Here is a 142,755-nt window from a genome sequence, read left to right as displayed (position 1 = left end):
ATCAGACAGCCCCTGTCATGTTCATGTCGCAGCAGCTGGGTATAGGAGGTGTTCTTGTCTCTGAGTGATGCGATGGCATGAACAGCATGGTTTAAGAGCTAAAAGAAGGTCATCGATGTCTCGCTTCACTATCTCTCCCTCCTTTTCCCTCCTCTCTCTGTTGCCCCTGTCATCCCTACTGGATGATCCCTCGCTCTCTCTTCTAACCCAGGCTGTCTTTCTGTCCTTCGTCACGGGTTGCTGTGTTCCATTTCTTTCTCTTTTTTTTTTTTATTCCTGCATCCTGCTCCGTGTTGAACTCCACTCCACTGGACTGATTTTATTTTTGCTACACTCACGGTCTACGGAAAGCAGCATTTGTAAACTGTGAAAGTGAGAACTGTGAGATATTTCAAGTGCAGAAGGAAGACAAAGGTCCAAGACCAGGCCAGGTTTGTCACTCAGTCCCGGGGAATAAGACATGCTTTGTGCCAGCGGACAGAGATGCCAGATCCATCTCCTGTCATCATTTAGAAAAGCTGTGACCTCTGAGCAGCTAGAGGTTCAACAATGCTAAATAATTCACAGCTTTTATAGGAATGACAGGTTGTGGGTGTGTATGTGAATAATTTGGTGGGTTTAAATGAACTGTTTACTGTTTTCAGCCACTATCTTTGTTGACAGGAGGCTGCATTTTCTGACAGGCTCGTGCTGATGGACATCAGATTAAATCCCACCATATCGCATCAGGACATCTGAGTACAGATATCTACATCCACGTATAGTAGCTGGGCATATACAGACAAGGCTGTGTGTGCAGTTGGCTTATCTGAAATGACATGGAAGGTCAGTGTCCTCTACTCTAATGTGACCCCTCTGAATGTGTGTCCGTAAACAAGACGGATACTATGTGGCTGTACGCAGGTACATTAGTGCTTAGAACTTAATACTTCTAGCATGAAAACCAACAGTTCTGGACATGTTTAAGTCTGGACCAAAGTGGTGGAGCAGTCAACAGAACAACACTGTGATCTGTATTTGCGGTAAAAGTCCTTGTTTAAAATAAGCAAGACCCACTCAAGTTTTATTCAAGCATTGTCAAGTTTGCACATCACAGTCCTCCTTTTATATTTTACAGGAATGTTTTCACATAAGAAAACAGTAGACTTTTGAAAATCAATTTATTCTTCTTTATTCTATATTTTATTTTATTTGGTGGCTACTAACTGCGATAAACGGTGATTGTGGGAGGACACATCCCAATTTAACCAGACGTTCACGGTTGGCTCTGGTTGTAACTCTTGATTTTCCTCGCTGACGGTCGCTTTCCTTTTTAGGCTGTTTGCCTTCATCTGAGCGTCGAATTTGTTCCTTTTCTTTGGATTTTAACTTATTGTTGAAGTTGTATCTGTAGTCATCGATCTTTTCTTTGTTTGTTCAGCCATAGTAGATTACTGTTTACTCGCAACACTTGCAGAGACCGGAAAAGCAGCTGCTTAGCTCCGCCTACCCTCTCTGACAGACCAACCACTGCTGGCTGATGGAAAACGCGTCACTAACTGGGCGCCGCTTGTGATTTCTTCCATGTTAGTCGCCACAGACACCCAGTCTGTAGTACTGCAAATCCAAAGGCTTTCATCAGTGGGCCATCACCATTGTGTTCCCTCATTAGGCAATAGATAGTGACTTAACGGACATTTATTTAAATGAAAATCTTCGAGATTGTTACTTTAATTCTACATATTTTATCTTTAGCTCAGGGAGATGCTTCACTGTTTCGTCATTTTGCACAATGACAATAAAGACTTAAATCTTGAATCTTGAAACCCTTGGATTACACTTCAATGTGTCAAGTAGTTAATACATACTCTGCACTCAACAAACCCTATTTGTCACTGACTTTTACAATTACTCTGACTTTTACAAATGGTGTTTCATTATGGTTAATTCTGTCATAACTTCTGCTACAATAAAGCCTAGGGTTGGGACAAAATATTGATATGGTAATATATCGTTGTCCAGACTTGTGCAATACAATTATTGTTAGGCTGGCACCAAATATTGTGTTTTAATTGACAAAATATGGCGCTCTAAACAGATTTCCCTGCGATTTTGACTCACCGCATAATCTTTGCAGTTGCGCTAAAGACTTGAATGAGGGTAACGTGAACGCAAATTAATTGGCTGAAGAAGAAGTTGACAGCAGGATAAAAGAAGAAGACGACAGCGGGATAATGTCGGACAGCGATGAAAAGAAGTTAAGAGCGGCCACTTTCACATCCAAAGTCCTAACTTTTATCTAATGTCATGTAGTGACTCGTACATTGTCTCAGTTTGTGTCCAAGTTTGTGAAACGGACACCAAATTGAAGTGAATGACTACATTAATCTTGCACTTTACCTTTTTAGGGGCCTATTGTCTACTTCAGTTAATCTGATATCCTGATGTATCATTATATGATTGTCTTGCAATATATCAATTATCGCAGAATCGCTGTATCGTGATACAGTGATTCTATCACTACGGCAACCTGTTGGAATGTTTCCCAAGAGCTGTAGCCGTCCCTTAGCCGTTGCTGCTTAAAGTCCCTATTATCGTTATCGTGTGCTACGTATCGCGTATCATGAGTTACCCTGCGATTCCCACCCCTAATAAGGCCTAAATATAATAATTATTTTAGGAATATTTCCATCAGGCATCATTTAACCCTGTTTTATTTTGTACTTATTCAGGCAGCATTTCAAAGACAGAAAAGGGCAAAAGGTGTCAAACCCAAAAGGTCAAATGCATTAATACATTAAAATTACTTTTCAAAAGTTGAAGAGATTTGAAATCACCTGGTCTTCTTCAGGATTCAAACTGGCATGCATACATGTAACACACTTGGGGAAACTCAAAACTCCCTAAGAACCAGAGTACTTATTTTAGTGATAGCACAAAAGTGACTTACAGCATGACTTTAAGTGCATGACGTTAACAATATTGCTTCACATATGTTTCAGACGTGTGTGCGCATGTGGTTGGTGTGGCGCGGTCTCGCTCTGAGTCTCCCACGTTGCAGAGAATCAGAACACAGACGGCCTGGCGGGAGCAGCAGGTTGTTGGAAAAGACAAGAGCTTTAATTAATGTTCAGTGTGGGGTGGAGGATTTCTGACACAGTTGCTCAGTTGGGATTCAGTTGCTACTTTTGATCCACGAGTAATGAACCCTACATGGTACTGCTTCTTTTTTTTTGACAATACAGGATTTCAGTCAACTTTCTAACATGTCACTGCTGCAAGTTTAGTATTCACAAACTGTCCTCGTCATGCCAGACTTTGGACAGCTTATACAGTCGCAAGCAAAACTGAGGTGTCTGAAGAGGATGAATTCAAGGGAAGCAAAGAGGTGACTTTTAAATAAGATGTTCAGTATTTTTTAATTTGTCAAACAGCCATGTCTATGGCAAAGTATCTAATTACAGAGTACCAATAAGGATATGAATTGGAGTGATAAATCATTATTTACCGATGTGAGAGGGCTTACTTAACCTTGGAGTGCTGGCAGAATTAAAATGTGTATTTCAGGGGGAAAACCCACTCAGTATGCTGACCGTGCCATGGAAGGAGAGCAAGACACGAGTGCAAGAGGGGAAGAAAAGGAGTGCAAGAGCTGGAGATGGAGATGCAAGTGAAACCGTCAGGAAAGGGAACAGGTGCAGAGCACAGAACAACACACAGAAAGACAGCAAATTGAAAGACGGGTTGTTGTGAGGAGAATCTTTGGAGAAGTTAGTCAGGAGGAGATAAAGGGATGAGATGGAATCAGCGGTTGGGAGGTAAGGGACAGGTAGAGGAGGGATAGTGTGGTTTGGAGGGGATAAGGAGGGAGAAGAGGGGAAGGGGAGGGTGGGTGTGGAGAGCACAAGACAGATGACAAATTGTGATTAATAGATGGGGTCCGGGGCAGCAGTGTGGAGCGCAACTCATTAATAGAGAGAATTAGAGAGGCTGTGCAACTCAATCTGCACACTGTCACTCGCAATCAAGGACCATAATCAGATCTGCACACAGACAGAGGTAGATGTACGAGTGGAGGGGGGTTCACACGCATACACACTCTTTTTTTCCCCCCTACACTTACGAGGAATGTCCACAGCAGCATTAAATCCCCCGGGCCTAAACTATCCTGAACACTTAACCCTGACCGAAACCCAATCATATTTCTGCTCTTAGCCTTAAACTGAACTCTTAGCACTAAAGTACCACGTTAAAGGAGGAAGTGAGGATTCCCAAAAAGACATTCAGACAAAAAAAAATCCTAACACGAGGTCCATTTAAAAGCTTTTCAGGAGCCGTCCTTTGGACCTGTTGGTGAGATTGTTTTGTCAACTACCATCTCTGTTAGGTCAAAGTTTGCTTTCAGCTAACATGGATGAGACGTGCCGGCTATTTTCTTCCAGGAGCTTTAAAGAGATAGTTTTGTTTGAAGTGGGGTTGTATGAGATACTTATCAATAGTAAGTGTACTATATACAGTGGATGCCGGTCAACGCGGCCCTGGTATTGAGAAACTGGCACCGAAGCTAGGCTATATAGTGAGCAGATGGGGTCAATTTCACAAGTAATTTATCAACTTACAAGGACGTCCCATCTAAAAATCAATAGTGGAAGAAGATTATAATACTGAAGAAGATTATTCAAAACCGACGCCAAATAATCCAGCTGGACTCTTGCTAAAGAGCAATACTGTACCTAACCATCTGGAAAGCTAGCGCCAAATAAATTAATGAAACAACTCACCAAAGAAAACTCAATACTCCTGTTTTTTTTTGTCCTTGTTAAAAATCTGTTTACCATCATAATATTTCACTCCAGAGCGCCTTGATAGTAGTAGGGAGGCGAAAAAAACAACAAACGTCATTGTCAAGTATGATTTCACCTAGAGAGAACATGTACAGGTTGAATTAAAGTGGCCCAAGAATGGAACCCTGGGGGACTCCACACATTTATAATCACCCCTCTTTTTAAAATGTGATCCTATGAGGGCTGCCAGGTAATCTTACTCCCTTTATTCGTTTGTCGGGAAGTGTTCTGGTTCACTTTATCAAATGCTACATTGATGGGACACAGACAGAGTTCCACGAGTCTCAAAGTCACAGCTCAAAGAGCCTCTCAGACCTCACCGAAAATGACAATCTGATGATATTGTCTGTTTTATGCTGTACAGACTGTAAGTCCAATGGACGCACAGTTTAGAATCCCCTGTGTCTGTGTATGCTGCCCATGTGATGCTATGAGCTGTACATTTCCATTACCGTTCCTGCCTCTCCGCTCTCCGTCCTTTCAGGCTCCCGCTCTCTCCGTCTCACTCACTCTCTGACCTGCGAGATTGCAGGTCAGGTTAAGCCCTTTCCACAGCCACTTACTCGGCTTGTATTTGTGACTGGCTGGCGTGATAGCACCTACACTTGGAATGAGCTGGTTACTACCATGGTAACATCTCTGATCACATGCTGACTGTCTGCTCATGCCCTGATTGGTTTTACTGATTCTGCTAAACAGAGAGAGCGACTGTCCCAGTGGTGAATCACCTCCATCCAGCCTTATCTATCTCATTGCACCGCTGTATGTAGGAATGACTCATTCCAGCGTGAAGGAGCTGTTTTTAATGACCGTGAATGCTGTTCGCCTGTTACCCTGCAGAGACCTGAGTTCAAACTGTCGTGTTGGGAAAATTCAACAAGACACACAAATCCCAGCAGCTCCAGGAGTGCTGTTATGTAACTGAAGACAGCTTCAGCAAAGAGCATGTAAAGGATATCACACATTTTATATGCACTTAATGATACGTTGTGATTTTACGAGTTAACATTAAGATGATTTTTACACTTTTACCTAAAGGATTATGCTTGTTTACAATGACAATAATGCACATTCATACTTCCACCTGTTATAACGCCACCAAAAGTTTAATTTGTGGGTCCAAACTAGGACATTCCAGGAAAATGTTTTTAAGTGGACCTTCAGATTTTTGCAAAAAATAATTATATAACATAACCCCCCCTCCCAAAAAAGAAACAAAACAAAACAAGGACAACAACAAAAAATACTGCGATTATAAAATGATAACAAATTACATGAGACAATATGAGAATTTCTTAGTGTCTTTTGAGTTCAATCAGTCAACCAATCAGTTTTTATTTATATAGCGCCAAATTAAAGCCAAAGTTATTAATAAAACTGTACAATTAGAGCAAGTCTGTACTCTAATTAAAAGTATTTAATTCTAATTTATATCAATGTTTACTAAATAAATATCCATTTATAAATGTATACACACAGGTCCATATTCCAAGTACATAAAGGAGCCTATATAAATATACATATACCCTTAAAATAATCTATTTTCCTTTTATGTCATGTATATGTATAAAAACTTTAACTTTTGTGTTTGTCCCTTATTAAACATCTTCAAATTCAAAGTTTTTTTAAACCTGTCTTGAAATGTTTCCCTTTTGACTCTGAATGCTTGTGTAATGTCACTTGTGTGTACAGCAGCCAGTATGTGCTCTTTGTTCTGGCCAGCTCTTTGTCGTTCAGAGAAGGTTGTGTGGTCCAAGTCCTAAACAGAACCTGGGAGCTGCTTAATTATCTTTCTGTATAATATATAATCTATATTTTTTGTATTGGTTTGCACTGTTCCCTGCTTTATAAATAGAATTGACCTGACTTCATGGCCACTCTTATGATTTTAATGACAACACATTATACAGACATAAGTTTTACTCACATGGATAAAAAGACTCATGCTGCAACGTTTGACTCCAGTTTTCCTCTTGCTGGGGCTCATTGACAGGGTTGGGTCAGCAGACCTTTGTGTTAACAACAACAGCCATGTCTCCCACCTGAGACTTAACCCTGTAACCCTCTAGTCCTCAGATCTTCCAGACTGTTGTTGCTGCAAAGCCTTTATATCAGTCATTTCTCCACAGCTTAGATACCTGAAGGTCAGAAAGAGAAGGACGGACATCAGCGTCAAAGACAAAGAACAGGATGTGACACATAACTGGGTTAATAATAACCGATTATCAAATAATATTTAGCCGGATAAAATTCAGTGTTCAAATTAAAAGATCAGCCTGTTTCTTCCTGTAAACATGAGCTTTAATTAAACACAGGCGAGGATGATATAGTACAGACAAGAACATAATATCATATATCACGAGCAAACTGAGTCACAGACAGATATTATGGCTTCACAGCTTATATATTCATTGGCTTAGTTAATATTTCATAGGGCCCTAAAAACCTCATTCTCTCTAAATTGTCCTCCCTCCTTGGCAATAATAATTTAAATGCAGGAAGCCACCGGTGTGTCGGAGCCCACATGTAAATTATATGTGTATGTGTGCACATATGTATGCATGTAGGCACCCGCACTCCTGCCATAAAGGCACATAAAGAAGCACTGCATGCACACATGGAAATGGATATAAGCCGATAGTATACTGTAAAAGCACGGGCAGAAAATACTTCATCCTCTTTGCTATTTTTTTTTTTATTCGCCAATTTTGTAAAATGTAGAGACCACACAGTTTCCCACTTCCTGACAAGCTGTAGTTATTTTCTATCTCCAAATGCAAATGTGACTAGAGGCTTGGCATCTGCCTGAGGGCTCAGTCGGCTGACAGTATGCATTCTGGGGAGTGATCTATTGATCCATATTCAATATCTGCTACACTCTCCTGCCCAGTAAAGTTGGGAGATGAATAAATAAGGAGCAGAACTGACAGAACATGCAAGTACACTTGTGCCTTAGAGGACTGGGAGCTTCCTAAACGGTATACTTGCCTGTTTTTTATGTGGACGCCCCGCAGACTACATGTTTGGGATACAAAAAGCAAATTTAACACTTAAGAGGCACGCTGCATTTAAGGATAGATATGTGTCTAATGTCAGGGGTGTGTTCCTGATACAACTGAGCGTTGTGTAACGGAAGGAAACAATCAAATAAGCATTAGCACCACAAAAATAATGCCATTAAAACAATATCCAATTTGAGAATAAATGAATTTATGAGTGCTATAAATGTAAAGTCAGTAAGGGAGAGAGAAAGAAAAAGAAAGCGACCAGGAGGAGATGAGAGAGGAGGAGGAGGGGGGTTGTCAGCAGCGATACATCTTTCATCTCTAACGAGGTCTGAAAGCTACAGAAAAAAAAAACACAGACATTGACAACAACCCTGAGAAACACGGCTCTCTGCCTTTCACCTTATCCCTTTCACTTCCAACGTCCTCCTCCTGCGTGATATGTGTCAGTCTCACGCTTTGTAGCCACTCACACTTCAGTGTCTTTACACGTGATGCTCTCAAACACAGCTCAACAGGTAGCTACAACCTAATCCATGCCTGGAAATCTTTATTAAGGCGATATCAAAGGAAAATCAACTCGAAGTGATCCGTTAATTGCAATAATTTACGTATGTAATGTTAGATAAGGACGCTGTAAATCACAAACAACATCACTGTGAAACTACAAATATTATCACATGGTGTTTCTTTGCTTGTGTGTAATTGGTGCTAATAAATCTTCAATATTTGAATGTAAATGGACAAGCTTTGATGAAACTATTAAATGGATGTAGTCATTGGATTTGTGAAAAGGTCACAGGCAGGATGGGACGGTGAATCTGTGTGTGTGTCTGTGTGTGTGTGTGCGTGTGTGTTTGACTTACGGAGGGAGGGGGAGCAGTAGTAGGCAGATGCTGAGGAGAGAGAAGCAGGACGGAAAATACAACAAGTGAGTGAACTGTTGCTCTGCAAATAAAGTCGCCGTGCAGCGGGATTTCTGCAGGGCGGAAGTCAGTCAAAGTCACTCGTCAGCATGTGTGATTTATTTAGAAGGAGCGTCGCGCGACTTTGAATCGTATGTTACTATCCATTTTTAAAAAATCTTCTCGGCGTGTGCTCGGACTGCCCGTGAGCGCTGCCCGGAGCGTTTTGGACGGTGCAATCCGGTGGAGTCCTGGATCATGAGGGGCTGCAAGTTTGAATATTAGTGTCACTTCTGCGTAACTTTACCTGATGCAACCAAAGCGCTCAGTCACTTTGTTGTGGGAGGATTTCTTTCCGCTCCTGGACCAGTTTCCTGCGGCGTTTCCAACTGAACCCGCGGCTTAAAAACATGAGAGCCGGGTAGGAGAGAAATAAAGGAGGGAAACAACCAGGTAAGCTAACCTTTTTTTCTCTCTTTTTTGTGCAAAGTTTCTCTGGAGTTTTCTGGTAAAATTATTATTTCTCTTGTTAAGTGGCCTAATAGGCTATTTACAATTTAAGTTTCAATTTAAATTCAAGGGAAGTAGTAGGCTGTTGAATTGTGTTTGCCGATAAAAGAAGTGAAGTGAAACAAGTGAATGTAGGCCACTTATAATGTCAACATGTAGTTTTGGACTCAGTGTTTGATTGTTATAGTTTCCTCTGTCTTTTATCAATGATGGCAAATAAATATTAGTTTAAATAGACTTATATTAAGACATGAAAAATCTCCTTTTAGTTACACATCACGTTTTTTTAATACATTTTAATAGCCAGTCATTCAATGACAAAATGAAGTGCTTTATATGTTACATTTATTTTACATCTTCATGTCAAATGTGTTTGTTTTTTTGTCAATGATTGCTCATTTAATTGTGTGTGTGTGTTTGTGTGTGTGTGTGTGTCTTCTTTTCCTTCTAGATTCCAACAGATTCCAACATTTAACGTGACGCTGTGACAAAATGTTTTTTGCTGCCTTCAAAACAAAAGTTTCCACGTTTAATGCATCAGGCCTGCCCTTTCTAGAGAATTAGCCTTTTTATGACTTGTAACAAATCTGTGCTTATATTTAATGTAATCCAGACGACTTCACCAACATAAATATATATGTACATAGGGAGAAAGGTGTGAGCCCTTCAACGGAAACACAAGCAGGAAGGGAGGAAGAAAGGCGCTGAGATTAAGCAGTTTCCTCTGCTTCTCTTCTCATTCCTGGACAGACAAGTAAAGCGCCCTTCCCCATATGTGGTGGGTGAGATGAACTCCAGTGGGAATACTGTAGACCCCACCTGACAGCTCTCTGCCTGAGCAACTGGAGGCTTTTCACTGGAGCCTCCACAACTACAGAGCTGGGTTAAAAAATAATTAAAATCCAACATCCCCAGTGGTGTATCTGTTATGTTTGGCTTCCAAAATGATGTATGATCTCTAGATTGGTTTAAAACCTTTTCATCCAGAATCATCTGAAAATTAAAGGATACAAAACAAATACTGACCTCCAAAAAATGGAAAAATCTTTTAGCCATTCAACCCCTGACCTCTGATTTTCTCCCGTCTAAGACTTATCTGCCCTGCTCCTAGAATAGCCCCATATTTTTTTTCTGTGCCCCGCACAATCGCACATTTTCCTCCGCCACCTTCTCGATCCAGTAGTAACTCTTTGCCCAGAGTTCAGTCTGGCAGGCACAACCATTCCAGCTAAGGGGGAGGAGGATTTCCTCACGCTGGCCGCCTCCCGGCTCAGCCGTAAGAAACGTGTCATCGGGGCTGGAGTCGGCGTGGCCATGGTCCTGGTCCTGCTGGTGGCCATTCCCCTATTGGTCCACACCACGAAGGGGGGAGGGTCCGGAGGAGGGGGCACGCATTACGAGATGCTCGGGAGCTGCAAAATGGTGTGTGACACTTTCACCCCCCCACAGGGAGAGCTCACAGCCGTCTCCCCTCAGCCCCCAGACTTCCCAAACCGCAGGGGCAAACAGGGGTTCAGAGGGAGCCCCGGACTTCCTGGTCCACCAGGTCCTAAGGGGCCCCCTGGGGAGCCTGGCAAGCCCGGCCCACCTGGTCCACCAGGGCCTGGACCCGGTGGCTACGGCCAATCCCTCTACAGTCCCAAAATCGCCTTCTACGCCGGCCTCCGGAAACAACACGAAGGCAATGAGATACTGAAGTTTGACGACGTGGTGACCAACGTCGGGAACTACTATGAGCCGAGTACCGGCAAGTTCACCTGCCCGCTGCCCGGCATCTACTACTTCACCTACCACGTCCTGATGAGAGGAGGGGACGGGACGAGCATGTGGGCCGACCTGAAGAAGAACGGGCAGGTGAGTGTGTCTGGTCTTAGATGGGTGGGTTTGTGTGTTTGAAGTGTTGCTCTGATGGATATAAAAGTTTTGTCTTTATAAACAAACTCTCAGCCTGCAGATATTAACCAATCAATTTGTCGAAATCTTGTGTACACTCATACTCATGTGCAGAGTTTGAAACACTAATACATGTCATCCAGGCTAATAAAACATTGCAAAAACCAAACACCAAATTTAATTAACATTAGTTCAGGTTTAAGCCCCTGAGCAGCTTCTTTACCACAGGGGAAAGATTTGTATTTGGCGGACCAGTACACTAACTATTCTTTACTGTACAAAGGTAACAGGAAGCACAACAGCAGCATCCCAAGTCCATGTATCCTTGTCCATGTAACTTTCCCCTTTACTACTGACAGATAAGATATGTCCAAAAATGCTTGAGGGCTTGCCTCTTTAACAAAAACATATATTGTTGCTGAAATTGCCAAATATGCTTTGTTTTTTATGCCTTTAAAATGATCTCCGTCTCTGATACAGGGTCAACAAAAACCGAAAAAACCTGAAAACAATACACTTAGTTGTGGTTATCACAGAGCTGTTGAATTGGACTGAATGCTTTGCACAGGTGTTACTATTAAAAAGTTTCCAATCAATAGATCATTGAGAGCACTTTAATGAAGTCTTACACAAGGAAAATGCAAGTAAACTACATAAAATGAACCTAAAAGAACAAAAATATGTTTTCTTAGGGCAGAATTAAAGCTGAATGACACCTGCTGTATCTCAACTCTTTATTCGTTTTGATTACAATAGTGCAATTTACTTTGGATGAAAAGGAAGAAGAAACTGAGCCAGGGTGAGTTGGAACTAAAAACTGCTCTACATGGAGAATAAAAAACACTAATTAAACGTACAAGTTGCCAACAAAAGGCGAGGGAGAGAGAGAGAGTGACAGCCGAGCGATCAGGAGGATAACAATCCTCCACGTCTCAGTGGAACAAAGCCAAAATGCAACAGCTGGCTACTGTCCTCTGAGGAACTCTGACTTTAACTCTAATAAATAAACAAGCTCGAATGCCTGGGAAAAGCCTTGAACGCTTCCATCTGGAGATCGGTGACAAGCTTGAAGTACTAAGCCCTCACTGTGGTGAGGAGCCCCGATTCTGACATGTGTGCTGCCGAACAGAAGAGTGACATTCTGGGGATTACAGACGAAGAAGAAGAAGAAAAATCGTGCTTTCCATTGTAACAAGCCCAGTCAGACTAGGCTGAGTGTGTGATGTTACAACTGTAGTTTCTCTGCACATAATTTGACAGCAATATGCTGCTGAGCAGAACATCACCCCGCTGTTTGCTCATGCTGAATTCACATCTTAAAAGACTTTAAATACAGTAAGCGAGCAAGTAAGAATTGAAAAGCAGTTTGCCCTTAAACCTTCCTCACCTAATCACTGTGTGAGTATGATGTGGTAGTTGGTGGTGTAGTGAAAGACAGGAAACATATGACATGCATAAAAGTCCCCAGCCTGAATTAGCAGCTAATATTTGAGGTAAAAGTCTTAAACATTAGAGAACCAGAGCATCCCACTCAGCATTTAGTGTTCCTCTACTACTTTTACTACTACTTCTGGTGTATGCGAAGCTGCTGCTAGGGACAAGATGTCGTCTGTAGGTTGTTACAACATGCAGTGATTAACTTCACATGGAGGTTCACACTAAACACGCTAAGTGGTAGTCACACATGCAGCAACAATGACGCACAGCTCGCCTTCATGGCTTTCCCCCCCTTTTATTTCAATTCAGCATCACTTCCTGTGACGCCTCCAAAAACAACATTGTGGGGCCTGATACTGGGGTCAGATGTGGGTGTGTCACCACCCTCCCTGGTACCATCAGTTTGTCAGTTGGCAGTACAATTTGGTCAAAATAAGGACATATGTCTAATGTAGTATTCTTTTTACATTACTTAAAGTTATAATTTGGCGGCAGCTTATGGCGATAAAAGGCAGTTATGGGCGCATACGTCCAAGATAACCAGACGTTGACGGTCGGCTCCCTTTGTCACAGCTGTAACTCTTAATTTTCCTCACTGTTGGTCGCTCTCTTTTTCAGACTGTTTGCCTTCATCTGAGCGTCAAATTTGTTTCTTTTTCTTTGGATTTTCACTTATTTTTGAAGTTGTATCTGTAGTCATCAATCTTTTCTTTGTTTGTTCAGCCATAGTAGATTACCGTTTACTCGCAACACATGCAGATACCGGAAAAGCAGCCGCTTAGCTCCGCCTACCCTCTCTGGCAGACCAACCACAGCTGGGATTGGAAAACGCGCCACTAACTGGGCGGCGCTTGTCATTTTTTTCCGCGAATGTCGCCACAGACACCCAGTCTGTAATAATACTATATACTGCAAATGCAAAGTGGGCCATAGGCTGAATCACCATTGTGTTACCTCATTCGGCGATAGATAAAGAGATCACAATCTTTTAGAGACCATGTTAACATCTTCTCCTGTAATTGTAAACCCAAAGATATTAAAGTCACTATGATACAATACAGGGAGAAACAGAAAATGCTTCTATATGAGAAGCTGGAAATAGAGAAAGTTTTCATGTTGACCTGAAAAATGACTAAAACAATTAGTTGATAATCAAAAGAAAGATTAGACTGATAAATCATACCTCTACCAAGGCTGCACAGTCTATAAATTAGAGATAAAGAAATTAATCTGGACCCACCATCCCTACCCTCTGCCTCACATACAAACAAATAACTTGCTCCATGTTGTCCTTCGTAATAAATGTCCCTGTAGTATCTCAAATTGTTTTGAAATACTACAGGGACATCCTGTGAACCATCACATTAGCTAAAAATGTTCTGCTTTATTCAATCTAATGTCAGGGCAAGATAGATTTTGTTCCTATTGCTTTTCTTTTATTGACTGTCCAAACACACACATCATAATGCTGTAGATCTTTATTGTGACTGATCAAGTCCATAAAAACAGTACCTTCCTGTTTTATTGATTTGCCGGGATGTGCATAAAGTGCCGAGTAAAGAAGACTGACAGTTAAATGCCAGGTATAATTGGGGACCTGGTTTGTTGCGTGCCTTCACAGACATTGTCATTCCTGTCTCCTCCTGCTGTTAAATCTTTCATAGCCTTTAGATGAGATCCTCTCGCCTCCACCTGTGCCCCTCCTTTACACACACACACTCACACACGCACACTTTTATCATCCACACTGGCTATTGACTCCTTCCCCATTAATTATCTTTTCCATCAACTAAATTATTTAACCCAATTCTGTGCTGATCTTGCCCTCAAAGTTTCTTTGCTCCCTCTTTTTTTTCCTGTGAATAGACAAGTGCTCGTGTACCAGTCAGGTCAGAGAAAGAAACCTTGAGGATAACCCCTAAAAAAGTTTGTCCACTCAGAGACTCTTGAAGGCCTTCGCTTGCACATTGCTTTATTATTAAAAGCAGCAGTAAGAATCTTTCTGAATGGATATTTTGCTCATGTACATTTTATTTAGTCCATTAAGAAACAGTGAGTCAGTGCATACATTGAAGAAAATGTTTTTGGAAATACAATTATTATCCTTCTTGCAAAGAATTAGATGAGAACAATGAAACCACTCTCATATCTTTCTGTTTAATATGAAGCCACAGCTAGCAGCTGTTAGCTTAGCTTAGCATAAAGACTGGAAACAGAGGGAAACAGTTAGCCTGGATCTGTCGTGGCTTACAAAATCCACCTACCGGACATCTACAGCTCACTTATAACAATGTTGGGCAATATGTTTTTTGAAGTTATTACATGAATTACTTTTGGGGTTTGGATACGTAGTTAAGTAGTTACATTACTCATTGTGTGGCTTTCACTACTTATCACAGCTCCTGAGGTCACATATTCTTTATTTAACACTCGTAGACACAGAAAATGCTAAATATTCTGGTAGCAGCAATGTTAAGGCTCCGTGTCCACTTGCAGTGTTTTTTGTGCTAGCAGTGCCCCTAGTTTCAATTTCAGATGGCTTTTCAACGGCGCTTACTGTTGCTAGGATACGAAAGTTGTCTCGCGGCACTTAAGCTTCCCTTAGTGACCATAAAGTCTGTTTTAAATTGCTCTGCATGCTTAATATTTTTACAAAGAAAATATCAAAAACAGTGGAAAGAAATTGTGTCCTGGCATCAGCAGCAGCTCTAAACCTGGAAAATGTAACCTCTAAATAACGACTGTGGGTGCATGAGACAAACCATTGGGTGGGTTAGGGTTTGCTGTTGAGAAAGTTGATATCGGCAGTCCCTCCCCTTCTTGATTTTGATTGGTCAGTGAGGGAGAAGTGACATTGACAGGCTTGGCAGTGTTCCAAATCATATTCAACTGAGAGTGCTGTTAGCCTAGCGACAAAAAACAGCTGACGCCAAGGGTGTTTTTGCGCTTAGGCCGATAAGCACGGAAATGCTGAACTGCATTGGTTTCGTATTGAAAAATAGGCACAAAAACGTGTCTAACTGTTGATTGACCACCAACAGCTAGCCTTCTATTAGCGTTGTTGACTGCACTGCTAGCTTTGTAGCGTCAGACATTTTAAAGCTAGGTCCACTTCAGTAGTCAACTTCCCTGGCTATATATACCACCTGGTCACCGTTGTGGTTCGTTTATGTTATTAGATGGCAAACTCTTTACTGCTGATGTGCCACCAATGTTCCTTGGTCATAGTATTAAAGGTGAGCTGCTCGGCCCACTGTCAGGCTGTGAGCCGCAGCTGGTTTATGACTAGGGTGCTAGCATTACTGGTAGAGTTGTGTGATAGAATCATATAATACTCCTGGTCTTACTATTTATTCGTGTTAGCAAACCAGCAGAGTAGACATAACATGTGAACAACTTTGGTTACACCTAGCTAAAGAAGTTTCTTTACTCAGAAACGACAACTCCCGTTCAGACAGCAAACAAACACAGCCCCCAAAAAGTCAAAGTAACAGAATAAATGACAAAAAGTTACATCATTACTGTAACCAACACTGCTAATTAACAACTTATATCTTGTCTAATTAGCACTAAAATTGATGTGTAAAGATGACAGTAGCCCTTTTAGCATAGACGTTTTTAATGCAACATATTTCAAAACATAGTGAACTATTTCCTTTTAGTCTACAGTGTGTTTTGCAGCGCGTGTGTGTGTGTGTGTGTGTGTGTGTGTGTGTGTGTGTGTGTGTGTGTGTGTGTGTGTGTGTGTGTGTGTGAGTGTGTGTGTGTGTGTGTGTGTGTGTTAACAACAGCTGTCAGACTGATATGCATTGTGTTGATCAATGTCTTGTCAAAGGGAGGGAGGAGTAAGACACATCCTGAGGAGAGAGGAGAGACAGGCAGGACACAAGAGGGCAGAGAGAGCGAGAGAGAGAGAGATGTATAGATGTTCATGGAGGAGGACGAGAGAAAAGGCAACATGAGAGCGCTTTCCTGGGAGGACCTGATGACAAGAAATTAAGCTGTGCGTCCAGACAAATATGAAACAAATCAGTCTCATGACGCTCGTAACTGTTGGGCTAATGAAATGTGTGTCTGTGATGTCTCGCTGATGTGAAAGTCAACAGCAACTTGGCGAAGCAGAATCAATCAATGCGAGGATTCCTCCCCACTCTTCGTGTCCCATAACTCATCAAAAGATTGGTGTTGAGGTGGCTGACCTTTTCAATGGATATATAATTCACCACCAATATGTACTTTGCCCTTTACAGTGATGAGCACGGAGTGGGAGTATGAATATTTATAGCTGGTCCAGGTTGGTTGGTCAGTAGTGCCCTGACACACACACACACACACACACACACACACACACACACACACACACACACAGGCGCACACACTCTAGTTTTGATGACATCACTCTGGTGGACATACGTTGACCTGGCAGTGGCATTAGGGTGAGACTTCTGGACAAATCTGTGCCTTTTTAATGCTCAACAATCTGTTCTGACATTTGGCTCCAGCGTATCACTTTAAAGTGTAAAGGTTGTAAGTGAAGATGAATGAATTTAACCTGCAGAATCTGTTGGTTTTATTACAGTGGATTGATTTATGTCTTATTTAAGGTGTACTTATTCCTGGGCGGAAGTTGTAGCAAACTGATCATCTTCATTGTGGTAACCATGGAGTTAGTAACCGCACAAGTTTGTTTTCTCTGTACCTATAATTGATTCCCAAGGCTTCTGCTTGTACGTGAAAACCAACCAACAAGTAATGATCTTATTAGATGATTAGATATACAAATTAAAAGCTGAGGTGATGACAAGCTTGGACTCAATTAGAATAAGAAACTCGTCTCCAGCAGTTAGGTGTGATGTGGCTACTGTGAGAGGTGGAAGCCGCTAATTACAGACTGCCAGTGAAGGTGTCAATATGGGCCGCATGTGGCTCTTCATTACACTGTTTTATTTGATTTTGGCACTTTGGGAGCTCTGCTTCCCTCGTGCACACATAGGCTTTAGTTGGGTGTGCTGGTCGTATAATGTAGTGTAATTTTCTGTGCACTGCTTTAGTGTCAGACACAATGTCCTTACATTATAATGGGGAACATTTTGTGATAAAAAAATAAAAGCCCCCATTGTCAGACGGCATGTCGGGGAAACAGAAAGAATCCTCTCATACATCTGCTCTTGTTTATCATCGCCTCGTCTTCTTCTCTAACAACACACATATCCATGTGCATGCACGCAGCCATTGTTGGACTGTATGTTTCTGTTATAATGGCAGAGGCCATTATATTCTGTCGACTAAAACGACTCGTCTGGTTGTTACCGTGCTTTGTCATGCCTTTGTTGTGCTTTCCTTTTGCCCCCCCTATTATATCGTTATTTCTCCTCATCAAGGAAGCAGGATTCAGTGTGTTACATAAGCAGCAGGGTTTGTTAGTGGCACATACAGCAACATGGAGAGTGGTAAATTGTACATTGGATTATTAAAATGTATAAGAGTCAGAATATCATAGTTAAAGGGACAGTTACTCCTGACTTTATTTGGTTTTGTACGAGGCGCAGGTACAGGTGTATGTGCACTTGTCTTTGAAAAACACACGCAAATTATATTGTAGACAGTATAAACAATATCTCAAAGAGGAATATTATGATTTAACTTCAGAGCTGAGGCTTTGCTCTACATGATGCTCTGCAGGTACCAAAGACCATCCATAGAACCCATTTATACCCAATTAGAGCGCCTCCTCCACCCTCAAAGGTTTCAGTCTAGAGCCAATTAGAGACTTTCTAATCAACGTCTTGACATCTTGGGTCTTGAGTGTCATGGAAAAATATTAACATTTTAGTATGCCAATTAGTGTGAGAGTGTGCACTGCAGGAGAAGGGTTACACATAGACCTGCATTATAGAAACAGGAAACATCAGGCTGGTACACATGGATGAAGGCACACAGAGGGAACACAGCAGCTTTTACAAAGACGGCCATTTCAATCGCCCTCCTCCCCGGTTCCCCCTCAGAGGTCCCTCAGGTAAGTTTAAGAGACCCGGTCTCAATCGCCTCGCTCCGCTCTGAGAGGTCTGTACATCACAGTGAATGAATCCTGTCAGTTTTATTACCAGAGGATCAAGGCACCGCTGCGAAACAAAACAAAAGTGAAAAAATAACACACTGCGTGCGTGGACGGCCCACCTCCCCAGCCTCATTTCTATGCCCTCCTCTGAAGCAGGCATGCTTGATCAGTTTGTTATCCAACAGGCTCCCTCCCCATCACTCAAAGCCCCGCTCAACTTTGGCTCCCTTTCCCCGCATCCTGTGCTTAGACTGTTAAAAGTGCATGCAGCTGCTCAGCCGCCTGTGAGTCCTTATCCAAATTTCTCTCCCTCATTTTCACGAGCTTGCTTTTCTCCCCAATGCACCTCTCCTGTTATTTTCACTTAGAAAAAACCTCAGACTTCCACATTATGAACTCAGACTTTGATACTGGCTTCATATAGAGAATAATAATGATGATGTGTTGCTAAATAAATGTGAAATACAGTATGTCAGCGCTTAAATATGTCACACAAATCAGCGGCACGCAGCTGAAAATGTAGATTTTATTGAGCGTTTAACACTGTCAGAGACTGATTTCTCTGCTGTAAATTTCCCCCCTCTCTCTCTCACCTCTTCCTTCCTCTCTCTCCCCATTTAATGTTGCCCCCTAATGAAAAGTGTAGGCAGTGTAATCTTCTCCATTGTCCCGCGGGTCTCCCCCTCTCCCCGCCAGCAGCAGATCAAGTCAGAGCAGCGTTGGGCCAACAGACAGAAATTCACTCCCTTGTCGCTATCAATCTCCGCGGCTGTTGACAATAATCCCGATTTGCCTTTCCCTCTTGTTTTCACTCCCAAAGCCCCCCGCGCCTCCTGCCCGCTTTAAGAACACAAGGTTTCACTGTGATTGTTGCTGACAGCAGACCTGCAGATTCATCTGCGCTGGTTTCAGTGCCACAGAGCTGTGCGATGCCACCAGCTCGAGCTCGGACAGAGAAATAGCAGTGTAGTTTGCAACGTTAAAGGAAGGATTCACATCTTGAATATGAGGAGAATAAAACCTGTAAAATGATCTAATACGTACAATTTTAAAAAGAATCATTTTCACCAAGAAAAAAATAGTTAACAATATAATGTAAGCAAACTTAAAAAGACATTTGCACTTGAGATTTACCCACCAGTTTTTTTTAGGATGCAATTGTGTGATATTAAAAGGAATATTTCTGAAAGTATTACAGCTCTGGTTAAAGTCAAATGCCCATGAATAATATATGTATGTGTGTGTGTGTGTGTATATACATACAAATATATATGATTCGATTGTCAATATATATGTATGTATATATATATAGTTGTGAATATATTATATATATACACACACACACATACATATATATATACATATAGATAGTTATACTTTTTTACTGTTGCAGCTTGTCGAGGTGAAGCTATTTGAACTTATTTCATTTGTTGGTAGTTTAATCTATATGTAAATGCACTTTATTTTATAAATACAAAATGTATTGTTTATATAAATTCTTAATCTGAAAATGTACTTGTACCTACTGCTAATGTAGTGGAGTAAAAAATACAATATTTAACCTTAAACTGTATCTGAAAATTTAGCTTAAGCCGCTTCAACTATTATAATTCTTGACACATGTCTCACATGTATCAAATTTATCTCCTAATTTTTGTGCAGAGAAAGACTCAAATGACCGTTAACTCTTGATTTACCCCTATTCTAATATGGCTGCGATAATACTTTAAATGTCACACTGTTAAAGATATGTGCATAAAATGTATAAGATAGCTAACTGGTGCCCTGGGTTACTGTAAATACAGGAGGGGGCTGCGACCATGAATTAATCATAAACATAACACATTAAATGTCAGCATCTCCGCTGTCTGAGTCCAGGCTAAGTAAACCTTCGTGTCTCAGAAGGAAGTGAGCCGTAAAAAGCCATAAATAACATTGTGTCCTTTTGGCTGGCAAATATAATTAGCTGGTGTTCGTGTTTAAAAGGCCATTTCAATGAGATGATGTGAGTATCAGCGCTGCGGCGTCTTTATGATCCTTAAACGTGGGTGATGGGTATTAAGGAGGAATGTTTCTAACACGTGTAGAGAAGTAAACCAGCTTTAATTGTGATCTGTTTTTGTAGAAAGTTCCAGCAGCCTTTCAGCCTGTTACTCCGCTACTATCAGGGGAATCCTGCCGTTCAACCATGTAGACAGATGTTGGATGTACAAGATGTCAGATTCTCTTTGCTGTTATATTTTTCCCAAAACCTATTAGGCCTCCTCAGGGGAGCCGTTCAGTCCCTTCAGAGCAGAGCAGTCTAACAGTATCAAGTAACACAATGTCTTATATGCCAAGTGGTTTTTCTCAGGTGTTCACTTGAGATTCATAAAAAACAAAGAGGAATGAGAGAGAGAGTGGAGTGTGTGTGTGTGTGTGGGATCTTACCCTGACCTCCTGCTAGTATTTCATGGGCCTATTTGACCACTGTAGCCTATCCTGTGCCCCCATTTATTGTGATTGTATGGAGTTATTGAGGAGTTGGACCTATTAGGCCGGGAGCTGCCATGGCTGTCCAACTACCAATTACCGTAGCCTGCAGCCGTGTATGGCCTGCCCCGGCGCATCTGGAGGCAGAGAGGGTGGAGGCAGAGGGGGTCGTGTGCGTAGGGGGATGGAGTGGAGGGGAGGGACGGTGGGGGGGGGTCCTCAGGAGACCTGCCACAGCAGCGCGCCGTTAATCAATCTGATTTAGACCGGACAGGGACACACTTAGTCGCTGCTCCCGCCAACACCGCCATGCCGGGGGAGAGAGGAGAAAATGTGTGCGTGACCTGCATCTCATTGTGGCGTAAGGACACAAAAAGATGGATAGATGGGTGCAGGATGAAGAGATAGCGATGGGGCAGCGATGGGGGCGGGATGATGGAAGGGGTCTTGAGGTGTGGAGGGAGAGACAACAATTAATGGAGTGATGTGAGTGGAATTAAAACAAAGGAAATGTATCGATTCATTTGTGTCTGAAGGAAGGGAAATAAATATGTTCACCTTCTCAAATGCTGGTATGGAGAATTGAATTGATGACATGGGTTGGGGGGGAAAAAGTCATTATTGGATGGAGGTCGTGGAGAAATGGGGAGTTTAGTCTTTGATTTGTCTTGGTGATCACGAGAGAGGCCTGATGAGTGGTGGAGATGATGGACCATATCCTCAGTCAGACCCGGACAAGGATGGAGTGAGCGGATCATATTTGCATTCATTAATATGTATGCGCTTGTGTACTTTATTTTCCTCTATTAAATGGATCGCCTGCTTGAATAGTTGGTTACTTACCCCATGATAGTGCTATTTATTATAAGCAGATCTGCTTACTGGCTGCAAAAACAACTCATGAGCTCAGAGTAGGAGCGGACACAATAATAGAAACACCTGTACAATGAATAAAAATGCCCCTTTGACATCAAATCAGCTGGAATATTATTGTTGAATCCTGACCTGCTCTTTATTTCTTCCCTGAGGAAGAAACAAACATGACATTATAATCAGCAACTGTGTGGGTTCATCAAATGAAACCAGCATATATGTGAGCGTTATGATCCCAGGCTACAGGAGCATCATTAGATCTGTGCTCAGTGGTCTCACATTGAGGTTAACTGCTCTGTAAACATGTACAGTAGTCGTTAGATGTAATCACTTCCTCTTAAAGGGCCGGTCATACTGTCACAGCCCCAGCATCGTGTTTAATCAGAGTGTATGATTCTCCTAACATAAACCCGTCCACATGAGGATTAAAGAGTGAAAAATGACTTTATCACGTGTCAGGGTACAGGTCGTGTGGTCCTCACACCAGTTAGTGTGATTATTAGTGTGGTGTTTTTGAACATGACACACATTAATGCCAGTTTTATGAAGCTCATAATGTAAAGCTCTTGTTGTAACTGTGTCACAGAAGGTTGATTACATTGTTTGGTCATTTTTAGGTGATGACGTTAAGCTCTCTATGACCTTGCCTGTGCATGTTGTCCCCATGTAGCATTTAATTTACAGTTTTTACTATATGTCACTTTATTTGTTTGATTGGTCCAACAGATCAATTCGTTTCCACGTGTCTTTGAAAAGCTGTGGTGTTTGTAAGACCTGTTTTAAGGTGCTATGTTGAATTCAGCTGATCAAGTGACTTCCTTAAATTCTACATAATTAGCATAAAGCTGCTATAATCAACTTGTTTCCATTAATAACTGACCAAAGCACTGTATGTTAAAGTGGTCTATAGTCATGACAAACCTACTGAGAACTGGCTCCCCTCCTTTCTGTGAAGTGCTTTTGTGTCTTTCAGCTCATTGTTTTGGTTTTACTGTATAACCAAGTCATCATCAGCATCATGTTTGACCACTGTTTATGCCAACTGTTGTATATAGAAAAGCTAAACCAATATCTGCCCATCAGACTTGTACACTAAGCAACTAGCTGGTGAACATATTGAGCATTTTGCAGCAATAAAGTTGTAAAAGATAAGAGTAACCGAACAACTTTCACAGACAGAAGTAGCAAGTAGCAGCTGTTTAAAGTCACACTCAGTGCAAAGAGTCAACTAATGCAATAGTCCCCTCATTATGGTGAAAATTAAGACTAAAACAAAATGACTTTTAAAGTAAATAAGACAACATCCTCTGAGTACACACATTTCCAACAAAAACATGAAACTACTGAACAAAATGAAACTTTCAGTCCAGCACAAGGCATGATGGGAAACGAGGCATGATGGCTGTCACTACAGTATTTTTGTCACGAGTTGGTGGAGAACAAAACAGAGCTAAAAGGAGAGAGTGTTGAATTATATGAGTCAAGTGGGCAAAAACATAAATTATGATAATGCAGAACGCAAAACATCACAGAGCTGTCGTCAAGTTTACTGTGAAAGATTTACTTCTCTACAGTGGAGTCCAGTTGGTTTAGGTACGCTAGTAACTGATAGCTGTATTGCTTAGGATTCTTACTGCCCTTGCTACAGCCCTTAACCCCGCTTATACAGCTACATTATCAGACACCCTAATAAAGACATGTCTTAATGTTTTTTGCACCACATTATGAAGAGCAGTATCGATAAAAGTATTGGTAACAATACCCATCCCAAAACATACAACATACACGTATGCAGCTTAACAGAAGAAACGATTAGTCGCTATCAGTATTGATGAACAACTCTTGTAGTTCAGTTGCCACAAAATAATGTACAGTAAGTCCCGATGGCAAGTGGGACGAAAAGCAATCTTCCATTTTTTTAAGTCTGATCTTGTTTTTTTCCCTCCTGTTTTTAGACACATAAAACTTCTGGTATAAAATGGATTACTAGATTTCTGTTTCTCACTTGCCTCTCAGGGCTTTAGAGGTACAAATGACCATAAATCAGCAGTAAGTTAATGCATGTCAGCACATTCATTACCTTTGCTGTAATTGCTTCACAAATGAAGTGATGTCGACCCTGATCCATCCTTGCAATCAGACTCTCCTCTGCAACAGGTGGATCAGGTGTGAGAGCAACAACCTTCTGGAAAAAATTGATAGCGTCTAAAAAGGTTGAGCTCTCAGATGGAGGTTTGAGGCCAAAGATCACTGCACATCTCATCTATCTGCCCAGTGGACGGGAAGGCATCTGAACTGATGACATTACACCGAGATCACAGAACGAAACAGGAAATAAAATGGTGCCGGTTACAGAGAAAGTGCAGAGAGCACTGGGTTTGGAAAAAACTGTCAGATTTGATTAGGATCAGTCTTCTTAATCAATCAGGATTCTATTACTAATTTGTTGCATTAATCTTCATTTTGAACACCGAAATCTATACTTCTGCCATGTCTGAATCCTCAACCAGGTATTAACATTTAGATGGCTGCGGTGAACATGCTTCCATCGCAGGTGATGATTAGGGACTACGAGAGAGGACCAGGGATTCAAATAAGAGCAGAGAGGACTGTAGGTGCTGGGAGAGAAACATGGATGAGACTAATAAATGGGTTTCCCCTTACTAAGTATTGGAAACTAGCCAGTGAAAATCGTTCATCATCAATAAACAGTAATGGAGATGCATGATCATGTATTTATAATGTGTAGACATGTGGACAAGTACATTTTAAAGGTCATGTCACTTCTCCAAATTTAAAAGTAGATTCAAACTGCTGCTCCATAAAGACGGCTGCAGCGATGGCCAATTTTTGTAAGCTAACCTAGAAGTCAGCAACATCACCCCCCAAATAGCCGATGGGATTTTATATTGTAGTTTGAATAATTGCAAAAAAATAAGCTCTTTGGTGGCAGGAAGTATGATGCTTACCTTTGCTTAACATTAGGCTATAGACTAATCTCTTTTTACAGATTCTGTAAAATAAATCCTGGATTTTAGTTCAGGAAGTGTTCTGGTTTCCGTTTGTAGCCTGAGTTGGCCAATCATGAATCAGCAGGATTTGGCGTAGCTCAATCCGCCATAATGACATCCCAGATCCCATCGCCAGTCATCTGACAACTATTTAGCTTTTAATTAATCTCTATGAACAGATATTTGCATGCAAGTTCAGCTAACAATCCGTTCAACATCAAAAATTTCAACTTGAGCGATAAATCTGATGATGATCAGCGTTTAGATTTCCTGACTTCCTCGAATACATCAGAAAATGACAGATTTAACCTCCGTTCAACAAACAAGCATTTTAAAGTTCTCCTCTTGAGGACAGACCAGACTAAGCTTCATTTGAACTTTTTTTTTTACAAATCTGCATCATGGTTTCAGCAAACATAAGACAAGATAATCTGGGTCTTTTTTTTGTTCATACCACTTTAGTAAGCTGAGACTGAAACTGACTGCTGGTTGGTATCCATCAGAGAAATCTCTGGGAGAAGTATTGAACCAAATATTGATAGCGTTTATTTTGCAGACATATCTGGAGGGGCGAATTTCACTTTGCTTTCGATCCGAATAAAATCTCAAAAGCATCTCAAGTTGCTAATTGGACTGTTAACAATGCAGCGCACGGAAAATGAAGTCTTAGCTGGAAGTCATTTATTGCTAATCCCTGGCTACACCAGAATGCTCTGAAAGTTTGCCATCACTCTCAGATGCTATCATTGTAGTCCAAGACTGGGCTATAGACAAACCACACCACGGTTCACCATAGCCACCAATGAACTCTCATGTTGTTGTGTTCGGTGTGAAACGCTCGAGTCCATGAGAACCTCCTCAGGCTCATTTAACCACTTGATAGCAGCTGCCATTTTAAGATTTTTACTGACATATTTTTTGTTGTAGAACATAAATCTTTGCTTGATAGCTTCATCAAACCAAAACCCCTTTAAAATATAGACAAGAATCAGAAGTAGAAAAATCTGAACTCGCTTTGGGGTTTTAGGACTCATTCCTGCAGCACCGTATTCCTCATCTGTCCAGCCTTATGTATTCCTCATCTGTCCAGCCTTATCCAACCACAATCCTCCTCCTCTGTCTTCTTTTGTAAAACTTCTAAGTGGTTTTAAATTGCTCTTGGAAAAGCTGCTAAGCCTAAAACAATTGAATTTTTCTATCACTCTGTTTCTTGTCAAGTCTTTCTCCCCATCAAGACTCAGGTAGAAGCATCAAGTCCTTGTCATAGTTGGTATAAAACAAATCAGATTTAAATTAGCACAACATGTGGTGCCCCTGAGACTTAGAGGTGAAGGTGCTGACTCCGTGTCCATTTGTCTAGAAACTTTTTATACATATCTTTCCAGAAAAACCTCTTATATGTCTCCTTCCTCAATGGTCATTCCTTGCTTCTTTCCACATTTGCAGCTTATCGACATCTCTTGTTCTGTCTCTATCTCAGGTCAGGGCCAGTGCAATCGCTCAAGATGCAGATCAGAACTACGACTACGCCTCCAACAGCGTCATCCTGCACCTGGACGTGGGGGATGAGGTGTGTGTGCAGCTGGACGGGGGCAAAGTTCACGGCGGAAACACCAACAAATACAGCACCTTCTCTGGCTTCCTCATCTACCCTGACTGACAGTATACTCACATTTATATACTCTCTGTAATCGAGCAAAAAGTTTCCTCCTTTCTGCATCTAACACACCATGCTTCCATTATGTAATTTGTCATTTCAATGCTGCTCAGTACACATAACATGTAATAACATGCTAACAAATAGAGTTTAAAGAGAATTTGTGTAAAAATGAATATATGATTGTATATATTACAAGTTAACATTTACTTCTGATACAGACACACCTGTGTAATCATTATTCTGTGCCATGTACAGTATGTGTAAGCATGTCTAAAACATCTGTTTCACATGCACACTTGTACAAACACACACACACACGCACACATAAATTGAACTCCTCCTATCACTTGCTACGCTGAGACAAGATGACCATTTCAGCCACCAGTCTGAAATCGACTGAAATGATCTCTGAATGTAGCCTGTAAATCGAAGTGTGTGTGAACTTGGCTGCAGCCTCTCGCCTTCACTGGGAGATGGATTTCCAAACAAGAAAAGTCATGAATATATTGATCTCAGCTGATAATGCAGCCAACACCGTGAACATAATCCAGTGTGTTGTATGTCTGTGTTCATGCCCGTGTGCGAGCATATGTGTGTGTTTGTGTCGGGGCGTGAAAGCATCACGTTGCTGTTATGTTTGCTTGCACAGTCTCTGACTCCTGCTAAGGGAAGGGAGGGGGGTGTCAAGTTGTCGGTAACAGTCCCTTAACACACACAGTATGTCGATACTGAGGTTTAGCTTTGAGATTTTCCCTGAGACAGAGCTTATGACAGAGTCTCATCGTCCTGCTAATGAGCTGAGGTGTCCATCGGCTCACTCACACTCACCCCTGGCATCCATACTTTGCTCTTCTGAAATACTTTTAGGAAATATATATTTAGTTTCTTGTAGCAAATGTAATGAAATGATGGATACCACTCTCAGGTCATTTCGTTTTGAACACTACAGGCGGTTAGCTTAGCATAGCATAAAGGCTTGGTCCGTTTTTGAAGTGTTTCTGACCACATTGCTAATCAAAAGTGTCAGTGGAGAAAGGTTACACTGAAGGTCATCTTTATTAATAGATTTTGCATATGAAGAAAGAATTTGTAGGCAAGGGACAAAAGTTTTTGGTGTTGGAAGTGTTCTTGTTTCCATTTGTAGCCTGAGACCTATTGTCTATATGTCATTGGTTGTGCGCCGAGCATAAGGGGAAGAACGCATCGGAGCTAAAGCAATCCTGGAACCCATCGGCTATCATATGAAGCCGATTGAGCCTCTTAATAATCTCTAGAAACAAAAAATATACAAGCTAACAGTTCATTTCTGGTCATCGTCTGTCCACTTCAACTCAATTCTCGCGTCTTGCTAGCTGCTAGTTGGACAGTAAACAATGACCATCTCACATAAGAGGAAGTTTTGTTCTGGAAATCCTCTATCAGTTCAACGGCTAATCAGTTCAACGGCTATTAAAAAGCCCTAAAAACTTGTCAGTCGCTCCCAGAGGCTTTACTGACATCAGACGATAGCTAATGGATTTTTGCACTGGAGGGAGTGAAAAGCCAGCGGCCGCATGTTCTTGTGAAAACATACAGTGTTAGTTGTGTGTCAAATAAAATAAAAAGCTAGAGAGTAAAATTAAAACCCTCCAAACAGCTGATCAAAGTTAAGTCAGTGTGAATTTAAAAAATGACGGGCTGCTTGAAGCTAACACAGCATTGGAAACAAGCTAGCTAGCTAGCTTAGCTCTTTTAAATGGTTATACAAACCAGCTACCAGAGTCTTTAAAGCTCACCAAATGTAATACCTTGTACCTTTACTTCAACATAAGTGTAAAAAAAAGAATTTAGCTTTCTTTCTGGTTGGGATTTATTTGGATAGAGCCAGGCTAGCTGTTTCCTCCCCTTTACAGTCTTTGCTAGGCTAAGCTAACTCGTTTCTAGCTGTAGCTTCTTATTTACCACACAGACATGAGAGTGGTTTCAATCTTCTCATCTAACTAGCTCAAAGAACTCAAGGTATTTCACAAAGTGTTAAATTATTCCTTCGTTTTACTGTGGATACCCTTTATGTGAAGGATGTTTTGAAATGCAGGTGACAGTTGATGTTTTACTGCCATATGCCATACCTATAGGTTTCTGTGCCTTACACTGTCTTTTTGGCTGTGTGAACAAGCTGAATTGTGTGATAAAACACAGTCAATCCATGCAATTGTTGTTCTTCATTATGAAATTACAGAATCTAACCGAGGACATTGACTGTGAATCTTTGTATGAAACTGGATGTAACTGCTGTAAATAAAAGCCCCAAAATGGAGACCGATGTTCGTGCTGTATGGAGGGAAACACCAGTGGGAATGAAAAAACAGAAGCATGTCACTGTGTAGTTAAAAATTTGAACTTTTAAAAAAAATATAAATATGTTGATGTAGCCAAATTATAATATTTAACAACCCACCCATTGTGCCATGTTGCATCCTACTGTGTGTGTTTTCTGGCTCTGTTACCTTTGTTCACGAGCATTGTGGTCACTGTACTTTGCAAGCTGAGTTGTGTGTGTATTTGTTATGTATGAAATCAGCATAGATTTTTCTCTGCCCTTGAAGACCACGAAACACAATAAAAAAACAGAAAATTCAGGATTGTTTTCTGTTACTGAGTTAAAGTAAAAAAAAAAAACAGTGCTATGTTTTTATTCCTTATTCGTTTTGTTCCTCACGCTGTCCCTTTACCTCACAGGAAACCAAGAAACCATTGACACCTGGTGCGATAAGAGTTCACTGCTCAGGGTGTTTTGTGATAACAGGGATGTCAAGAGTTTCTTATCATCGAATGAGATGTTTACTCCATCAGATTTAAAACAACTGACAAATATCTTGCAACAGGACCAAGAAATAATACATTTGTTTCCTCCATTTATAAATAGATACTTTAAGGAGAACTACAATTCAGACTGATAGATATGTTTGCTATACAGCATAATGTAACCAGCTCTTCAACATGTAGACGAATGTTTGCAATATTATCGGGCGATCATGGAAACATTACAGGTGTTAGATGTTTTGTCATATTTTTGTTTGGAAACAATGTGTGATACATGATCTTCCAAGTTATAAGTGGGCTTGTAATATATTATTATATACACTCATATTCTCACAAATGACACCTGCATTATCTAGCCTATGTATATCCAGTATTTCCAAGTGACAGCATGCGCTGTGGATTCATATTTGCCGCCATGTTTTTTTCCCTGAACTTTCCATTTCAAGTATGAAAACAGATAACAGATAATGAGCCCTGCATTAATTTAAAGGGCATCCAAAGCGTTGCAGTTTTTACCTGATGTTTTAAGTGACTTTACTGACAAACTGAGATAAGGGACCATCTAAAAAGTGTTGTATCTATACTGGGCAAAGAGCTATTGTGTTAAATATTTGACAACAAATATACAACTTGAAATGGTGAAATGCATTTCTCTCTGTTTTTTTTTTGCTGTGTTAAAGCTCCCAGTAGGCCTTCTTTTTCCTTTATTAATTTCCACCTAAAACATAACAGGTTTTAAGAATCTTTTTATTATCATATTGCTAAAATCATGTTTTAAAAAATGGATTGATATTGTTAAAATATTAATGATTATTATTTTGTATATTTTTGGCACTTATTTACAATTGCATGTACTGTATATGCCGTTTAATTGGGAGTTAAGCAAAAAGCACACCTGATGTTCGCCCTGAAAACCTAAACGCAGACATTTGTGGTTTTGTGAAATTAAAAGATATCCTGTAAATCCGCTTATTTAAATTTTGACATTGCTGAAAGACTTTTTTTGTTGTAAGATAATAAAGAAATAAAGGCCTGTACAGGATCTAAGATACAGTACGGTTAAATAAGGTGGTACTGTCACAGATGATGTTAGCTGTAGAAAAGTGGAGCCTATATGATTCTTAACTATATAAACTAATGGTTTGTTACTTTGTGGAAATTGACATCTCACAGTTTCAGGTTTATTATCAGCTGTCTGAAATACAACAAGTCCTTTATTAACAACTCCATAATTAAAGGTTGGGCTCTCTGAATTGAAGCTTCAGGGGAGAGCTGTAACACAAACATTAATTGGAGAAATACTTACATTGAAATGTCTGAGATTCTGCACCTGTGAAGCCACTCTGTGAAAATGAAGCTCTGGCTGGAAGTTCTCACCTCGCCAGAATAAGACAAAGAGATGACTCTTTAATTAAAGGTGAGAGGTAACACTATTCTGGATGAGGAGCTTCTTGCAGGATGTGGTGCACATAAGAGAGGTTTTGGGGGGGGGTAGGGGTTCTCAGCATTGTCTCCCCCCACTCCCTGAGTCCCTGCGCTCGCTCCTGGCAGATTCCAGAGTTAAGTTAATTGGACAGAGAGAGAGCGGCTGAGGAGGGAAGCGTTCAGCCCCATTAGCAATCCCCCCGAGGAGGCCGAGCCGAGAGGATCACAGACTCACAAATAGGAGGATTAAAATAATCAATAGGCTTCACTCTCCCTCCTTCAGCACAGACGTGTTTCCTGCCACACACACACACACACACACGTACTGTTAACCAGATATGCACACACGCATGTGCACATGAGCAAATACAAACACACAGACAGTCTGAGGGATACTAGTTCAAGGAGCACTACTCTCTTTAATGTGGTCTCTGGACTTCACAAATTAGCCCGGGTCATGTAGACTCACCCACACACACACACACACACACACACACACACACACACACACACCTTTACTCTATTAATGAAGGTTAATTTGAGCCTCCAGTATAAAGGTCAGAGACATGAAAACAGTCTGACAGTTTTTATTTTTCTCAGTTATTTCTGTTCTCATGTCTGGTGAATTTCCTTTTTTATTAGGACTTATTAAGTCCTAATAAAAGTGTTCTTCCTCTTCTTTATTTTTCATCTTGTTCAACTCATCATGAGTGGATGTCTGAGAAGAACTTGAAGTCCTTTGTTTCCATAATGAATGTTTAATTACAAAAGGCTAGTGACAGTTTTCAGTTAGATGCCTTTTTTTCTTTTTGCACATTTTTAATCTAAGTTCATATATATTAATATTTTGCAGTGATATTTATATAAAATAATTGTATACATTGTAGGAACATAGTTCTTTGTTTTGTCATATGATCTCCTGTGACTTGTTGCACCTGTCAGCGTGTTCTGTGCACTTTCATCACAGTTTCATTTGAACATCTTCGGAGGCCTGGAGGGAAACTATCAAGTCTTTTTTAAAGCAATTGTACATATAAATATGAATACATTTTGATTTTTTAAAGATGATTTTTGTGGTTTTATTAAGTAGGACAGCTGAAGAGAGACAGGAAATGTGGGGAGGAGAGAGTGGGAAATGACATGCACCAAATGATCACAGGCTGGGAGTCGAGCCTGTGATCAGTGCATCGAGGACTGTGGCCTCTGCATATGGGGCGCCTGTTCTACCAGCTGAGCCAAACCAGCGCCCAACATTTACATTTATTAGGTAGCAGGCCAATTTATTTTATGTCTTTCTTGTTAACCATTTCACAGCCGTCAACATTTAACTCGTGTCCCCCTTGGAGGCGTCCCTATCAGAAACAAAAAGAGAGAAACAAAAGTCCACTAAAGTTTGTATTAATCTTGCACATCACCTGTATTTATCACAAGGCTAAAGATGGAGAAATATATCAAATGGCACTTAACACCAAAAATAAACTAGAGACACACCACGACCTTCCTGAATGAATCGAAATAGATATTAAAACAAGCAGGACACGGTGGACGTTCACGTCTGACTCACAGAAAATTGTGATTGAACTCCCAGTAAAGCACCTTCAAAGTTCAGGCCCAATGGACAGGATATACCTGATTCACATGTATTATAACCAAGAGATTTTTAAACTGCACATTCCTAATGAATACTTTATGTGACCTTACTGCCACTGAATCACAACACGGTCCTTTGAAATGAGCTTTGCAGTCTTTTTCTAGTTATGCCTTCTAATTTAAGTGTCTCACAAATGAGACAGTTATTTTGGTGCTGCTGCAGGAGGTCAGTGATTGCAAATAAAAAATTGAGCTCTTTTATTTTTACTTTAAACAATGAACATTTTCAATTAAGTGCTATATTTTTGTGATTTTAATTTTACCTCCTTGTGTAATCTTCTTACATCAGCAGCAGTTAATCATCCTGTAAATCACTCAGGAAGCAGGAAGTGACGACTGTAACGTACGGCGACGGCCGCGTCATAACTCATCTCTAAACAGACACACTTCTTTCTATTGCCACTTTCAGAGTGCACTGACAACACTTTGTGGAGCTCCAAACTACCCGCTGAGAGGATTGAGAACATCGTGTAGGCCTCGCTGTGACAGTGAAACAACTCTCATAAATCTGTGAAGTGACTCTTTGATGAGGAGAGCACACAGTCTGTCTTCCACAATTGTCTTGACACAGAGTTTGAAACAAGATGTGAGAGAGTGTCTAATGAACACTGAACTGAGTGAGGAGTTTTTTCATCTAAACATTACCTTGACGGTGATATGTTGCTCTTGTTCTTGTGTAAGTAGACTTTATCTGACAACTATAATCACTAGTTACCAGTCAAATAAATATTGACACACAAACAAAACATATACTTCCAACTATAAGACAATTAGGTCTACTTGATTCGATTTTAAGACAATTAATTGCTAATTATTTTAAAATGGATTTTTCCTATCATTTGTCATTTTTCGAGCAAATATCTCAAACATTCGCCAGTTTCAGCGTACCTAAGGTAAGAATTTGTTGTTTTTTCAAATGATAGTAAATGAAGAGTGTATTGATTTTGGACTGTTGGTTGGACAAAGGATATAATCTAAAGACGTCACTTTTGGCTCCAGAAAATTGTAAAGATAATTTTTCCCAATTTGTTTTTACATTTTGTAAACTAAATGATTAATCGTGGTAATAATTGTCAGAGTAATCGATGATGAAAATAAAAATTAGTTGCAGCCCTCATCAATGTTATCAAATAAGATGTATTGCTACAGATTATACCTCTCAGAAGTAAATCAGTCAAAAGTCCACCTTTACCAACCACAATGCTAGGACTGCCTTTTTCTTAATGCATTAATAGTGGTGATAAAATATTATAAAAATATGACACCAGCAGGAATCATTCTGCATGATGAGTACATCAACTCTGGATACTAGAAGTGCATTATGTTTCTTAAATTTAAGCTCTTATGCTTTAAATTACTTTACAAAGATGTATTGTTGGTTTGTTTTCAAGTAAATCATGGGAATATTTCCGTCACATCTGTACTTTTTAAATCTGTCACATTGGTGAGGATGGATGATTAGCTGCACAACTGCTCCACCTGCTGTACATTGGCTGTTGTTACAGCCCCAGTGTTGCAGAGCAGTTGCAGTACCAGACTTTGGCCACTGGGCGGCAGCCGGAGTTGACTAGTTGTCTGCAGGCAAAGATGGCGGTGCGGAAGAAAGACGGCGGCCCGAATGTAAAATATTTCGAAGCGTCTGACACCGTTTCTCAGTTTGATAATGTCCGCGTCTGGCTGGGAAAGAATTACAAAAAGGTACTGAGCGCATGTTTTGTACCCATACACATCAAGCGTCCATTTTTCACCTTGAAATGTGGACACTAACCTATTGGGCAGAGGCAGTGACAAAGAGAGGAGGGAGGGTGCTGCTGAACATCCAGCTGTTTGATTCACTCGAGCCGGGATACAAAAGGATGCTGAGACAACAGCTGCACCAGATGCAGCCACGAATGGCTTTGTCCCCATAACGTTACGTTAGCGAAGCTAAATAGATACAAAATAAGCATGTATTCAGACATGTAGGATAACATTTTTGGAAAAACGGATGACTTTAGCCGGCCAGCCTGCTAGCTAGCTAGTTAGCTGATCGGCTAACGGTAATGCAGCTCAGATCCAGATGTTGGCTGTGTGGCGCGCGGCGCGGACTGAAGCAATGGCCCGTCTGGGATAACACTGAGCGGTGTGCTGGCCTTTAGACACATTAAGTAACGACACAAACAGAATAAATTTCAAAAACACGTTTATAATAATGATGAATTGAAAAATATTTGCTGTTCAGTCCTCGTACGATGTATCACAAAGCATTTTGTTTAAGTTAATGAATAATAACGGAGACAGCAATGTACCCTGTAATTAGTTTGAAATATTTAACCACAAATAACAACACCTTTCAGCACACTTTAAGTATGTTTATGTGTCCTGTCAGCTCTGACTGCCTCTGTGTTGTCCTCTCAGTACATTCAGGCTGAACCCCCCACCAACAAGTCTCTGTCCAGCCTGGTGGTCCAGCTGCTCCAATTCCAGGAGGAGGTGTTCGGTCGACATGTCAGCAACCCTCCCCTTACAAAGCTGCCGGTATGTCTCTGTCATTCACATCCACATATTTAATACTTTACCCTAATGATGCATTCTTAAACTGGTTTTTATTTATCTTTAGATGAAGTGTTTTCTGGACTTCAAGTCAGGAGGGGCTCTATGTCACATCCTGGCTGCTGCCTACAAGTTCAAGAGCGACCAAGGATGGTAAGACTTTCTTTCCAGCTGGTTTAAATACTGTAGACATATAAGATAAACTGTTATCTACACTTAATGTGCTCAGTTGGATTTTGGCTATGTTGCCGTTTCATGTGTAACTCCAGTCTAATTTCCTGGTAGGCGCAGGTTTGACTTCCAGAATCCGTCGAGGATGGACAGAAATGTGGAGATGTTCATGACGATTGAGAAGTCCTTAGTGCAGGTGAGTTTATTTTTCTTTATTTTAACAATAAATGTTTTAATTATTTCACTCCACACACTATCACAACATTCCCACATTCTTGCTCGAATTGCTGTTGTTTTTAAGAGCTCCTGCAGTAGTCGGATGATGCATTACTTTCATCCCCTGCTGCCAGCACCAGAACTAAATTATTGCTAAGAAAACACTCTGTTTGAGGGGTTGCTTATCTCCTCTGATTACATCATATTAGAGAAGTGTGTGAGAATCAGGCTGCCTGAGCTTACAGACAGAATGATGAAAGTCAACCAGTCATGTGACCGTAAGCAGTAATCCTTCTTAATCAGCCCTGCAGTTACACTACAAGATCATCCAGCTCTCCTAATCTGAAGAGCTCAGAGTTCTGATCATTCTTATTTTAATAGAGATTTTTTTTTTTAATGAAATAATATTTAATTTTTTTCCTGCTTTTTTAACATGTAAGCTTTGGAAGTTTTTTATTTCGCTATTTCACACATCTGTTGCTTCATTTCAGAACAACTGCCTGACAAGACCTGTCATCTACCTGAGCTCTGACATAGAGCCCAAACTGCTCGGGAAACTGAAAGACATCATCAAAAGACACCAGGTTTGTTTTTGTCTCAACACTTTCCTGCCTATTGAAATCCATGTTCTGTTTTCCCAACTGACAGAAAGAGCTTTTCCCTGATCTTATGTTAATTGTTTGGATTGTATCTGTTGCAGGGCTCCGTTACTGAGGACAAGGCCTCCAGCTCCCATGTTGTTGTTCCGATTCCCACCAGCCTGGAGGAAGGTGAGACTTCAGACGTTGTGTTTCTGCACACTCTATTGTTTTTAACGTGAGCACCGTTTCACTCTGTGCTGTTGTTTTTCTCTTTGTGCTCCAGAGGAGTGGGTGCGTCCTGTGATGAAGAGAGATAAGCAAGTGCTGCTCCACTGGGGATATTTTCCTGACAGGTGCTGAATTTACAGAGACATGAACACCATTCAACATTTTACACTGAACTGAAATCTGTTGCCTCATCGTATTGTGAAAGTTCAACACAGTCCCCACACTGTGGAAGTTTGTTTTTGCCCTGAACATTCTTTCCCCCTGCCATGACCTTTGACCTTGCTCCTCTCATTATTCAGTTATGATACTTGGATCCCAGCCAGTGAGATTGAAGCTGCGGTGGAGGATCCTCCCAGCCCGGAAAAGCCCAGGAAGGTATTTGATTTCTTGTCAAGCTCTGTCTGCTGTTGGTTATCAATTATCTGTTCGCAGTTTATAAAATGCGTGTCCTTTATTCTGTATCAATTTCAACATTTCAATATTCTTCTTATAAAACCAATTGAGTAATTTAACATATTCCAGACCTTCATTGAGTCTCATATGACAAACATTTCTAATTGTGAAATGCTGTTTTTATTCGGACATAATGTGCTGTTAAAGGAGCAATTCTCCCCTAGAAAATGCCACTGTCAGTCAAATCTGGTGTTCTCTGTAATCGATAGAAGCAATTATATTTGAAATTGGCGGCATAGCTGTGTAGAAAGTTGTACAAACAGCTCGTGGTTTCGCCCATTCTACATTCCTACAACACCCAGCGTGCATTGCACCCCTCCCTCTGAAAGGAACGGCCCAGCAAGAGACGCTGGAGTGAAATGCTACTGTTTACTACCGCTGCAGGCGATGGCTCAGAGCGGTACAGAATCTGAAATACAACGAGAATATACCGGTGGATTGTCTAAAAAAATCTTCAGTCTACATGTCAAGTATGTCTACATGTCGGAGGTGGGCGTCCTAGATTGAGGAAGTGTAGTTTAGCGAGCTCCCTGGCCTCTGCCAGATGTCTGGCGGAGGTTTTCCACAGTCCATTGGAGAAGCGGATAGCGTCCTCCAAAGGCACAGAGCCAAATTGCATTTGTATTCTGCCATAATGGCATTAGCTCCACATAATAGCATGATAGGACTGAGGTTGAAAACTGGCGAACTGGCCCTTTAAATACAATTATAGAAGCGTATGCATCATTTTATGAACATCATTTTTTTTAAAATTTCTTTACACAGTTCAAGTCATTTTTTTGTGGTTTTCTGCAAAACACGAGTCTGTAAAGATGGAAGTTGATTTTATATGTCTCAGCTTTTTCTTTATCATATTAACCTGTCAAGGTAATGTGTACACAAAGATAAATGCTCCCTATTTTCTCTGCACAAAACGTCCGAGAATGAAGTGCTGTGTTAAATTGGCACATGGAGCAGCAGAGCTCAGGCCGGCACTTGGCTGAACCATAAATTCAAAGCAGCGTCAGAGGAGGATCTTATTACGATTCAGAGCATCACTCTCTGACAGTGTTCAGCGCTCACTGGAACATGATAGTACAAGCAGCGAAGCATTCAAACATGTCGGGCTTAATTCACAAAATAATCAGGAGTCATGTCACTCTGTTTACTCACAGTGGAAATGTCTCATCTTGTCTTGAGAGCCCTTGTTTTCCCCAAAAAATCTCCTCTGCTCTTAGCTCACTTGCTGTATTTGAATCTCTGTAGAATTGTTTTTATATAAGCTCACCCTGGTTAAACTGCAGAATAAGTTTGTTACATTTCACTCAGATGAACACACGCTCCCTATTGGTCAAACAACCTGTTGTATGATCTTATCCACAGGTCCATGCCAAGTGGATTTTAGACCTGGACCAGTATAACGAGTGGATGAACGAGGAGGACTACGAGGTGGGCGAGGGCTGCCCTAAGAGGAAGAGGATCTCAGCCAAGACCCTGACGGATGAGGTGACCACGCCTGACGAGCGGAGGGACAAGAAGCCCGGCAGTGCCAAGAAGAGGAAGCGCTCACCGTCACCCTCTCCCACCCCGCCACCGCAGGAGAGCAAGAAAAAGAACACCAAAAAAGGGTCTGTGAGCTCTCATGTTTATGAACAACTTATCAGCTGCTAAAAAGTGATATTTTGCTTTTGGTGACATCATGCAATACTCTAATAAAGTCCTTTATATGTGTATGTGCAGGCCAACGACACCGTACACGAAGTCCAAACGAGGCCAGAGGGAGGAGGAGCAGGAGGATCTAAGTAAGGACCTGGATGAGGCGTCACCTGTTCCAGCATCTGAAGAGGGAAACCCCGCCAAGACAAGTAACTAAACCTGACCCCAATGATGAAATTAACATAAGTAATCCTCATTATGGACTTTAAAGTTGTTGTTGACATTTTCTTTATTTTCTTAGATAACACCAAGAAGGACTCAGATTCAACTCCAGTCAAGGGAGGAACAGATATGGGTGAGCAGAAAGTGTTTGTCTCTCCACCAACGTGGCCACCAGTAGCTACTTTCAAAATAAAATTGGTAGCATGTTTTTTTTCCTCATGACTGTTTTTGTCTTTTTTTTTTGTGATGGATCAGATGAGCAAGAGGACGAGTCCATGGAAACAACGGGCAAGGTGAGGAAGTTTGTAAACGTGCAGGAGAATACGACAGAGAGGAAGGTGTAAGCCCATATATCATGTTGGATGTGTGTTTGTGTCTCAACAGGAGGAGGAGGAAGGCTCACCCAGTGTGAAGGGTGAACCAGTGAAAGGCTCGGACCTTCATGAGGACAATGTGACCGAGCAAACTCATCACATTATTATCCCGAGCTACGCTGCCTGGTTTGACTACAACAGGTAAGAAATATGTTTTTTTTCCCTCTAATTTTGGCAGGAGTCTGATTACAGAGATGTCAGTCATGTAATTATATGTGAAAAAAAGGTAGTCTTAGTGCCGAAGAGAACAGAGCTTGACTTATGAAACGTGTATGTCTATTTCAGCTGTGAGTCCTTATAATGTCATACGTTCCCCCTCAGTGTTCACGCCATCGAGCGCAGAGCCCTGCCAGAGTTCTTCAATGGGAAGAACAAATCCAAAACACCTGAGATGTAAGTGTTTAAACAGCACAAAACACACTATTAGAAACACATTAAAGCAACCACATATTTTGCTGCAACACTCTTTGAAAAATGCTCTTAAAATTCTCTTCCTTCTCTCAGTTACCTGGCGTACAGGAACTTCATGATCGACACCTACCGGCTGAACCCTCAAGAGTACCTGACCTCCACCGCCTGCCGCAGGAACCTTGCAGGTGACGTGTGCGCGATCATGAGGTGGGTGGACGCCTAATTCCAAGTCATTCGGAGATTTGTATCCACACAGTCACGTTTTTAGTTTTACACAGCCTTGTGTATCCTCTGCTGCAGAGTCCATGCCTTCCTGGAGCAGTGGGGTCTGATCAACTACCAGGTGGACTCCGAGAGCCGGCCCACACCGATGGGCCCCCCGCCCACCTCTCACTTCCACGTCCTGGCCGACACTCCCTCCAGTCTGGTGCCCCTGCAGCCCAAGACGTCCCAGGTCCACATGCACACACACACACACACACACACAGAGACAAACATGCATGCATACATAGGTTGTTTTTACATTTGTCCCTCTGTCGCTGTGTGCCTGCAGACCCCTGCCACCCAGCAGATGATGTCATTCCCCGATAAAGTGAAGGAGAAACCAGCAGATCTGCAAAACTTTGGGCTGCGGACCGACATGTACAGCAAGAAGACCGGCTCTGCAAAGGTACGATTCTAACCAGACGCATGACAGATACTGATTCTTCTGCTGTGATTTACATCCAACCATCATACTGTTTGTATCTATGTACAGAGCAAGAGTGCAGCCAGCTCTATGAGGGACTGGACAGAACAAGAAACACTACTACTACTTGAGGTACAAACTGTACTTTAAAGTTTCTCTGTGATGTTCAGAATTCTTGTTATGAATGTGAAACTAAGAACAGAAAAGCAGAGCGTAACAGAGCCCCTGCTCCCCTCAGGGTTTGGAGATGTACAAGGACGACTGGAACAAGGTGTCGGAGCATGTGGGCAGCCGTACGCAAGATGAGTGCATCCTGCACTTCCTGCGGCTGCCCATTGAAGACCCGTACTTGGAGGACCACTCCTCGTCCATGGGGCCGCTGGCCTATCAGCCGATACCTTTCAGCCAAGCAGGAAACCCCGTCATGAGCACGGTGGCCTTCCTCGCCTCTGTGGTCGACCCACGAGTGGCCTCAGCTGCAGCCAAGTCTGCTCTCGGTGAGAAGAAGCGACACCAAAAGCAACCTCAGAATAATTTATTACAGAGTACAGTGTGGTTATGAGCTAATAGCTAGCGAGCTAAACGAGAGAGCACATGAAGCATAATAATTCTTTACACCTCATCCCTACATCTAAATCTTGCTGTACATTGATAACCTCAATCCTTCTCTCCTCTCAGAGGAGTTCTCCCGTATGAAGGAGGAGGTTCCTGCAGCCCTTGTTGAGGCTCATGTGCGGCGGGTGGAGGAGGCAGCGAGGGTCAGCGGCCGTCAGGACCCGCTGTACGGACTGGAGGGGAGCGGGATTGCAGGCACCGGCCTGGAGGAGGGAGAGAGACCTGGTAGGATGGACGCACACTCACACATACAGTACATCATACACACAGCTGGTAGTAATCCAAGAGAGACTCGTCTGACTTGTCTTCTCTGTAGAAGAAAGCAGTGATGAAAGCAAGACTGACAGCCAATCAGCTGAAGAGAAGAGGGAGACCAAGGTATCGAGCTTGTTTTCATGAGATTTTTAAGTTCTGCTGAGGAACTGCTGCGAGGCTCATTGTGCTATGTCTACTTTCCCCACACAGGACAGCAAAGAGGGAGCGGCTGAGGAAGAGGAGAAGCAGGCGGAGAATGGGAAGAAGGAAGAAGAAAGAGGAAGAGAACAAGAAGGAGAGCGGGAGGCGGACAAAACAGATTCTGAGATGGGTAAGGAAGACATCTCAGTCAGATACAGGAAATTCAAAACAGTTTGTTGTCCATGATGAAAAAGATGTTTTTTCTCGTAGGTGATGGGGAGAAAGAGAAGGATGGAAAGGAGGGCACAGAGGAGGCGCAAAGAGAAGCAGAGAGCGAAGGAGAAAGGAAAGCGAAGGTGGAGCGTGATGTGGGAGAGGGGAACCTGGCGACCGCTGCGGCGTCTGCTCTTGCTGCTGCTGCTGTCAAAGCAAAGGTAGAGTTCATTTCCCCCAGCCTAAACCTAAACCTGCTGTTTCCCCATTACCTGCTTCTCTCTTATAAGTTTCTCGTTCACTCTCTGCGCAGCACCTGGCTGCAGTGGAAGAGAGGAAGATCAAATCTCTCGTGGCTCTGCTGGTGGAGACCCAAATGAAGAAGCTGGAGATTAAACTGCGACACTTTGAAGAACTGGAAACCATCATGGACAGAGAGAGGGAAGCGGTAAGTGAGGGATTCTGGGATATGTAGCATCACAAGTCAATGTATTAACAGCTGAAACCTTTAATGTATTGTTGTGTGCCTGTGTGTGTAGTTGGAGTACCAGCGTCAGCAGCTGCTGGCTGACCGTCAGTCCTTCCACATGGAGCAGCTGAAGTACGCTGAGATGAGGGCCCGCCAGCAGCACTTCCAGCAGATCCAGCACCAGCAGCACAGCCAGGCCGGGGGTCCTCATTCCAATCAGGCCGCCACCGCCCAGCCAGCCCAGGGCCTGACCGCGACTCAGCAGGCACCCAGCACACCAGCGCCGCAGCCGGCCCCCAGCCCAGCTCCTCCAGCCTCTGCTGCCCCAGCTCCTGAGTCCCAACCAGCTCAGGGTGCGCACACCTCGCCCCCCTGCCCCCCAGTCCAGGCCCCAGCTGCTCATTCCAGCTCCAGCTCCAGCACTACTCCTGTACTCCACGGTGAGTTTACATGAGCGCACAAAGCAGACGACTTGAAATGTGTAAATGTTAAATAACAGTTTGTATTGTTTCATGTTTTGGTTTCTACCAGTACATTTGTCCAACTGATGCTTCTTGCTTTAATCGACCTAATAAGCAACTTTTAGTTTTTTACTGCAGATATTTCATTATCAGGCTTGAAGACATATGAATGAATTTTTGGACAGCTAATATAAATAAAACAGCAAAACCAAAGAGCTGATCAGAGAACAAGATGAGACTTTAGTGTGTCACATGTGAATTCTTATTTTTCATTGATTGTTGTGAAATATATGCTGTATGGCAACTTCATGTACAGCAGGTACTGAAGAAAAGATCAGAATACTAGTCAAATATTTTGACTGCATCTAATAATTATTTCCCCTTTATATTAATCTGTCCGTTATTTTTGTGATAATTTGATTGATTTTATTCTAGTTAGTGAAAAATCTTCCAAATCTGTCGTTAAGAGGAGAAGAGAACTACTTTTAAAACGCTCGTTTGTTGAACGGAGGTCAGATCGATCTGATGCATTCGAGGAAGTCGGGAAATCTGAACGCCTTTCGTGACACAGCGTCAAGGAAATTGAACTCAAGTTAAATTTTAGATCTTGAACAGATTGTTAGCGGTAAGCATGGAGGTGTCTGTTTATCGAGATTAATAAGAAGGTAAATCACCATCAGATGACGCTGATGGGAGCCGGGATGTCATTGTGTCGCATTACGTTCCTCCTGCTTTTGCTTTCCACACGGACTGTTTTTCCTGCATACGCCGCAGCCTGCTGATAAGTGATTGGTCAATATAACCGGGAATGTTACAAGCGTACTACAAACGGAAACCAGAACACTTGCCGTCCCGGAAATCCGCGTCCCTGTAAATAGAGATTATGGCCAGCCCAATCCAGATCTGAACCCCATTTAAAGCCTCCTGAATGTGATCAGGAGGAAGATGGATGTTTACCATCGAACAAAGCCGAGCTGCTTGAATTTTTGCACCAACTGTGGCCTAATGTCACCCAACAGCAACGTGAAAGACTGGTGGAGAGCATGCCAAGACGCATGAAAGTCAGTAAAAACCAGGTTATTGATTTGTGAACTGGTCCTAACTTAAACATTAGTATTCTGTTTTCTTTGCATTATTTGAGGTCTGAAAAACATCTTTTTGCATCTTTTGTTTTTCTTAACCAGTTTCATTTTCTGCAAATAAAAGACCTCAATGAGAATATTTGATTCGGAAGTAGTGAGAAATGTGAGAAATTTGGTTTACACAAACTAACCTATCAATAGTAGAACCAGAGAAAAACAGTGGTCTCTAATGTTTTTTCAGAGCTGTATAATATAATGTTAATTTGAGAATCAGCAAAGAGGTAATGTTTGACATTTTTGATTCATTTTGTCAATCGACTAATCAATTAGCTAATTAATTGTCAGCACTATTTTGATCAACCGCCTTTAAATCAATTAATTTTGTGTATTTGTCCCTTTTTTCCCCAATTTTTTTGCCAATATCAAATCATTTAATGGATGTACAGTAATTTGGGTGCACAATGAGAACAAATGATTTGGCGAGTGTATGACTGAAAGATAATACACTATATTCATGAGTCTATCATCAGCCTTATTTGAATTCTTTGTCCTGTAAGCAGTAATTCTACCTGCCACTCAAAACAAGGAGAACATAAACTAAAACCACAAAGCTTCAACATATTAAGACTGTTAACTCTTCTTCTCCCTTGTTTCACCGAACACAGAGCCCAACGCCCCTCTTCCCGGGGAAACCCTCCACCCCTCGGCTCCGGTCCCGCCTCCACAGTGAGAGAAACTCGCCGGAGGATCCGATTGACTCTGACTGCTTTGAATCCTGCCTGTATCATCTGAAATGAAGAAGTCGTGAACCGAAGGAAGAGAACACATTTTACATGTTCAACTTTTTTTTTTGTATTTGTTTTTTTTTTTTAAACGAGACAATTTGATGCGAGAAAGAAAAAAAAATATAACGTCCAAATGAAACCACGTCTACTTTGACTACCAGTAGAAAAAGAAGAAGACCCTTTCAAATTGGATCTGTCCATGAAGGAAACTCGAGCAGCTGATCCTGCGTTAGACGGCAGCATCTCACGTCCTAATGTTAAGCTAAAAACCAGAGATCTGGTGAAGAAGAGGGTCTTACCGACGTGCTGGCAACAAGGAGAAGACGAGAAAAGACTCATCTTGTGTTTTCAGTGTTTTAGAAAGTGTTGCATTTATTCCCTGCAATGGTTCGCCACAGCTCGTGACGTCTTATGCTTCATAATCTCTCCCCCCTTTGTACTGTAGGTACTGATAAAAAAAAAAAATGCACTTTTAACCTCGGTCTTATTGAAAGACTTGAAGCATCCATGACATCGAACTTCAGCACTTATATCGTCCTTTTGTTGTCTTAAATACTTTTCCATACTGAAGGAACTTGATTGGGAATATTTCTCTCTTTATTGTATTACATGGACGAACGGTCTCTCTACAGAGTCGGGCCTGAAGGTCACATGTCTAAAACTAACTTCTCTCTAGAGAGATGTCTGTAATGAATGAAAATCAGAGGCCATTTAGAGCTGGTTTGAATTCAGTAAATGTACTGTAAACTGGATTCTCTGTTACAAACAAGCATTTTGTTACCCTGTGATAATAATATTTTAAAGTACTGACAGCATGAGACCATCATCCTGAAGTGTATCTCAATAATGTCCCCAAATCAACAGCACTTAAAAGAAAACATGAGGAGCTTCATGTTTTGCAGATCTGGATGAATCCAAAGCCTCCAGGTTGTTGTTTAGTGAAGAATGTAGTTTTGTTCAAAAGGACCGAATGAAAAAAAATGGAATAATAATTCTACCAGCGACCACATACAGTCTGTGTTTTTCTCATAATCTGACTTTGTGTTAATTGCTAAACCAAAATGTTTTTATATTCATGTTTATCTCACATTTATTCAGTGAGTTTTATTACGGTTGCTTGGGAAACGAAGAGGATTTTTTTAGCCGGTGCATTTCAAGTTACACGGGGAAGAAATGTTCAAGCTGTCAGAAAAAACAAGGGAGCTCGCACCTTAAACAGCTGACAATGGATGAATGGTCCTTAATATCGGCAACTATATCCTCTCTTTTTATCCTCTGGATTTTTGTATTTTTTACTGTCTGTTTTCCATCTTCTTTATTTGACATGTCAGCATTGTAACTGTGTATTATTACCTTTGTAGCCTATATTTACCCTCTCCACTGTTGTGTATGATTCGGGCAGCTCTTCTCAGTCGGCCTGAGCTGTGACTGTGAGCATGTGTGTATGTGGACGCATGCCATGACGATCTGTAAACATCATTACCATTCAGTTTTATTTTCAGTGCCATTTGCTGTTCGATGCAAATTTTGAAGAATTAAAAAAAGACGTGCTTTGTTCTGCACATGGCACGTCACGTCAGTGTCATGAAATATAACCCAGACAGATGGTGAAATTTTACAGTTAATGTCCGTCAAGCCAGTATTACAGAGCTCACCGGGGCGGTGAGAGAAAATGGACTTCTTTTATCAGTGTTATTACTACATTGTGTGGATTTTGTGATATGAAATAAGTGTCCGTTCAGTTTCTGTATGTTTTTCACTATGCTGGAGGTAGCAGCAATTGCATTGATAATTATACAGTAGAAATCAATTTTCCTCAGTCAATCATCACATGTGCTGACAGATACTCTGGCAGTTTGTATTAAAAATGGAAAGGCAAGAGGGGTTCAGGTTTTAATTACAAAATGTTGGGGAAAAAATAAAGATTGGAAGAGGACTCACTGTGCAGTGTTGTGTTTTTGACAGAAACTTTGCAGGCTGGTAACACAAAAAAAAAAAATCTCCAGATTGTTGAACTATTTTTCAGGATGCTGCAGAACAGAGATTAAATGTGTTTTTTTTTCTCTCCTGTATGTATGTATGTAATGTATCTCTAAAAAAAGAGTTCAGAAGGTGCAATTTCTAAAGTGTTGTTGTAATCCTTTTTTTTGGCTAGAAAAGTATTTTTACAGCTTAACTGTTCTGTCATCTTATATTTACGTTGGTGGTTAGCCCGCTAGCTAGCAAGTGAGAAAGTGAATCAAAATATGACAATATTTAAATTTTCTTTAAACCTCCTGTGAGGATTTTATTTACTTTTAGTCACTGCAATAATATTGTAGCAGGTTGAATTAGTGTTGACTGTCATTGAGAATAAGCTTGCCTTCTAACTTGGGGTTTCCCAGGACCTTGAGCACCTCAGCATTGACCGGGTTCTGACCAAGGGCCCGCATGACGTCACCACACCACACCACACACCACACAAGGCTCTTTGAACTCTGACATGGAGACAGAGAGGTACAGCTCACGCGTTAGATTAATCAACATTACTAACAACAAAATGCATAATATAAAACCAATGGTGTTTGTGTAGATGAACAGCTGATACTCTGAAACTGATAGGTGTCAGACGAAGTGATTAACTGCACGATGCCTTTGTTTCCATTTTCCACTACAAAAAAATTATTAAATATAATAAATATATAAAGCAGGATAAGATGTTTTTGTTAAAACCCACCGATTAACCATGTACAGGACAAAATCAGCAAAATAAGAGGTACGGCTTTGTCCACAGGGGGCGCCAAAATCAACACAAACCAAAAGTTCTTAAAAAAAGAAGCTTTCAAAAAAATAATTTAAAAAATTTAATAAATACGTAGATTATTTGCTGATATTTTCTAACTCAATTTATTAGAAATGTATAGAACACAGAAGTATTTGATTTAAGAAGAAGACTTACAGGCTGAAAGACACTTTGGAAAGAATGATTTTTATTCAATACAGTTAAATGTAACATGTCACATTATCATAAACATCCAAACAAACAAAAAAAAATCTGTCGACAACAACACTGACTGAATAAGATGGAGCATGTGAAAGATCGGGAGAGTGTAAAACTGTGCCTGTGAGATTGAATACTGTTGGAAATGAGATGAATGAGAGTTTTCACATCAGACAGAAAAGGCACTTAAAAAAATGTAATGAAGATGTAAAAAAAACACACTGACTTGATGGAGGTAGGACAACGTGGATGAAATGGTCACACGAGACAAAGACAGCAAAAATATTTAGGAATAAAATTAAAGCTGGAAGTGTTTGTGTCTGAAATCCTCAACCGCTCATCACCATCCGGACCAGTTCTGTCATGAGACACACAGAGACACAGCATCAGCATTTAGGGTAAGTATGTGCCAGCCAAGGTAAGGATTATCAGCTCAACACTACATTTGATTATAAAAAAAAATCATCTTAAATATTTGTTTTCTGCAATTTAGTTTAGTTAAAATTATGTTTTTATTTTTATGAAGTCATTTTTGGATATAGATTACAGGAGACTCCTAAAAACATGCAGTGATGCTACATGCAGACTGCAGCCACAGCAGGAGAGGAAGTTTGAAGAGAAAACCACTCATTCTCAGAGGCCACAGAATGAACTACACTAGATTTAAGTTTCCTAATTATAGGGCTAACATTTGACTCATCCATTTACTGTTCTTGTTTTTGGATTCTATTTGTTTGGCGGTTACTTTTAGCATGACAGAACAGACTCGCTACCTCACATAGCCGTTAAACTAACATCTTCTGGGTATAAGTAAGGTTGCTAGAATTGCTACGCTGTGTATTCAGGCATGTCTGTATAGATGACTATGAAGCGTCTGTATAGTGATACGTGTCTATACTGTTTATCCGTCTGAGTCTGGAGATCAGAGTCAATAAGCATGTGACACAAAGACACAAGGACCAGTAGGGACACATATTCTCACTGGGCTCATTTTGCAGTGCAGTAATTGACACAGTCTGGTTTTGTTATTTTCCTTTTAGGCATCTCTTCACATACTGTGGAGTTTTACCTTCATAGTTAATGCAGCCATTGGCGTCTTCATGTCCTGCCAAAAGCGTCTCCACCTCCTCCTCTGTCATTTTCTCACCTTGAATGAACAAAAGAAATATTACATGTTCTGAGATGCAATAAAGAAAACGAGGACTCTGACTGTTGGCACAGAAAACTGTGTGAAGAGATTTTACTTAAGATATGCATGACAAGAAGACAGACACAGGTCAGCTGGGCTTACTAGACACGGATTAATGGCAGGTCTCGTTGACCTACCTAGTGTAGTGAGCACATGACGTAGCTCCGCTCCCATCACTGTGCCGTTTCCCTCCTTGTCAAAGACACGCAGACCCTCTACGATGTCCTCAAAGGAGCCTTGGTCCTTGTTCTTAGCAATGGCCTGAAGCATGGGGAGGAACTGTTCAAAATCCAGCATCTTGTGGTTCATCTCTGCAGGTGAAAAAAGACACATACAATTATATTTATCTATACTTAGACATTGAATTAAATTGGGCAGGTGTGTATGGATGTCAGGGAGCTTGCACAGGATTTAAATAAAGTCTCTTTATTTCCATTACAGGCAAAAATGCAAGTACAACATATCAGAGCTTTAGGCTTAAGGTCAATTTATTTACGCAGTGTAATAATATTGTAGCAGGTTGAATTAGCGTTGACTGTCGTTGAGAATAAGCTTGCCTTCTAACTTGGGGTTTCCCAGGACCTTGAGCACCTCAGCGTTGACCGGGTTCTGACCAAGGGCCCGCATGACGTCACCACACTGGCTGTAGGTGATCTTCCCCTCACCCGTCCGGTCAAACAAGAGGAAAGCCTCTTTGAACTCTGACACGGAGACAGAGAGGTACAGCTCACACATTAGATTAATCAACATTACTAACAACAAAATGCATGATATAAAACCAATGGTGTTTGTGTAGATGAACAGCTGATACCACTGCATTAGTTGCTTTGACTGCAGACACTAAATCTCTGCATGGCAGGAGCAGCTTTTTTTTTTTACACTGTTAAAGAGGCAGGCAACAAATCAGAACCCAAAAATCAATTACATTGGTAGATTTCTGTTCACATGGACGTGATCAAAAATGAACACAGTATTTATTTGAACTACTGTGGCCTATTGATAAATAAGACGTATAACTGTTTTCTACCCTAACTGATGGTACACAAGCAACTTTAAATAATAAAAAGTATCAGTTTCCTTGCCTTATTATTACTTCTATCATAGTGAAATTGGTTTAAACATACTTTGAAGGTAAACCTGAAAGTTTTCGTTAACATTTTGCCAACACCTCATCCCCTACAGCAACTCAGGTATCAGTCAGAGAGGGGGTGGGGGTGTTGGGGCAAATTCCTAAAACAAAACAAATGTTTCCAATTTCAACAACACTTCTGTCACACCTAACAGACCGACAATAAAGCTAGTGTCCTGCACCAATGTATTCATCCTAACAATATGTTACTGTTTTAAAGAGGGCCACGAAACAGTAGTTTCAGTGTCCTTTGGCACGCCTGTAAGTACACCAAAATTGAGTGTGGGCCAACACCCTGATCCGTACACTGCTCTGCGTAACAAAAGCTTTCTTTATTAAGTCATTCAAAGTGCATATTTGAGCATCAGCATGCAAATAAACATACATGCCATACCAAAATGTTTATGGTTTTAGTATTATAGTATACAGAGTACGACATTCCAGTATAAGTACAAGCACTGAACCTCACAGAAAATGTTATACTTAAGCTCAGTCTGTCATCGCAGTGTTGTATTACCTGAAATGATCCTGCGGCTTTTAGAGACAACAATCCAGCTACGAGTCACAGTAATGAATTCATAAAGCTATTCTCTTTTTATATTTTATCACGAAAATAAGATTAACGTATCCCATATCCATTAAAAAGAGGGGAAACCCCTCTGCTAATCGGATGTGAACTCACCCATGATCTGGTCCTCTGTGAAGTCAGACTGGTTGAGGCAGGCAGTGTTAAAAAGCACAGGGGAATAACAGTTAGGTTAGAAGCGGCTGACGGACAACAGGCTGGCATTAGTGTGATTAATCCTCCATTAGCGCAAACGTACTGTTAAAATAAAGCATGGTGGCTAAAGGCTTAGCTAACGTTGAAGCTAGCTGACGTTAGAGTAAGTGATGCAGGCCAGGAGGGATAACGCAGCTAGCTTAACGTTAACTGGGTTAGATGCTTTCAAAGGCATTGAATAAACAACGGAGCGTTGCTATTTATAACAAATCTTGCAAAACTAGCATTTTCACACATTAAAACATTTTATTACATACCATGTTAGTGTTTGGTTATCTGGTGAGTGACAGGCGGGCGAGGGTCTCGTATCTTCCCTAAGCTATGAGGAGGATGACACCAGCGGCTAGCTCCGACTTCATTACATCACTGATGACGTCCACGCAGCAGCAACAGCCAATCATATGCCTCGATTTCACAGTTGCCTTGCTGGCATTTTTGCAGGGGGGAAGCTACAGCTCCAGGGCACCCTTGAAATACCATTCCACACCCCTTTTATTTTACTGGTCACATAATGAATAAGGTAAGAAAAAGGTTTTACTTGGAATTTATATTTGTGGGCTTTGTAATCATCACACATTAAATTGAAAGGCCACCACAGACATTGTTTGATTAGTTCATAGACTGGTGCTATGGCTAAAACAAAAGGAAACTACACTCACATAATTTCCTTGTGTACTCAAGCAACAGAGTTTGTTTATAAGCATGAGATATGTTTGTTTAAATATTTTTAAATATATTATAAGTTCCTGCGAGTCATCATTTTGTTTCTTTCATCATTATAAGTAAATTAATGACAGAATGAAAGGAACTAAGAATGTACAACAAAAAATATGGAAACTGTGACAGCAGTTTGGTTCCATGCTGATTAAGAGGATGTTCGTTTGGATAAAACAATAATTCAAGAAAACTACATACTGCATTCATAATGATACTGACATACCGATAAAAAATATATATCTCTAAAGTTAATATAATAATGAAAATTACTGAGCTGCTGAGACAAATACATATAGAATCAGATTTCAAAAAGAAAACATTTTATTGTTTAATTAGTAATTTCATCAGGCATCAGCTGGGGGAGGTCTACATGTTCTGCTTTCAAATTCATGAGGACATTGATTGAATGAATGTTAAAGAATAAACTGGTAGTTGTATTTCATCTTCATATGATATAAAGACAAACAATAAATCCATTTAGATATTATTTTCCTCCCTTCATTTTGCTGCTTCTTCACTGGTTGTCTCTCCACACTGAAATCGGACAAAGTCAAGCACCCGAGCCTGTTGACCCCTGAGGAACTCTGCCACGGTCCTGCTGGGGTCCCCCAGGAAAGTCTGAGGCAGCAGGCGCGTCTCACTTTCGCCGCAGGGCAGGTCATCCATGTTTCCCAGGGACACGGGGGCTTCTCCCACTATGTGCTGTCCTAGTTTATGTCCCAGGATTTGCTGCTCTCCTTCCTTCCCACCCTGAAATACAACCAGGGCACCGTATCGACCCATGGCCACCTCAGTCTGGCCGCTCACACCGCCGTGTACGTATGAGCCGACGTCCCACTCAGCAGGGATGCTCACTGTCACTGCCCGCTTCACAGACATGTTCTCACCCAGGCGACCTGAGAGCACAGAGGGAAGCAGGAATGAATTTTGAAACTAATTGGAATTCATCAAAACATGCTTCGTTTTATAGATGGTGAAGTATTTATTTTGAGATCTGACTTGTTCATTTTAGCCTTCAATCGTGAGGTGACTGAAGCCCTGATATTGACAACAGCTTTTCTTAACATTTGCGTGTCTGTTCTTGCAAAATATACGTTTCCCCTACAAGTCACAAAACTAGAATGTAAGCCTGTAATGCTCCTTGGTTGTGTTTTAACATGTCTAGAAGAACAAGTTTCTGCTAAGCTATACTACTAATTCTTGAAACAAATTGTAGCAAACAATATCAAGTTAAATTTAGAGATGTGTGTTACACTGTAAACTTAAATGCTTGCGACAACCTGAATTACAGAAGCACAAAAGGGACATGTATTTACAGCACTCTTTTAGAGACAAATTTAACAGTATCAGAAATAAACCTACCTATTGTTAGAGCAACCCGGTCAGCAAGTGAAGCTCCTTCATCCACACTGAGTTTGCAAACCTCCTCACCTTCCAGGACACTCTGAAAAACAAATGTCTTATGTTAGCAGAATTAAAGTAGAGCGAAGGAAACAGGGCTGATGTGTACGGAAGCCTGTTGCTGCCACACCGGAATAAAAAAACAGGGATCAGTATCATGCTATAACGTGAAATGTTTCACATTATAACATGGTCATTTATTGTTATATCATAAAACTTACCATGTTATAATGTGATAACTTATTATTAAAACATGAAACTTATCACGTAATAACATGCTAAATGATATTGTTGTAACATAAAACGTATCGCCTAATAACTCATTATTCAATCTGTAAAGACCCATGCATTTTAAAACCCTTTTAAGTCTACGCATACTTAATACAATATCATCCACCATGCTCAATAACAGCAGAATCTCAACCAAGCATGAAGTAGAACAAAATCAAATCCTGTAAATGAGCCATATTTTTCAATTTGTCCAGCCACACAATATTTTCTAACTCAAACATGAGTTTTAGTTATAACAATATAATTTATCATGTTATAACGTAATAAGTTTCATGTTATAACAATATAATTTATCATGTTATAACATAATAAGTTTCATGTTATAACAATAAATAATCACGTTATAACATTAAACGTTTCAAGATATAACATGATACTGATCCTTTCTTCCGGCACGGCAGCGATACGCTTCAGAAGATGTGTTTATGCATCCTTAACAGGATGTCTAAGTTGTATGCTGCTGTATATTTTTTGTCATCTGCATCAAGTTTTATGATTTATATAAGAATATGAAAGATTTGACCATCTCCATGTGGAAATCAATTAAAGCCCAAATACCAAGTGACATAACCACTGCATTTAAACATAGAACAAATTGTATAACACACACAAGGGCTGTGGTGATTAAAAAGTCTGTATCATTATTCCCACCCAACCTGAAGGATGATTCAAGGAAATGAAAGCTTCATTCAGAGCAATGTGCTGTTTCATAAAATAAAATACAATAAAATGAGAACTGACGATGCAGTTTTATGACCACCAAATACATGTGATCATCAAAAAGATCGAGAAGAATTAATGTTGCAGCTTATTTAACAGTTTTTGAGCTTGTGTATGTGTATATGATCAATACATCTCTGTCAGAACACACTTTTTAAGATGTCACAGTGGGAGAGAACTTTACTAGCATTAACAATAAAAGTGATATCACTGATAGTACCAAACCTCAGCTAACAGAATTAGTCTTTACTGTTATTATTAAAAACTGTTTTTTCTACTGTAACATGTCCAAATGCCTTTTGGAAAAAAAGGGCTGATTATATTGTGTTGGCTGTACTGGAAAACAGAAAACTGCAATAGCTGGCCACTTTTCATATCATAATTTTGAAAAATGATCTATGGTAATCTCAGACTTCCAGCTTTGGAGAGAGAAGAAGAAATAACCCCCAGTACAACTCCTGCCCTCAGTGTGTGGCCTTACCTTCACATATCCTGCCTTGCTTTTGGCTTTATTCTGGTGGTTAGCCAAGGTGGCAAATGCCACATCCTTCACCAGCTGTTGGAACTTCTCATTGCGGGCAACAAAGTCAGTCTCACAGTTCACCTGCATCCAACAGAGCAGGAGAGAGAAGGCACATGTTGATAAATACATCTGTGTCTAACATTTTCAAAATTCATAAAGTGAAATAATGTTATGTTAGTTATTGATCCTTCTAACACGGGTCTTACCTCCACCATAACTGCAGCTTTATCTCCTATAAACAGGCCAATCAGACCCTCTTTGGCTTTGCGACCCTCCAGCTTGCTTGCTTTGCTCCAGCCTTCCTTCTGGGCCTGTTCATGTAGCCACGTCTCTGCCTGAGGGTTTGACAAATTCCATCAATAAGACAGTAACACCGCTATATTTTTAAGTAGTCACCAAAGCTATTGATATATCACTGTATAACACCTGACATGTAGGTGGAGAAAGACACTTAGATGTGTTTACCTGTGCTATGTCATTGTCAAACTTCTCCAATGCTTTCTTGCAGTTAATGAAGGTGTAGCCTGTTGTTTTCCGCAGTTTCATCAGGAGGGATTTCTCGGCTGCCAGAAGCTGACAACCTGTGTGTAAGGACTGTACATGCTGGCAAATGCTGACCTGAGATTGACAGATGGAAGAACGTGTTACATACTGTTTAATTTAAAAACACCAGTGACCTAGGCTAATTCTGTCTATTGTACAGTCTCGTGTACCAATAATATATGTAGAATAAATATGTAACATATATATTCAGACGTAATAATACCCAGCGATAAGCAACCCACATAGCAATATTGGCTTAAGGTAACCCTTTGTAATAGTCAAAGTAACGTGAGGTATTAAATAAGAAAGTAAGGGTACACAGAACGGAACTGACAAACCAGCTCGTGACAGTTCAAGCGTCTGACAAACTGTTGAAAACATGACGAAGTGGCTTAATACACTCACCTTTGCAACGTCTCTTGCTATTGTTCTGAATAAAAATGATAACGACATTTTTACAGCCTGTACAAGTGAACTGCCTTATGAAAGCTCCGAATGTCATTGAAATCCACGCTGAGTAAGGAAGCCGTGTAGGGCCAAAAGAGTCTACGTTACTTTTACTGCTTAGCGCCCTCTACAGGAAGGGAGTACAGCTGCATTTTTGAAACTTGTAGGGAACTTTCTTGACCTCTACGTCAAAGCGTAGTTTAATAGCACATGTTGGGTTTTACTGTCCATACACTGAATTTAAAATCGCTTCTTCTGATCATGCAAATTATCCCCAAAACAAAAGTCTAAATAAGGCTAACTTGTAATCAAAATGCAGCACTGTAAGAGCATCAAGTTATTCCTTTCTCTTTCACTCTAACTATTATAAAAGTCAGAATAAATGTAGATCCATGCTGGTTAATAACAAGTTACATAATTACAAATGACTAATTAACATGATCTTTATTTACATTGATATAAGTTAACCACTGAAACTGATCTTCAATATAAATAAATGTCATATAATTTCACTTATGTTTATAGTTGACAAAATATTAATTAAACTTTAATGACAGAAAGGCAGTAATTGCCAAGAGAAAATGCAATGTCCCATGTCTGTTTGAAAATAACTGAAAGCCTCAAAATAAACATTTCTTTTGTGTACATAGCCTAAAACATCTACATGCATCCTAGCTGCATGGTATTTGCATTGGGAGCATGTGAGCTCTACATGAGCAGGGACACTGAGCCAGGTGAGCTTTTCTGTGTTATCTTATATAAACCCTGTGAAATACAGCATCTGTTCGCTCTGGCAACAGAAATAAGAAAGTCCTGTGTGAATGTATTTTTTCAAAGTTGATTATGTGTTGTTAAATATCTACTTAAAATGCTACAGGCTAAAAGAAAAAAAGACATTGTGCTACATAGATTTAAAACATACTTAATAATCTCTATGGTCAAAAGGTTTATGGAGTATCACATTTAAGATAGCAGTCATTATCCCAGCTGACACCTTGATACGGTTTTATACATTAAGCACTGCTTGTGTGCCAGACAGGTGTGCAGTTTCACAGAGAACAGATAGAGAGGATGTTTATTACAATTTTAAAAGCATTATTTATTCCCCACTCTGTAAATGTCTTGTTCTACAACATGCCTATCATTAACTTTAAACAAATGTTCATTAACATTATGAACAAAGTAAAAGCATTACATGTGAGGATACATTTTGTGCACACACATGATCCAGATGGAGAAGTTGACCTCCTGACCTATGGGCTGGGTTAGTGCGAGCGTTGCGTTTGGATTGGTCAGGTTAAACTTGCTATAAAAGGCAGACCATGATAAGAGCTGGATCACCTTGTTTTCAGGTTGCAGCTGAGCCAAGATGAAGGTCATCGCTGTCCTTTCACTGTTGGTGGCCCTGTTCCACCAGGGATACAGCAGTAGGAGACGTTTTCTGAGCTTTTATCAGCATAAATTATTATTACAGGTTTATGTATGACAGTGTGGTAGAGATACAAACAGGATTTCTTTTTTTGTCTGTTCTCAGACAGCCTGGACTCATGTGAGGGTCGCTGTGGTTATGGAACAGACAATAGCTTCTCCTGTCAGTGTAACCCGTCCTGTGAGCGCTACAGAGACTGCTGCTCCGACTACTCTCAGATCTGTGAAGGTGAGTGACAGAAGCAGACTCTTTATTCACCATTATGTAACATGCCTCTTGATGTGAGTGTGTTTCTGTTCCTTCTAGGTGGATCCACGTCTTGTAAAGGCAGATGTAATGAGCAATACGACAATGACAACAAGTGCCACTGCAACTCCAAGTGCACTCAGTACAAGAACTGCTGCAGCGACTACGCTGATGTCTGCGACAGTAAGAACAAACCACGTGTCACATACGGCTGAGACTCAGACTCACGTGCAGCACAGTTTATCACCACTGTGAGTCTGCTAGCTTTTATCTGTTTGTGTTAGTCCTTCCTGAACAGCTATTTTACTTACACTACACCTGCTCACTTTCACATGGCGGACATTGAATCTAACAGTCAGCAGTCAAAGCCTTGAAAAATGGGATTCTCCCTTTAAACTTCTCAGACACTCTTAGTTCATTTACTAATTGAAACTCTAAAAGGTAATAAAAATTGCAGACGTTAACAGAAAAGGCAGATTGCAGATACCAGAATATGTATAAAATGATTTATCTCGTGAACCTTTGAAGGGGCCTGACCCCGAGGTTGGGAACCAATGGACTTAACTATCTTACTGTTCATAAAGTACTAACAAGAATCTCCACCTTGACCAGTGAAACAGTGAAATGCTGTGGTATTGTGAGGCCAGCCTCTCTTGGTCAAATGTTATTTCATTAAATGACCAGCAGGTGTCACTGTTGTGCTTTATACAACACTTTAAAAGCCAAAAAGTTTACTATCCCTCAATTTAACTGGTTCCTTCTACAGCTAACCCAGTGGTGAAAGAGGTTTTCAGTTCCTTGTATATTCCAGAACACGTCAAAGTTTAGTTTTCAAATCAAAAATATGGTAATATCAACAGCATGCACGTAAGGTGTGAAAAGTACTCAGAACAAATGGCATCTTTCAAAGTGTTTCATATTACTATCATACTATTCTACTAATGCAAAGAGCTTCTTAATGTTGAATCTGGGTGAGGTGGAGTGAAGTTAAGGTATTTTATATTTTGAATTGATGTTTGATAAAACAAATATAAGAATCTCTTGTATCTTCTTAAAGTATTGACATCACATTTATACTTATTGTACAGTGTCTTTGATGTAAGATCTTAATCTAAAAATAAATGTAGTGTGTGTGTGTGTGTGTGTGTGTGCGTGTGTGTGTGTGCGCGCTGATCTACAGGTGACGGAGGAAGTGGAGGTGGTGTGATCACTGATGCTGAGATCAAATCTCTCTCTGAGGCGCTCTACGCTCTGGATTCTAACAAAGCCTCGGCCTCTCAGTTGATCATTGACCCCCAGGCTCTGGTGCCCGACTCCCAGACCAGCTCCCAGTCGGACCTCTCCTCTAAACAGTGAGGAGACAGTTTAATAAATGCTCCACTCCACTTCTAACTCCTGATGCATCAACCCCTCTTTGTGTTTGTCTTTGTGCTTCTAGGTTGTTCAGGTACCTGGATGAGCAGGCTCTGTTTTCCAAACCCACCTACGCCGCTCTGCTGGCTGTGCTGGACAACTACAACAGGATGACTGGACAGGCGGAGAACGTCGGTTCTCAGCAGCGGACTGAGCAGGACACCTTCCTGAAGGAGACAATGTCCAACACTGAGCTGGGCAGAGAGCTGTTCGCGTTCCTCTACACCAAGGGTAACTGGGTCTACATTATTTGTTCACATACTGCCGAATTGTCATCTGGTAAAGCTGAGTCTGACACTCTGTTAGATAGAGTGTCAATACATACACATTTTGTTTACATTTTGTCAAATTTTTTCGAAGTTTCAAATGTATTCCAAATAAACTATAAGCAGTTTCTGTTTGCGGTACCTGTGGATCATAGACCGTAGATAAAAAGTGGACAGTTTCTGGTTTTAAAAGTAAAGTCAATGTAGAAGTTCCTTACACCTACACAATTTAATTGCAATACACCATGCTCACACGGCAGCCATTTTCCTCTGATGTAACGCTCATGGTGGGAAGCTCAAATGCTTATATAACGTTGTACTGCTGTATTTCATGTTGAATCTGACAAATCATTATCATTTTATCAGTTCCTGATTAATGAGCAACTAAAATGCTGGGCCATATTTCAAACCCTTCAGCTACCCTTAGACAACAGCTAATGTTAGCATTCAGCCGCTTCCCATCTAACATTATGTTAGCTAGGAAGTACATTTCTGGAAAACATTACCTTAGCTAGCAATTTACGCCTTTCCTTTGTGCTAGTCTTTCACCAAATGGTAATATCATCTCAACCACTTCTTAGCTAACAGTTATATTAGCTAGCAAGCGGGTGAAGCTTAGGTTAGCTGTTGTCTGACTGTAGTTAATGGATTGTTAAATACAGCCATATTTCCCTCCATTTTCACTGGTCATTGTCTTATAAGTTTCTGATCAATAGAAGCAATGAAATGATAATGATTGGTCAAAATCCCTTAATTTATACGACTTAGAACCTGGAGCAAACATTATAACAGCATTTTAACTTCCCATCTTGAGCATGACGTCAAAGGAAAATGGCCGCTGTGAGAATATGGTCAATGCACCAGTTGAGAGAATGACACAACTTCTCCATTGATTTATTACCATTTCTTTGTGATGAGTTTATGGTCTCAATGTTCGGTTACAAGTCTTTTTCAATACAGCATAATGTCCTTTTTGTCAATAATTATCCCATTTAGTTCAAAATTATCGATAAAGCACGGTTTGCTTTAGGGCGTGGCTATCCTTGAGTGACAGGTCACTACCACTGACACCTGGATAAAACTAAGCTGTGCATATACAACCTGCTGTCAAATCTAGTAAACAAAACAACAAGGCTAAGCTAGAATGGCAAATTCTAGGTTTCAAAACAGTAGCTCACACCAATTGGTGGGCCACTATGGCTACGTCCACTTCTTTTATACAGTGTCTGCTGTGGATGAACAAAAAAATCACTTTGTTCAGATTACTTTGATGCTGAAGAAAACATAGCAAATGAGGATTTTTAGTAAAGTTAAACATATTTAAGGAGTTTTTTTATTACTCTATGACTTCTAAGTATATTTATGGATGTATATTTTCAGAGTAGGTCGTACTGAATCAAAAAATATTTAATATTGTGTATGTGTGTTCAGATTCAACTGCGTTATGACTTAAAAAAGGGGTGCGATTTTCGTTGCAATAATGACTTTAAACAACCCTTATTGCCTTTTACACTGAGCAGTATCTTTGCCTCTTTTCAGTTCCTCCATGACACCACGACAACTCTCCTGTCCCACCTGGGAAAGCGCTCTTTACCGTTTGAAAACCTCTGCTCTAATGTTTAAAGTATATGTTACTCTGTATTTTCAGGTGTCTATGCATCAGAGGAAGAGTTCATCTACGACCTGAAGATGATGTGGTTCGGCTTGTACTCTCGCAACAACAACAAGTTGGACTCCAGCGGATTTGAACACATCTTTGCAGGTTTGGAAAGAGCAGGTCTCTTCTACTAACACCCCGGATGATTTGCAAATATTGTGTCTTTATAAATATTAAAAAACACATTCTTTAACAGGTGAGGTGAAGGGAGGAAAGGTGTCTGGTTTCCACAACTGGATCCAGTTTTATCTGCTGGAGAAAACAGGGAAGCTGAACTACTACAGCCACAGCTTCAACGGACCTGTACGCATCCATAACAGACCTTAATATGTTGATTTATATCTGAACACATTTTAATTCTATCTGTTTCTATCTTTCTTCTGCCTTCAGTGGACTACTTACCCTGATGTGTTGGGGATGCAGTTCAAGTGGGACGGCTACTACAAGCAGGTCGGTTCTGCGGTCATCGGCTGCAGCCCCGAGTTTGACTTGGCCTTGTACAGCCTTTGCTACATCTCTCGCCCTGGAAAGCAGTGAGTGTATCTACACGTACTGTGATGATTTCCTGCGTGTGACTCTCTCTCTCTCTCTCTGACTTTTATTTTCTATTTTCCATCATCTGCAGGTGTCGTCTGAGCCTGGGAGGGAAGGAGCTCATCATCCAAACGTACACCTGGGATAAAACTTTGTACGGTGATGGGAAGAAGTACATCGGCTCTGCTTTTCCTGCAACCCCCAGGAACTGAAGCTGTCGTCTGAAAAATAAGAAGAGGCACACAAAGGAGTCTGCTTGTGTTTCATGTCATGTTATATAAGCCGTTCAATTTTAAAGTTAAAAGTTCACAACATCTTATTTCTATCCCCAAATGTAGCAGAATAGCAGTCTAGAATAATCTGAAAAACAAGAATAAATCTTCTCATATTGCTTCTTTTCAGACACGACTCACTCTGACACAAACACTGGCATAAATAAAACAGTAAACCAGACAGTGGATTATCTGCAGTAGAACCTCTCAGAACCAGAGACTGTGGCGCTCTCCCAGGGGCTCGATCAAACTGTGCCTAATGGGGCAAAAAATGGGCGTTTACACACCCTGAGCGGGGCACAATACTGACACCAACCCTTCAGCAGTAAGAGCATGTGTGCATCTGACACAATCGCTTATTGTCTTATGGGGGAGCAAAACAAAACATAACAAAAAAAAACTAAACGCAGCCTTTTGCAGTATGAGCTGTAGAAACAAAAAGACATTAACAGATCCTGTTCTGCTTGACCTGCTTCAAACAGTAGGCACCAGCTAAACCTGGTCTTATCAGCTGTCCATAAAGCTGTGTGTGTTACTCCCCAGTGTGGGGTTAAGTGTGTGTGTGTGTGCGTGTGTGTGTCCAGCTGGGATGGGGGTTGAATTTACTCTTTCACTCATCTAGGGTGACTAACAGGATAAATTTGGGTCTGCCGACAGAACAGGGGGACACACTTGCAGCCCTGTTTGAAGAAAATATTACAGGAGATGGATCTGCCACTGATCCCATTGTCCACCAGTCTGTGTGCATTCATGCAAAAACAAGCGCACAAGACCAGTCAGTTCGCAGGGAAAATGCGGCCTTCATCTGATTTGGGCCTCACATGCAGCAACACGACAATAAAGTTGGCCAAAGAAAGAATTTCTCTCCCCATTTTGTCAAAGCATATTACATTTTCTGAGCTGGTGACTCCAGAAATTAGAAGAGTAAATCTTCTCTCTTTTCACACTGCTCTTTTTTTAAAGCCCTGGTGGAATCAAATTAAATCACAGTGGGGCAAATAAAAGAAAAAAAATTCAATTGTGTCTTTTGTCGCTCACACAACTTCATAATCGAATTATAGCTGGCCACCCGCCAGCGTGTCCTCCCATCTCCCCCGAATGGGCTCCTCCTGGCACATCTCGTGAGCCACCTGACTTTTGTTTTGTAATTATATTATCCCGCTCTCTCTTTAGCGTGTTGCGGCTAATGGCTGCGCGGGCTAGCCCAGCTGCACATGCAGAAACAAAGCTGCTTATATGGCCAGACAATGGACCCGTGGAAAAGGGACGCCTGAAGGCGGTCAGCCAATGAGCACGCACAACAGGGGGCCAACAGAGGGTTTAGGGAAGGGTTAAGGGGGTTTAGGGGTGCAGGCAGAGGGGGGTGTCTGTTTTACCCAGTGGTAGGGTCCATCAATGAGATGGTTAGCAGGAGGACACATGGTCAACATAACCCCTGTCTCCCCGGGGTCGGTGCTGGGCTGGAGGGAGGTTCAAGTTTGGCTTAGTTGCTGGCCATTTCTAAAGTTGATGGGGGAGCGTGAAATGCAGAGCAACGTTCATTCACTGCAGTTTTTTACACGCTTTCCGAACAATTTGATGACCGTATTGTTGTCGCTGTTACCAATGGTATAAATCCTGACGTGGTTGCAGACACACGCAGAGCGAGAGATGCTTTCTTGGTTGGTTAAAGTGAGTTTTTTAAACTAATATTGCAGTACATGTTCACCAAGGCTGCAGATAATATAAGGAAGAAAGAGGATTTAGATTGCTGCACATGCAATCTATCCCACTCCAAAAACACACACTAACATGCACACACTCCTCATGTGTGGTGTTAACATCTCTCAGAGGACTTCTAGTACGGCAGATGGACAAAACCCACTTTCCCCAACTGTCACACACAGAAACTCTGGGGATTCAGAGGAAGGTCATGTTTGTGTGTGTACTGGAGTGAAGTTTTATCCGTCCTTCATACGTCCATTATATTTCGCTAAATTCCCATCTCTCGAACGCACCTAGAGGAGGCGAGGGCGGCGGTGTCCTCTGAGCAATGTGAACATGCCGAGTGAGCCGGGCAGCCAGTGGAGGATAGATGAGCATCTGAGCCACAGTGCTTTAAAATAAGAGGTATGTTAGAGGGCCATCTGCAGCAGGACTTCATCATGTGCGGTCAGCTCTGAGGGACCTGGGGACATCATGGCACACATACAGCGGCACACTTGAGCAACACTTGTCGAACATAAGGAGTGGGTTATATTTAAGAAGCAGGACAAACTGAAAATAAAAATGTAATAATCCTATTTCAAAATAAAACACAAATTCTTTTTAATGTTAGCATCATGCGCAGAGTTATGAGTGTATGTAACGGGGACACGGGGCCTCAGCTAACATATTCCCCTGCTGGTTCCACTCTGGGGATGGCCCGGCTTGGCTATTCCCATTTCAGGCTGCAGGTGTGGAATAGGAGAGGCAGAGACCCGGGGGGAGGAGAAGTGGGGAAGGTGGTCGGCCTGGGAATGAACCTAGAACGAGAAGCACATAGTTTGGAGTGTGCGGATTACCTTCTAACCTACCTCCAGCCTCTGTGTTAGAGCATGTGCTGCTGTTACTAAATCATGGTTATTCTCTATCGCTTTGTTCCCTGATCAGAGATGATGAGTCTCAACAGGATGTTATCCATTAACATTACTGCTCTTCCTTATTCTTATTAACTTGATTTAACGTGTTTGTAAACCTAAGAAGTCCTGTTTAGACAGAATTATCCTCCCTTCCATTTGCAGCATGGATGGATGGATGGAGTTACACTAACTACAGACCATGAGACTGACTGAAGTCTGTGAGGTCTTTAAAGCCTTTAAGTCAACCTTTGGCAGCCCCCATATGCAATCTAAAATATAAAGCTGATTCTGTCTTTATCTCAATTTTTTGAATAAACTTAGGCGGCACTAGGAAATAAAAAAAACATACACTTCATTTCATCCAGAAAAGGGATCTTTGCGCATATGAAGGTGCAGCTATAAGCTGTACAGCTTCAGTACATTTAAAAGGTACTTGTACTTATCGCAGGAATAGCCGTCTACAGGTCTTGAGGAGTGATACTGCACACAGGTAAAGGTTATATTTAGCCTTTTGTGGCCTTTGTAGGGCTTTGTGAAGTCTGATATATTGCCTTGATATATGTCACTTGAGTCTTAAGACTTAAAAATAAAAAAGACTGCTCTCTACTTCTTCAGCCTTTTTCTCATCTCTACTTAAAGGCTCCGTGTTACATGAGCCACTGCTAGCATAGCACACCTGAATCTCCAATGGAACAGTTAGTAATCAAGCTGAATTCTGGGAAATCTGGGAGCCATATTTTAACATGGAGAAAAATGTGTGAATGCGTTTTTCTTTGTTTTTCTGTAAGTCTTTATTGTGAGTCCAACATCATTCTAAGTGTGCGATGACAGATTGATGAAGTTTTCATTTAAACTCTTTTAAACATTTCATTCCACTATCATCTTCTACTATACTACATTTCAGAGGGACATACTGTTTGCTTTATTCCACCATGTTTGGCAGCTATGGCATGAGAAAGAACAACTTTCTAAAAGGTTCATTGTAGAACTAAAAATGGTTGTGCTGCAGCACCCCATCTAGGAACCATTTTTGGTTCCAGTTAGCACCTTTACTTTCTGTGTGGACTGTTACTTTGCAGATTCAGATTTCAGTGTATAAATATGATGCCACAGTAGAGAAAGAAAAAAAAAATACTCATAATATGACTTTATGGACATTTGTATAAGCATAATGAGTTTTGATATAGTCTTATTACTTTCATTTTGAACTTCTACTAGAAATGGAGGCTATATTAAACAATGTGGTATTTCAAAATTCACTTCAATTCCTGCTTAAAAATCCATGTGGGTGATGCTAAAGTCCAGAAGCTATGGACCTACATACTGCAGAGTGAAGAGGCTGTTTAATGAGTCCCAAAGAAACTCCTGAGTCTGTGACTGCACCTCATGTGACCAAACTTTACCCCGTCTGGTCAGAGCCGCCTCTTGGGTGAAATGAACTTGTTCTGCAGCCTGCGGAGGGATGGATGACTGGAAGAGAGGATGGAGCAAACACCTGCTCACATGCAACTTCAAGCTGTCACATACAGTTAAGCTCACGCGACTGAGCGCGTCTCTGCTGCGCTCAATGCGGACGTGTTGCGGATTTGGCGGCCGCCCTCGCGACGCAACAAAGGCCCGGGCCTCTCCTGTTTGTCTGCAGTGTTTCACTGACACACACACACACACACACACACACACACACACACACACACACACACAGGCGAGCTCCAGGGGCTCGAGCCACGGGCCGGCCACGCGCGAGCTCAAGCTCGTCGACAGAAATTGGATGGGAGGAGGGGGAGGAGCTTAAACGTGGAGGTTAAAACCACGAGCCCCCGCAGAGTGACCCAAGCTGAGACCCAGTGGGACAAGTCTGCACAGGGACACAGCACGGAACTTCTCCACTGAGTGACAGAGAGACCAGGACTGGGATCCGAGGAGGGAAGAGACAAATCATTTGGAAAACTTCCTGAGAAGCTTCCAGAAGACATCAGCACGGGTAGGTTTCAAAAAAGTAATTTATGTAGCCCGGGAAAGTTTGTAAGACTGATTTTTGAGTGTGCATGTGTGCTAATCCGGCAAACTGCTCCTAGTCTTTATATCTTAGTCCAGATAGTCACTTATTTTACGTGTGTTCAGTTTTTGGCATAGTCTTGCAGCTCTGGCCCCGCTTAAAATACCTCAAGTAAAAAGGCAAATAATATATCTAATGGAAAAAATGCCCAAAAGGGTTATTTTAATATGCTCCATCGTCAATTTCCAAAAAAGCTGCTCAAGCCCGCAGTTTACGTTAAAATATTAATATTTCTGCATTTGCAAATGTCTGAATTCAATCCCCTCTGAATCGTCTGTCACTGATCTGGGCTGTCGATCTTTCATTTAATCCCATGGTCGTCGCTTCATCCACGGAGCAAATCCTGCGATGGCCCAGATTGAAGTGCTGCCGGGGCTTTACCAGTTCACAAGATGACCGGGATTACCCCGAGAGAGGGGAGAGAGGGGGGACGAGAGGAAGACAAAAAGATAATGCAGATATGACAATTCAAAGTGTTATCACTCACCACAAAGTTATCAACGACGTTATCTCCCCATGCGCGTTAACGTTTCGTTTAGCAGTATCACCTGTGACATGAGGGAGCTGTCCGGTGCTGAAACCGTCAGGCCGGTTTGATGGCTGCTGACAGGCACGGTTCACTAAATAGTTTATCAGAAGTGGATCTTTTACAGGCCTTAGGTTTAATTTAGACTTAAAATTTAAAATAATGTTATTTTGTTGAAGTAGTAATTTATAACTACAAAACATTTTTACAGTCATTATTTGTCTGACAAAAAACAGCACATCGTATCTGTAAGACAGTACTGCAGTACTAATGATTGTAAAACTGTCTTCTTGTTTCTAGTGTATCATGATGATCAAACCCTATGCCAGACAAGGTGAGGGAGAGGAGGCGGTCAGTCCGCTGCAGTGGATGGATGGAGACATGAGCTCGCCTGATGGAGAAGCATCCGGCTCGTCACACCACTTCAGAGCGAGTGGAGCGAACCTACAGGCCCATGAGATGGGGAGCGAGGATGCAGAAGAAGACGAGGAGGATGAGGACGAGGAGGAGGAGGGACAGGAGGAGGAAAACGAGTCCAAACGACGGGGGCCCAAGAAAAAGCGCATTACCAAGGCCCGACAGGAGCGATTCCGCGCACGACGCGTCAAGGCCAACGCCAGGGAGCGCTCACGTATGCACGGCCTCAACGATGCTCTGGAGAACCTGCGCAGCATCATGCCCTGCCACTCCAAGACTCAGAAACTCTCCAAGATCGAGACTTTACGGCTGGCTCGCAACTACATCTGCGCCTTGTCCGAGGCCCTGGAGGGGGGTCTGTCCACAGAGAGCCGGGCTTTCATGGAGACGCTGTGTAAGGGCCTCTCGCAGCCCACTAGCAACCTGGTGGCTGGCTGCCTGCAGCTGGGACCCACTCAGGGCGCTGGGATGAGGCCTGAGGACAGACACAGGGTCCGGGTCGCACCCACTGCTCTGGGCGGCATGGTGAGCTACTCCTCCCCGGGCCTGCCGAGCCCGCCGTACGGCACCTTTGACTCTGCTCACCTGCTGCACCTGAGGGCCATGAAAGGAGGAGTGTATGAGAATCACTCGCCGAATGAGTACAGCGCAGGCGGCGTGGGGACCCCTCCATACGACGGCCCTCCTACACCCCCTCTGAGCATCAGCAGCAACCTGGTGCCCAAACAGGAGCCATCGCCCCACTACCCACCCACGCACCACTACTCGCCCTCCCCTGTGGAGCAGGGCCTGTATCAGACTCAGCCAGGCTATGACGTACACTTAGAGGGGTCTTATGACTCCTACCATGCAGCACACATGCCCCCCCGACAGATCACCTCTGTGTACAGAGACTGAGACGGATCATCTTCACTGCTTCACTTCAGCCTGATTCTGCTAGATGAGGAACTGTAGAATAAAGATGTTTACATGTTTGGTGCTTTTAGGCAAGCACTGCTGGACAATGTTACAACACTTCTTACTTGACTTAAACTTTCCTACAAAAGTGATGACCAAATGATTTAAGGACCTGGAGGGTCCAAACAGGACATGTTTCTTCGGCCATGTGGACCAGGCGTCCTGTGACTGTTACATAAGCACTTCTAATTTAGCTCCGGCAACATCGGATATTCTACATAAATTAAAAGTATTTCTATTTATTATCTAATTTAATTCACTGTATATTGACTTTGTTCTGATGTGCAGGTTCTTGTCTCCTTTTGTACATATGTGTGCCCGCTTCTTTTCTTCTTTTTGTTTTGCTTCTTAGGCTGATCAGTTATCGCTTATATTTCTTTCTTTTGCGTCCATTTTTCTGTGTTGTTTGTTTCAGCATATAAACATATTCACGGGTAGATTTCCTAGCACATTGTAGCTGATCTGTGTTGTCCACAAAAGGATGTTTTCATTTAAAACTGAAAAAAAAAGGGGAGTAACGGATAAATGTGACGAAGCAACAATGTCATTCTCAGGTGGAAATCTTATTCCAACAAACTTTGCTTTGGAGACTTTTTAACTTTTCTTTGTCTTGTTTGTCTTTTTTTGGAAAATGTGATGTTATTAAAATATCCAAAAATTCTATCAGTCCTCGGATTCTGTTTGACAACATGAATTCAGCCTCACCGTCAGCAGCCTCATTTTTCTCCGAACATCTCGCTGGTTTAGCCGCACTAATCCTCTGGCCTTCATTTAATGAAAGGTTGGATGCGCGAGGCGGGGTTGTTAGATAAAGATTTATGATTAACATGGCTGCCCGGGCCGTGCAGACTCTCTTCTTCATCGACACTGGCATTACATAATCCTGTCCTGATTTTCACTCAACGCAATTTAACACTCGAATATGTAATCTAGACGTCTGTAAATGTCGATCTTTCACTCTGTAATATGTAAATCTAAATGTATAGGGTTTGATATTCCTGATTTTACTCAATTTTTCGATGTAGGGTAATGCAGACGACAGGTGCAAAAGAGGAAATTACATTACAAAGAGCAACAGACTGAGGCCTGAAAACGTGCCGTCAAAGTGGGGAAGACAGCAGCAACAATAACACAGATCTGATCTAAGAGCAGCCACTTCTGTTAATTCATGGCCAGGCTGGTCAGTGTGAAGGCCACCCACTGAGAGGTCAGTTAGAAGGGGTCACAAGGTCACACAGGGTCGCGGCTCACTGGTGGGAATGGTCCGAAAGCATCATGGCCGCCGCTTCTATCATCTTTTTTTTGCTGGTCAACTTATCTGTTCCACGCTGAGAGCGACTCTCTATTCAGAGGAGCGAGTGTTTGGTAAGTATGATGTTAGAGGTTATATTATGGATAAAAAGCTCCTAATCCTCATAAACATGCCGATGAACATCCCACGCTTGACCTGCGCCAGGAGAAATATATCACTTTGTTTGCGCAGGGATTAGCATAAGCCTGTGTGTGTGTGTGTGTTTGTGTGTGTTTGTGCTACATTTGCACTTCTAACCAGGAAAAGCAGGGACTAACTTTGAAAAGCCAGGATGAATAACAAAAACAGCCTCTCCCTGCTGTCTGAAGGCAAGCACGACCCTCAGACAGGACATGTGACTTTAGATATAATGTGGGGTTCTCCTTTTTTTATCCAAATGATGGATGATAGACAGATGATAGACCAATGTCTTAGAGGGACAAAAGATTTCCCATTTGAAAAGGACACTTTTGCACCCAAGACAAACGAAGGGCTGCATTGGCCCTTACCCTTTTTGACCTTTGACCCCTCTGAGTGTGAATCTGATGTAGATGAGCCTTTATGTCTCTTGTGCTAGCTCAGCAGGGACATATCTGTAAATGTGACTTTTGATTTCAGTGAGGCACAAACATGGATAGAGTACGGTTTTAGTAAAAAGTAATGACTAGGCTTGGGAATCGCAGGGTGCCTTATGATACGATAACGTTAATATCACGATACAGCGATTCCGCGATAAGTGATATATTGTTACAATGTTACAATTTCATTTAGCAGACGCTTTTGTCCAAAGCGACGCACATCCGAGATTGAATACAACACAAGCAGCGATCAAGAGGGGAGGGAACGAAGTGCCAACAAACAGCTTCAGGTGCGATCGGACACTGGTGTAGACAGGCAGAGCACAGGGCGTAAAGAAGCTATCTTTAATTTTTTTTAACTATCATCAACAACAACAAGTTCAACATCATAATCATCATCATCAATGGCATCATCATTAAGTGCAGAGCTGGGTCTTTAGCTTCTTCTTAAAGGTGAAAGGGACTCTGCGGGCTGAATGGAGTTTGGTAGCTCGTTCCACCACCGGGGGACTACAGAGGAGAAGAGTCTAGTTAGCGACTTAGGGCCCTGTTGTGACGGGAGTACCAGGTGCCTTTCATTGGCAAAGCGTAGTGGGCGGGACGGAGTGTATGCCTGGATGGCGTTCAGGTAGGCAGGAGACGTTTTTATTGCTGTTTTGTAAGCGAGCAGCAGGGTTTTGAATTTGATGCGAGCGGCGACTGAGAGCCAGTGGAGGGATATGAACAGTGGAGTGACATAGTGCTGTTTTGGGTTGATTGAAGACCAGTCGCGCTGCTGCGTTCTGGATCATGTTCATGCAGGAAGGCCTGCCATATTGCAAGACAATCATACATTATAATGATACTCCTGTCACGATGCAGGATTAATGTATTTATTTATTTACTGCAATTCGGTTTCACAGAATTGTACTTTTTTTAAATCACAGAACTATAGAACGACAAATTAAGACTTTGGATTTGAAAGTGGCTGGCGAATCTCTGGACTTCTTTTCACCTCTGTCCAACAGTATCCCACTGTCTTCTTCTTCTCCTTTTATCCTGCTGTCAACATCTTCTTCAGCCATTTCCGAGTCATGAAGTAAGGCCGTGGTGAGTCCAAATCGCAGGGAAATCAGTTTAAAACGCCGCATATTTGTAAATTAAACTTATTTGGCAGCAGCCTAATGATAATTGTATTGCACGAGTCAGAATGACGATTTATTGCCAAATCAATATTTTGTCCCAATCCTACTAATGACAATGTTCTCTTACTTTTCCAACACAAAATACAGTTTTTTAAACAAACAGAAAAATGTTTACTTGAGGTTAAAAAGAAAAGTCAAATGTTTCCTTTAATTTCTAGCTTTAAATTGTTTCTTCCTGAGAAATGTGAAATTATGAGGAAATGACAAAACAGATAAAGTGATTTATATGCAACATAAACCTACAGAGAGGGTTTATGTATGTTCATCCATGCGTGTTACGCGTCTGTGGCAGTGTGCACATTGTGCGTGCGTGGTCGTGTTATTGGGGATAAAGCAGTTTTAAGCAGCTGATCAGAGCTCAGTGTCTGAATGGTTGCATTAAGTCACTAATCCTGAGGGGAGAGGGGCAGTCGGGGCAGCTTCTCATCTCCTCTGCTACACAACAGCAGGCAGCTATTGTGCACTCGACAACAAAGCTTCTGACGGTGCTAAACATGCGACCGGGATCCTTTTAAGGCATCTTGTTCAAGTGAAGTTCAGAGGAAAGGAGTGTACTGTGCTGTACAGGCCCATGAGGAGTACTTTGGCTATCATAAGATGCATTTTTAAGTCCTGAATGTATAAGTGAGGAGAGTAAAGCTGCAGCGCCATCAAGTGGTGAAGGTTCTATTTACTGAAATAAATCATCAGTCGGACGAGAGATCAGCATTTGTCCACAAGGTGTCACCGTTAGACAATATGGTGTGACTATGAGCTGTGACTGAGGCCTTGTTGAAACACTGTAGCTGAAAGAAACATGATGGCCTCTGTCTTTGTTTTTCTGGATTTAAAAAGTGACTGAAATTGTCTGTTAAAAACATTCTGCAGGGGGAAAAAAAAGCCCACGTAGTTTGTATCCGACAGAGACAGAAAGCATTTGGTTAGCTCACATCTGTAAACACAGCACAGTGAGCGAGGAGTGGGAATAGAATTAACCTATTTACATGTAAACCGGCTGATGGAGAGTGTTTGGATGAGAATAATCAGGCTAATGAAGGTACCCGGGGGACGCGGCTCCATCAGAAGTCTGCACGCTGTCCTCTCTATCCAGCCGCCGATCGTATCAGACCGTGGAATTATTTACTGTGAAAGGACATGAAAAAGGATTAATCAAGGAAATCTCACTGATTTAATCTTCAAAGGGGGCACTGAAGAGCAAGGCCTAATAGAGCAGAGGGATGTGGTCTGTGCTTGTATCCTTCAGGTGGAAAAAAGGAAGAACCAAAACAGACAGTGCTCTGCAGGATGCAGGCACACTGGAGCCTCAAATGTTGAATAACTGGCATTGTTTATATGACAGTTATTGGACTGAATGTTGTGTTTTTATTCATTTACTTTTATTGTTTCTGATAGTGCCTTTATACATAAATTATTTTATTAACATTAAATCACTTTGATTAGGAGTTTGTACATGTTGTCATGAGTTCATCACCTTTTTCATTAATACGTGTGCCAGACAGGTACGAGGCCCGACCTCAGCCTCAAGTCGCTACAATAACAACATTTAATACTTAAAATATAATATGATAACATTTTTCTTGATGTATCTGTTTTATTGTGTTGTTTTGTAGAACAACCTTTGGTTCATGTCTCAAATGATAGTCCGATCTTGTACCGCTTATGCCCAGTTGTCCTTGTTTGACCTTCCTCTGAGGGCAGAATATTCCCATTATGGACTATTAGTCTGAGACAAAAGCCGACCGAGCCAAGAGATCAGAGAGCTGGGAAAATTTAACTATCGTTTAATTTGTTGGCTAAAGAGTTTTTACATCCTTCGAGGGGAAATAAGGACGTGTGTAAACATTGATGAGCTACAAATAGATCAGAGAAAGAGAGGAACGCGGCGTCCTGCATAACTCTGACAGATATAATGGTGAGCATTCTTGTAAAAGTTTTATTGCAGAGAGAGAGAGAGAGAGAGACGAGACAAGACGAGGGACCCTGATTGGTAGAGGGGAAGGAATCAGTGTGTGTGTGTGTGTGTGTGTAACTGTACCCCCCTGGTGAAATGTGCTTACTGCTTCAGTTTGCTGTCCTTCCCCACTGTCCCTTAACCTAACCCCTACATGGCACATCGCCAGAAGGTGTGTGTGTGTGTGTTTGTGTGTGCCTGCTTTATGCCAATGACATAAAACAGTAAGTGTGTGTCTTAAATGAAACACGGATATGAGTTTACAATCTCTACCTCAGTGGGAGCGTGCCCCTCCTGCCTGGACGCTGCCATTACTGCTTTAAATACCTCTCATTTAATAGAGCTATATGAACGCTTTAATGACGTTCAGCGAGTGAAGAGCTCTTGTGTTTCCAACCTCACATTGTTCACATTATTCTGCAGCCCAGTTGTAAATCTGGATGCAGAGCAGAGCTGACTTCTTGTTATCAGAGTTAGCCTGACATTTACTCGACATTGCGCCATGCGTCAGTCTCACCTCAGGCCTCGCCTCCTGCTCCTCACTGATACCCTCCTACCTCCCTGAAACAACGCTTGTAAGCACATTTACGACATCCGATCTGAATTAACACTTTAACTGGCAGCAGCGTGGATTCGACCTGCTAGCACACGGGAGTCCAAATGTATCATGTTTGTAAAGTTTGTGCGACTGCGTTCATCTCACAGCCATCCGTTTCATCGCGCCAGCTATTAAAGCACGCTGCTGTGTGTGTGTGGGCGTCATTGGATGACAAATTGAACCGAGTAAGCCGAGACTAAGTGGCTGAGGGCCTGCAGTTGATCAGCATTTTAAAGAAGGCCACCAGCTGTAGAAGCTAACCTCCTGATGTTTGCGCTGTTGAATCTGACAGAAAACAGATTCAAGGGGCTGGCATCCTAACACAGATGCTACACAGGCTGAAGGGGGTTTGGAAGATATGACTGAGACAATCAGCATTCAGTCTGGGTGAGTATTAAGGGTGGGGATTGGATAAATATCCTCCTTCATAGCTTATACACCTCCAAAACTTTAGCTCTTGTGGGGTGTTCCCGGTCTGCAGTGGTCAGTACCAAAAGGGGTCCAGAAAGGAAAACCAGTGAACCAGCAACAGGGTCATGGGCGGCCAAGGCTCATTGATGCACGTGAAGGCTGACCCGTGTGGTCCGATCCAACAGCAGAGCTTCTGTTGCTCAAACAGCTGAAAAAGTTGATGCTGGTTCTGATAGAAAGGTGGGAGAACACACAGAGCATCACAGTTTGTTACATATTGGGCTGCATAACTGCAGACTGGTCGAATACCTATGCTGACCCCTGTCCATCGCCGAAAGCGCTCTCGATGGGCACGTGAGCATCAGAACTGGACCACGGAGCAATGGAAGAAGGCCGGGAAGACCTGGGGAAGACATGGCATCAGGATGCACTACTGGGAGAAGGTAAGCAGGCAGAGGCCGTTCGATGCTTTGGGCAATGTTCTGCTGGGAAACCTCGGGTCCTGCCATTTTTGTGGATGTTACTTTGACACGTACCACCTACCTAAACATTGTTGCAGACCAAGTACACCCCTTTATGGAAACAGTATTCCCTGATGGCAGTGGCCTCTTTCAGCAGGATAACGGCCCTGCCACACTGCAAACATGCTTCAGGAATGGTTTGAGGAACACGACAACGAGTTTAAGGTGTTGACTTGACGTCCAAATCCCCTCAATCTCAAACCAATCGAGTCTCTGTGGGATGTGCTGTACAAACAAGTCCGATCCATGGAGGCCCCACCTCACAACTTACAGGACTTAAAGGATCTGCTGCTAACGTCTTGGTGCCAGATACCTCAGCACACCTTCAGCCTTCGCCTTTACGAGTCAGGGCTGTTTTGGCGTCAAAAGGGGGACCTACACAATATTACAGGTGGTCATAATGTCATGGCTGATTGGTTTATACTCTTAATTTAGAAAATATATTTTCATCCTAACAGATTTTTTGTAATGTGAGAGGCTAACAAACCCACAGATATTTATCACCCAGCTCTTCTTTTAGCTCATTATTTTGGGTTTACAGACTTTAACGCTCCAAGTGTTTACATGGTTTTTTCGAGCCCCAGCACATGAACCAAACGACAGAAAGATACAGTCACTAACTAACTGGTGAGCTAAGACATCATTCAGCTGCTAAAGAGGCAGATATTGTCCTCAGGAGATGGTTGAGACCAAAAAGAGCTAAAAGAGAGCGTATATTGGAGTCTAAATGAAAGTTGCCACAACACCTTTTAAATAACAGCTAATAGCTAGCAGCTAACAGCGTATTGCAGCTTCCCCAAGTGTGCAAAATAATCAGTGCAGGTGTAAGATTCTCTCTCTCAACAAGGACAATCGATTAAGGAATAAAAAAAAAGTGTGGTACAATCTTAAAGATGACAAATGTATATTGTCTGAGGGCACAAAGTGTATCCTCATAATGTCATCTGGACAGAGATCGGTGGACTGTAGCAAAGCTGTGATTGAGAAAAGTACTTTCTTCAAGACAAAGTCTGATATGGTGTTTTTCTCAGACTTTTCATAATTGTGTCAATAAACCAAAAACATGAAAACCTGGTATCTGTTTTTGTGCAGCTCGTTGGGCAGAGACATTTGTATGTGCACTCTTTTCCAAATCAAACAAACAAATCCGTCTGCAATCATATTTCTCCCTGCCCTCGTCTCAACATTTTCTTCCTCTCCTTCATGTCTCAAGTTTCAACGACATGCAGCCCTCCTCCTCCTCCTCCTCCTCCTCCTCCAACAACACACGCGCACGATGCAATCCATGTTTCCTCTGATCTGCCATCCGTCGCTGGGTCCCCCTCCTCTGTGTCCCGCCCCTCCTCTTCCTCACACTCTCTCTCTGCCTGGATCTCCCTCCTTCCACAGTTGTCCTCACATATTAGGTTCCCCCCCGTCCTAAGAAGCAGGACGAGCCTCTGGAATCTCCTGCGCTGGTTTCGGCGGCATGAAGGGGGAAACACGGAGAAGAAACAGAGTGGCACAGAGAGGGATTAAAAGGAATATGAGAAGAGTTAAGTAAAGAGGCTGTGAGGAGGATGAAGAAGGTGAACATTAAGCCACCTGCTGTTTAATGCAGCGACACTGCTGGCATGTGGCTGCCTGTGCAGAGTGCTTCCCTCTCTTCTCTCTCCAGCTGACTGCTGCAACGTCTGCACTCATGTCGCTCCCTGCTACTTTATTTATCTCTTGGCGCTAACTTTTATTTATTCCGCTCAAAGAGGACCTCTGTCTGAGTTACTTTATGCCGGCTGACACGCTGACCTTTGTGGAAACTCTACTGGACTAGGACTTGGATCGCTTCGAGCCTCGTGAAGAACAGAGGCGACCTATGTGGGGCTCAGGTAAGATCATCACAGACTACTGAGCAATGTGAAACCAGCGACAAGCTCGAGCATTCCTCCTTTGATCACCGTAAAATGAAGTGAGGGCTGGGTAAGCCGGGATGCCCTCATTATTGCAATTTCTGAGCAGACAGAAAGAGCGAGTGACAGTCTTACAGGAGGCTTTGAAGGTTTCTCTCTTTGATGAAAGTTAGGGCCGTCTCTTAACTAACGGCAGCGCTCTGTGTCAGACAAGGCTCTGCACTTAGACCTGGTCTGACCTCTGACCTTTCACATGCAGCATCGGTGTGATGCAGGGAAGGAATGATGGAGGAAAGGAGGGGGAAAGAGAGGAGAGAGCATGAAATAAAGACGCTACTGTCTGTCACGACATTCCTGATCAAACTGTTCCTCCATCAGCATCACGGCGGGATAGAGATGTTTGGCAGAGGAGGAGACGTAATGAGATAAAGTGGAAGGAGGCTCTCTGATTTCAGAAGATGGGTTTGTTAGTGTAGTTGTGTGCACATCCACAAGAATGTCAGTGGAAACAAGAGATCTTTAAAACAGCGACACCAGGAGCAAAATCTTCCCTGATATCATTAAGGAGGGCGATTCAAGTTTGCAGGTACTCGATGCAAATCAAGATTTAAAGACTTGTGTTGTGTGTCAGCTTAATAATGTAATGTCCAACACAATTTCAGTAAGAAATTCATCTAAATTCAACATCCACTTTCTGGCTTTTCCTGGAGCTGCAAAGTGCTCCCAACATCTTCTTCATTAGATCGCGCTGCCTCAGTTGTAATCATGTGATTTTAGTATGAACGCAGTCACTCATGTGATGTGACTGATCTTACGGGGCGGGGGTTGGGGGGTAGACTTTAAACCCTGTGTCTGATGTGGAGTTAAAGTGATTGTTCGGATTTTTGGACAAGTGTTTGAGGTTGTATTAAATACTTGCTCGTAGCATAGTGGATGCAAAGCTATTAGCTCACTCACCGAGTGCCGTGGTTGGAACTCTGACTTGTTCTGAATGTAGAATGAGTAGTTCCGCTGAGATGCCAGGGTCATGAAACCAAAAAGTTTTATGCTACAAAAACCACACGCAGGCAATGGTGATCCATTTTCAACACAGAATCATCATCCTACGATTTCATATACTATAGCCGTTCTTTTGGCACTATTTTCTCTCTTGAACAATCCAGTATCACTACGCCTGCTGCAGGCCGGTTTCTCAGGTAAGCCGACCGAGCAGCCGCTTCACTTTGATTCTGACTGATTCGCGTCATTGTTGAAGTAAACATATTGGACTATATGAGTAGGAGTAAGATTTACCTTTAACAACGGATCCAACGGGACCTCTAAGTGCACGATCCGTGTCAGGAAAACGATAAAATACATGCAGTGGAATTTATTTTATTACTACAGCCAGGAAAATCACAAATTTAGAGGGAAAATGTATTTTCCTCTGCGACAACAAACGTCGTCTCACAAGTTACCCATTCCAGCGTGTTCTCTTAGAAACAGCTGATGGATCACGTCACCTGAGAAGCCGGCTTCCTGCAGGCGTAGTGATACTGGATTTGTCAAGAGAGAAAATAGTGAAATCCTAGGAGGGTGATTTTGTGTTGAAAATGGATCACCATTGCCTGCGTGTTGTTTTTGTAGCATAAAACTTTTTGGTTTCATGACCCTGGCATGTCGCCGGAACTACTCACTCTACGGTCAGAACCGTTCAGAAATCCGACCACGGGACTCGGCGAGTCAGCTAATAGCTTTGCATCCACTACACTGCTAGCAAGTACTCAATAAACTGCAGTTTTAATGCAAGTTTTTGAGGATTTAATTGCTTATTGCTTATATACAGTGTAGTGAAATATGTATATTTATAAACAGCTTAGCTTATCATTACAAATTTACAACCATGGGTATAAACAAATCTTCAGTTAGATACAAAAATCTAACTTAAAGCTCCTGTGAGGAACTTTCAGTCTGTGTTGATTTTGGCGCCCCCTGTGGACGAAGCTGTTCCTCTTATCTCTTTGCTGATTTTGTCCTGTGAATGCTTAAGTGGTGCTTTTTAAGAAAACATCTCATCCTGTTTTCTTTAACAGTCGTATGTATCACTCACTTTAAATGTTCGTCCTGGAAAATGTAAACAAAAGGTAGCCTGCAGTTAATCGCTTCATCTGACACCTCCCACGTCCCCACCAGAGGTTTCAGGCATTAAAAATAACTATATAGAAATAACCAATCTTGTCGCTGGTGGTCTGGTTTGCTTTAGTAGGTCACATAGAGGCATCAGAATTAATTTCAGTCTGTTTCATAGCCTGATAAAAACTCCTCACAGGAGCTTTAAGCACCAGTTCCCCAACAAAGCAACCCTAAACGGTAGATCAGCTTATAAACCTCTTCAATCCAAAGCACAGGTCATGTCCAGTGTGTGTATTCGTGCGTGTGCATTTATGAATAGTTCAAGCCGGTCACTCCCAGTCTCCATTCTCGTAACAACTATTTTAACCTCTGAGGAGCCGTAAAACAGACGCTCTGCTCTCTGCCTCGACCACCTACACTCTGCCACCAGAGGAGAAGTACAAGACTTAGATTTACGACCAAACACCTGAGCTTCATATTGTTACAAGTCACCAGAGCTTCACAGGAAGTTTCTCTCATGTCTTCATCTGTGTCTGCTCGGCCACATTAGCCTGCAAGTGGCAGATTTAACCCCTTGCTAAGGCTGTTTCAGGTCCGTAACACGTCTTTGTCAAACGCTGGCAGGACCCCTCCGGTCTCCAAAGGGCCCACCGGTAACGATCACGGCTAAAATTAGAGCTCAACAAGCCTGTCGACACAGTTATGGCCTCCTGGGGCAGTTTGAGAGAATGAGAAGATGGTTGAGGTCACATACACATAGCCACACACACACACGCACACACTGACTGCACAGCTCGCAAACATTTTAATCATTTTATCTATAAATTTCAAATAGCTTGTGTGACAGGAGGAATGCGACTCCACCTCATCTGTCTGTGCTCGGCACTAACTGCTCCGTGTCTCTGGGTTATACTGCTCTCAGGAGAGCATGCTTCAGCATTTAGCAAGAATTTCATTACTTCACAAACAAGCTGTATCTCAAAAACAAGCACAATTTTGAAATACAAAGACTCGATTAGATGCAAAATTGTATTTTTTCTTGTCTATTTTTTATAGTTGTTGGGATGAATCTGAACTTTATTATGACTGTGAATCGGTACACCTTTTGCTTTGAAACATCGCAAATTATGAGCAACAGTGATTCAATTAGAACTTTGTCCAAAATGCTGATTAATGTTACAACAATGTTACAACTTCATTTAGCAGACGCTTTTGTCCAAAGCAACGTACATCTGAGAGTTAATACAACACAAGCAACGATCGAGACGGGAGGGAACGAAGTCAGTAAGAGCCAATAAACAGCTTCGAGTGCGACCGGACGCTGGTGCCAACAGGAAGTGCACAGGACGTTTTTAAAAAAAATAATAATAATCATCAGCAGCATCAACAAGGTCAATATAGTCATCATCATCATGAATATCCTAAACAACATAAACTACATCCTCAATGTCATCATCATCAATAGCATCAATATCTTTAGGAGAAAGGTGTTCATGAAAGAGCTGGGTCTTTAGCTTCTTCTTAAAGGTGAAAGGGACTCTGCGGTTTGGTAACTTGTTCCACCACCGGGTGACGGCAGAGGAGAAGAGTCTAGTTAGCAACTTCGGGCCCTGTTGTGATGGGAGTACCAGGCGCCTTTCCTTGGCAGAGCGTAGTGGGCGGAAGGAGTGTAGACCTGGATGAGGGCGTTCAGATCGGCATTAGCCGTAAGCGAGCAACAGGGTTTTGAATTTGATGCGAGCGGCAACTAGGAGGGATATGAGCAGTGGAGTGACGTGCTGTTTTGGGTTGATTGTAGACCAGTTGCACTGTTGCGTTCTGGGTCATCTGCAGAGGTTTGAATGTGCATGCAGGAAGGCCTGCCAGTAGGGAACTGCAGCAGTGATATCACGAGAGCCTGTACCAGCAGTTGTGTTGCATGCTCTGAAAGGTAGGGTCTGATTAAAAGCTACATTCATTGTTAAATGGAGCCAATAAAACAGGGGTTAACAAATAACAACTAACCTCTGGGACAAATTGGCCCTTTAACAAAAATACATTGACAAAGCCAAAAAATTGCCCTCTTTTTAGTTGGATGAAAGAAATGAGGTTGGAAACTCTGGCGAAGGTAGAGTGGACGTAAAGTAACAATCATAAAACTACAGTTGCCTCAGTTTGTGTCAAAACATTTAAAGGATTATTTAAAAGAATACTTTGGATTTGTTGAAGTGGGGTTGTATGAGGTACTTACAGATAGTAAGTGTACTACGTACAGTAGATAACAGTCAGCGTGGCCCCTGTTAGCAGGAGCCGGCCGGAGTTCCTACACAGAAGCTAAGCTCAGCTCCGCTGCGGACGGGGTCAGGAGTACCACAAACTTCAGCCACTTAAAAGAGTCATGAGATTCTGAGTGGCTGTCTCCAAATTAAACCCAGAGCGGACTTGCTCTGCTCTGACAACAGTGTAGGTGCCTGCTGCTCTTTACGCATACAGACACACACATGACGATTACTTAGTATTTTGCTTCTTCTTAAACTACTTAAATAATATTATAGTTGTTTGGCTGTTGTGGTCTTTTGTGTTGTTCTAATGCCGGTGTTTGGATAGGCCTATTAGTGCCTGTGCACAGCTGTGCGCTTTAACCACCTCCAGGGACAGTGGGGGTCACCAGGCCCTGGCACCGTTACTTTGGAAAGTTTGGGAACCCCTTCTTTAAATAAAAATAAGGGCATTTCAATACCTTCAATAATCTAATAATAATACTTTCCTCCACATAACCAACGCTAACATGCTTATCCTGTGTTTTGCTATTTAGGTCAAAATACTGTATGAAAGGGCGCCGCTGAAATTAACAAAATTCAGCAGCAGTTGTTGTTATTTCAGTCCGGAACAAAGTGAACGAAACTCTTAAAATAAACAGTTGGATGAATAAACTTTATTCTTTAATTCAATCCTGAGAAAACTATGAAGACACACAGGCCTGTGCTCTCACTGCACCTGTACTATTAAACTCTGTATATATGCATGTCGGCCGCCGACTGAACCATCCTAAGAAAAGCAAGAACAGGTTTTCAATACAGCTTTAACACTGCTCTTACAGGCACGACAGCACAAAGTTTATGTTTGGAAAAATCTCTCGAGGCCGTAAATACGTCCACAATATTCTATCAACCTGGCAATAACGTTAAGTGGGCAACTTACAGCCTCATCATAACTCCCCCCCAAGAGACACACACATGCAGGATGGTGCGTCACCTGAGTCCTCTGGTCCGGTTTCAGTTTCCCATGGTGACATCCATTAAAGTCATGCTGTGTCTGACCCTCCTGCCTCAGACAGCCACATTAGCACCTGGCCCATTGGCCACAACAATACACCTACCTGCATTATTCAGCCCGACTCAACTAATGAGGAAACCTTAGCTCGCTCACACAAACCCGATCCTGGGTTCACACGGGTTAAACACACACACACGCACACACACATACACAGGCGTTATCTGATTTAGTGTGTGTGTCGTTTCTGACTGTGAGTGATGACTGTAAGTTTTGTAGAAATGGATCACTTCTTGTTTCCTGTCATCCAGTGACAGCGCTGCCTGATCGTGCGTGAGCGAGTTTAATGAAGTCATGAATACACATTAGCACAGCGCTCATCTTTAAAGACATCGTTCTGCTTAATGTTGGAACAGTCGTGCGTGCGGTGAACTTGCTTTTTTGAGCTCATTCAGCACTCCCAGCGTGTCAAACAGCTGTCAGCGACCTCCTTCATCCCGCTGCTCCGACACATCTTCAACATTTCCTCACCTCTCCTCTTCATCCCGAGTCAGCCTGCGTTAACCTCAATCTCTCCTCCCCTCCCTCCGACGCTTCATCGAGTGTCTGGAGCTGTCAGTCTCTGTCGCACTTCACTGTCTGCTTCTTCTTTTTTGTTCTGTTCGCGAACGGAGCGTGAACCCCGGTCAGCGTTTTTTAAGATATAACTCTGCTCTTTGTGTAAACAGGTCGAAAAGGGAAGTCCGGGGGCAGATATTTGGCCTCGCACAGAGGGGAGGATGCTGTGAGGGCAGACATGAAAGTATTCAAGACGTGTTTCAGATGCGGCCGGTGTGAAGCACGAGGCAGACAATAGGGTGAGACAAGAGGGGGATAAAAGTCGGCGATAGTAAACAGCAGAAAAATGGGTGACAGAGGGAACGGCAGAGCAGAATCGACAGCAGCATTATCACCCTGCCTCCTGTTTCAAACACCCAAAGAAAACGCTCAGCACCGACTGCTCTCATTGGCCGAGCCTCCAGCCAATCACGGCTCGGGAATGCAAGGTGCCTTTAGGTTATACCCAACCCCAAAACATGAGAGAGAGGGGGGAGAGAGAGAGTGAGAGAGAGAGAGAGAGAGAGGCATGCTGTGGTGCAGAGGTTCCTCCACTGATGCAGGGCTCCATCTCAGCTGCATTCTCTGCTGTTCCTCCTGCTGGACTGAATATAGAACAGTGAATAAATTACAGGCTCCCTTGCAGTAGTGTGAGTGCATGTTGTGTTGCGGTCAGGGCTGCTGCTGCTGCTGCTGTGCTCCTCCTCCTCCTCCTCCTCCTCCTCCTGCAACAGCTGGCTGAGCAGGAGACGAGTGTCGAGATCTGAAGGAGAGGCATCTCATGTGGACGAGAGCGAGAAGAGGAAGAAGAGTCAGAGCGTAGGGATGCACAGTGAAGGTTGCGATGCTGGCTGGATGTCTTCTCCACGCTGAGGTTTGAGGAGCCGTAGAGGTTTGAGTCACGCCAGTAGCCAGTTGAGAGTCGAGCAGGAGGAGGACGTGGGACGGAGAAGTTGACAGTGGAGGGATACAGGATGATTTTGGGTAAGAGAATCAGAAAGCTCCGACTGATTTCTTTTTTACACGTACGATCTTCTGTGAGGTGATTGCTCATCTCTGGAACAAAGTTTCGGCTGCATGTGCCAACTTAGATACGTCTTGTAAACTAAACAGAGTGTTAACTATGTTACGCAGCGATGTTTAAAAGAAGACCAGTTTAACCCTTGCGCACTTTGGAGAATCTGCAGGATGCTGTGAGAAGAGACATTCCTAATCTGTTTATCTGTGTGTTCATGTTTCCCGCAGTCATTAAATCATTCATCCTCAACTTTTTCAATCAGTCTCAAACAGGAAAAGACAAAGAGGATGGCAATATCACACTTACTGCCTGGGACTCTCTGTCTCTGCAAAAGCACACATTAAAAAACAGAAAATAGCCCAAAAATTACAATCATCGTCATTACAGCCTAAAATTCATCACATTTAATTATCCAGACATTTACAAGAATCCTCAAATAAACGTCTTGTGGCCAGTAGAGGTCATATTTCATTTCATGCCTCCTACCTGACCCTCAGCGAAGGCACTTCTCCATTCAGTGCATTACATGATCAGTCATCTCAGTTTCCCACTGCCTGAAGTATAAGTGCGGTCACCACCAGCAGGGCGCACAAACGCAATTCATCAGTATAACCTTGCGCCTCATCGCCGAGCATCATTATGAAGCAGGATCAGGAAACAGGGCTCCTCTCAAATGCTCACATTCAACGTTAGTTTGTCCATTTAGTCTGCGGTATGGGACGAGCACGCACATGAGCACATGACTGTCTTTTTTTGCACACAGATAAAATAGCCTTAAAAGAAGAGTAAAGAGACAGAAGAGGTCATATATCTGTATGTTTAGACAGAGAACCGTCCTTAAATGGCTATAAAAGGTTGAAAAGCTCTGTACCTGTTAGTTTAAAAAAAATTATACAAAATAGAAAATATAAGATAACTTTATATTATTATGTGTATGTTTCTTTATATACTAATTAATGTTTTAATTATGTTGATGCTGATCACTGTGGACGATCACAGGAGCAGCTCTTCAATGTGTTCAGTGTAATTAATAAAATATACAACGGCACATTGTTGCAGAACGAGCCGAACAACATGCAGTTTATTTTTAAATTAAAGTATTTAATTGCAGCAGAATGAACCCTTTTATTGTAGTTTTATACCACCACCAATCCTTCCAGTCTTTAATTAGATTATACGCGATGACCTCGTTCCACGTACGTGTTTGTTGAATAAACATTTCACCACTTTATTTTTGTTTGCTTGCTCTTCCCCCGGCTCCAGTCTCCCTGTGATCTGACTGCGAGTTTGAGCCGGTGGTAATCCGTCCCCGGAGCTTTAACTCTGTGTGCATTAGACGCTAAACACACGGACACAAGATCACAACAACACGGGCTGACGGGGTTTTATACACTGTTTGGTTTCCTTTTACTGAAACAGAGACGGAAACCCGAAATAGTTTCCATGAGAGGCGATGACAGGGACAGCGATGACAAGAAAAAATGGAGGACAAACAGAGGAATAGTCTCCTCCCCACCCACCCCAAAAACAACGCGTTCTACTTCCTCTCCATCCAGCTTCCCCGCCATCTAAATACTGGATTTGTTTTAATGAAAGGCGGCATTCGAACACGTCCAAGCAATCAGCAGCGGAGTATGAAAGTCGTGTGCTAAAGCTGGCTCATCTCTGTCGGTGCAGAGCAACTTAGTAACTCTTGTGTGATTTTAATGATGAATATTTCAGACCCAGAGGTTTGAGGTCTTTATTTATTTAAAAATGGGCCAAGGCTTCTTCCAGTCTGACGCAAATACCTCACTCAGCGCTCTGAAAAAAGCTTTGTGGCTTGCATCACTGTTCACTCAACCAATATAAAGTAATCTATAAATATGTGCATGTAAATACAGCCTCACCGAAGACTCACAGGTGTGTTTTGTCCCTGAAAATACGTAACCTTTAAATGGAGGCGATGCAGTGGGAGATGAATAGTATTGACATTTTCAACAGAGAAAATGTGCCGGTCATTGTTTATGTTTGATTAAGTGACATATATTTCATACATGTTTGAAGCCTGATACTATTGTGCAGAACAAAAGGAGAACGTGACAGCAAAGAAGGGAAGGTCAAATAACTGTGACGGCGTATAGTTACAGGATAAGAACCATACACAATCTCTCCTCACCAGAAAAAGCATTGGTGGTTAAAATCTTCATTCGTCTTTATTCTGTGTTGTTCTTTGTTTCTTTGGTTAATTTTGTTTAGCTTGTATACTCGTCTACAAACCACAAGAAAACAGAAATAACAGAATCAGATCAGGCTCGAGTTTCTGCAACTGGTAAACTATATGTATATTGCTAATGTTTGTTTGTATGTTGTTTGGTTGTTTGATTGATTGATTGATTGATTGATTGATTGATTGATTGGTTAGTTGGTTGGTCGATCGGATTTTCAGTTGGTTGATCGATTGGTTGGTTGTTTGCTTGTTTGATTGGTTGGTTGTTTGGTTGGTTGGTTGATTGGTTGTTTGGTTGGTTGGTTGGTTGGTTGGTTGATTTGTTGTTTGATTGGTTGGTTGGTTGGTTGATTGGTTGTTTGATTGGTTGGTTGGTTGGTTGGTTGGTTGATTGGTTGATTGGTTGTTTGATTGGTTGGTTGATTGATTGGTTGGTTTGTTGTTGGGTTGGGTGTGTAGTTGGTGGGTTGGTTTGTTGTTTGGTTGGGTGTTTGGTTGGTTGGTTGGTTGATTGGTTGGTTGGTTGGTCGGTTTGTTGTTTGGTTGGGTGTTTGGTTGGTTGACTGGTTGATTGGTTGGTTGGTTGGTTTGTTGTTTGGTTGGTTGGTTGGTTGGTTTGTTGTTTGGTTGGTTGGTTGGTTGGTTTGTTGTTTGGTTGGGTGTTTGGTTGGTTGGTTGGATGGATAGATTAAATGAAGAGGAGTAGCATTTAAATTACTATAATATATAATATACTTTAATATATATACTATAATATATAATATACTATAATATATATAATATATAATAAAATAATATAAGTTCCTATTTTTTCGTGTGAGTTAATCTTATTAAGACTAGCAAGCGACAAATCAGAGCCTGCAGGTGAGCGTCACATAGTGCCCCCTGGGTAATGAAGTTTATTCAGGTCCATTATGCCTTGCAGAGAGAATCTGTTACGGAGAGGGCTGAAGAGAGTACCAGAAGCAGGGGAAGTGCTAGGGGGCAAGAAACAGTCACCCAAGAGCAACTGGCAGCAGAACATTGTGATTTTAATTTCAGCGTGCATGTTACCAGGTTAGTTCCTTCACACAGCCCACGTGAGCAGCTGCGTCATTAGGATTTATTGTTTGGGGAACATAAATGTTTGTACAAAAATTACCGGACACTAAATCCAGTGGCTGTTGGGATGGGCCCTGTGGATCGTCATTCCCATTTCGGACTCCTGCATTGTGTGTAATGCGTTTGGGAGCACGTAATGTTCGTATACGTTTCTTTGGAAAGCATTAAATTGCTACTTGTTTTAAAATGTAAGTTGTTTATGTGACGCTGCCTGTCTGGCCAGGAATTTTACAGGAGATTTTTTAGTATCAATAACACTTTGGTCATGGCTGAGTACGGTTTAGATCAAATTAAAATGATAACTACATATTTGTAGGACTTGTTGTGCATAATCATAAAAGTAGAAGGCTTTGAAACCTGCAGCTCAGAACACTTGCGTCTCTTATTTACTGGTTCAAAGGATCAAATGTCAAGAGGGCACATGGTCCGATCAGAACGTCTCTTTGTTGTTTGTTGTTTACTGTCCTGAAGTTATGCAGACCACAGCTGAGCCACCAGCCTGACTCTTAACCTCCATAACCCTCGCGTGTCGCTTCAAGACCGAGCTATAGCATGAAACCACACTCTGCCCTTCAGACTCCCAAAATACAGCCTGTAATTTCTGCGGGAAATAACACTGTGCGATATGTAGTTCAGCTGTATATCTTTTTGTTCTGTTTTGATCACATATTCGTAGCCTTTGTGTGATCTCTATTCAGTCTAATCATAAGGACGTGCACCTGGCTTCTGTGCCTCTGATGCCATTGTTGCGTTCGTGTGTTCACCTTATTGCACGTGTGCCTGTGTGTGTTTGTTTAGTGTGATCTTCCAGCTCCCAGCAGGTGTGTAAATGGTTTGACAAACAGAATAATAATGCGGGGCAGGGCTGCGGATCCCGGGGATCTCTTAATGGCCCTTACTTTGCTGTGCATGTGTTCATGTGGCGGTGCTCTCTGTTTGCCTCGAACTGTTCTACATCATGACCGCGGCGTGATGAAAGAGGAAGATGGCAGCCAGGTTCAGGTTGTTCGTAAGCCTCCCTGAAGGGCTGAAGCCTGATACATACATGTTAATTAGCCACACGTCAGGCACACATAGAAAACATCAATATATCTATGTTTCATAAATAAACAGTTAGAATCTAATCTTGACTTTTCAGGGGAAATCCTGTATTTATCAGCTGAGGTGTTGACCTTTTAAGTTACTGCTGGTTCTGTTAGAAAGGTGACAGAACACAGAGCGCACCACAGTATGTTGCGTATGGGGCTGCGTAGCCGCAGACCGGTCAGGGTGCCCATGCTGACCCCTGTCCAACGCTAAAAGCATCTACAACGGCCACGTGAGCATCAGAATGGTGGCCGGGTCTGATGAATCGCGTTTTCTTTTACATCATGTGGATGGCCGGGTGCATGTGCGTCTCTTACCTGGAGAAGACACGGCACCAGGATGCACTATGGGAAGAAGTCATCGTCAACATCATCCTTCTTCTTCTGTTGCTTCTGGCGTAATAACTACGGACTCTAGAAGCCTCTGTCACAAGAAGACAAAGAAAGGGGGACCTATTTAAGATATAATCGTCATTTTGGAAGCACACTTCCCAATTTAACCCGACGTCCACAGTTGGCTCCCTTTGTCACGGTTGTAACTCTCGATTTTCCTCTCTGACGGTCGCTTTCCTTTTTAGACTGTTTGCCTTCATCTGAGCGTCAAATTTGTTTCTTTTTCTTTGGATTTTCACTTATTGTTGAAGTTGTATCTGTAGTCATCGATCTTTTCTATGTTTGTTCAGCCCTAGTAGATTACTGTTTCCTGGGTGATGGAAAACTTGTCACTAACTGGGTGACGCAGACACAAAATACTATATACTGCAAATGCAAAGGCTTTCATCAGTGGGCTATAGGCTCAATCACCATTCTGCTGATGGATTCGGCGATAGATGGTGACTTAACAGACATTTATTTAGGGTTAGGGTTAGGGTTAGGGTTAGGGTTTCTTTAAATCTTTAAATGAAAAAGAAATGTTGTTCTTAAGAGAACACTTTCCAAACGTTTCATCCTGAACAAAAATCTGAGCTAACCTGCACATGCGCATAAACGAGAGGGAAAGAAGTGAAAAAACAGTCTGCCAATAATATTCCTAAAAATAACGCTCACCAAACACGTCCTTAAAGCTATAGATGGCCATTTTTTCTCATATTAGCGGAAATTCTAGTTACATCCCAACAGACATTAATAAATCAAATGCTCCGAATAAAATAAGGTATCTGTGGCTTTTGGTTCACATGTTATGATTGGATGAACGACTTCCCTTTCTGTGTGCCCGTACACACATGACTGCAGTCTTCCTAAAAGCTAGAAGGACGTACAGCTAAAAGTAGTAAGTTAGTCCAATAACGGGGCGCTGGTTTAGCTCAGTTGGTCGAGCAGGCGTCCCGTGTACAGAGGCTAGAGTCCTCGATGCACTGATCACAGGCTCGACTCCCGGTCTGCCGATCGTTTGGTGCATGTCATACCCCACTCTCTACTCCTCACATTTCCTGTCTCTCTTCAGCTGTCCTGTCAATAAAGGTAAAAAGCCCAAAAAAAGTTACTAACGATGGCAGCACAGGTAGTTGGTGACAACAATACTCCTGTTCTCCTGTCCCTAATGCTCTCTCCTGGTCTCCTCCTCCGCCAGTAGTCAGACAGTCCACATTTGTGTGTTTTGGGTGAGCAGCGTGAAGAGAAGGGCTGGGATTCAACCAAAATGGACCGACCGTGATCCAAACTTCAAACTCCATGTCTCAGGATTCGTGTGAATGCTTAAAAGAAGACACGACACGCAGAGAACCTACGGGGAGGGCAACAAATAACCCCAAACTGTTCATGCGTATTTGACATTTTGCATGTGACAGCCAAAGGTTAACTCCTACAAGCGTCTGTGTCGACCATCACTTTGCTAATGTTAGCATGAGATTTTGAACACATGACCGGTACAGTGTGTCACATGCTGTGTGGAGTGTAACTGCTTCCTTCAGTTCGCAGATGGTGTTTTTTTCTGTGCATTAACCTGCAGGTTAATGTGGCTTTTTACCTCCTCTGGTCACCTTGGACTCACCTCAAAACATGCGGCTCCCTCCCCCCTCCTTCATGCTTTCCTTCTTTTTCCACCTCATCTCCCCTCTTCATCCAGACCTCTTTTTCTCGCTCAATCGACTCCGTCCTCTCAGCCTCGCCACCATTATCTCCAACCAAAGTCCTCATCTCTGGCTCCTCGCCAATCGGGGGGGGCTTTACCTCGTTACGATGCTTTATAACCCGACAATACGGAAACAGAATTTTTCATGAGAAATTCTTAAAAGGGAAAAGTCCAAACAGGCGATGTGCTACATTTGTTACATAATGGTTTCTTAAATTTAATGAGAGTGGTGCAGGATCTGTGAGGGGACACAAAAGTCTTCATTAGTTACAAATACTGCATTAAAGAGAGAGTGGAGCTGCAGGAGCACTGCATAAACACACACACACATTTCCAGTGGAAGAGGGCTTCTGAGAGTCTCTAGGAGGTGGCATTTAAGTGTGGCCACTGGGGCGCAGAGCATCTATCATTAAAACAAAGTGCAGACTGGAATCAACTGCGCTCCCCTTCACCAGCACTCAGCCCTCCTCTTCCCCGTGTCCTTTTCCTTCACTGTCCAGATCTCACGCAAAATACAATCAGCCTGTAACTTCGTTTCCAGCCTCAGTCGTTCAGACTACAAAGGTTGGTGTGCGAGTGTGTGAGCAGTGTCGCCTGTCCCCTGCTTGGGTTGAAACAGCTGCCTTTGACTTGAGGCTAAGCCGAGCTGCAGTAAATTGGATTTCATGCTCAGTCCTTCACAGTAGCAGTATGCGACACTAAGACAGAGCCTTCTCTCTCCCCCCCCATGACAAAGTTAGCACTCTGTTTCTTCAAAGGTTAACACAGTTGCATTACATTTAACAGCGCATGGGCGAGAGCTGATGCGACAAATCATTTAAAGTGTTCGTCTGGTTTATCTTGCCACCTAGTCCGAAAATGTGGCGGCTCAGCGTTCCTGCCACAGAGCAGCAAACAGGAGTCATGAAGCATTTGAACACATGACAATCATCCACATTGTTATTGTGTCATCTGCCACCAAGTGTTGGATCAAGTCTGTTTCACGTTGCCTTGCAGGAAAGGCAACACAGCGGATCCAGTGGTTTTCTGGGGTTACAGTGTTGTCCCTCTCTGCTGCAGTGACAGTGAGGCGCGGAGGGGGGGGTGGGTTGTCAGGGGAGGCAGGCTAATCTGCCACATAGGCTCGTTTCACAGTGTAGAGCAGCCCATGTAGATGTCATCGAGCACCAAGCCGATCCTCATATGTGTGGGTCTGGCAGCACTTTCTGCTTTTTAACCATATATTCCCCTGTGTTGTGGTCGGACCCTGCGCTTCATCCAATAATCACACTTCACTCCGTCACCCAGTCCCCTGGTCCCATCACGGAGCACCAAGATGGAGGCAGGAATACTGAGAGGCTCCAGCGACGTCACTGACATTGACATTACCTCTGTGATCATTAAACCTAAATTGCCTTAATGAATTGCCAATTTGAGAGGCCTTAGTCACAGCACATTGGTGTGTGCGCGCCCGTGTGTGCGCACGTCGGCGTTTGTGAAATCTACTGTGACGATTTGATTCTGTCTCTGGATGTCTGTTTTTCTTTTCTTACCCCGCTCCTGCGCGCCTCTTCATTTCTGTCCGACTACCTCTCCCTCACATTTCGCGCAAAAAAATTCAATAAGCTATTACACAGGCATCGATCTTCTTCTCACCCAAACATTTGCATTAGAAAAAAAGGGAAAAAAAAGGCATGAGATGAGGGGCTGGGTGAGAGAGCGCTGTCTGTTCGCTTTAGAGGAGAGACAGAGACATAGACGGAGAGGCCTGGATTTATAGAGTTTGGCAGCGCTTTAACACTTTAACGCTGCTCAGAATGTGTCCAATCAATGCTCTCCCTCCCTGCGTGGCCGCTGTCGGAGAGACGTGGCGTTCGCTTATCTGATGTCATTGTAAATCACTCAGGAGGAGGGTAGGTCAGGGGATGCTGCTGCTGCTGCTGCTGCTGCACTCACACCGCATCCAGCTGCTGCGGGACGGCGCAGAATACTCCGCTGTGAGCGTCTGCGCAGTTAATGCAGATTTTACAAGACACAGAAGTCTCGCTGTGACCTTTAAGTCGTAATGTGGCGTAAAATGAGCTGCGGATTTACCAGGCGCGTGTCAGGACTACGCTTCACTAACCAAAGAGGAAACACAATGATGATACCTCTGAGCCAATCCATAAAGCTTAACCGCTCTCGTCCCTCTCCGCGCTTTGTTAACCACATGTTTAATTACCTCTGAGGCTTTTTGAGTTTGAGTTTTTGACACAATAACTAGAAGCAAAAAAATAACCCACTCCAAGGAGAAGTTAGGCGATTATTTTTTCTCTGCACCGATTCCCAAGAGACGACAAAAACCCCACGATGAACTGCGAAGAAGAGTCTGTGCAGCTGAAGCCCCATAATCTAATTCCTGTGTGCCACAGAGCTCCACTGTTGTCCATAAACTATATTAAAACACATCAGTGAGCTGCACTGGGTGACATATCCCCTTCCCAGTGTGAAGATGGGCAAAGTTTAAGACTATCCCACCCACATCGGCCTGTTAATTTACACTGACTAGCTCATCAAAAGTGTATTACTCCACGACTGAAAATAGTCCCCATCAAATGCAGTATTTACTCCTTTTTTATTGTGTTTTTATGAAGCAGCGTGCCCAGCTGTTACTGAGAAATGATGTAACCTTTTCTAAAATAAGAGTATAAATCTGCGGCCCCTGTTTTGTTCCTGGTTTTCATTTTCAGGAGGAACAAACAGGCTTAGGAGGGGAATCAGAAATGACTGGGGGTGGACTTACACGTTTCTAGATCGGGTCGGTCTCAGATCTCTTTTCTAACCAAATCTCATCTTGCCTTTGCGTACACGTATTCCTCCATGATACCTTGCGTTGGCTCATTCCTACATGTTCATATGTGGGTGTGAACTAAGGTGTGTTATTACGGCCGCTTTTTCACACCACACAAACCTCGCTGCGGTTGCTTTGGAGAGGCGATAATGGCGGCCATGTGAGCGGTGGCATTTACGGCATGTCTGAAAGACATTTAAAGCCTGACCCGCACTTTTATATCATATTTCCCTTCGTACCTTCCACACTCCCTCCTTGTCTTGCAGCATACGCAAAATTAGCCAGGACAAAAATGACAATAGCTACAGCTGAGCTTCAGCTGTCACAGTCTCACAAGGACTGAAAGAGCCTGAAGAGAGGATGCCAGGAGGAGAGACTTTCCCCTCCATTTATTTCTGATCCTGACAGCACATTCTTTACCCCTGCTGTCACTGAAAGGAGTTGCTCTGCTGTTACCAAAATAGCCTTTTCTTCCCCCGTTTTTACAAGTGACCAGTTTTCTTTTCAAATTGTTAAGTAGTCATCACAAAGCAGCGGCAATAAAGGATGATGATTGCATATAATCTCAGGAGAAAAGATTATACAAATTCTCTCTGCGCAGCCAGATAGGGCCTGAAGCAGCCTGCTGGTGCGCTACAGAGAAGAATAAGTGCGGGAAGCAGGAGTGGAAAGGAAGAGCGCAAAACAGAAAAGAGGATGAGCAGAAGCAGGAACAAAAACAAGCTGGAAAGAAGGGTATGAGGAGAAGTAAAGATGGGGTATAGAGAGGCAAGGCAGACAGAGTAAGGAGAGCATGAAATGGGGATAGAAAAGTGTGCTCAGTGAGAGAGAGAGAGAGAGAGACAGAGGGAGAAATGGAGAAAAGGCGGATATCTGCAGCACCCCAGCTGCGAGGCTTAAGGAGCTTAGCCCTCCTGCCCATCACAGAAGACTCCTCAAGTGCAGGCATTCACCGCTGCTGAGCCACTACTGAGAGAAAAGTGAGCAAGAGAGGCAGAGAGGGGAGAAGTGGGGCTGTGGAGGGCTCAGAATGAGGCAGAAGATGCAAAATTATATTAAAACAGGGATTTTTTTTTTTACAGCATGTACTTGTTTTTATATGATGCTGAGCTTTAAAGAAGTAGCTTCACTTTGGGGAAACTTCACACTGCATTACGTATTGGTGGCACGTAATTTGCATAACTTGCATCACAGAGACAACGTCAATGAACAGTCAATTGAAATCCTTTTTTATAAAGGACAAGTGACATAACTTAAACTGCTTTCCCACTGGTCAAAAACACCTGCCTTTTTTGCTTAGTGGGAAAGGTTACAATCGGCATTCAGACCCGGGTCAAATGACTCTGCAGTAGACCCGGGTAATTATCGTATTGTAACAAATGTGATAAGAGTATCACCATTATACTGTACGCTAATTCCAATACAGAAGAGAGTTGGTGATCTCTGCAATTAGGTGTGCAGGAAAAAAATATCGGTATTGGTATCGGTAATCGACTAAATGAGTTGTAAAATATCGGCATATCGGATATTGGCAAAAAATCCAATATTGTGCATCCCTACTAACAATCGTTACACCTTCACTGTTTACTAACCCTGTCTTAACCCCGTTTGTGACGTCCGACGGTGACGCAGCAGAAAAGAGGCCGACAGGAGTGTACTCCACTGGCAATGGGAAAAGAGACGATAAGTGGGTCTTCGCGGGTCTGAAAAACCAGTGTCAATGTGCTAAATTTAGGTGGGAAAGGGGAATATGCAAGAGAGGACAGACGAAGGTACTTCTTAAATCCAAAGGACAAGCTTTGTTTGTCTACCTGTGACAGCTTCACACTGTAAACCACATGTTAGAAAGGTTTATTTTACCTCCCAAATGGGCTTTGCGTTGGCAATGTTTCTGTTGTACCAGCATCTAATAAGACGCATTATGTTCCATCAACAATAATGCTGTGTTTAGCCGTCTTGATCATTTCATGTCATTCCAGCCAGCAGCAGGTTACCCTCACAGGTTTATGCAAAAGAACAACACAATCTGGTTATACGCTGGACTACTGAAAGTTATCGCCCACGGCCCAGTTGCGTTCCGCTAAGCTAACCAGGGGCCGCTTTCACAAAGATAGACTTTGACTGTGGCTTAGATATAACAAATAGTCAAGACTTCAGATAGACGTCTAAATGCATCCGTTTCACAAAGCAGTTTAGTTCTGGACCATTTTAAGCAGGACTTTGGTGCATTGAATTCTGGGTAAATTAAGACTTTTTTCTAAACAAAAAAAGATGGACCGACAGAGTAACCGCATCTAACCGTTCAAGTCTGTTTACCCCAGCAGAAAATGTTTGTCTATTGTAACAATTCAGCGAAGAGTGTAACAGGTCCATCAAAGACGTCAGCAGGTATCACTGATTGTTACCATGGTAACATGGGTCTCAGAGCTGAGTTAGCCTGGGGGTAAGGTGTCTAATTTTTCCTTTTTCTTTATTTTTGTGAAACGGTCTAACTTGCATTAGACTAATCTATTTAGCAAAATACCAAAAACATGATGTGTAATTGTTTGTGTATTTCCCAAAACGTTAACTTAATCAAATGTGGTGGCTGTTGTTGTCTTCTTATCAATAACAAACCATGTGAAATCATTTCAGTTTGTGTTCCCCAACTTGATCATTTTGTCTATGTTCATGCTTTTTTAAAAATTTGTAACTATAATTTCCCTGTTTGTTTGTCGACTACAGGAAGTGTAAACCGACCGGGGCCGGTCCCTGCCTTCCTCAGGAGCCCGCCTGTCATCCCATCCCCGCTGGACATGAAGCCCTTCCTCCAGTTCCCCCTGGAGTCGCCTCATCCGGCCACCATCGGCCTCTTCCACAACTTCAACACAGTGAGTGCACAGAGACACACCTAAACACAGTGTGCGCACACAGACACACCTAAACACAGTGTGCGCACACGCGGTGTCTGGGATTTGTTATCCTGTTGTTTCACATAACAGAAGACAGAGCTGGGATTCAGTCGTGGTTTTGGAGCGCTGCCTCCTGAGTGAAGACGAGTGATAAAGTGCTGAGGATTTATACTGTATAATCCGAAATGATAAGGTGACAGCTGTTTACTTTTTATTCAGCAGAGTGAGTTTCAGCATAATTGAGAAAATGCCCAGTGGAGTGTTTTACTGCAATAAAATGAATAACAGCTAATCAATTGTATAAGAGGCACCGGCTGTGTTCTCTGCAGTCAGCGTTTTCTGTGGCTCCTTCTCATTTCCAGATTGGGTTTCATGTGAAGGTCAGCGTGGCGACAAACAGGGATTCATGTGCATCACACGCACACACACACACACACACACACACACACACACACACACACACACACACACACATTATCGTTTAGCTCATCGTCATGCACTCAGGCAAAATGACCCGTCCGCAGGTTAATGATTCATCCTGCTTCAGTGAGGACATTGAGTGTGGCCACTAATGCCAGGACACCTCAATTCAAATAACTCTCTGTCCGCACATTCAATTTAAACAGGTACACAACCCTGTCGTCATCTGGTGATAGAGGGCTGCACCGAGAGAGGACAGAGAAGGGGAAACGGACAGAAAAGCTGGACTTTTTATGGAGTGTGTGGTTCTGAGAGTTATCTAGAGAGCTGGTATCAGGTCGGACTCACCAGGATTACACTTAGTTTGCAGACAATTAAGATTCTCCGGCGTATACCGCAGGTCTCACCTTCCTGCGATGGGACGTAAGCTGCACATTGAGGCATAGCGTGTGCAGAGGAAGATAATGAGCCTGACCCCTTTAAGGTTTTTAACACTCTGGAGGAAAATCATTTTCCAGTTAGTTTAATGTGCATGTTATTAGTTTCTGTGTCAGTCTGGGAAACAGATTCACTTATTTTTGAAGTTGTATCTGTAGTCATCGATCTTTTCTTTGTTTGTTCAGCCATAGTAGATTACTGTTTACTCGCGACACTTGGAGAGACCGGAAAAGCAGCCGCTTAGCTCCGCCCACCCTCTCTGGCAGACCAACCACTGCTGGGTGATGGAAAACGCGTCACTAACTGGGCGCAAATGTCAACACAGACACCCAGTCCATAATAATACTATATACTGCAAATGCAAAGGCTCTCATCAGTGGGCCATAGGCTCAATCACCATTGTGCTACCTCATTCGGCGAGTGACTTAACAGAGATTAATTTAAATGGAAATCTTCGAGGTCCATTGTTTAGCAATACAATATATACTGTATGTATTCTGTTGTCATTGTTACTATCCCTCACAGTTGTTGGCTCAGTTGGTTACCTAACGTGGTGAAGAGCCTTCAGAGAGCAAGACAAACAGCTGGGGGTCATGGGAAACAATATGATCACATTATATTTTCTATATTACTCAATATGGACATTTTATCATCAAATAAAATGTATCCTGACAATGAAGTTTATCAACCTGTGCTTAACTTTTCTCTCTGTTTGGCTTTAAAGAACAAAGCCTGGATTAACATATTTAACTTATCGACTAAAATCCTGGGGATAATGACTCACAAATGTAATGTAAGTGCAAAAACAACAATGATTTCAGGCCACGCAGATCTTTCAGTCTATTATAGAGGCTGCAACTAAACGATAAACTTAAATTTCTTCTCCGACAAAAAGCTCCACTGTTTGAGCGAAAGAGGAGATAGAAAGCAGACTGTAAGGTTAATGAATTTTTAACAGCAGGAACAGATGTATAGAGAGAGATTCTGATGAGAACAGACGGTGAATGAACGGCATGGTGGGAAAAAGCCCCCAATAAGAGATTTTTTTTGTACCACTGTCGGCCCACACGCGGTGTTGGCTCAGAAACAAATGTAGAGACGTACACAAACAAAGTTGACGGCGTTAAAGGTCTTTAAATTAATAACACAAAACAAGAGGTGAATCGGAGACACAAAAAAAAGCAGTCTGCAGTCTATAAATATGTCTCGCATTGCATTCAAACTGGGTTTAGGTTTTCAGACCAATTATACTATTTCCCCCCGGTGCCTGGAGCTGGAGAGTGTAAACAGTCTCTCATTTGGCAGCGTGCATTCACAGCCTGAGCAGGAGATGAGAGGCTGAGTAAAACCGCAGTGTACTTTTGGCTGCTTAATGAGGGCAACACCCAACGCTGTGGTTATTGAACTCTGCCAACGGGTCAGAGAGCTCACACGAGTCCATTCGAGTCATCTCATAGTGAGGTACTAAACATTTTATGAGAGGGGCCGCGTGGTGGAAATCTAGCTTGGTTGGTTTATTTAAGAAAAGGTTAGAGGTCAATGTGCCGATTTTAATTTGCTGTTTAAGATATTTAAGTTATATACACTCCGAAAACCATGAGGGATGAAAGAACCGTAACTTGTCTGTATATTTCTAACGACAATGATTTTCCATTTGTATTGACAAAATGATATAAAAGACATGTCTGACCACTTTTCATTGTACAGTCCATAAAACTGATTCAGTAGAATTCTAATCCTGTCTGTGTCTTTGTTCTTTTAATTACTAAAAGCACGGTTTTATGTAAAACCAGACATCTGTATTATGTTTGGCTAATTTTACTGTTTTACATATGTTTCTGTTTTATTATTACTCAGTGTTCTCATTATCGCAAATGTGAAATCATATTCCCCTACAGCCAAATCAGATTGTTTTTCTTGCAACAAGGACCTTTTGTCCCTGCAGCATTCAGCTGAATCACATCTACTATACATTTCATCTCTTATCACGGTGCTCCACAGGAAACATCTCTTTTGTTGTGAGCATTACTCTGGTTTGATGTTTTGAGGGGTTTTGTAGCACGCAAACAAAGTACACATTTTTGGAGACAGGGAGTCTGTAATTAGGCCCGTCCAACCCCAGCATGAATTAAAGCGTTTGAACGGCACCCAAGAACTCAGGCACAGACAGCAGCACCAGCTGCTGCAGAGAAAACACACACCCTCCTGTCCACATCAATCAACGTTCCCTCTTCAATTCACTCTTCTCCACTCTTTTTATCTACCAGCTTTCCCTTTCAGCGGCCTCCCCTGTCATTCACCTGCACTTTTTCACCTTCCTCTCTCATCCACATTCAGGGGCTGCAGTTAGGAGGAACACAGAGACACCGCCCTCTGAGCTCTTCCTGTGTTGCTGAATCACTGAAATGACCTCTGGATTGTCTCTCCTCAGATGGACCCTGTCCAGAAGGCTGTGATGACGCACACCTTCGGGCCACCTATGGTGAAGACAAAGCGGCCAATCATTTCCTGCAACGTCTGTCAAATACGATTCAACTCAGAGGTATGAGGCCTAAAACAACATAATCAAGACAATATGCTTCTGACTGTTCACTAAAACCACTCCCTCAGCAGCTATGATCCAATCACAGCTTAGCAGCTGATTCTTGGAACAACAGGCCTGTCAAGGATTTCTCACCATGCCAGAGCAGTGTGTGTGTGTGTGTGTGGCAGTAGTAAGAGTGATACCTGGCATTTGAGTTTGGAGGGTTGTATCTCTTGTAATTGATATTGGATTAAACAGTAGCTGTGTCCTTATCCAGGGGCTGCAGCCTTTGAATGAGGCAGTCTAAGAAGGATGCACCATTCATAGCCGTCGTAGACTGCTAAAGCCGAACTGAAATGAGACGGTCTGGTCGACAGAGGATTTCCTGTTTGCGTCACCAGCTGTTTCCGCCCTTACCTTTACATCACCAAACGTCGCTCCTGTTGCCCAGTAACAGGTAGCTAGTGGGCTAACTAGCTAGCATAACTTACGTCACGAAACTTTAATAATAATTTGTTTCAAAGGCCCTTTTGTTTTTTTTTAAATGTGTAACGTTAGCTATTCGATTGAGTTAAAACCAAAAACTTTATTCCTCGGCCGCGTAAGAGTCCGCCATCTCATTTGGATGGCTGCGCAATGAATCTTGGGATAGGTTGGGCCTCCTTTTCCCGGGCTACAAAGGATCCATTGGTGCATCCTTCGGGGCCCGGGAAAAGGAAAACGCATTTGTCGGCCGCATCTGACGGAGCCTTCGAAATGGGACAGCCTTCGACGCCCCGCTGTGACGCATTCAGCCTTCAAATATGGCTTTTGAAGGATGCAGCCCCTGGATTGGGACACAGCTAGTGTCTGTTTAAATGTTAGCTTTAAGTGTTAGCATGTTTTGCTAACTAGCTTATTACTTGTGGCAGTAACCAAGCAGGACATGAATTAACTACTAATGTTGCTGGGTTACGGGTTAAGCTTTGTTAACAACCAGCACATGCACTTTTCCCCACTGGATGATGTCACAATATCAGCTTTACATTATTTTTCGTATTTGCCAACGTGGCCAAATTCTTTATCCAAGATAATGTTATGTTAGCTAAACACATTTCCTAACTTTTTATGTAAAAACATGTTTTGAAAGTTTTAACAAATGATCAAAGCATAACAGTCAGACTGGGTTATTATAGCATGACTTACCAGCTTTAGTTTCATTAGATAGCTAGCTAGATAGCTAGCTATATATAGCTACATGAAAGTTGCTCAGTGGATGTATATGCCAAACATACACCTTTGTCATGCTTCCGAGTTTTTCTCCAACTTTTTTCAGTAATTAATCCCCTTTGAAATATTTATTATTCTAATTACCCACTAACAAGCAACATATTTTAAAAGCCTGTAAAGCAGCATGTGGAGGAATTAAAACAAGCACTAAAACATTTAGATTTTCTTCACAAGAATAACTGTGTTTTGTTTTTGTCAGGGTTTTTAACCGCATTGCTCCGATGTATCAACACCAAAGTAACAAACACATTTCAACTGGAAAGGATTTATTTTGCTGCGACAGCTGATATATAAGCTTATATAACTTGTATTTAAAATTTCAGTTGAACTTTTTATCATTTTAGGAACTGCATATGTGCCCTCCAGACCAGAAACATTCACAGAGCCCTGTAACACAACAGCGACAAAATTAAAACGTGACCTAAACACTCAGTTGGCTGGACCCAGAGTTAGCTGATTGAGTGTAAAGAGGGAGCAGGTGAGATCTTGGTTCACAGTTTCTCAGCTCCAATTTTAGCCCATCAGGGAAGCAGAGTAGGGGGGAAAGTGTACAGATATTTTATTGGTCTAAACTGTGTCAAACTTGGAAAACATATTCCAGGTGCTAATAAAGATCCTCTGAGTATAAGCAGTGGTTTTTAAGTCCACTGGTGAGGTGAGTGTGAGGTGTGCGAGGGTCAACCGCAGCTAACATGAGCTTGTCCTCAAAGCTAGCTTAGAGCTGATTGTGCACATTTTCTGCATTTCACTCTTGACAGACGGCGCTACTCCAACATGGGGCAGAGGGACTGAAATAAAAGAGGCCAGAAGTGATGAAACTCTAGAGGAATGGTTCGAGTGCCCGCATTAAGGAGGCAGTCTTGTTATCTCAGGCTGAAAAGTAAATAACTCATAATGTGGACATCCAAAACCCAGCTACTGGGTGACATGATTGATGTGTTAAGGGTCTGGTGCTGGGCCTTTTACAGTGTGTATGCGCTGCGAGCACATGTTTGGTTTAAACATTTTTATGGTCTCAGGCTGCCTCTCTTCGCATGGAGAAATTAAAGGTTAGGTGGCGCATTTCCTGGTGGTCCACACACATTTCTGATAACTCGGCCTCTGTACATTTATTGACAAATATAAAACAAGAAAAACAGCTCAAAATAATTTCTACTTAATTTTATGACAAGCAATAAGATGCAGATTGCAGTTCAGCCAAAAATCTTTAATTTGAGTGACATGTATTGATCAACATTGAACAGACTTTTTAACGGATGGATGAATCCTGATGCGTATGACCTACACTGTAACCTAAACATGAGAAGAAATCAAACAAAAGTCAGACATGCAAGCGTAGCTAAAAATATAAACGCATTCCCGTGACGGAGCGCAAAATACTTGTACTCTAAATGCAGTGGTGTGTAAAGGACACAGGCAGGGAGGGAGTCATCTGAAGCTCATGTAACACTGCCCTGTTCTCTCTGTGAGGGGCCGCTTAATTATATCTCCCCCGCTCAGACCTGCATGTTCTCACATGGTCTACACAGAACATGAGCAGGGGCTGCTTTCATTTACACAGCAATTCATATTTACATACAGTATGAATGTGCATGTGTGCGTTTCTAACCAGTGACACGACTAGTGTGTTATGCCACCTGTTTTTGTCCTGCCTGCTGTTTTACTTGCGAGTCGCGGTGTGCATCTGCTCTGCTGCGGCTCTAAAGCTTTTTCCACAGTAACCTGATAGACTGGGAGCTTAAAGCACGATGGACATTCTTTAATAATGAAGGAATACTCTGCTTACAGGACATTTCTTGGCTTACTTAAGCAGCTTGGGCTGCGTTGCAGTTCCAAAGCAGACACTCATTTTTCATCAGGAGTCGGACTGATGCTTTTAATGATATCATCGGCCAATCAGCCAATATGATTTCTTATATTGTATGCTAGATGCTAAAAAGATTTTCATAGCCTAGGTGGTTCAGCAGACAACATTGTTGTTTACAAAACTGTCAACACTGCAGCAGATGGCAGTCTGAGCTATAATAGGTTAACAAAGTATAAAAATTAGAGCCCGACCGATTTATCGGTCAGCCGATTTTATGGGCCGATATTAGCATTCCGCAGATATATCGGTATCGGTGAATATGACCTCTGTTATGCTCTGATATTATTATATGAACTTTTGCAGAATATAAAATATAGAAAGATGGCTTGACACTAGGGATGCACGATATTATCGGCCCGTTATTGGTATCGGCCGATAATGGCTTAAAAATGAAAAATGAATGAATGAAAATCTGATATCGGCCAACACGCCGATATCCACCGATATAATTAACCGATAAAATGATGGGCTGCTGCATACACGTCTGTCTACCTGCAGCATGAGAGAGTTAGAAGCCAAAATGTCCGTGGTGTGGAAGTTTTTCAAAGTGTCTGAAATAGATAGCAAAACTGCTATTTGCAATGACTGCTCAGCTTCTGTGATGCGAGGAGGAGCCAAGGCAAAATCTTTCAACACTACAAACTTGATTAACCATCTCAAGACCCGTCACCCCGACCGTTGTAACAAATGTGATTAGAGTATCACCATTATACTGTACGCTAATTCCAATACAGAAGAGAGCTGATGATCTCTGCAATTAGGTGTGCGGGAAAAAAATATCGGTATCGGTAATCGGCTAAATGAGTTGTAAAATATCGGCATATCGGATATCGGCAAAAAATCTAATATCGTGCATCCCTACTGGACACGTGTAAGGCAGTGACATTAAGTCTAAACAGAGGGTACTATATCTAACTTTCACGCAGGCCAGACCCACAGCTTTTCATACAAAACACAGCTGGAGTCAAGAAATGTAACAGCCACCTGACTCGTGGTTACAAATATAAACCAGCACAAAAATGACAATTACCAACATATGCCATATGCAGAACATTTGTTCTGAACAGACACATTAGAAACACTAACAAAAATAGTATTTGCATTTTGCAACATAAAACAGCAAACTTAAACTACTCAGTCAGCACGAGGCGGCAGCCATGATGGGAAATGAGGACTGCTTTTTTTCAGCCGATATATCGATATCCAAATTTTTTTACTTCCTCATATCGGAATCGACCCCAACAATCCAATATCGGTCGGGCGCTAATAAAAATGTTATTTATTCTGTAACATTGTTGCTTGTGGAAGAAAGCAGTAGATTTACATAAACAAATCCGTGCAAACTGGGTGAACAATCCATGTGGAGAAAGACTATTTTCATCTCAAACATACACCAGCCGTATTTTCCTCCCTCTGAAATCAGAATCAATATCAGTCTCAAAAATTCCCACAGCTTTCGTTCTTTTTTTAATCAAGTCTTCTTCAGGTCAAACGGCACTGAAGTCCAGTTATAATACCAACATTTTCTTTCCTGTTTATGTCTGAGGGAGGCCGATGTTTAATGGGAGTTCTTGAGTACTTCAGCAAAGTGACACATCAGTGATTGATAGTGGGCATTCAGAGGCAGGTGATTCTCTCTGTAGCCACACATGTTGTAATCGTCACATTGCAATTCATTTCAGGCCACAGAGGACAGATTAGCCTGCCAATGTTTAGCTCGGCTCTGCTGCAAGGCTGACGTCACACCGTGCTGCATTAGCCATCGTCACCACTGCAGCACCACGCTGGACACCTCTCCTTTCTTCTCTCTCTCTCGTTCCTCGCTCCAAACCTTGGTCCGTTCACATCTCACATCTGCTTTGCGAGTCGGCTTGATCACCAGTTTCCTCGTCAGTTTTCATGTTTCTTCATGCGTCTCCCTCTGCGGGGTACACAGTATCATCTGTCCCCCTCTCCCTCTCTCCACCTCTCCAGCTCCTTCCCACCCCCTCTTCCTGTCGCTGCTGCCAGTACCCCGTACAGTAGATTTGGCTGCTAGACCCGCTCTCTCTCTCTGCTTTCTGTGCCTTTGTCGCTTTATAGATAAAACATCAAAGCACATCCTGCTTAGAGAGAAAAAGGATTTCAGGGACATTCACTTGCTCTCATTTTCTCCCTCTTTAATCCCATCTCTGCTTCTTCAGTCATCTTAATCCCCCTTTCCATAGGCTCTTCTCTCAGTCCATTTCACCTTTTTTACCGAACATCTTTTATATTTCATCATTATTCTCTTTTCAACTTAGACGATCGAATGCCTTTACATCTTATTGTCTGCTGCACACTACCCTGACCTCCAAGGATGTCAGTTCTGTTTATGCTTGAACTGCTGGGACACCTTTATCGATTTCTTCAGACCTGACACTGAAGGTCACAGCGAGAGTGAAAGTATCAAGTACAAAGAAAACTATTTGGAGATGCAGAAAAGGAAAGAAGAAGAGTGTGAGGAGTGCAAAGAGAAGAAGGAGCATCGAGTATTTCTGACTTCCGAGCTCTCGGTCATCTGTTCGTTGGAGGTGTAGGGCTTCCTCTCCTTGTCTGATTGCAGGGCTTTAAGTAGCAGCAGTCCGAGGAGTCTGGTTACACTTGCAGAGCTATATCTGCTTTTCTGTCATCACCAATCAGGATGAGGGCTATATGGGTAACTATCATTGGCAGTTAATACCTCAGGCTTACACCGGCATCCAGAACACGTCCCAGTGGTCCACTTGCCTCAGTGAAGCATCCCACCCCGCAGAGCCCCCGACATGTACCTGTCAGGCGCCTTAGGCAGGTCCTTTAGCCTTGTTATTGACATAATGAAACCTATCTAGTCCCAGCAGGCCTCTGCTAGTGCACACGCATGCACATACAGTCACACACGCCATCTTGCATTACTGTATTAGCGAGGAGCTTAGAGGAACTATATTTGCACTCTAACACATCACTCCTTCCTTTGATTTCATCTGAAGCTGGCACGCACGTGTATATGTGAGCTTAAAGGGTTACACTGATTTCCCAACCCAGTGTCTCGAGGAATTACCTCCATATTGAATTTTTTTTGCACTGCGTGATTTGTATCCAAAGGCAATGTGAAGAGTCAGAGCAGGAGGTATTGAGTCTGTTATGTATTAATTCAGAAAGTAAAGGGCAAGAAGAGAGAACATTGTTGGCGCCTGCAATTTTGAAATGCAGCAGCCAGAAACTTTGTCAAACTTTAAAGCCATTTGAAACTTAAATACAACAGCCGCTGTAATTTATGTACACAATAGTAAGCATCGACCAAACCTAAAAGTTTTAGGAAATTTGGTCTAATCTGAATTCAAAATACTATCATTTAAGTTTCCATAAAACTTACTATGAAAATTGCAAAACTAATTCTGCAAACTGTACGTCAGTCACACGGCAGATATTCGGCTATGAACACCCTGCGTGAGTCGTGTGTGCTGTTGATCAATGACGGCTGCAGCCACAGGTGTCCAGGTGTGTTTTCGTCTGTGGGAGTTAAATGCGGGCGGCTGATGATCTGTTTTCAGCGGCGAGTGTTTTGTTTCAGCAGGGTGAGTTAACTTCTGTAAAAATACGTCACTAGCTAACGATACAGAGCAATCATTTGGCATTGCATTTAGTGTATGCTAACTGCTAACTAAGGATAGTGCAGCACTTTTCAGTGACCAGAGGCTTCTGCTTCCTCCTCTAATATTTGAAGTAGACGGCTAATATGAACTGTTAAGGGCCGCACTGCGCTGTCACGTGCACCGCTGCTGTGGTGTAAACAAGACATTGAACTACACCTGCTAATAGTTCTGAACATTTTTTCACTCAGATTCTGCTCGATGCTAAATAAGACTCTCAACTTTGATATCCTATATGTGTTGACTACTTTAAGCCAAATGTCCAGAGGCTTTAACCCTGTGTATACAGTAGGTGCCTAATCCTACCCAGCTTATATACATAGTTTATTACCCGTGAGCGCGACCTCTCCATAACCATAACCCTATTTTAGCTGTCATGCAGATATTTTTGTGTACTTGTTGATGAAGTATCGCTTGCTTCATTTAGCTTGACAAAATACAATGTGTTCGCACAGCTCTGATACGGCTGAAGGAGAGAAAAACATTTTAAAAACACTGGAATCTAAATCTTCGGATCATAACTTTAACACAGAACGATTCTCCCATCACCCAAACCTCAGCTCCATTAAACTGAATCCTGTGCTACACCCGTGCTACTAAAATACCCACTCCTCTCCATCTCTCCTGAGTTGATACTGATCCTCTGAAAAGCAATCACACAAGGACAAGCGGGCACACACACCCTCTTCTTGATTTGCTCCTTTTTTTCTCCCTCAGCAGCTGACTGTCACCGGTCGCCCACAGCCCTGCAGCCCATTTTAGATAATCCCACCACTCAATAATCATCATCAGCTCAGCAGGCCAGTTCAGTGATTACACCCGAAGTGAGGGAAGACGAGAACATTGTGGAGGCTAATCTTCCCTGACAGCCTCATCAGCACATCAGACCCGCAAACCATCAGCTGAAATGCAGGGAAAACCCAGGGTGCCAGAATATATGTTCCAAAAAACTATCAGTAATCTTCAAGATAATATAGGGGGGGGGGTTCAATAGTTACACAGGTATTACCTGAAGGAAGTCCACAGTCATTCAATCACATTATTGTGACACATCCACGCCCATCACGACCACAGGCTTCAAATGATTGTCACTTGAAAGCTCAACTGGATTTGTCTGGTGTAAATGTAGGTGCTTTGTTCCCATATATCTCATCAGAGCAAAGCCTCATTCTTTCACTGTCCAAACACTCACCTTCACCAGCAGCAGTCTACAAACTTGAGAGAGATTTGACACCTCTCAAATCAACACAGCTAAAATCTCTACACCTCATCATAAGTCATCAGAACTTTGAAGGTAAAATTCAAGCAGACAGAAGAGTTTCCTTTTGCTTTTTGGATTGCATTGGGCCGATACATAAAAGGTTTAACTTGGCTTCTGCCATTCCCTGTTGTAGTGTGTTGTTAACAAGACGACCTGGCAGGTTGGATCTGGTCATTCCCGCTTAAACTCGTGATTTCATGTTAACGGTGTTTATGTTTTTCTGCCAGAGCCAGGCAGAGGCCCACTACAAGGGGAACCGGCACGCTCGGAGGGTGAAGGGGATCGAGACATCCAAGACAGCTCGTCTCCAAGATGGCGACAAGCAGCACCCTCCCCCTACTGCTTCACCCTCCCCAACAGGCCCCTCACCATCCAGCCCGGAGCCTGATCTCAGTAAGCAGGGTGAGCATCACCTTAGACATAAGGACGGAATATAATTGAACCAAGTCGTCGTAATTTTTATCCTTTTATATCATCATCTTCACGACCAGTGCTGAGGGATCAGTTACGTGGTTGACTTTTCACAAATTCTTCATTAACCTAAAAACTTTGTGCTGTTTACAGATGACAACCAATCCTGTCCCAACTCCAACAAGTCACCTTTGACCCCTAGCCGTCTTCCAACACCCACAATGACCTCTACAGACACAGAGTGTCCCCTCTTCCCTTCTGTCAGCATGCCCTTGTCATCCTCTCCCTCCCCCTCTGCGGCCCTCAGCACCCCGCCTGCGGATCCGGCAGCGGCTGGTCTTCCTGACACCCCGTCCCCAGCACCCAGCCCCTCTTCAGGGGAGTCAGAGGAAGAGAAAGCCAAGAAGCTCCTCTACTGTTCCCTGTGCAAAGTAGCTGTTAATTCCCTCTCACAACTGGAGGCACATAACAAAGGTAACTCCAAAACAGCTTTGTCAGGGTCTTAAGTACATCCCGCTACAGAGCAGGGGGAAAAAAAGCTTCACAAACAGCGGCATTATGCATATTTCACTGTCAAAAGCAACTTGAGACAGCCTTTAGCATGGCTCTTTAAAGGCACTTCTGTACTTGCTCTGCTTTATGTCAGTATAACCAAAGCAGGTGCATTAGTGCCACTTAGTGGTAAATTACAGCAAGTTAAAACTGCAAAGGTTTGACTGGGTGCATCTACGACCACCTACACTGAATGTTTTTGCTCTCTGATGAACTTTGATTGATAAACTCTGATCTTTGATTGATGGAATTAAAAACAAAAAACAATTTCTCATCATCTCATTCATTCTAAGCTCGATCCAAACGCCAACTGGACTTGTTTGAAGTTCTTGAAGTCGTTTCACCTCTCATCCGAAAGGCTTCTTCAGTTCTTCAGATGAGAGGTGCAACATCTTCAAGAACTTCAACCAAGTCCAGTTGCCTTTTGGATTGATTTTAGAATTACGGTGGCCTGGATGACTGAGAAGCTTCACAGACATGTTCCTGATTCATGTTGCCTCAGCTGAGGTTCAAAGTTTATTCCTGTTCCTGGACACGGCAGCTGCAAACATAATCTGGCCACAAAATCGATTATGTATTTAGCAGGGTTTCTGTTATCCGGAAAATTACGTTCTTTTACCGGTAAAATCAGTTGAAGTCTGACATATTAAAATCCCCATAGTGGCCAGTGAAAATAATATATGTTGAACAAAAAAAATAACACTGATTCATTATAGCTCCGTCCCCTCAGCGCTTCAGGCATACGCTAAACCAGCCATACGAACCATTATTGGTCATTTTGGTAAAGAAATTACTGGCGAGGTGGCGGCTTTAATTTATTTTTATTTATTTTTACAAATGTATTTATTATTTTTGGTATATAGGAAAACACAAACAACACAACCAAGAGTTTCCAAGAGAGAGAAGAGACACCACACCCCACCCCACCCCTAAAGAAAAAACAGGTCATAACATACAAAAAAAAACAAAAACAGCACATCATAAGTTCCTGATATCAAGAGCCATATCCATACTTAAACTAGTAGTAGAGCAGCATAGAAAAATAATAATAATAAAAATAAAAGCCTGCGTACAAAGTGAAGAATGGATATACGCAGCTGAATGGTTTACATCTTGCCATAAACATATTTTAGTAAAGGGTCCCAGATCTTATCAAACACTTTCCCTCTGTCCTCATTATGAAATCTCAGTCTCTCCAAATGTAAAGTGTTGGCCATTTCTCCCAACCATAGGTCAAAAGTGGGTACAGAGTCCATTTTCCATACTCTTAAGATGAGTTTTTTTGCAATCACCATTCCAAACAGAACAGCAATTTTTTCATAGTTGTTGGCAGCTGATATGGCGGCTTTAATTTCTTCTCGGCCAGTGAAGTCCTCATCAGGGATTTCAGTGAAAAATATCCCGATTAATAGCCTATATATTAACTAATATTAGTATGTATAACGAACTGCACTCCCTCAGGGAGAGAGAGAGTGCGCATACATATGGACAGCGCGGACGCAGCGCAGAAAGTGGTCATTTGAGCATGAGACGCGTTGTTCAAGTGTGTGAACTGAACTGTAGACGAGAGTCCTTGTTTACAGTGACAGACAGAGTGATGGTTCTCTCATGCACCATTCCTCCGCAGGTTGAAAGTGCAACAGTTACGTGTATCATATATTATTTTTTGGACAAAATTATTAATATTTGAACGTAATTTCACCCATTTGTCCGTAACATTGAAAGCTTCCAGGACACATGGAAACCCTGGTATTTAGTCTTTAGTATTTAATATATGATCTGCACTATTACATGCTCTGTATTTCAACCTTTTTTTTTTAAATTGTTTCCAGGTACCAAACACAAAACCATTCTGGAGGCTCGGAGTGGACTGGGGCCCATCAAAGCATACCCGCGCCTTGGTCCTAAACCCAACCCAGAGCAGGGAGGAGAGCCGTCCTCTGACCCCAACACTCAGGAACGCACCTTCCACTGTGAGATCTGCAACGTCAGAGTTAACTCAGAGCTGCAGCTCAAACAGGTGGGTAATCCACACAGAGATGCAATGACACTGAGTGGGGTAGTTTCGAAGCGATCTCAAAATCCAATATCTGTCTGTTCTCATTTTACCTTTCAGCATATATCTAGTCGGAGGCATCGGGATGGAGTTGCAGGAAAACCTAATCCTCTTCTCAGTCGGCACAAGAAGCGCACAGACTTCATGGTAGGGACTCATTTATTCCCATTTTTCTCAATTCTCGGCCGTGAAATCATACAGCTTAAAAGAACACTCTTGCATGTTTGCTTTTTCTTTACTTTCTCAAAGGAACTTCCAAAAACTCTGGGGGCCGGACTTTTACCAAATCCTCTAGCTGTTGCTGCCGCAATGGCAGCCGCAGCCTCCTCCAATCAGCTGGCATTACGTCCTCCTGGCCCGGCCTCCCACCCTCATCCCCATCACCACCTCCTGCAGGGAACACCCCTAAGCCTGCTGAGGCCCGCCCCAGGTCCCATCCGCACCACGCACGGGCCGATCCTCTTCACTCCGTACTGATGGCAAGAGAATGAGGAACGAATCAGGAAGAAGCACACTGTGAAGTGGTGGCCTGCAACCCCCCGTGCCATCAAGAGCCCAATCAGCTGATGTGGCTCCTACAGTGAACATACATGTGACTCTTCATGTGCAAACTGAGGTTGCAGACCACTACTGTTACGTTGAAAGGTAGAATCACAAGAAACCGACTGACAAAGCTCAGACAGTTCAAAGAGACTGTATGTGTCCATCCTCCCAAGTTTCCCCTCATCACTTAACTATCTGCCAATCACCGAGCAGACATCAAGCATGGACTTCCTGGAGCATCATCCAATCTGAAACTGACTTCATCTGACATACGATCCACTGTATCTGACTCAAAACCCTACCTCTCTTATGTTTTCAGTGTTCACCTCTGCAAGAATTCATGACATATCCAAAGCATCAATGTTATCAAAACCATGCCTGCTGGGTTAGAAATAGTAGTTGCCTCTGATGTTAGCCGGTATCATACAGTAGCTGTCACAGTATAGTGGATTGTACCACCGTTAAGTCCTGTTTTTGTGGCATATAAAGAGAAAAAGTTCTTGCAGTTGGCAACATTTCTCTGTACTGTATATCTATCTCTCACAGCACGACTATATGGTCTATATTTACCTCTGTGGGGCAGAAACAGGAAATCAAAGAGGAACAACAAAATGGTAGAAGCTAAATGATGTCTTAAATCTGTTGTGACAAGTTCAACAACCACAATCTTCGGTTTTGCAAAGTTGTAAAGAAGGAATTGCTGCTGGTGCACTATGCAGATTTCAGGGTCTGTTCTGTAAAATGGTTGTAGAAAACACGGAAAAAAGGAGGGTCAACTTAAATGGATGATTCTCCCTGGAAAGCCAACAACTCACAACAAGCATGTGCATAAAGTTCCACAAAGCACACACAACTGTAATTGAATCATTTAGAGTGACGATCTGTTATTTTTGCATCTGGACCTCACTGTGCAAAACCGAACGGTTGAAGTGTCTTGGTGGTTTCACTGTGAGCCTAGCAGGATATAGGTTGATGTATGACTTTAGTAGCAGGTATTTGCATTACGTGCACATTTGATTACCACATTTTCACCACAACCCATACAAGGTGTGTGGAAAACAGTGGGATGAAAGACACCAGCATTATGTTACAGGAGGAAGAAAGGAGGATCACATACCCAAGTGAGTAGATGTATGCAAAAAAAAAACAACACACTGTTTTTGGTAGTACTATAGGCCTGTAGAGGGATACAAATATTTAGGTTGTCTGCTCTGCCTCGTGTGCTTCCTACATGACCCTGAACTATCCCAGTGAAAAGTGACGGCTCGTGAATCAAAAGAAGGAAGCTTTAGAAAACGGAAACTGTAGCAATACTTAAAGCACTCCTGCTAACTTTTCTTGTTCAATGCAATAAAAAAGAATATGTCTACAAATGTATGAATTGTTATGTAGGAGAAGCGTCTTGAAACATTATTGTAAATGTAGATGATTAAAAAATGAGAGAGGGTACATGTTGGACTCCTAATTGTTGAATTAAAACAAAATGATATATAAAATAATTAAACTGAGTTTATGGTTGTAAGAAATGTTTATTTGTAGTTTTTTTTTTTCATATTTTCAAATGTAATACGACATGTCTATAACAATAAATAACAACTACAATCGGTTGTACCAGTAGTGAAGTAATGTGAATACACAGCGCGCAAGTTTTTAGACTTACAGGACGGTGTTAAAGTTAATAAGTAACTGTCACAACATAACAGATCCAAGTTTTGCCTTTCAAATTAATCATGGTCAGAAGTTTTTATTGGGTAGTTCAGTCTGCAAACAAACATCAAAAAATACGACAAGTTATCTCTAGCTTATTTCCTCCTTCATGCCGACTGTACGGGGTGGATTTTTATAAAAGGTTTCTATTAATTTAAGTTATGAGTAACTACAGATTGGTCACTTAGAGTGACACAGGTTCTGCTGGCTGCCCAGCCGTGTTTGTTGTGTTGGTGCATTTTGCATAATTTGTCATGGATTGGACACATGCCTTGTAGTGTAGTTAAACAGACTGCCAAATTAGTCTCTGTGGTTTCGGTGAGTACATTTGTATTTGTATATTACTTATATATTTTCACTACTTAGCAAGTATCGCTGTAAGTACAAGCTACAGATAGACCGATATGGTTTTTTCAGGGCCGATACCGATTATTAGTAGTCAAGGAGGCCGATAACCGATATTTGGAGCCGATATTCATTTGCAGTAAAAGTGAAAATATCGGCGTCAAAACTTTGAATAATACAAACTCCAACACTTAACTTTGTTTAAATGCCTTTAAGCATATGTTTATTAAACAAACAAACGAAAAGTGCAGGGAGTTCCCAGGGTCAGCAGCATCTCTTATAAAGTTAACTGAAAATTTTTATAAAGTTATAAAAGTTTTATAAAGTAAATAAAACAAAGTTAAATAAAATTTGCAAAGAAATTAACTCTTATCGGCTGTACCGATAATCGGTCTATCCCTAGTACAAGCATAGCTTCTTATATTACTCATTAAGTATCTAATTGGCGAGCTAATACATAAGCCTTAAGCCTAGCAAAGACTATAAAACTTTAATGGCTTTTTATGAAAAAAAAACCTGCTAAGGATCAGTTCATACATCACAACATACGTACGACACGTATGCTATGGCTATTCCTTCAGTTGATGCCTGTGGCGTCTCTGCACACAGGCTTGAATGATGGATGGACACTCACTCCGATTATTCCCAGTGTATAAGCTAACACAAACAACCCCAACTAAGTTACCTTTCATCATTGCTGTCTGCAAACACCATCCAGCAACATGTCAACAACTAACTACAGTACATGTTGGAGGGAAGAGGTGCACAAAACACTTAAAGACCAATTCCAGTCATGTTTTAAGATATGTAAAATGCTCTGCTTGAATTTATAAATACGCATAATTACCTTGTAAAAATCCTTCCAAGGCATCTCTTCCTCCCCCCTCCAGAAACCCCTTATCACCACTAACTAAAGTGGCAACAAATAGCTTTGAAAACCTCACCTGAATTAATCATTACTGATATACCAACTCAGCGCCTCACCCTCACAGATAGATTCAGGGTTTTGTACAAATGTGACTTTACGTACTGGACAGAGAACAACACTGCTTTTGTCTGTTAAGGTATCTGTAATGTATGCGCTGACGCTTTTATGCAAATCAAGTTGCTCACGGAAAAAAAGTAACCATTTTAAACTGGAATTTGAATTCAGAAAACAAAGTGTAGAGACAACCTGAACACATAAAAGTACATTAGATAGGAAGCGTGACAACCAGAGGACGAGATCACTTCAGGGAATGATATACGCTTTAAATGATCAAATGATACGACTGGTTGAAGTCATCAACTTCAAGGTGAGAAAATCTACTCTTCTTTTGTTTGAAATATTGTTTGCCTTAGAAAATATGGTAAAATTAACAGAACATGTTAAGGCTGGTTTTGTTGTGGCAAAAAAGTTCCCCGAACCCTCTTGTCAGCCACTTAATTTCAATCTCCAATAGATAATAAAACTCTTAAAAATAGGTTAAAAAATTGGTTGAAAAACTCTTAAAAATAGAATCAAAGTCTTCAAAAGACTCAGAAAACTCCCCTCAACTCTGGCTCTCTGCCCTCAGCTTCTGTCCCTTCAGTTTTTTCCGACACATTGTCAACTTTTCCGCAGGACTCTTCCTCACTCTGGCCAAATAGGCACGGCCATGCACTGTACAACAGATAAGGGAGGGGCTCGTGGGTAGGGGACACCTGTTTTCTTATCTCTAGATCAGATAAGGCGGCCAGCTTCCCACCCTTTTATCTGCACCTGGCTTTTATAATGAGCCCAGCGAGTTTCTCAGCTTAGGATTCTACTTTAGAGCTTTTAACGCTTTGGATTATAAGAACTTACTTTAAAACATTTGATTATAAAACCGTAACTATAAAACATTTGACTGTAAAACCTTAACTATAACATTTGACTGTAAAATTTTAACTTTAAGGCATTAGACTATAGAAACGTTAACTTTAAGACATTTTGACTATAAAAACTTTAACTTTAAGACATTTGATTATAAGACCTTTAACTTTTAAAACATTTGATTATGAGAACTTTCACTTTTAAAACTTTTGATTATATAACATCAACTCTAAAACATTTGATTATAAAGTTTCAACTAAAACATATCATTATAAAACTTTTGATTATATAACTTCAGCTCTAAACATTTGATAATAAAGTTTTAAAATGTTTTCCAACATTCCCTCCTGTGGGACTGAAAAGTCCCATACCCATACCAACAGTTTTAAGTGATCATCAAGACAATTAATATCACTCATGACGAATGCATCCTCCAGGCAAAAGTTTTTTCAACAGTTTCCCATTAACTTGGACAATTTTCAACATTTTAGACTAAAATGACTTGACTTACTTTAAAAATGTATAATGACAATGACCAATAGTTGTAGCCCTTGTCTATTATCATTAGATTCAGCAGCATCTAACATTTCTTCAAGTTACAGAGACACCAACAAGGCTGCAACCTGGATTTACATTTACGACCCAAATTAGTTTTTAACTATGATACAGACTCAATTTCATACAGATGCGTCTACATGACTGACATTAGAAACAATAGCATCAGCATCAGTGTTGCCAGATGTGTAACTTTCGCATTTTTTGCCCTCTGTACGATATACGATCAATAATGCCAAAAAAGGCCAAATGTACGATCATTTTGCCCTTTCAAAGAAACCCACAATAACGGTTCAGCGATGTATCTGTCACTCATTGCATCTCTTGCTGCAAGCAGCTTCCACCATGTTGTCAAATGAATGTGCACACAGTGAGACGCCCTGAGGCTTTACTTCACCAACCACTGTAGATATGGGGCTTTTGTTTTGAAGGGTAATAACAGAAGGAATGATTGTGTATTCTTTTTTTGGATCCCCATTAGCTTGCACAGAGTGGTCGCTAGTCTACTTGGGCTCCACACAGAAACAATAAACATCAGTGGCCTGTAAACAAAGCAAAACAAAATTGTCATCTACACATCTACAAAAAATTTAATGATAACAAAATATACACACACGTAACAGAAATCTATATCGGACTCATCAATTTTTGTTTCAGTGACTTTTAGTGTGACGGGCTGCAAGTGACTCTGTTGTGTGAAACATACAGTTGCCGTCTTGTTCAAAAGATGGGAACCCCGTGTTGTTACATTATTAAGGTGCGCAGGGCATAGTTTTGTAATTCAGTGTGGTATTTTGCAATGCGAGAATTTTAAAGCTGCAGAACGATATTGTTGTATTTTCAGTCTGGCAGCACTGATCAGCATGAAGGCAGACCATTTTTAAGTAGTTTTTCTAAATTCCTGTAACTGTCCAATTCTCAGTCAAATCAGATTAAATTGTTGCATTCAGAATGAAGTTTATTACAAAGTCTAACAGTGAGCAGCACGTCAGTTATAAGGAAGGAGGATGTAATCTACCACTGGAGCACAATTGACTGACAACCTATTGCAGTTTGAAGCAACTTTTTGAAATGGGTTGACCTTTAATGTGATCCCTATTCTTCGTCAGATGAACCACACAAACCAAACAGAGGATGACCTCTTCTCCTGCTACAGTCCTTCAGTCGTCGGCTACCGGTACTTCGCTGTGCTGTGGGGATGTGCTGTGACGATCACTGGTACGTTAGGGAACCTGATGACCGTTCTAGCCTTCGCTGTGGACCCACATCTGAGGACTCGCTTCAATGCGCTTATCGTCAACCTGGCTGCAGCTGATCTCCTGTACTGCGCAGTACTGCAGCCTATCTTAGTTGACTCCTATCTACACCTCAGATGGCGCAGTGGTCAGCTCTGGTGCAGCATCTTTGGGCTGCTCCTCTTCCTCACCAACTCTGTCTCCATTATCACCCTCTGCCTGGTAGCGATGAGCAGATATCTCCTTATTGCAAAAAGGGCCGTGTTCGATCGTGTCTTTTCCAACCACGGTCTTATTTTGCTCCTGATCTCAGCGTGGGCACTTGGTCTGGCCAGCATTAGCCCACTCTGGCCTGTTTTCGTGTTCTTGCCACAGGTGTGCACATGCAGCTTCCATCGGACCAGGGGTCGCCCCTACACCACCATCCTGCTCTTTGTCTACTTCTTTGTCGGTCTGGGATGTGTTGGCACATTCTATATCCTCATTTACAGACGTGTCAGGATGGCATCACAGGCTCTGCTCTGCTACAGGTTAAGCCTTCGGTCATCAGGACAAAATCAAGCTTCTCCATCACAAGGGACTAATGACAGTGGCATAGAGGGTGGTGATGGCCAGGCAGAACAGGCCCAGAATCAGGAAGAGATCACCTGTGAAAAGTCTCCCCAACCTTCACAGGGCTCTACCGCGGCCTCAAATCTATCCCTACCTGATATCGTCTCTGCACCAGCTTCATCTACACCTGGTCCTGAAATTCCAGCACCTATGTCCCACTCTGCAGCCTCAATAGATGACAAGGAAATGAAGCATGTGACTTGTATGTGTTTAGCTGTTTTCCTGTGCTTTGTGTTGTGCTTTGTTCCATTCCTGTTGCTCAACATTGCAGACAGACGTAGCCGCGCCCCACAGGTACTGTACATAGTCTGTACAAACCTCACTTGGCTCAACAGCTGTATCAACCCGATTCTCTATGCTGCCATGAACCGAAAGTTTCGACAGGCCTATCATGTGCTGCTCACCAGAGCTGCAGCACCATTCACCTGCCTCTGGATCTCAAGACGGGCTCAGAGATCCTGATTGGTTGTAACATAAACTTTCTTGATGTTTCTGCTAAACCGTTGACCGTTCAGCTTACATTCAGCCGCTATGAAGTTGCTTTTCTCTACCACATAAGGTAAATATTAAGATATTCACTCCGATGATAGTTATAGCATATGTTGTATGTTGCACGATATTAGATTTTTTGCCGATATATCCGATATGCCGATATTTTACAACTCATTTTGCCGATTACCGATACCGATATTTTTTTCCCGCACACCTAATTGCAGAGATCATCAACTCTCTTCTGTATTGGAATTAGCGTACAGTATAATGGTGATACTCTTATCACATTTGTTACAACGGTCAGGGTGACGGGTCTTGAGATGGTTAATCAAGTTTGTAGTGTTGAAAGACTTTGCCTTGACTCTTCCTCGCATCACCGAAGCTGAGCAGTTGCTCCGTATTTTGGACACTTTGAAGAACTTCCACACCACGGACATTTTGGCTTCTAACTCTCTCATGCTGCAGGTAGACACACGTGACGTCATCACGCTGCGCCGTGCAGGTCTTCTTTGCGCCGGGCACATTGCGCCAAGGTCGGGCATTTAATCAAGTATGCAGCAGCCCATCATTTTATCGGTCAATTATATCGGCGGATATCGGTGTGTTGGCCGATATCCGATAGTTCATTTTTAAGCCGATATCGGCCGATACCGATAATGTGCCGATAATATCGTGCATCCCTAATATGTTGTGATGATAAAGATTAAGCTCATATTCAAACATGTTACAATTGTATTGTTCCTCCATAAAAGTCAAGTTGCAAGAATTGACCTATTAGTTCAACATATTCACAGTTAATTTCACACACTTTGAACCATACTGGGTATTTCAGATTCCTGCATCCTATACAATATGCACTAATGGTTTGAGATCTACTTAAAACAGTTGCATTACTGCCACTGAGAGAAGCAGGTTCAGTGGCTGTAGATGTGTAATGATATTGTGAGAAAACACCCCAAACATTATGGGTTACCTTTGCACAGGGTCCAAAAGAAACTTCTTATTCTATCTGACAATAGCTGGTGACCAGCCATACAACTGCATGAGATGAGATTTATTGTGTATTTCTATTACTCTATTCTTTACTCCACTACATTATGGAGGGTACTTTGCAGAGCCAGATGATTATTATAAAACATGATCAACTAATAAATGATGATGTGTTTTGTATATTAAGCGACTTTTGTCTCTGTAAACTAACATCAAACCAAGATTTGTCAACTTTAAAACTGTGATAAATTTAAATCTGTCATGAGTCATTCTAGTTTAGTTATGTTTTTGTCTTGTATTTCGGTGTTCAGTTATTATTTCTTGTTTTACCTTGTCACTTTGTCTCCCTGTCATGAGTTCTCATTGTTTAGTTTTGTGTTTAGTGTATTCCATGTTCAGGTCACAATTAAGTCTTGTTAAGGATTTAACTTGTGTCTTTTTGATAAGATCATTTCCTGTTTTATTTTGTCACCTTGTCTCTCGTGTTGGTCCACTTCCTGCCTTTGTGTTTCCCGCTTGTTTGATTATGTGCCCTGCCCTGATTGTTTTCACCTGCCCCTTGATTGTCTCACCTGTGTCTGATTAGCCTCACCTCCTAAGTTTATTTAGTCTTTGTGCTCCCCTGTCTTGTTGCCTGTTCATTGTCGTCCTTCTTGTGGAGTTTGATCTATGTCTGTGATTTTGTTCCTCGTACTACTTTGGATATTCTTCGTGCCTCCCCTGATTTCCTCGTGTCCCTTGGATTACCTGTTCCTGGATTTGTTCGGAAGTTTTTTTTCTGTGTCTTTTGATTTTCCTTTTAGTCTTTTGTTGGAGTTAGATTTTGTCTGTCCATTTTTGCCTTTTATTTAATTAAATCCGTTATCTAAGTCTGCTTCTGGGTCCTCACCTTTTTGTTTCTATTTGAAACTGTGACAAAATCTGTCATTCCATGACATCACATCGGAAAGCAGCAGTGGTTGAACACTTTGTGGATAATAATGTTTTGAGCTGCTTGTTGTTAGTCTTATTCATAGGAAAGATGCTAAAACTAATCATAGAAGTCATGATGGAGAAAAATCAAGCTACATCAGAGCACTAATAGAGGAAAAATGCCAGAGCTACACTGTATTCATTGCACAACACCTTGCTGCCTGCAACCAATGAATATAGTGTTTTCACTGCTTTGTGACACTCGTCTATTTTCTTTTTGGTCTTTTTGTCTTGGCTTCAACTGTTTGCTCAGATCCTGTTTTGTTAAAGTGATCATCTCGGAGATCTCAGTTTCGTTCTGTTTGGCAACTATGGCGATAAACGGTAATTACGGGATCACATTTCCCAGATATCAAAACAGTGTTGCATGTGTGACTTCGACAGTCGGCTCCGGGTGAAACAGTTGTAACTCGCTGACGGTCGCTTTCCTTTTTAGACTGTTTGCCTTCATGTGAGCTTCAAATCTGTTTCTTTGTAGTCATCTTTGTATCTGTAGTCATCAATCTTTTCTTTGTTTGTTCAGCCATAGTAGATTACTGTTGACTCGCACTTGCAGAGACCGGAAAAGCAGCCGCTTAGCTCCGCCTACCCTCTCTGGCAGACCAACCACTGCTGGGTGATTAAAAAAAGCATCACTAACTCATATCTCCGACCCGCGCCGTCTCTCTCCGAGTCAATTTCGGGATTGTCCTGTATTACAAAATGTAATTCTCCCTCTCAGTGAATAAATACAGACACGATCTGTCTGTGTTTCCGTGCTCACTCCGCTCTAATGCATAAACTACGTTTACACAGCTGGAGTGACAAGATACAAATAAAAATACGATTTTTAAGAGACACAGCAGAGAAATGTTAAACCAGACAGGAATGAAATGAGAGGTCTCCCCGTATCCACGTGATCGTTGCCGTGGATACGGGGAGTGCGGGCGGTGCTTAATGTGGCCCAGGACACATGTGCGTTCACACTACCAGACGTATGTGGATAAATGCGTCACAGACCACCTCAGTATGTGGCCTGAGTGATCGGATCTGAATGCGTCTTCAATCCGTCCTGGGAGCGTTCACACCTGTAGTTAAGGCTGTCCACTTGTGATCCGGTCAGGAAAACCACATGTTGATACCAGGTCTGAACGGGGTCACAGAGGACGCTCATTCAATGAAACACCAGCAGGAAGCCACACATTAGCACAGCAGACCACAGCAGGAGCTTTACATCAAGTACAGAGAGCAGCAGAAATCACAAGCTATAAGGTGAGAAATTCATGACCGTTTTGTTTTTAAATAATAACGTCTATCTGAACGTATTCAATTTAAAAAGATACATTCATTTAAAATGTGAAGAATATCGTATTTTTTAAGTACTTCTTTCATAGACGGCAATTTTCTTTTTACTATACAGTAAAACCTGTTTTAATTTAGTTCTTTCCTATTTTATACTTATTTATAAAAAATCATTTTGAAATGTATGCTTGCATGACAATGTTTTTCTCTTAAAAGGAGATATGGCAGATGCGCTTTAAATGAAAATACATTCAATCATCTTAAAACTGAAGAAAAGCCCTTGAAAATGTTCTTATCTTTTATAATCAAACAAAACTATTAATAGACCTACAACAAACAAACAATCTTTAAAGTTGTTAAAAAAGGAAGTGGTTAAGTATCTACACCATCTGTGACTTCCTTTTTCACCTTTGGCACTGCCCACAACACAATGAGTGGTAGATAGGGCTGGGTTTGTTTGTACTTCCTTTCAGCACATAACAAACAAGTTAACCTATTTTGTGATTCCTATCAGGCGACAAAATGCTGATGAACCACACAAACCAAACAGAGGATGACCTCTTCTCCTGCTACAGTCCTTCAGTCGTCGGCTACCGGTACTTCGCTGTGCTGTGGGGATGTGCTGTGACAATCACTGGTACGTTAGGGAACCTGATGACCGTTCTAGCCTTCGCTGTGGACCCACATCTGAGGACTCCCTTCAATGTGCTTATCGTCAACCTGGCTGCAGCTGATCTCCTGTACTGCTCAGTACTGCAGCCTATCTTAGTTGACTCCTATCTTCACCTCAGATGGCGCAGTGGTCAGCTCTGGTGCAGCATCTTTGGGCTGCTCCTCTTCCTCACCAACTCTGTCTCCATTATCACCCTCTGCCTGGTAGCAATGAGCAGATATCTCCTTATGGCAAAAAGGGCCGTGTTCAATCGTGTCTTCTCCAACTATGGTCTTATTTTGCTCCTGATCTCAGCGTGGGCACTTGGTCTGGCCAGCTTTCTCCCACTCTTGCCTGTTTTCGTATTTGTGCCACAGGTGTGCACATGCAGCTTCCATCGGACCAGGGGTCGCCCCTACACCACCATCCTGCTCTTTGTCTACTTCTTTGTCGGTCTGGGATGTGTTGGCACATTCTATATCCTCATTTACAGACGTGTCAGGATGGCATCACAGGCTCTGCTCCGCTACAGGTTAAGCCTTCGGTCATCAGGACAAAATCAAGCTTCTCCATCACAAAGGACTAATGACAGTGGCATAGAGGGTGGTGATGGCCAGGCAGAACAGGCCCAGAATCAGGAAGAGATCACCTGTGAAAAGTCTCCCCAACCTTCACAGGGCTCTACCGCGGCCTCAAATCTATCCCTACCTGATATCGTCTCTGCACCAGCTTCATCGACACCTGGTCCTAAAATTCCAGGACCTACGTCCCACTCTGCAGCCTCAATAGATGACAAGGAAATGAAGCATGTGACTTGTATGTGTTTAGCTGTTTTCCTGTGCTTTGTGTTGTGCTTTGTTCCATTCCTGTTGCTCAACATTGCAGACAGACGTAGCCGCGCCCCACAGGTACTGTACATGCTCTGTGCAAACCTCACCTGGCTCAACAGCTGTATCAACCCGATTCTCTATGCTGCCATGAACCGAAAGTTTCGACAGGCCTATCATGTGCTGCTCACCAGAGCTGCAGCACCATTCACCTGCCTCTGGATCTCAAGACGGGCTCAGAGATCCTGATTGGTTGTAACATAAACTTTCTTGATGTTTCTGCTAAACCGTTGACCGTTCAGCTTACATTCAGCCGCTATGAAGTTGCTACTTGTGATTTATTGTGTATTTCTATTACTCTATACTATGTATACCCTTACATATAAGTAGCCTTTATTGTTAATAACAAGGGGCTATCGTCTTTGGCAACATGAAAGCAGAAGCGAAATTGGCAGTACTTGGCATTTTGGGTTAGATATATTAATTGAACAAGGTTTCGGTTCGCCACCCTATTTATATCTTATATTTTAATCTTCTAAAGTAACTAAAACATACTGCAACATATCTGGAGGCTCTGAGGAGAATAGGACAGAACAAAAAAAGATACTCAAATGCCACCAGATGGACTTTGGAGATCGTTTGAAAGGGAATTATTTGAATCTGTTTCCATCCAGATCTGGATATTCTAACCCCTCGATCCCACAGGATTAATCTCTGGCGTGTTCCGTCTGCGCCGGGTTTCTGGCCGGTCAACAGCGCGAGCCCTCGCCCACAGGAAGCGGAGTGCTGGCCCAAGCAGCTGGATTCGCGAGATCACGAGATCGCGGGAGAGCTACATTATCGCGCGAGAATTGAGAAATCACGCGATAAAATCAATGTTAGCAGAGCAACACACAAACTATAGTTCAGTTTGCACATCCAAGGTTGATTATCTGCTCATTTGGAAATCATTCCGTGATTTTTGTGCTTCTACCATGGAGGAGTACGCTACTTAATTAAAAGTGTTCTTTTTTCGAAATTTCAGTGTGTTGATCTTAAAATAAACGGGGAAAAACGGGAGTCTGTACCGGTCTGAACATGGTGTTTAATTGAAATGACCGGATGATGTATGCTGCTTTCGTGTGTGACTTCCTGTTTGGAACGATCTGCTCTGCTGAGCTTGACGCGCATTTGAAGCGGCCTCCGTCAAAAATAGACCCGGCGTGTATCTTTAGCGGAGCAGAGCGGAGACACGCTTCTGGGACTCGCCGGAGACGGACTGCGGCGGGTGCTGTGGAATCACGATCATTGACTTGAATGGGCGCGATCGACTCCGGAGGTCGCGTCGCACACGGAACGCGCCGGAGACGGATCCTGTGCAATCGTAGGGTAATGCCTCCTCCAATCTGCAACATATGACACTCTTGTTGATTCAAAAAAATTGGTGTTTTTATACTAATCTCTGTGATGGTCCATTACATACTATGAATGCTAATAAAAAGTTATTTTTCTCACTGATAGTCGACCCTTGTATACAGATCATTGACTGTAAACCTAAAGGATTAAAAATGTACTTTTAAGAATCAACGAATGTCTGTGAGCCCTTTAAAAATGAACACTAGAACAGATGTTTGTTTTTGCGTGAGACAGGGTATTTTTTTTACTTTTAGAAACATACAGGGAAAGGGGGGTGACTATATAGCAGAGGGAGCGTAAATAGTTGTCAAGATGTCCTACAAGCGACATTGCAGGGCTTCAGGAGGGATGAGATTGTTGATGTCACTTGTGATTTCTCCGTCTGCAAATGAAGTGCAGGTACGCTAAACTTTACATGAATAGAACCAGGGCAAGTTTTTTTTGAACAAGCGACACGTCCTACAGCCTGTTTGCTGACACACGGAGCAGGTCAGGAGTCAGGACATCTTTATTGAGAAAATGACACAGATCCCTAACTGGAAGCGATGTGAGCGAGCAAACATCAGTCTTTTATTCTCCATGAGGATATCCTGACCTGCTCCGTAGCATATCTGATATTGTCCCCTAGCTCGCTGCATGTTAGGCAGAGGTGTAACAAGGCAGGCAAAGTTGGTTATGCTCCGTCATTCGATGATGCTTGTGTGTGAGTATTTCTTTATTATGTGGTGTTGCATCGTGGTTGTACAACTTACAAATAAACCCAGCGTTGTCCTTTTGGGAGACACAGTACTTCTTTTTGCTAGCTTCATGTTGCTATGGCTTTGCAAAACTGAATGCTAATTCCCATTATGGGTGCATGACGTTTTGCTAACTAGCTAAAAATAGATCGGATTTCATATTTTTCTCTTACCATGAAACAAACTTTGGTTAAATAACTTTTTATGTCATCGTTTTTTAACTGTTCAACTAATGGTATTAATTGACTAACATTTCCTTCATGTCTGTTTACAGTTTAACGGTTAATTATTAACATCCCTATTTCATACGCAAAGGATGCATGTCAACAACAACATGCCTAACACGTTAGACACAGTATGTGCATGTCAGCAGCACTTAAGCTCTGTTTTGGTGGCCTAAAGGGGAAGGGCAGTTTCAGTGCTTGTTCTGCATTGGCTCGCATTTCTCTTACTGCTTTGTATGTGTACATTTCCACACTTCAGGCGTTCATGTTATGGCCAATAATAGACCCCTGTGTGACAGAAACAGGAACCCAATAGGGTCAGTTGTCAGTTGTCTTATAAAGAATTGCGGTTGCAGAGAAAAGTATTTGCTTGTAGAGCACAACTCAGCTATCAGTGTTCACCCTCACTGTCTGAGGACAATACAGTAATTACTTCTCCCTACTACTTAGAACAACCGCATGCCTTTATCGTTTCCTCTAAACAAACACACCAGTAAACATGCCGTGTCACTGTAGTGATTTGTCAAAATGGAAATTGTTTAAATACTTATATTAAGGCAGGATGTTGTTTCACTGCACCAACAGAAAGGTTTGAGTATCTTGATGGAATAGTTCCGACAGCACAGCATGACAAATGCTGCATGACTGTAGAGCTTATATTTGCATGGTGTTAACCTGAGAGAACAAATGCGGCTCAAGATTTGACAGCATGAGTTTGGAAACGCCTACATTGTAAATATTACACTTTTGGAATAAAGGATCAGAACAGACCTGTGGGATGTTGGCCTTTATAAATACACCGGACTTGCCCACAGAGACTTGTTTCACTTTCACTAATGTGTTAGAAGCACAGTTTCATGAAAAGGTCAAACTGACAATAAAGTAGGCTGGTGATAATATTACCATCCACACACTGTAGGCAAAAATAACAAGTCTGTAAAGCATATCTCCCTATTAGAGTCAACCTTTTTCCACATTTGGTTATTACATTTAAATTTGAGGGAAAAAAAGCTTTTGTGGTAAATGCACAAGATGTCTCTTCCTCAATTAAAACATGAGGTGGAAAAAAACCCTCCTTTACATCACTTCATCATGGTACTAACGCAACACAGAGGATGGTCATGAACTGAAACACCAGCAGGAAGCCACACATCAGCACAGCAGACCACAGCATGAGCTTTACATCGAGTACAGAGAGCAGCAGAAATCGCAAGCTTTAAGGTGAGAAATTCATTACTGTTTTTTTAGTAAATAATAACTTTTATCTGAACGAAACAGGTATAATGAAACCTGTTTTAATTTTGTACTTTCCTAATTTATACTTATTTATAAAAGCTCATTTTGAAATGTATGCTTGCATGACAATGTTTTTCTCTTAAAAGGAGATATGGCAGATGCGCTTTAAATGAAAATACATTCAATCATCTTAAACTGAAGAAAAGCCCTTGAAAATGTTCTTATCTTTTATAATCAAACAAAACTAAACAAACAAACTTTAAAGTTGTTAAAAAAGGAAGTGGTTAAGTATCTACACCATGTGTGACTTCCTTTTTCACCTTTGGCACTGCCCACAACACAATGAGTGGTAGATAGGACTGGGTTTCTGTTTGAACTTCCTTTCAGCACATAACAAATAAGTTAACCTATTTTGTGATTCCTATCAGGCGACAAAATGCTGATGAACCACACAAACCAAACAGAGGATGACCTCTTCTCCTGCTACAGTCCTTCAGTCGTCGGCTACCGGTACTTCGCTGTGCTGTGGGGATGTGCTGTGACGATCACTGGTACGTTAGGGAACCTGATGACCGTTCTAGCCTTCGCTGTGGACCCACATCTGAGGACTCCCTTCAATGCGCTTATCGTCAACCTGGCTGCAGCTGATTTCCTGTACTGCGCAGTACTGCAGCCTATCTCAGTTGACTCCTATCTTCACCTCAGATGGCGCAGTGGTCAGCTCTGGTGCAGCATCTTTGGGCTGCTCCTCTTCCTCTCCAACTCTGTCTCCATTATCACCCTCTGCCTGGTAGCAATGAGCAGATATCTCCTGGTGGCAAAAAGGGCTGTGTTCAATCGTGTCTTCTCCAACTATGGTCTTATTTTGCTCCTGATCTCAGCGTGGGCACTTGGTCTGGCCAGCTTTCTCCCAGTCTTGCCTGTTTTCGTGTTTGTGCCACAGGTGTGCACATGCAGCTTCCATCGGACCAGGGGTCGCCCCTACACCACCATCCTGCTCTTTGTCTACTTCTTTGTCGGTCTGGGATGTGTTGGTGTATTCTACCTCCTCATTTACAAACGTGTCAAGATTGCGTCACAGGCTCTGCTCCGCTACAGAATGAGTCGCCGGTCATCCAGAAAGAAACCAGCCTCTTCATCTCAAAGGACTGACGACAGCGGTTTAGAGAGTGGTGTGGCCAACACATGTAGCTGTGAAATGAGCAGCCAGGGGGAAGAAGCCCAAAATCAGGAGGAGATCACCTGTGAAAAGAGCTCTGCCAAGGCCTCAGATTCATCAGCAGACAAAAAGCCTACCCCTGAAATCGTCCATGCAACACCTTTATCCGCACCCGCTCCCACAACTGCAGCCTCCTCCTCCCACTCAGCCTCTTCAGGAGATGACAGTGAATTTAAACATGTGACACGGATGTGCTTTACGGTCTTTCTGTGTTTTGTGTTGTGCTTTGCTCCATTCCTGTTGCTCAACATAGCCGACAAACATAACCGTGCCCCACAGGTACTGCACATGTTCAGTGCAAACCTCACTTGGCTCAACAGCTGTATCAACCCGATTCTCTATGCTGTCATGAACCGACAGTTTCGACAGGCCTATCACGTGCTGCTCACCAGAGCTGCAGCACCATTCACCTGCCTTTGGAAAAGGAAGTACGATTTGAGATCCTAGATTGTTGTATTTTAAACTTGCCTGATGTTTCTTGTGATGTAAGGTCGGTATAAAACTCTTGATGCAGTGAAAGTCCAGCTTAAATTTAGCTATTAACTGTCATATAGTGAACAAAAGCACAGCTTGAGTTGGATGGAAAAACGTTTGTTTCATAACAAACATTTCTGGCTTCTCTATTTACTTCACACACATTTTTTACTGTTGTTCGCCTTTAAACAATATAATTTAAGTACAGTATATTATAATGTATATATAAGATTATTTTATGTTTTTAAATTGTGTACTTTTTTTGTAATACATCACCTGTATTTGTGTGCAAAATTTGAGCAACCATTAGCTTTTACGTCAAGGCAACTTGCAATTCTATTTTGTGCGTGTGTCTGTTTCACAATAGTAGTAACCACTGGGTATTCCCATCTTACACAAGATGTCTTATTTTAGTATTACAGGAACTTATGTTACCTTACCTCTGTCTCAACTCTGTTTCACCGCCTCAACGTTGATAGAAGATGTTTGGGTGGGGCGATGGGGAATGTGACCTATATATGTGTAACCAATAGGATTAGAGCACATGGTACAACCAATTTAGAAACATACTAAACAATGGCACTTTTTATGCAGTCTGGAACATAATCGTGACCCACTACAAATTTCGCCTCTACAACGTGCTATGATATTATCTTAATTGTTTATCTGTGCTGGACCGAAGACCACACAGCTAAACTTCCAGCCCAACTAACAATATAATGTACTTTTTCACTGCCAGTCCTTTGACAAAAAGTTATATCAAATTATTGATATATACGTGAAAATAAAGAAATCATTACTTTATATTGCTCCGATCCTGAAACCATTACAACGCTGACTAATAATGCTGCGTTCCACAAAACTGGTAAATCGAGGACTTCGCAGTAGAAATGTCCCACTTCCGACCAGAAAAATTGCGTTGAACGCCATTTAAAGTTTGAGTTCGTACTTGTTTAACTCGGAGCAGATTCATCTACCCCGACTTCACCATCGAAAGTAGTAAATTTCTACTGGGAAGTTCGGAGTTCCCAGTTGTCTGGAAAGCAGCACAACTGCTAGCTTAATTGACACATTAGCAGAAATAGCCTACTAAAGTTACACAGCAACATCTGAGTTGTTTCTGGCCACTTTGAGGGATAAAAAAAGAATTTACTGACCGTTAAAAGCTTTTGTTTTGAGTCCACTAACTCCGTCGGGAAATTATCTGGTAGTTTAGTATGATAGCGGTTCATATTCAATCGGAAACTAGCCAAATTCTGACGTGATGCTGCACGGTCTGCCGACGACAGCTGCTTTCCACTTGTGGAGGGGAAAAAAACTAACCATAATGTTCAACACAAAAAGCCAAACCGCTATAAAACTTACAAACCATACATTTTCCATAGAATTGTATTTAATTTAATTACAGTGGCACGTTTTACAATACAATTAGGCTACGATCAGATAACAGGCTTAAGTATGCTGCAAGAAAAGTAAATCTGTATCAGCTTCTGTGATACGATACAAATACGTGTCATGCACCGTATTTACGTCACTCAGTTGATCGATGGAATGTACATACAATAAAACATGTTATTTTGATGTAAATAAGTAAGTTTGAAGAAGGATGTGCCGTGTTACATTTGGTCGCACATCACAGCTTTTAGGTTGCAACTTTCATGACAACTACAAAGGGATTCACAAACATTAAAACAGTGGTAAATAATTATGTTCAGCCTAAAAACATACTCTAATAGTAACCTTGACACCAGTATTTCTTGTCTTGAAACAACAGCTCCAAAATAAAATTATTTCATACACATTTTATGATGGATGATAGTTTTGTGGTCACATAAAGGTGCCTAGAATACCAGTGCAAATGTGTCAAGTACATTCAGTAATTGTGTCTTTCTTGGCCAATGATTCATTTTTAACAATAGAACATCTTAATAAAATTTAATTAATATAAATTGTATTCAGATAATAAAAAAAGTGTTTTTGTAATTATTTCAAAGTGAGCATAAATGCTGATTGCAAAGGCAATTCTTATTGACCAGAATTTGCACAGGGTCTGTCAAGTATTTTAGATTCAAACAGTATTTAAAGGTAAGTATTATGTTGACTGTGGATTTGCTATGTACACATACATTTTTGAATATGGATGTTGTAACGTAAGTAGCTAAATGTAAAGCTGGCGATACATGATAGTGGTTAAGTTAAATATGCACAACAGAGGCTTATTGGATAATAGATTGTGGGGACAGGAAGTTAAATCCTTGAAGATGTAAATCAGGCAGCCCTGGCTCATCTTGCAAAATGTCAGAGTCAACAAAGAGGTTGGGGTTGTTGAGATACATCAGTAAATCTTCCTCCTGGGCTACAATGGGCCCAGACAGCATCGGATCAGGGAGATAAGTGTCCAGAGGAGAATCCAGTGGATGAGGATCCCCGTTTGATCCTGAGAGGAGGGAAAGGGACAAGAGTAAAAATACTGTTTCAGCTTTCATGGCTGTGTTCTTTATTTCTGCTACTGCTCTCACTGAGGAAATGAGAGTGACGACAATGTAATGTGGTATGCAAAAAATAGCACGGACTGAGGCAGTAGGAACATAAAGACAAGTAGGATTAGCTTGAGAGAATTGCATGCATCAAATTATATTCAAACACCATTCATTTATGTCTACAACTACTCTACTTCGCCGCCCTTACCCTTAATAATTCAAATAAAAGCTCAACATTTTGGTAAATACATGTATCCATAAAGCCACAGCCAGCAGCTGCTTAGCCAAACTTCAGTCTGGAAACCAGGAAGCTTGGCTGTTAAATGGTGACAAAATCTGCCAAACAGCACGACTGTAACTAATTAACACGTTGACAGTTTTTTCTTTGTCAACAAGTTTGCAATTTGTTGTTTTCTGTTTTTGTATTGATTTAATAATGAAAGTAATACTGGTTAGTTACTAAGTTTAAGAGGTGCTTGTAGGTGGATGTTGTTGATCTATGAAAAAGTGTCCCAACATTCCTAAATGTTTGCTTTAAACATGTTAGAAGGATATGCATGCAGTCCTCATAAATTATAATGAATTTGGTGGTTTACCCGATAGCTATATGCTGTCTTTAATTGATACTAAGCAAAGTGTGCAAGCATCAGGAAATACAAACAACATGCTGTGAGATTAATTCATTGTGTTAGTAAAAGTTTTGCTCAATCCAATCACTTCACACCTGTTAGAGCAGTGGTGTAACGGATCACTAAACTCACGGTTCAGATCGTATCACGGTTTTTGAGTCACAAATCGGATCATATTTCGGATCAGCAAGAAAAAAAAGCGTATTTATAATAACGTTTACACTCTATGACTATCAAATAAGACAAATACGAGTCAAACACAACACTCTGTCTCTTTTCACTGCAACTCTGCATAGGGATTTAAGGCAGCAAAATTATATTTTACATCATGGTGTTAAACTTCATCGGTCCGCGGATCACATCCGTGCCGAAACCTGAGGAGTGATCACCACGGATAAACTATGATCCATTACACCACTATGTTAGAGTTTATGTTATGTTCGTAAAAGTAGCCAACAGCCCAGTCAGTCACCTGACACCTATCTAGACAGAAACCTTCCCATCATTTTCCTACACCACACGGCCAAAACAGAGAGGGCAACACAAAGCTCTGGTGAAGGGAGAGTGATTTGATTGATGAGGTTTTCAGCTGGATGGGACAGCAAGCCAGAGAGCCAGAACTCACCAGCTGCCTCCACACACAGGCCTTTCATTGGCTCCGGGCCTTCACCCAGTGCCATGTCAGAGTGCATGGGTGACCTAGCCTCCAGTGTGTTCCTACATGACCAATAACAAACAGTCAATACAACCAGTTGCTCACGACATTAACAAGGGCGTGGGTAGACTTCTTCTTAGGTTCAATCTGTTTTTAAGTTGTTGTTTCTGTATAAATAGCACAATTATAATATAAGAGGCATTTTTTTATTCAAAAAACACACTTTGAACCAGCCAGGAGAAAATGAATATACTTACTCCTTTGAAACAAACACCAGCTTGGTTCTGATGTACTTTATGTAAGGGCTGTTTTCTGAAAGACAATGATATCAGCTGTGACTTATTCATCCCCAAAACCATCATTAATTTTACCCATGACCAAACATTCACAAAAAATATTCACGGGGTGAACTTACGTCCACTCATCTCAGAGTAGTATTTCCCGAAAGCCTCGTCTTTCGGCGTGTCGGGATATAGGTAAAGAAGTGGACTTTCTGGGACATTTTCTGCTTCAATGATCTGAAAATTCCTGATGATTTCTTGGAAGGGGATCTGGGAAAGGTCGACTTTGGTGAAGGGCTGGACTGTCTTTACATCAGGCTCACCTAGAATAGACAAAGGATGATCATTAATAAAGAAATACTGACTAGTATGACAGAAAGCTTGTTTGTGTTTCAGCCTATCATGCAACACGTTCAAAATACTTATTTTTTTTAAATCATTACTACATTAAAGTATCTCACCAGTCATGGTCATTTCCACCCAGGAGAAGGTGATTCCTCCAATAACGCTTTCACTGAAGCGCAACAAGAAGGTGCCTCTCATTTTTTTCTTCAGGAGGGACTTCTCTTTGGCTTTAGTCACAAAACCCATGATGAGGCTACAGAGATAAAGAGTCTCATATCACACAAGACGTTTAATTAAGAGCTAAAATGCTCTGTATTGAACCCAGATTAGATTATGTCGAGGATACATACCCATCCCTCCACAGGTCTTCAAGGTAGGTTTTCACCATCACCAAGATGCCATCGAACCACACCCAGAAAGTGTCAGGAGTATTTTCCTGTTAAAAATTTTGGTGGTAACCGTCATCAGTACATCAGAGTATTTTCATACACGATAAACAAACAATACAAAGAAAAGCTAGCAGCTCTGTGAGGCTGCAAAGCTAACTGTAAATCATGGAGATGTCTGTCAGATAACATGTTAATAACTATATTAATCTGCTGATATTTTACTCTAAACCAGAAAATGTCACCTTGATTTTGACACCAGAGGGGACAAAGTCAAGATACTTAAAGCTGATCTGTGAGAGTTAATCCCTCGAGACATGAAACAACCTCACCTTGTTTTGCAAGTTTCCTCACCTTGCTAAATTTTGACCAAGCGACTATGCAGTTGTCGTAGTTTTTCTGCTTTCCTGGTGGGATAAAAAATAAGTGATTACGCAAAATCTCACTCACTGACAAACTTTTTAAACATGCTTACAAGCTGTTAGAGGAGCTGAATTATAGTGCAATCCCTATAAATCAGTGTGAACTGTGCAGAACACCTGCTTGGTGCCTTCATACTTAAAACCCAATAACAGTAACACTTTTCAACGGTGTCATGCAACAGTAAGGCAAACAACGTAAACAGCTGCTGCCAATATGTCAGCAGTGTCTCCCTTCACATCCAGTGTTTGTTCTGAATCATACAAGAAACACTGAATGAATTATTAAATGAATTAACATGTTCTGAGGAAATACAAGCTCAAGGTGTCCTGATCCTGTTTGAAGTACACTCTAAAATGTGACCACATTTCAATTGATTCGAAGTGCAGCTGAGCTCGATCTGATGCATTTCAGTAACCTGTTTCAAAATCAGACCATAGCTGTTATGTGTGATTCAAAGATCAATCAATGTAGTTAAATTCATTAATGAAAGTTTGCAAAGACAACAACTGAAGCAGAGCATAGAAGCAGGATTTACCAAAGAGTCTGTGAGCAATCATCTCCAGCTGAGCATCATCCAGACCACGCTTAGTGGCAGAGAGAAACTGCCAACTCAACATCTCCCCAAACTGCGGCCAAGTGGCAGCAGGAGCGTTGGCAAAGAACATGACGTCCTGGAGAAGCAGACGCACATTAACAAATTTACACAAAATTAACGCCTTTTAAAAGCACAGCTGAATTGTAAAAATGCAATAGGCCCTTGTCAGAGATAACTTACCTTGGTGTTCTGACTGAGCATGTTGAACCAGAGGATGGACGCCCAGGCGCTCTGCTGCTGGCTGGAGTTGGAGATGATGACCACCGGGAGGGAGGAGGCCTATGTTGGGTGCGAGGGGGAAGAGATATATTTCCATTATCAAAACAATGAACACAATAAGATCATGCTTAAGTTTTATACAGGACACATGAGGATCAATCAGTCTTTAGAAAACCATTTAACAAGAGAAGCAGAAGAAACTCCACCTGCAGCTCAACTGACAAGCCTTTATAGTCAAACAGAGAGTCGAAGAAGATGATGTGCAGCTCCTCTGTGACACTGAGAGAAATCTGTCAACACCAAAACACACACGCGGAGAGGGGTCATTTTTTGTTGTTTGCATCTATTTGAATAGAGAAGTACAAAGTTAAACTATAAGTACAAATGATTTTAAGAGGGTTGCCAACTCACATCACTGACTCCTTTGCCGCCGCCTCCAGACTTCTGCTCCTTCAAAGTCTAAAAATGAATAAGGGCATATTACCAACAGAGGTTGATAAAAGGGATTCTAGAAGATGACTTTTTACAATTTGAATGATTCAAATTTGTTTTTTAAAATTGGTGTCCTCACCAGATGTCTGAAATCTGCCACCATGCCTCCGCTCAGGCTCTCTGCCATGTTCAAGGCCTTGACTTTGGTCCCCAGAACATTAAACCGCCGATATCTATGAACATGCAAGGTTCAGTAAAAGAAAACACACATTAAGTTTCTTTTAGTTCATCTGATATTGTCACTTGATATGGAAGCCTTAGTTATGTTAATATAAATGTATAGATAAAACTTACCCTTTGATCTGAGGAGCCTCCCTAATTTCAAAAGGGGAGAAAAGCAGAGCAGTGACCACAGGGGGACATCAAAAAATCGTCCTCTAATGTTTGAAGTCAAGAACTAAAGGCTGCAGGCTCGCTCTGTGTGTAGTAAAAGTTACATAACAGAAGAAGGGATCTTACCTGTCCATGGTAACGTTCACTTTCATGGAGTGGTTCAGCTCAGGGAACTTCACGAGAAGTCTGAAAACATTAGAAATAAGTTCAGTGAAAAATGAATAACTTTAAAATAATAAGATATTAAACGCTTTTATGAGATAAACTCCCAAGGTTACAGTATGGAAGAAAACAAGTTTAAAGGAGCAATTAGCTCAGCGAGAGATGCTGGAGTGCAATACTACCATTTTCGCTGCAGTACCCGTGGATGGTCTAAATAAACCTTGGAACTGCAGTCTACATCTCAAACTTGACAATTCTGAATGAGACATGATCTCGGAGGCGGGCATCATAGACTAAGGAAGTATAGTTAAGCAAGCTCCCTGGCCTCGCCAGATGATGCGTTTTATGTAGTCTGGCGGAGGTTTTCCAGGGCCGATTGGAGAAGCAGATAGCGTCCTCCAAAGGCACAGAGTCCAACTGCATTTTTTCCCTACCATAATGGCATTAGCACCTCATAATAGCATGATAGGACTGAGGTTGAAAATTGGCAAACTGGCCCTTTAAGAGATTAAAGTCACATTTAGGAACAGGATGGAGGTGCAGCTCTGACCTGGTCTTGACAGAGAACTGGACGTTTGTGCGGAGCACCAAGGATCCTTTCCCCTGAGGCATCGATGGCTGTGTCTCAACCACAAAGGAACTTCAACAAAAAACAATAATGTCAGAACTCACAAGGAAATCATCGGAGCGCATGACATTATAAAAAAAAGTTTCCTAAAAGAGACACCTTTTAAGTAAGTTCTTCAAAAGAGTGTCCGCTCTCCTCCACAGTGCTGGTTTTTGGGCCTTCACAGGGTCACCATCGTAGGACAGTTTTCCTTCCAGCTCGTCCAGCTTACCAAGAAACTCACGCATTTGGAACAAACACACTGCCACACAGGTGAACCTACAAAACAAGAGGAAAAGAGGCAAAGTGATGATGCTCTCACAGGTCACAGGAAAATGCAAAAAATATAAATATAAGCACCAAAAATTATGATCCGAGTGTCGCAATTCTCATCCTGAAGACATGTTTACTATTTCTGTCCAGACTTGGTGGTTTTATCAAAATGCAATAATGAGGGCAGTAATGCACAGAGAGATTATTGATATTACTGTTACAGTCAACACCAAGCTGATGTGACATACCACTTCTCAAGCTGGTCCAGACAAAAATTGTCTGGAGCACCAATGCAGGCTTTCTGCTGCCTCCTCTGCCACTCCATCAGCTCCTTGTTCATCAGTAAACCAATCAGGTCATCACTCTTATCCAGGATTTGATTTAGGCTGGACAGTGTGCTCTGAAACAGGATGTATAAGACAAAAGTAAAATAATGATATACATTTAAAATGATGATTATATTTAAGAATATTAATACCCCTACCTTCCTGCTTTCATTCAGTTTGTTGATAAGAAACTGAAAACTTTTCATTTGTTCACTCTTGGTGGCCTCGTCTACCACAGCTGCATAACAGTTTCCACAGTGGGATTACAGTTTCCATGTAAAACAGACAAAAACAAAATAGAACATAGTTGTGATTCATGTTACTTCATTACTCACCCTCAGAGAACGTCATCAGAGCATGCAAATTAAACCTTTTTAAACGTGTTACCTTCCATCTTGAAGGTTTGATATTTAAAATCAAACTCGTCTTGCTGCTCCTCCAAACACAACATTGTATGTTCCATGCACTGTATCCAGTAAGAATAAAATAATGAATAGACAATAATAGTGACTTACAAAGCTCAACATGAAAGCAGGAAGCAACATAATCTCTACCTGCACCGCATTCCTGAGGCCAGCCATTTTACGCTCAAGGTCCTGCTTGCTGCTCGTCTCCATGGGTTCCTGCTCTACCTGCAAAGACTGGATCTAAAACAGAGCAAAGGTTTTGTTGATTGGTTTTGAATATGTATATTTATGAATTAAGCTACAGTACTGGAGACAAACAGCCCATCCATATGTATGCAAATGCACTGACAGCTAAAACATAACAGTGTATTCAGTGAACTCATGGTAAAATATTTGCTTGTAAACATTTCTGGTGTCAACAGCCACTTCTGGAGGAATTTACATTTTTACATTTGAATGCTGTTTTCATTAAAATGACGTATGAGCAGAAGGGTGTGTCTCTTTTATCATAGTATGTCAATAACTTTTGCCCCAACCTGCTCAGCTAGCTCAGCACTCTGCAGGATTTCTTTTTCTTTTTCGAGAAACCACAGGATTGTGTTTGCCAGGGCGCATGGGTCATCCAGGTACCTCTGCTTGGGGAGAGAGAGGTCAGGTGGAGAATAGGGCCGAAGCTAGTTATTAGCATCATACATACAGTAAGGTAGTGTAATCTTTTCCCTCAAGGACAATGCTGATAGGTACAGAACAACTATGCTAGTGATTGTAAGTTAATCAGAACCATTACACCTCACACATTCACAGTGTATCCAAATGCTTTCCCTCCCCAACAAATCCTGCCCATGCAAACCTGGAAGTTCTGCTTGTAGCGTCTAATGTTGTGCTGCTGTAAGAATGACTCTTCCTGAATGAAGCGGCTGTGTTGGATATCCAGATTCTCCAGCAGGATCTGAAAATACACTACGGCCAAGTCATGGTCCTTTATTGCTCTTCTCCTAAAGACAAAACAAAACAAGATACAAGCAGAATATTTTACTAACATGGTTATTAACTGTTATCCTTGAATAATACAAATTATTGCTTAAACTGATACATGGGGCAAAATAGATAGAGCTGCCTTACCAATCCTGCTTCTCTATCCAGGTTGACAGGTAGTGCCGAACATCCATAGGCAAAGCATCCATGTCATAGAGCTCATGTAACTGCTGTCTGTACACAGCAGGCAGCTGCCTCAGCTTTTCCCATTGAGCCATCAGTGAGCCTGTGGTTGGTCGGGGAAACCCCAACATGCACACAAACAGTAAACTACATTATCCGTGTGTACAACGCATGACCGCTTTGGCTCATCTGTTTACAGCAATTTCATATAACTTTACTAGGAGACTGTACCACTATAGTTTTAATGTCAAGGGTTAACACAAGTGCGTTATCAACAATCGAAAGAGCAGAGTGCAAATGGCCTGTGAATCCTAATAATAAACATGTTTGACATTAAACGATTGCCAATTGAACAAACGATATGTTTTAAAACGCCTAGAGATTTTAAGACTCAGGTGTACTTTGTATTTGTATATGACAGTTAGCCCTTGGAAAAACTGTCAAGACATGATCGATGGCATTGCGCGACCCACAAGTTATAATAACACATTTACTCACCGTGTTCGACGCTGTCAGTATACGTCCTCTGAGAAATGTCTTTAAATCAGCTGACTGCTACTGTAAGACAGGTGCATAGCTACCTAACGTTATTGATTGTTACAAGTTAGCTATAGCTGTAGGTAGACGTTTATGCAACAAACAACTTCCAACAAAATGCAGGCGTGTGAATGTTATTTCCTTCGTTTTTTCTATTCTTACTCTGTTTCATTGGATGTGTACTTATCCCTCCCATGATATTCTTCTCCACTAAGCACAGGCACCATTTTGGCTCTTATACCTGCTTTCTAAAACAGCTTAGAGCCAAAATGTCAGGGACTTGTAACACAGTTTCCGAATGAGCTCTGAGCCCACAGCCTATTGGTCAACCTGAACACAAAGAGGCACGCGCTGTTGGTACGTCTACACGTCAATCTGCCAGGGGGCGTGGTCAGTAACAAAATAGAAACTTAAGGCCCTGGTTGAACGTTTCCCGAGAAATGACGTTGTGAAAGTGCTGAAGCAACAATCGCGTGACGCATTTATTAAATATTTCCGAACATCAAAACAGGACTAACTCCGATAATTCATAGCAAGCACCTTGTTTAACCTTTGACAATGCACCTTATTAAATGTTTACTTTGATGTTTCGTTAATATTTGTATGTAAATTCCCAGTAACCTGTCCCATCATGAAAAAAAAGGAAATAGGGGTTTTACACAACGGGAAAATATTACCGTGAACGGCAGGTACTTTGGTGAATGTACAATTCCGGTAAATTTCCCAGCTACACTTGCATTACAATGCATATTGACATTTTGAGAAATGTGTTGGCTCGAGTTCTGTATTTTACTGAAGTACAATTCTGAGGTATCCTTGTTGTATTACTTTGATATTCTCCTTCAGCACATTTAGAAAGCCAATATTTTTACTATATTGATTCGACAACATTAGATACTTGTTACATTGCAGATTTACATTTTTAATAAGCAATATATAAATTAACTGATATATAATACTATATTATTATCCAATACAATAACAATTGTAATCCCAATACTACGGCCTCTCAGTGTTTAAGTGTTTGTGCTACCTTTGTCGAACTTGTTGTCCTTGTTTTTTAAGCCTAGTATGTCTATTTGTGTGTCTGTATATTGAAAGAACTGTAAAACCAGAGTCGAATTCCTTTTATGTACACACATAATTCTGATATATCCGGCAGTAGGCCTATGTAAAGTATTTGAAATTAGCCTCATCTTTACCAGCTGCAACACCATGATGCTTACACGTTAATGCATCACTTTATTCCAGTGATAGCTTATACCATATTCTGAAATCAACCATTCTGCATAAGTACTTTTTGTGCATAGCTGTACTTCCTTCCATCCCTGCAGTTCCCACTCTCACCAGTAGATGTCAGACTTTATACACCATTACAGAGAGTCTGGATTTTAAATAATGGAAAAGATTTTTCAATGCAGAAACTCACTATCAGAGCTGTAGAAGGCTAGAGCCCTGGATAAAATTGTTAATTTCTGTACTTTAATCATGTAAACATAGACATATGATTAAAGTGCAGACTAGGTGATTAGTGCAGGAACTGAACAAACACAGACTAAACACACAGGTCAATGGAATCTGTTTGAAGTGTTGAATGGAAATTAATCAGTTTCCCAGTAGTTGTTTGAGCTGTCTGAGCTCATCACGCCCGCTTTGTCAACTTCCTTGAGTTAATAGAAACTGTGTCCCAATCTCTCCTGACATCAAACATTGCCACATCCATGGATGGACAATAGCATATCAGGAAAAAAAGTTTTTAAAAAAAATAAGACAATTTTCTTTCAAGACAAATAGAAAAGTTATTTAACAATATAGATCTTAAACTAATGTAGCTCTTTTACAAGGGAGCAGGCTGTGTGTTCTGCACAGCTGATTAAGTAAAACACGGCTTGTTCCTCCTTTAGTTCCACCACATTGAAAAAGCTGATGCAGCATGTTATACTGTATTTTTATAGGCAGCTTTGGATTCTGACCATTGTAGACTTGGACTGAGCGGTGTAGATTTATCTGTTTGGTAAATATGTGAGCAGAAGAGCAAAGTTCACTCGGAATGACAAGACAGAAAATTCAACACCCGTCAGCTATTTGTTTATGATGGACAAACAGTTTGTTAAAATGCACTAATTACTGTCCAATACATCCAGTTCTGACATCATAAATCAATCAAACATCAGGGCCTTTTCCTAGAATATGGCAACACTCTGGACAGATCACAAGGTCAACACACACATACACAAACACAGACAAACACACTGAGTTCACTTAACTTGAGTGTCTTTGGACTGTGGGAAGAAAATACACATAGCTGAACACATCGCTCTGAGCCATCTTGCAATTACTTTTTCTGTTTTATTTTGAAATCTAACATCTCCTGTCATGTCTGTTCCTGCCTTCATGACTACTGGTCCCTTGATTACCAGCACCTGTCCTCATTACACACCTGCCCCTGATTAGCTCGTTAGGCAGCCAGTTCATATACTCCTTTGTTTGCCCTCCTCAGTTGCTAGATTGTCTTTGTTATCTCTTGAGTGTGTATCACTTTATTTCATAGTTTTGTTATCCTCTGTTTTGCCAGACTTTTGGATGTTTGTATTTTTCTTTGTATGCTACCTTGGACTTCATGCAAGTGTACAACCTTCTTTTTGTCGGTAAAGAGCAAGCCTGTTATATGAGTGTGAGCTAAAGTACCACACTGACAGTTACTGTAGATTTAACAATTTATTGACATTTGGGAAAAACAATCCAAACACACATTGATTGAAGTATTGTCCCTGCAATAACACCACAGGTGGGGATGTGACACTGAGCAAACACAACGTTTTGATGGACAGAAAACCAGAGTGAGGAAGAAGAGAAGACACTGGATTGAAGGTAGAAGAAAAGCGTTGAGGGATCGAACGTTTAATTCCTGAGACCATTTTTGTAAAAGATGCTGCTTAACCGGATAAATGGTTCCACTATTTTACCCAAAATACAAAAGCAAAACAGTTCAAAGCTTAGGTTATTTTATTTTCCTGCCTAGTTCTATACATTATGAAGAACTTTACAATGAATGTATCAACTTTTTACTTTTATAGACTTTTATTATAACTCTAAATCTCTATTAGAATATAAACTAATTCATGTACATTTACAAGCTTGTTTAAAATCACTGAAATCACCTTTGAAAAACATTATTTATCGTGTCAAATTGTGTTTGTGTCAAACAAAAGGCTTTTTTCCTTAAAACATGATTTTTTTATAATCCACTGAGTTATACAATAACATGTTTTCCAAATAATCAACATAAAATCTGATATTTCTGATCTGAATTTGTCCTGTCAGTTAAAACAAATTGATCCTGGATCATTATTTTAAAAAATACATAAACTATATTTACTGCTAAAGCTTCAGAAGTTGGTTTATTGATCTTCAGTCTACTGGACAGTGATGACGCCCTCCTCCCAGCTGAACTGGTTCACCAGCACGTCGTCCTCATGCTTCATGGAGTTGAGCAGATACTTGACCCCAGCTTTCACCCCGGTCTTCACCCCTGCACCCAGCGCGTAGCCCGCCACCCCAGCAGTCCCGCCAGTGGCCACCATGAGAGCATCCGTGCCGAGGTCCACGGCGCTGAGGATGGCTCTCTCCTTGGCTGTTTCAGAGCAGTTGACTGAGGCGTAGTACACCGCGGTGCCCAGGTTGTAGAGGGTGCTGACCGCAGGGATCCACTCCACCACGTTGTAAACGCGCTCCTCTCTTCTGTTGATGCAGCTCCTCTGGGGGCTTCGCTTCATCCGTCGACCTGAAGCAGCAACATCCTCCTCTGTGCTGCACTGACGGATCCAACACTCGGCCTCTGAGGATTCAGAGGGCAGGATGCGACTGCCTTTTCTAAGCAGGGCCTGGTATTTGCTATGTTTGAGTGTTCCACTGCGGGTCACACCGGCACACAGCACTCCCAGACTCTCGCAGGTGCTCACAGCCTCCTCCAGATCACCTGTGGCTCCTTCCACAGCTGTTCCTACCAGTGTGGTTCCATTCACCCTGTGCCAGCCCTCACAGTGCCCGTCCTGTTTAATGGTTCCTTCTCCCACCAAGGCCAGCTGCTGGATGTTGAACATCAAAGCTTCTATGTGGCGCCCCGCTTGATCCCTCTCTGACGGCAGTGCTGCTGATGCTGGTGCAGGCGTAGAGGACTTGCTCGTACTCCTCTCTATCAGAGCCTCTACCTCCATCAGGAGCTCCTCCGTATCAGTCACTCCCAGCAGCTCGTACAGCTTGAGCATGAGGGTCTGCGCCTCCTGTGTGCAGCCTGCTACCGCCAGCACGGGCACTAAAGACAGACCCAGCAGCTCCTGGGGGAACATGGAGGATGACGGGTCATCCAGGGTGCTGGCAGACAGCAGCTCTGCACAGCTGACATTCCCCTGAATGTGCAGATGATCTTGAATGTGACCCTGAAGCTTCACCCTGAGGTCTGATATTATATGTTTTGCAGATTGAACTCTCTCGTCTTTTTGCGCAGCCACTGACACAGGACCAGGTTTTCCTGCAGACGGGAGGCCGAGCCGGAGCTGGGATCCCATGAGAGACTGATGATCCTGTTTGGCTGTCACCTCTAAGTCTTCATTTGAGTCAGTTCCTGGAAGAGGAGGGTTTCTTAGCGCCACAGAAGGAGGGACCCTGCACAGAGCCTGTTCACTCAGCAGGATCTGGACCACAAGCAGCCACTTCAACTTGGAGGACATCATTTTGCTCTACAGCTATTTGTCCAAAGCCTCTACATGGAACAAAGGAAGAAGGAAAAACAAGCCAGACAGTTACAGTGGAGCTCTAATTGTGCATGAGTTTAGTAATTTAATTTTAAACTAAACACACAGAGACTAACTGGCCAGTATCCAGCCAGTTCTGCACACAAAGAAGTTTATTCTTATTTGCTAGTTCTTCTTGTCTCATAATTAGTCATTTGCCTGTTAACCATAATCATTAATTTTAATCAAGCCTGTTGGCAAAATAAGGCCAAGGAAGAGTTAAATTAATGTACCAGATGGGTAGAAAAGAGCACTGATGAAGAGCAAAGTTTGACCTTATTATCTTAGCAATTAGAGAAAAAAATATTTTTCATTGCAAGAGAGCAGCAGCCGGATTTAGAAGAAGAAAACCAAAGCTCCAAATTACAAACAAATAAAATCTATATTTGAAATATTTAAACATTTTTTCCGCAATGCATAAAGAGATAATGCAAGACTCTCCACGCTGAGCTCAAACATTCATGCACTCCCTGTTTCATGCACTGACTATGCCTAAAAATAGAAATGCTCTTCCACCCACAACTTCATAATTTCATTGCATTCCTTCTCTCGCTCCTTTAGCAGCTCTGCGCTGGGCACCTACCTTAATGATGATCTGATGTGGAGTTCTGGGTGAAGCAGTGCGACCAAGATGGCTCCAGCATGTAGGATGCTTCTTTTTTTTTTCCAGTCCTTTTTTCCCCTCAAAACATGCAAAGCAACCTGCTCTCTCTTTGCCTCCAATGAGAATCTCCTTCTTTACACATGACATCCCACAGCCCTCCCTCTGTCTCATCTGTCTTTCAGCTTCCTCTCTTCTTTGGCCTCATTGCTCAACAGGGAGACCAGCGCTTGAATGTTAATTCACGTGGGGAAAGTCCATGTGTTCTCGAGCAGTTTTGTTTGCCTGCCCTGCTATCCTCTCACCCCCCTCTCGTCCCCCCCACCTCCCCCCTCCTCTCTCTGTCGTTTTGTTTTTGACCCAAATTCTTGAAAGAAATCTCCCTTCATGCAGCGAGCAAATTTATCTCCTATACAAGCGGGACAAGTGAAGGAAACGGGGCTATGTGAGGTAAAGACTGAAAATATAGGATTAAAATACATACAAGAGTCCATCATAAAGGGTGCAGAACTGTATGTTTACAGGTCCATGTATATTTACATCTCTACACTCACTGCTTT

General features: G+C 42.0%; 12 protein-coding genes across 16 annotated transcripts; 8 read left to right on the top strand and 4 right to left on the bottom strand.

Annotated features, from left to right (window-relative positions):
- The first annotated feature begins 10,536 nt into the window (after positions 1-10,536).
- Positions 10,537-26,647, top strand: c1ql4b (complement component 1, q subcomponent-like 4b). The gene is made up of 2 exons (XM_069678440.1): positions 10,537-11,097; positions 26,468-26,647. Exons 1-2 carry the CDS (start codon positions 10,558-10,560, stop codon positions 26,645-26,647), a joined length of 720 nt encoding a protein of 239 aa, XP_069534541.1. The 5' UTR covers positions 10,537-10,557.
- Positions 26,648-34,111: 7,464 nt separating this feature from the next.
- smarcc2 (SWI/SNF related BAF chromatin remodeling complex subunit C2) lies at positions 34,112-45,194 on the top strand. Of its 2 annotated transcripts, XM_069677874.1 has the most exons (26): positions 34,112-34,222; positions 34,922-35,041; positions 35,124-35,209; positions 35,342-35,423; positions 35,935-36,027; positions 36,144-36,213; positions 36,308-36,377; positions 36,552-36,627; positions 38,068-38,312; positions 38,425-38,549; positions 38,642-38,695; positions 38,818-38,855; positions 38,947-39,077; positions 39,258-39,329; positions 39,441-39,554; positions 39,648-39,801; positions 39,901-40,017; positions 40,105-40,167; positions 40,274-40,532; positions 40,714-40,875; positions 40,967-41,028; positions 41,116-41,236; positions 41,317-41,480; positions 41,573-41,707; positions 41,799-42,168; positions 43,937-45,194. In XM_069677874.1, exons 1-26 carry the CDS (start codon positions 34,112-34,114, stop codon positions 43,999-44,001), a joined length of 3,159 nt encoding a protein of 1,052 aa, XP_069533975.1. In that variant the 3' UTR covers positions 44,002-45,194. The 2 variants fall into 2 exon arrangements, with proteins under 2 accessions (XP_069533975.1, XP_069533974.1); XM_069677873.1 differs by having other exon boundaries at positions 39,648-40,017.
- Positions 45,195-47,005: 1,811 nt separating this feature from the next.
- On the bottom strand, positions 47,006-50,494 carry myl6 (myosin, light chain 6, alkali, smooth muscle and non-muscle). Its single transcript, XM_069677792.1, has 6 exons — positions 50,393-50,494; positions 50,037-50,064; positions 48,783-48,926; positions 48,363-48,536; positions 48,106-48,183; positions 47,006-47,394 (listed from the first exon to the last, which is right to left on the bottom strand). Exons 1-6 carry the CDS (start codon positions 50,393-50,395, stop codon positions 47,366-47,368), a joined length of 456 nt encoding a protein of 151 aa, XP_069533893.1. The 5' UTR covers positions 50,396-50,494; the 3' UTR covers positions 47,006-47,365.
- A 706-nt stretch (positions 50,495-51,200) lies between these two features.
- On the bottom strand, positions 51,201-54,819 carry tsfm (Ts translation elongation factor, mitochondrial). The gene is made up of 6 exons (XM_069678735.1): positions 54,736-54,819; positions 54,253-54,405; positions 53,994-54,122; positions 53,746-53,868; positions 52,215-52,296; positions 51,201-51,748 (listed from the first exon to the last, which is right to left on the bottom strand). Exons 1-6 carry the CDS (start codon positions 54,781-54,783, stop codon positions 51,351-51,353), a joined length of 933 nt encoding a protein of 310 aa, XP_069534836.1. The 5' UTR covers positions 54,784-54,819; the 3' UTR covers positions 51,201-51,350.
- A 1,327-nt stretch (positions 54,820-56,146) lies between these two features.
- endou (endonuclease, polyU-specific) lies at positions 56,147-60,534 on the top strand. Its single transcript, XM_069678960.1, has 9 exons — positions 56,147-56,204; positions 56,312-56,434; positions 56,513-56,635; positions 57,633-57,804; positions 57,891-58,096; positions 59,780-59,893; positions 59,985-60,091; positions 60,179-60,321; positions 60,414-60,534. The coding sequence occupies exons 1-9, from the start codon at positions 56,147-56,149 to the stop codon at positions 60,532-60,534; spliced, it is 1,167 nt and encodes a 388-aa protein (XP_069535061.1).
- A 5,548-nt stretch (positions 60,535-66,082) lies between these two features.
- On the top strand, positions 66,083-67,090 carry LOC138606422 (neurogenic differentiation factor 4-like). Its single transcript, XM_069678891.1, has one exon. It carries the CDS (start codon positions 66,083-66,085, stop codon positions 67,088-67,090), a length of 1,008 nt encoding a protein of 335 aa, XP_069534992.1.
- Positions 67,091-82,284: 15,194 nt separating this feature from the next.
- Positions 82,285-111,215, top strand: LOC138605918 (zinc finger protein 385A-like). Of its 2 annotated transcripts, XM_069678376.1 has the most exons (8): positions 82,285-82,515; positions 94,549-94,694; positions 98,005-98,115; positions 106,372-106,546; positions 106,709-107,029; positions 108,940-109,127; positions 109,224-109,310; positions 109,413-111,215. In XM_069678376.1, the coding sequence occupies exons 1-8, from the start codon at positions 82,506-82,508 to the stop codon at positions 109,638-109,640; spliced, it is 1,266 nt and encodes a 421-aa protein (XP_069534477.1). In that variant the 5' UTR covers positions 82,285-82,505; the 3' UTR covers positions 109,641-111,215. The 2 variants fall into 2 exon arrangements, with proteins under 2 accessions (XP_069534477.1, XP_069534476.1); XM_069678375.1 differs by having other exon boundaries at positions 109,224-111,215.
- Positions 111,216-115,256: 4,041 nt separating this feature from the next.
- Positions 115,257-116,456, top strand: LOC138606172 (G-protein coupled receptor 84-like). The gene has a single exon (XM_069678637.1). The coding sequence runs from the start codon at positions 115,257-115,259 to the stop codon at positions 116,454-116,456; it is 1,200 nt and encodes a 399-aa protein (XP_069534738.1).
- A 3,795-nt stretch (positions 116,457-120,251) lies between these two features.
- LOC138606170 (G-protein coupled receptor 84-like) lies at positions 120,252-121,457 on the top strand. Its single transcript, XM_069678635.1, has one exon. It carries the CDS (start codon positions 120,252-120,254, stop codon positions 121,455-121,457), a length of 1,206 nt encoding a protein of 401 aa, XP_069534736.1.
- Positions 121,458-125,236: 3,779 nt separating this feature from the next.
- On the top strand, positions 125,237-126,466 carry LOC138606482 (G-protein coupled receptor 84-like). The gene has a single exon (XM_069678950.1). It carries the CDS (start codon positions 125,237-125,239, stop codon positions 126,464-126,466), a length of 1,230 nt encoding a protein of 409 aa, XP_069535051.1.
- A 1,402-nt stretch (positions 126,467-127,868) lies between these two features.
- stat2 (signal transducer and activator of transcription 2) lies at positions 127,869-136,906 on the bottom strand. Of its 3 annotated transcripts, none has more exons than XM_069679093.1 (24): positions 136,763-136,906; positions 136,229-136,367; positions 135,957-136,101; positions 135,643-135,741; positions 135,254-135,346; positions 135,087-135,165; positions 134,858-134,937; positions 134,622-134,773; positions 134,221-134,379; positions 134,044-134,133; positions 133,458-133,517; positions 133,293-133,313; positions 133,078-133,171; positions 132,918-132,965; positions 132,713-132,796; positions 132,468-132,566; positions 132,228-132,363; positions 131,624-131,676; positions 131,234-131,319; positions 131,000-131,136; positions 130,673-130,861; positions 130,515-130,569; positions 130,228-130,319; positions 127,869-128,930 (listed from the first exon to the last, which is right to left on the bottom strand). In XM_069679093.1, the coding sequence occupies exons 2-24, from the start codon at positions 136,357-136,359 to the stop codon at positions 128,710-128,712; spliced, it is 2,403 nt and encodes an 800-aa protein (XP_069535194.1). In that variant the 5' UTR covers positions 136,360-136,367; positions 136,763-136,906; the 3' UTR covers positions 127,869-128,709. The 3 variants fall into 3 exon arrangements, with proteins under 3 accessions (XP_069535194.1, XP_069535195.1, XP_069535196.1); XM_069679094.1 differs by having other exon boundaries at positions 135,643-135,738; XM_069679095.1 differs by lacking the exon at positions 130,228-130,319 and having other exon boundaries at positions 128,777-128,930.
- Positions 136,907-139,506: 2,600 nt separating this feature from the next.
- On the bottom strand, positions 139,507-142,447 carry apof (apolipoprotein F). Its single transcript, XM_069678703.1, has 2 exons — positions 142,178-142,447; positions 139,507-141,563 (listed from the first exon to the last, which is right to left on the bottom strand). The coding sequence occupies exon 2, from the start codon at positions 141,532-141,534 to the stop codon at positions 140,218-140,220; it is 1,317 nt and encodes a 438-aa protein (XP_069534804.1). The 5' UTR covers positions 141,535-141,563; positions 142,178-142,447; the 3' UTR covers positions 139,507-140,217.
- Between the last annotated feature and the right edge of the window lie 308 nt (positions 142,448-142,755).

This window comes from Semicossyphus pulcher, unplaced genomic scaffold (genome assembly GCF_022749685.1).
Source record: "Semicossyphus pulcher isolate SPU_LCO1_2020_fin unplaced genomic scaffold, fSemPul1.0.p SCAF_3, whole genome shotgun sequence".
In the NCBI taxonomy this organism is placed as follows: Eukaryota; Metazoa; Chordata; class Actinopteri; order Labriformes; family Labridae; genus Semicossyphus; species Semicossyphus pulcher.
Note: the sequence above shows the minus strand (reverse complement) of the source record. Positions and strands in the feature narration are given on the sequence as shown.

Coding starts and splice junctions, on each gene's coding strand:
- c1ql4b (XM_069678440.1), top strand. CDS start 10,558: ATGGTCCTGGTCCTGCTGGTGGCCATTCCCCTATTGGTCCACACCACG. Junction 11,098..26,467: donor ACCTGAAGAAGAACGGGCAG/GTGAGTGTGTCT, acceptor TCTCTATCTCAG/GTCAGGGCCAGTGCAATCGC.
- smarcc2 (XM_069677873.1), top strand. CDS start 34,112: ATGGCGGTGCGGAAGAAAGACGGCGGCCCGAATGTAAAATATTTCGAA. Junction 38,313..38,424: donor AAAAAGAACACCAAAAAAGG/GTCTGTGAGCTC, acceptor GTGTATGTGCAG/GCCAACGACACCGTACACGA. Junction 38,856..38,946: donor CCATGGAAACAACGGGCAAG/GTGAGGAAGTTT, acceptor GTGTCTCAACAG/GAGGAGGAGGAAGGCTCACC.
- myl6 (XM_069677792.1), bottom strand. Junction 48,537..48,782: donor GGGAAACCCCAAGTTAGAAG/GCAAGCTTATTC, acceptor TTTCACCTGCAG/AGATGAACCACAAGATGCTG. Junction 47,395..48,105: donor TGGCTGCATTAACTATGAAG/GTAAAACTCCAC, acceptor GTCTCATGACAG/AACTGGTCCGGATGGTGATG.
- tsfm (XM_069678735.1), bottom strand. CDS start 54,783: ATGTCGTTATCATTTTTATTCAGAACAATAGCAAGAGACGTTGCAAAG. Junction 54,406..54,735: donor TAGCAAGAGACGTTGCAAAG/GTGAGTGTATTA, acceptor TGTCAATCTCAG/GTCAGCATTTGCCAGCATGT. Junction 51,749..52,214: donor CCGGGTTGCTCTAACAATAG/GTAGGTTTATTT, acceptor CTGTGCTCTCAG/GTCGCCTGGGTGAGAACATG.
- endou (XM_069678960.1), top strand. CDS start 56,147: ATGAAGGTCATCGCTGTCCTTTCACTGTTGGTGGCCCTGTTCCACCAG. Junction 58,097..59,779: donor CGCGTTCCTCTACACCAAGG/GTAACTGGGTCT, acceptor CTGTATTTTCAG/GTGTCTATGCATCAGAGGAA. Junction 60,092..60,178: donor GCCACAGCTTCAACGGACCT/GTACGCATCCAT, acceptor TTCTGCCTTCAG/TGGACTACTTACCCTGATGT.
- LOC138606422 (XM_069678891.1), top strand. CDS start 66,083: ATGATGATCAAACCCTATGCCAGACAAGGTGAGGGAGAGGAGGCGGTC.
- LOC138605918 (XM_069678375.1), top strand. Junction 107,030..108,939: donor ACTGGAGGCACATAACAAAG/GTAACTCCAAAA, acceptor AATTGTTTCCAG/GTACCAAACACAAAACCATT. Junction 109,128..109,223: donor CAGAGCTGCAGCTCAAACAG/GTGGGTAATCCA, acceptor TTTACCTTTCAG/CATATATCTAGTCGGAGGCA.
- LOC138606172 (XM_069678637.1), top strand. CDS start 115,257: ATGAACCACACAAACCAAACAGAGGATGACCTCTTCTCCTGCTACAGT.
- LOC138606170 (XM_069678635.1), top strand. CDS start 120,252: ATGCTGATGAACCACACAAACCAAACAGAGGATGACCTCTTCTCCTGC.
- LOC138606482 (XM_069678950.1), top strand. CDS start 125,237: ATGCTGATGAACCACACAAACCAAACAGAGGATGACCTCTTCTCCTGC.
- stat2 (XM_069679093.1), bottom strand. CDS start 136,359: ATGGCTCAATGGGAAAAGCTGAGGCAGCTGCCTGCTGTGTACAGACAG. Junction 133,518..134,043: donor CAGTTCTCTGTCAAGACCAG/GTCAGAGCTGCA, acceptor TAATGTTTTCAG/ACTTCTCGTGAAGTTCCCTG. Junction 130,320..130,514: donor CTGGTGTTTGTTTCAAAGGA/GTAAGTATATTC, acceptor TTGGTCATGTAG/GAACACACTGGAGGCTAGGT.
- apof (XM_069678703.1), bottom strand. CDS start 141,534: ATGATGTCCTCCAAGTTGAAGTGGCTGCTTGTGGTCCAGATCCTGCTG.